Below are 141,824 nucleotides of genomic sequence, written 5' to 3'. Positions count from 1 at the left end.
AGCTGGGATTACAGGCACGCGCTCCCACGCCAGGCTAATTTTGTATTTTTAGTAGAGACGGGGTTTCTCCATGTTGAGCAGGCTGGTCTGGAATTCCTGACTTCAGGTGATCCGCCTGCCTCGGCCTCCCAAAGTGCTGGGATTACAGGCTTGAGCCACCATGCCTGGAATTTCCTGATGAGATTTTTAAAAAACTTTTATATTTTTAGAACTTTTTATTGACCAGGTGTAGTGGCTCAAGCCTGTAATCCCAGCACTTTGAGGGGCTGAGGTGGGTGAATCACTTAAGTCCAGGAGTTTGAGACCAGCCTGGCCAACGTAGTAAAATCCTGTCTCTACAAAAAATACAAAATTAGCCAGGCATGCTGATGCGTGCCTGTAGTCCCAGCTACTAGGGAGGTTGAGGTAGGAGAATCTCTTGAACCTGCAGGTTGAGGCTGCAGTGAGCGGTGATTGCACCACTGCCTCCAGCCTGGGTGACAGGGCGAGACCTAGTCTCAAAACAAACAAAAAAACACTTTTTGTTTGATTGAACGTATATTCAATGTATATTGATATTTAATGTATATTCAATGTATATTGATGTATAATATACATACGGAAGTATGCCTATTTCTTACAAATATAGCTTACTGAATTTCCACAAACTCAACACACCCATGTAATCAGCCACCCTGATCAGAAATCATAACATTCCCAACACCCAGAAAACCCCTGTGCCTGCTTCCATACACCATCTACCCTAAAGGCAACCACTGTCCTGCTTTCTAATACTATAAGTTGTAAATTTTTGTTTTAAAATAATTACAGAGAGAAGGTGCTTTGAGCACAAACTCCCCTTCTCCATTCCCTGATCAACAAATAAAGTTTCTACTCTGGTTTACAAAAAGAAAAAAAAAGAATAAAATAAAATAGCTGTAGATTCATAGGAAATTGCCAAAAGTAGTGTAGAAAAGTTCCATCTACCCTTGACTCATTTATTTCCCCAGTGATAACTTCTTATATAACTATAATACAATATCAAAACCAATAAATTGACATTGGTACCATCCACAGACATCATGACATTACTCAGATTTCATTAGTCTTACATACGCTCATTTGTGTGTGTGTTCACAATTTTATGACATGTGAAGATTTGTGAAGCCACCACTACAATCAAGAAACAGGTTGAAGGGCAGGGTGTGATGGTTCATGTCTGTAATTCTAGCAATTTGAGAGGCCAAAGCCGGAGGATTACTTGAGCTCAGGAGTTTAAGACCAGCCTGAGCAACACAGGAGACCTCCTATCTATTAAAAAGAAGGAGAAGGAGAAGGAGAAGAAGAAGAAAGGAAGGAAAGGAAAGAAAAAAAAAGAGGAAAGATAAGGAGAGGAGAGGGGAAGGGAGGGGAGGGGAGGGGAAGGGAGGGGAAACTGGTCCAGCACCAAAAAGATGGCACAAGGCATCTTTTCCCATTCTTTATCCATTCATCTGTTGATGGACACTTAAGTTGCTTCCAAGTCTTGGCTATTGTGAACAGTGCTGCAACACACAAGGGAGTGCAGATATCTCTTTGATATACTGATTTCCTTTCTTTTGGGTATATACCCAGTAGTGGGATTGCTGGATCATGTGGTAGCTCTATTTTTAGTTTTTTGAGGAATCCCCAAACTGTTCTCCATAGTGGTTGTACTAATTTACATTCCCACCAACAGTGTACAAATGTTTTCTTTTCTCCACATCCTCACCAGCACTTGTTATTGCCTGACTTTTGAATAAAAGCCATTTTAACTGGGGTGAGATGATATCTTATTGTAGGTTTTTTTTGGGGGGGGGACATCAAGGTGTCTTAATCTGATCACTGTAGTTTTGATTTGCATTTATGTGATCAATGATGTTGAGCACCTTTTTATATGTCTGTTTGCCATTTGTATGTCTTCTTTTGAGAAATGTCTATTCAAATCTTTTGCCCATTAAAAAATCAGATTATTAGATTTTTTCCTATACAGTTGTTTGAGCTCCTTATATAGTCTGGTTAGTAATCCCTTGTCAGATGGAAAGTTTGCAAATATTTTTCTCTCATTCTGTGGATTGTCTCTTCACTTTGTTGATTGTTTCCTTTGCTGTGCAGAAGCTTTTTAACTTGATGTGATCCCATTTGTCCATTTTTGTTTTGGTTGCCTGAGCTTGTGGGGTATTACTCAAGAAATTTTTGCCCAGACCAGTGTCCTGGAAAGTTTCCCCAATGTTTTCTTGCAGTGGTTTCATAATTTGAGGTCTTAGATTTAATTCCTTAATTCATTTTGATTTGACTTTTGCATATGAGCAAGAGATAGTGGTTTGGTTTCATTCTTCTGCATACGGACATCAAGTTTTCCCAGCACTATTTGCTGAAGAGACTGTCTTTTCCCCAGTGTACGTTGTTCACATCCTTGCCCAAAATGAGTTCACTGTTGGTGTGTGGATTTGTTTCTGGGTTCTCTAGTTTGTTCCATTGGTCTGTGTGTCTGGTTTTATGCTAGTAGCATGCTGTTTTGGTTACTATAGCTCTGTAGCATAATTTGGAGTCAAATAATATGATTCCTCCCTTTTTGTTCTTTTTGCTCAGTATAGCTTTGGCTATTCTGGGTCTTTTGTTGTTTCATATAAATTTTAGGATAGTTTTTTTTGTCTTTTGACATTCCACATTTGTGAAGAATGTCATTGGTATTTTGATAAGAATTGCATTGAATCTGTAGATTATTTTGGGTAGCATGGACATTTTAACAATATTGATTCTTCCAATCTGTGAACATGAAATATATTTCCTTGGGGTGTGTGTGTGTTCTCTTCGATTTCTTTCATCAATATTTTATAGTTTTCATTGTAGAGATCTTTTACTTCTTTGGTTAATTCCTCGGTAATTAATTTTATTTGTGGCTGTTGTAAATAAGATTACTTTTTTATTTCTCTTTCAGATTATTCACTGTTGGCATATAAAAATGTTACTGGTTTTTGTATGTTGATTTTGTATCCTGCAAGTTTACTGGATTTTTAAAAATCAATTCTAATAGTTTTTGGTGGAGTCTTTAGGTTTTTCCAAATATAAAATTATAACATCTGCAAACAAGGATAATTTGACCTTTTCCTTTCCAATTTGGATTCCCTTTATTTCTTTCTCTTGTCTGATTACTCTAGCTAAGACTTCCAGCAGTATGTTGAATAACAGTTGTGAAAATGGGCATTCTTATCACGTTCCAGATCGAAAAGCAAAGGCTGTCAGTTTTTCTCCATTCAGTATAATATTAGCTGTGTGTCTGTCATATGTGGCTTTTATTATATTGATGTACATTCTTCTATACCCAGTTTTTTAAGGATTTTTTTTTTGTCATGAAGGGACATTGAACTTTATCAAATGGTATTTCAGCATCAATTGAAATGATCATATGGTTTGTCCTTCGTTCTGTTAATATGATGTATAACATATATTGATTTGCATATCTGAACCGTCCTTGCATCCCTGAGATAAATCTCACTTGATCATGATGAACAATCTTTTCTTTTCTTTTCCTTTTTTTTTTTTTTGAGACAGAGTTTCACGCTTGTTGCCCAAGCTAGAGTGCAATGGTGTGATTTCGGCTCACTGCAACCTTTGCCTCCCAGGTTCAAGCCATTCTCCTGCCTCAACCTCCCGAGTAGCTAGGATTACAGGCACGTGCCACCACGCCTGGCTAATTTTTTGTATTTTTAGTAGAAACGGGGGTTCACCATGTTAGCCAGGCTGGTCTCGAACTCCTGATCTCAGGTGATCCGCCCACCTCGGCCTCCCAAAATGCTGGGATTACAGGTGTGAGCCACCACACCCAGCTGATGAACAATCTTTTTAATGTATTGTTGAATTTGGTTTACTAGCATTTTCTTGAGGATTTTTGCATCAATATTCCTCAGAGATATTGGCCTGTAGTTTTCTTTTTTTGATGTTTCTTTGTCTAGTTTTGGTACAGGGGTAATACTGGCCTTATAGAATGAGTTTGGAAGTATTCTCTCCTCCTCTACTTTTCAGAACAGTTTGAATAGGATTGGTAGTAGTTCTTTAAATGTTTGGTAGAATTCAGCAATGAAGCCATCGGGTCTTGGACTTTTCTTTATTGAGAGACTTTTTATTGTGACTTCTACCGTGTTACTTGTTATTTTTCTGTTTAGGTTTTGGTTTTTCTTCATGGTTCAATCTTGGTAGGTTGTATATGCCTAAAAATTTATCCATTTCTTCTAGATTTTCCAATTTATTGACATATAGTTGTTCATAGTAGCCACTAATAATCCTTTGAATTCCTGTGGTATCAGTTATGTCTCCTTTTTCTTCTCTGATTTTATTTATTTGGGTCTTCTCTTTTTTTTTCTTATTCAGTCTAGCTAAATGTTTAGCAATTTTGTTAATCTTTTCAAAAGAACTTTTTTTTGTTTCATTGACCTTTTGTGTTGTTTTCCTCATGTCAAATTCATTTATTTCTGCTCTGATCCATATTTTTGCTTTCTTCTCCTAATTTTGGGTTTGATTTGCTCTTGCTTTTCTAATTCTTTTTTTTTTTTTTTTGAGACGGAGTCTCACTGTGTCTCCCAGGCTGGAGTGCAGTGGCGCGATCTCGGCTCACTGCAAGCTCCGCCCCCCGGGTTCACGCCATTCTCCCGCCTCAGCCTCCCAAGTAGCTGGGACTACAGGCGCCCGCTACCGCGCCCGGCTAGTTTTTTGTATTTTTAGTAGAGACGGGGTTTCACCATGTTAGCCAGGATAGTCTCGATCTCCTGACCTTGTGATCCACCCGCCTCGGCCTCCCAAAGTGCTGGGATTACAGGCTTGAGCCACCGCGCCCGGCCTTCTAATTCTTTAAGATGCATGATTAGGTTATTTGTTTGAAGTTTTTCTTCCTTTCTGATGTAGGCACTTATACATTTCCCTCTTAATACTGCTTTCACTATATCCCATAGAGTTTGGTATGTTGTGTTTCCATTATCACTTGTTTCAAGACATTTTTCAGTGTCCTTCCTAATATCTTCATTGGCCCACTGTTCATTCAGAAGCATACTGTTTAATTTCCATGTGTTTGTATACTTTCCAAAATTCCTCTTGTTAGTGATTTGTAGTTTTATTCCATTGTGGTCAGAGAAGATGCCTGAATGTTTTTTGAATGTTTTCAGATTTGTTTGGTGACATAACATATCGTCTATCCTTAAGAATCATCCATGTGTTAAAAAGAAGAATGTGTATTCTACAGCTGTTGGATAAAATGTTTTGTAAATGTTTATTAGGTTCACTTGCTCAGTATTGCAGATTAAGTCCGATGTTTGTTGATTTTCTGCCTGGGAGATCTGTCCAATGCTAAAAATGGAGTGTTGAAATCTCCAGCTATTACCGTATTGGAGTCCATCTCTCTCTTTAGCTCTAATAATATTTGCTTTATATATCTGGGTACTCCAGCATTGGTTACATTTATACTTACAATTGTTATACTCTCATGCTGAATTGACCTCTTTATCATTACAGAATGAGCTTCTTTGTCTCTTCTTACAGTTTTTGTCTTGAAATCTATAAGTATAGCTATCTTGCTCTTTTTTGGTTTCCATTGTCATGGCATATCTTTTTACATCTCTTTATTTTCAATCTATGGGTATCTTTCTAAGTGAAGCATGTTTCTTTTTTTTTTTTCTATTTTTAGTAGAGACGGGGTTTCACCATGCTGGCCAGGCTGGTCTCAAACTCCTAACCTCAAGTGATCCTCCCACCTCAGCTTCCCAAAGTGTTGGGATTACAGGCGTGAGCCACTGCGCCTGCCCTGAAGCGTATTTCTTGTAGGTGACAGATCAATGCGTCTTGTTTTTTCATCCATTCAGCCACTTTTGATTGGAGAGTTTAGTCCATTTACACTCAATGTTATTATTGATAAATAGCAACTTACTCCTGCTATTGTATTTGTTTTCTGGTTGTTTTGCAGTCTTCTCTTCCTTTATTCCTTTCTTCCTCTCTTCCTTTTAGTGAAGTGATTTTCTCTGGTGGTATGCTTTAATTTCTTGCTTTTATTTGTTGTGTATTTGTTTTGTTTTGTTTTTTGAGGCAGTCTCACTATGTTGCCTGGGCTGGAATGCAGTGGTGTGATCTCAGCTCACAGCAACCTCCATCCCCTGGGTTCCAATAATTCTTGTGTCTCAGCCTCCCAAGTAGCTGGAACTATAGGTGTGCACTACCAGACCCAGCTAACTTTTGTATTTTTAGTAAAGATGGGATTTTGCCATGCTAGCCAGGCTGGTCTTGAACTCTTGGCCTCAAGCAATCCACCCACCTCGATCTCCCAAAGTGCTGAGATTACAGGCATAAGCCACCGTGCCTGGCCTTGTTGTATGGTTTTTGTTTTTGTTTTTCCTGAGACGGAGTTTTGCTCTTGTTGCCCAGGCTGGAGTACAATGGTGCCTTCTGGGCTCACTGCAACCTCTGCCTCCCAGGTTCAAGGGATACTCCTGCCTCAGCCTCTGGAGTAGCTGGGATTACAGGCATGTGCCACCATGTCTGGCTAATTTTTGTATTTTTGGTAGCGATGGAGTTTCACTATGTTGGCTAGGCTAGTCTCAAACTCCTGACCTCAAGTGATCTGCCTGCCTTGGCCTCCCAAAATGCTGGGATTACAGGTGTGAGCCACTGTGCCCAGCCCCTTGTTGTGTGTTTTTTTTGATTTGAGGTTATCGCGAGGCTTGCAAATACTATCTTAGAACCCGTTATTTTAAACTGATGACAACACTAATTGCATATACAAACAAACAAACTAAAAGAAATCTAATAAAGGCTGGCTCATGTCTGTAATCCCAGCACTTTGGGAGACTGAGGCAGGCAGATCACCTGAGGTTGGGAGTTTGAGACCAGCCTGACCAACATCTCTACTAAAAATACAAAAACTAACTGGGCGTGGTGGTGCACGCCTGTCATCCCAGCTACTTGGGAGGCTAAGGCACGAGAATCACTTGAACCCAGGTGGCAGAGGTTGCAGTGAGCCAAGATCATGCCACTGCACTCCAGTCTGGGTGACAGAGTGAGACTCTGTCTCAAAAAAAAAAAAAAAAAAAAGAAAAAAAAAAGAAGGAGAAGGAGAAGGAGAGCTCTACACTTTAACTTCATTCCTCTGCTTTTAAACGTTTTGTTATTTCTCTTTATGTTTTATTGTACTGTCTATGTCTTGAAAAGTTGTTGTTGTTTTTTATTAGTTCGTCATTTAGTCTTTCTACTTAAGACAAGAGTAGAAATTACCACCATTACAGTGTTACACTATTCTGTGGTTTTCTGGGTACTTACTATTACCGGTGAGTTTTGTACTTTCTGATGATTTCTTCTTGCTCATTAGCATCCTTTTCTTTCAGATCGAAGAACTCCCTTTAGCATTTCTTGTAGGACAGGTCTGGTGTTAATGAAATCCCTCAGCTTTTGTTTGTCTGGGAAGGCCTTTATTTCTCCTTCATGTTTGAAGGATATTTCACTGAATATATTATTCTAAGGTAAAAATTTTTTTCTTTCAGCATTTTAAATATGCCATCCCACTCTCTCAAGGCTTGTAAGTCTCCACTGAAAAGTCTGCTGCCAGACATATTGGTGCTCTATTGTATGTTATTTGTTTCTTTTCTCCTAGTACTTTTAGAATCCTTTTTTTTTTTTTAAATCCTTGACCTTTAGGAGTTTGATTATTAAATGCCCTGAGGTACTCTTCTTTGGGTTAAATCTGTTTCGTGTTCTATAACTTTCTTGTATTTGAATGTTGATATCTTTCTCTAGGTTTAGGAACTTCTCTGATATAATCCCTTTGAATAAACTTTCCACCCCTAGCTCTTTCTCTACCTCCTTTTTAAGGCCAATAACTCAGATTTGCCCTTTTGAGACTATTTTCTAGACCTTGTAGGTGCGTTTTATTGTTTTTTATTCTTTTTTCTTTTGTCTCCTCTGGTTCTGTATTTTCTTTTGAGACAGCATCTCACTCCTGTCACCCAGGCTAGGGTGCAGCAGTGTGATCATGCCTCACTGCAGCCTCAACTTCCCAGACTCACATAATTCCTTCTTCTGTAACTCTGTATTTTCAAATAGCCTGTCTTCAAACTCACTAATTCTTTCTTCTGCTTGATCAATTCTACTTTTAAGAGACTACTTTTAAGAGACTTTCTTCAGCATGTTAATTGCATTTTCTTTTTATTTATTTATTTTTTCTTGAGACAGAGTCTCGCTCTGTAACCCAGGCTGTAGTGCAGTGGTGCAATCTTGGCTTACTGCAACCTCCACCTCCCAGGTTCAAGCAATTCTCCTGTCTCAGCCTCCTGAGTAGCTAGGACTACAGGTGTGTGCCACCATGCCTGGCTACTTTTTTGTATTTTTAGTAGAGATGGGGTTTCACTGTGTTAGCCAGGATGGTCTCGATCTCCTGACCTCGTGATCCGCCCACCTCAGCCTCCCAAAGTGCTGGCATTACAGATGTGAGCCAAGCATCCCGCCTGCAATTTTCAACTCTAGAATTTCTGCTTGATTCTTTTTAATTATTTCAATCTCTTTGTTAAATGTATCTGATAGAATTCTGAATTTCCTCTCCGTATTATCTTGAGTTTTTTTGAGTTCCTTAAAACAGCTATTTTGAATTCTCTGCCTCAAAAGCCATATATCCCTGTTTCTCCGGTATTGATCCCTGGTGCCTTATTTAGTTCATTTGATGAGGTCATGTTTCCCTGGATGGTGTCGATGCTTGTAGATGTTCATCAGTGTCTGGGAACTGGCGAGTTAGTTATTTATTGTAGTCTTCACGTTCTGGGCTTGTTTGTGCCTGTCCTTCTTGGGAACGCTTTCTAGGTATTCAAACAGACCTGGGCCCCAAGCCCTATAATAATGTGATTTTTGCAGACTCATAGAAGTACCACGTTGGTGGTCTTGGATATGATCTGGAAGAATTCTATGGATCACCAAGCAGAGACTCTTATTCTTTTCCCTTACTTTCTCCCCCACCCCAAAATAGAATCTCTCTCTCTCTCTGTGCTCAGCCACATGGAGCTGTGGGTGTGGTGATGCAGGCACCCATGGGGTAACCACCACTGGGACTGTGCTGGGTCAGGCATGAAGCCAGCACAGCACTAGTTCTTGGCCAAGGCCCTTCTCTTCAGGGCAGCGAGTTCCCCGGGACCTGGAGGTGTCCAGAAATGCTGTCTGGGAGCCAGGAATTGAAGTTAAAAATCTTAGCAGTTTACCTGATGTTCTATTGCAGCTAAGCTGGCACTCACACCACAACATAAAGTTCTTCCCACTCTTCCCTCCCATTTCCACAGGCAGAGGAGCCCCTCCATGTGGCCACCACTGCCATCACTGGTCCACGGTGGTTCTGCCAGGCCACTGCTGATGTTCACTTGAAACCCAGAGGCTTCTCCGTCAGCTTGTGGTGAATTCTGCTAGGCCTAAAACTCATCCTTCAGGGCAGGGGGCTCCACTCTGGCCCATGGCAGGTTCAGAAATGCTGTCCAAGAGCCTAGGCCTGGATTCAGGGACCCCAGGAACCTGCTTGTTGCATCACCCTTCTGTACCTGACCCCATTCTTAACATCTGTCAGTCACTAATCTGTTCTCCAGTTCTATAATTTTATCATTTCAAGAATGCTGTATAAGTGGAATCACACAATATGTAACCTTTGAGATTGGTCTTTTTTTTTTTTTTTTTTTGATTTTTTTGAGGCAGGGTCACATTCAGTCACCCAGACCGGGATGCAGTAGTGCAATCTCAGCTCATTACAACCTCTGTTCCCCAGGCTTGAGCAATCCTTCCACCTTACCTTCCCAAGTAGCTGAGACCACAGATGCATGTCACCACATCCAGCTAAGTTTTGGATTTTTGGTAGAGATGGGGTTTCACCATGTTGCCCAAGCTTGTCTTGAACTCCTGAGCTCAAGCAGTCTGCCCACCTTGGCCTCCCAAAGTGCTGGGATTACAGGCGTGAGCCACCACACCCAGTAAATGTTTTAATGGTTGCTGTAGAGATTACATTATACATGCATAAAATAACTTAGTCTAGTGGTGTCAATATAATTCAATATGAAACATAATTAGATAACTCACTAAGAATGGATAAGGACTAGGAGAAGGATAGTCAATATTTACCCATGTTTTTACTCTTTCTGTTGTTCTTTTTTCACTAATTGTGTTCCATGTGTCTTTCGTTTATCATTTCCTTTCTGTTTGAAGAACTTCCGTTAGCCATTCTTTTAGGGTACATCTGCTCTTGACACATTTTCTTAGTTTTCCTTCATCTGGGAATGTCTTGAGTTCCCCTTATTCCTAAAGAATATTTTTGCTGAGTATAGAATTCTGGATTAACAGTTCTTTTCTTTCAGCACTTGAATAATGTTGTGCAATTTTCTTTGGGCATTGATTATTTCTGTTTGTTTATTTGTGTGTGTGTGTGTTTAAAGAGACAGAGTCTTGCTCTGTCACCCAGGCTAGAAGGGTATGACACAATCATGGTTCATTGTAAGCTCAAATTCCTTGGTTTAAGCATTGATGGTTTCTAAGGAGAAATACACTGTCATTTGAATCTTTGTTTCTCTATAAGTAACTGTATTAGTCTGTTTTGATGCTGCTATAAAGAACTGGGAAATTTATAAAGAAAAGAGGTTTAATTGACTCACAGTTCTGCACAGCTAGGGAGGCCTCAGGAAACTTACAATCGTGGCGGAAAATGAAGGAGAAGCAAGGCACACCTTACATGGCAACAGGAGAGGGAGAGGGATGGGGGGAACTGCCAAACACTTTTAAACCATCATGTCTCATGAGAACTCACTCACTATCATGAGAACAGTATGGGGGAAACTGCCCCCACCATCCAATCACCTCCCACCAGGTTCCTCCCTCAACACATTGGAATTACAATTCAAGATGAGATTTGCGTGGGGACACAGAGCCAAACCATATCAGTAATATATCACTCCTCTCTAGCTATCAAGACTTTGTCTTTATTTTTTTCTGAAAATTATTAGTGTTAATTATGATATGTCTTGGCATGGATTTATTTGGGTTTATTCTTCTTGAAGCTTACTCAGCTTTTTGAATTTATGGGCTTATTTCTTTCACCAGATTTGGAAAGGTTTCAGCCATTATTTCTTCTAATATGTTTTCAGCCCTACACTCTTTCTCCTCTTTTTCTGGGACTATAATGACACAAACGTTAGATCTGATTTCTGAAGTCCTAACATTTGTTAGGCCCATTTTCTCTCTGTTTCGATGATGAGATTATTATTTTATCTTCAAGTTCACTGACTTTTTCCTGTGCTTTATTCATTCTGTTATTGATTCTATCCAATGAAGTTTAAACATTTTTTTTGTTGTTGTTATATTATTCAGGTCTGAAGTTTCTATTTGGTTCTCCTTTTTTTAAAAGAACTGAGTCACACTCTGTTGCCCAGGCTGGAGTACACTGGCGCAATTTTGGCTCACCGCAACCTCCACCTCCTGGGTTCAAATGATTCTTCTGCCTCGGCCTCCCAAGTAACTGAGATTACAGGCATGCACCACCATGCCTGGCTAACTGTTGTATTTTTAGTAGAGATGGGGTTTCACCATGTAGGCCAGGCTGGTCTCAGACTCCTGACCTCAAATGATCCACCTGCCTTGGTCTCCCAAAATGCTGGGATTACAGGCTTGAGCCACTGTGCTCAGCCTTAGTTTTTCTTTGTATCTTCTATTTCTTTGCTGAGACTTTCTACTTTAAAAAGTTTTTATAAGTGTTTTTGTAATTGTTTTTTTTTTTTTTTTTTTTTTTTTTTTTTTTTTTTTTGAGACGGAGTCTCGCTCTGTCGCCCAGGCTGGAGTGCAGTGGCCAGATCTCAGCTCACTGCAAGCTCTGCCTCCCGGGTTCACGCCATTCTCCTGCCTCAGCCTCCCGAGTAGCTGGGACTACAGGCGCCCGCCACCTCGCCCGGCTAGTTTTTTGTATTTTTTAGTAGAGACGGGGTTTCACCGTGTTAGCCAGGATGGTCTCGATCTCCTGACCTCGTGATCCGCCCGTCTCGGCCTCCCAAAGTGCTGGGATTACAGGCTTGAGCCACCGCGCCCGGCCAGTTTTTGTAATTGTTTATTGAAGTTTTTTTTAAAAAAGATACAGAGTCTTACTATGTTGCCTATGGATTACATTATAGCACACTACAACCTTGAACTCCTGGGCTCAAGTGATCCTCCTGTGCTAGCCTCTCAAGTAGCTAGGACTACAGGTACACCCAATTCATTGAAGCACTTTTTATGGTGGCTCCTTTAAAATCCTTGTTAGATAATGCTAACATCTATGTGACACTGAAATGTTAGTGCCTGTTGACTATTGGGGTTTTTTCCATTTAAATTGAGATTTTCCTGGTTCTTGTATGATGAGTGCTTTTTGATTATATACTGGACATTTTGAGTATTATTTTATGAGACTGAATCATTTTTTCTCTCTCTACCTCTCTTCCTCACTCCTTCTCTCTCTTTCTTTCTTCATTCAGCATGCAGTCACCCTGTTTAGGTATAGCACACAGTTCCTAAAAGTGGTAAATGTTCAGCTCCCCACTGGATCCCACTGACACCTTTCCAGGGAAAGCTGAGCACTGACTCCCACCACCTTCTTGCTGCCAAGTCGGGGTGGAAGTTTAGCTCTCTGCAGTGATACGCTGATACCCAGAGGGGCAGGAGAATGTGGATTAATTGTCTCAATACTTCTTTCCACCTCATGGCTCCTGGTGAAATTTTTATTGGAAATGCATTGAATATATAGATCAAATTGGGAAAAATTGACTTCTTAACAATATTGAGTCTTTCATCTCATGAACAAAGTATATCTCTTTTTTTTTTAGGTCTTCTTTAATTTCTCTCTGTAATGTTTTATAATTTTTTTTTTTTTTTTTGAGATGGAGTCTCGCTCTGTCGCCCAGGCTGGAGTGCAGTGGCGCAATCTCGGCTCACTGCAAGCTCCGCTTCCCGGGTTCACGTCATTCTCCTGCCTCAGCCTCCCGAGTAGCTGGGACTACAGGCGCCCGCCACCACGCCAGGCTAATTTTTTGTATTTTTTAGTAGAGACGGGGTTTCACCGTATTAGCCAGGATGGTCTCAATCTCCTGACCTCGTGATCCACCCACCTCGGCCTCCCAAAATGCTGGGATTACAGGCATGAGCCACCGCGCCCGGCCTGGTTTATAATTTTTAGTGTCCAGGTCTTTCACATGTTTTATCAGATTTATCCCTAAGAATTTCATATTTGCTGATACTATCATAAATGATAATGTCTGAAATCTAATGTTAGGCTGGCAAAAAAGAAATTATTTCAAAAAATTGTAAAAAGAAATTAAATAATTTTAGAAAAATAAATAAAACCTAAAAAGTGGTATTGTCTTTTAGAATTTAAATTTCTGGGTGGGCATGGTGGCTCACACCTATAATCCCAGCACTTTGGGAGGCTGAGGTTGGAGGAGACCACCCTGGGCAACACAGCAAGACTCCAACTCTATTAAATTAAAAAATAAAATTTAAAAATAAAAAATAAAATTTAAATTTCTGATTGCTTATTGTATAGAAATACAATTGATTTTTCTGGTATTGATCTTGTATTCTACAAACTTGTCAAACCCCATTATTATAGGGCTCTTTCACAGATTTCATTTGATTTTCCAGATAGATAATCATGCCATCTGTGAGTAAAAACACTTTTAAGTTTTACTTCTTAAGCAGTAGAGCTCAAAAAAAGAAAAAACAGTTTTATTTCTTCCTTCCCAGTTTGTATACCTTTATTTTTTGTTGCCTAACTGCAGTGGCCATAGCCATCAGCATAATGTTGAAGAGAAGTGGTGAAGGCAGACATCCTTGTCTTAGTCTTGATCATAGGGAAAAAGCATTCAGTATTTCACCATTATGTAAAAGGCTGGCTACAGTTTTCTTCTAAGTGCCCTTTCAAGGATGTTCCCTTCTATTTCTAATTTGTTGAGATTGTTTAAAAGTCAGGATTGGTTATTGGATTGTGTTAAATGCTTTTGCTGTATCTGTTAACATAATTTTTCTTTTTTGGTCGGGCACGGTGGCTCATGCCTGTAATCCCAGCACTTTGGGAGGCTGAAGCGGGCAGATAACTTGAGGTCAAGACTTCAAGACCAGCCTGGCCAACATGGCAAAACCCTGTCTCTACTAAAAAAAATACAAAAAAATTAGCCAGGCATGATGGCGTGTGCCTGTAGCTACTTGGGAGGCTGAGGCAGGAAAAATGCTTGAACTCTGGAGGCAGAGGTTTCAGTGATCCAAGATTGCATCACTGCACTCCAGCCTGGGTGACAGTGGGAGACTCTGTCTCAATAATAATAATAATAATTATTATTATTATTATTATTATTATTTTTGTTTTTTAAGTGTGTCTCTATGGTGAATTACATTGTTTTTGAATGTTAAACCAATTATGTGTTCCTGGGATAAATTTGTTCATGGCGTATTATCTTTCTTATGCATTGTTTGATTTTATTTGCTGCATTTATGTTCATGAGAGGAACTGGTCTTTAGTTTTCTGGTATGATCTTTGTATGATTTTGGTATCTGAATAATGCTGACCTCTAAGAATCATTGGGGAACTATTCCTCTCTCTTTAATTTTTGGGGAGTATTTGTGTAGAACTGGCATTATTTCTTTCTTAAATGTTTGGTAGAACTTACCAGTGAAACCATCTAAGCCTGGAGTTTTCCTTGTGGGAAGATTTTTAGCTACAAATTCAATTATTTTAATAGATGCAGAGACATTTAGGTTGTCTATTCATCTTGCCTGTGTTTATGTCTTTCAAGTTTATGTCTTTCAAGGAGCTTGTTCATTTTCATCTAAGTTGTTCAATTCGTTGCTTGTTTTTTTCTTTTTTGAGACAGAGTCTTGCTTTGTTGCCCAGGCTGGAGGGCAGTGGCGTGATCTTGGCTCACAGCAACTTTCGCCTCCCAGGTTCAAGCAATTCTCCTGCCTCAGCCTCCCGAGTAGCTGGGATTACAGGCACACGCCACCACACCCAGCTAATTTTTTTATTTTTAGTAGAGACGGGGTTTCACTATGTTGGCAAGACTGGTCTCAAACTGACCTCGTGATCCACCTACCTCGGCCTCCCAAAGTTCTGGGATTATAGGCGTGAGAAACCACGCCCACCCCATCCTACATTTCTATGTAATATTTGTCAAAACTGAGAAGCCAACATTGGCACATTATGATTAACTAAACTCCAGACTTTGTTCAAATCTCATATTTTCCCACTAATATCCTTTCTCTGTTCTATAATCCAATCCTATATATCACATTGCATTTCATTGTCATGTCACATCAGCATTCTCTGGTCAGTGACGGTTTCTCAATCTTTCGTTGTGTTTCATGACCTTGACAGTTTTAAGGAAAATGGGTCAGGTGTTTTGTAGAATGTCCCTCAGTTTGGGCTTTTCTGATGCTTGTATCATGATTCAACTTAGTCATAGGGGTATTTTTTGTTTGTTTGTGTTTTGAGACAGTCTCACTCTGTTGCCCAGGCTGGAGTGCAGTGGTGCAATCTCAAAAAAAAAAAAAAAAAAAAAAAAAAACAGCAACCAGGCCGGGCTCGGTGGCTGACGCCTGTAACCCCAGCACGTTGGGAGGCCGAGGCAGGCGGATCACAAGGTCAGGAGATTGAGACCATCCTGGCTAACATGGTGAAACCCCCTCTCTACTAAAAATACAAAAAATTAGCCAGGCTTAGTGGCGGGTGCCTGTAGTCCCAGCTACTCTGGAGGCTGAGGCAGGAGAATGGCGTGAACCCGGCAGGTGGAGCTTGCAGTGAGTCAAGATCCTGCCACTGCACTCCAGCCTGGGCGACAGAGCGAGACTCCGTCTCAAAAAAAAAAAAAAAAAAAAAAAAAAGGCAACCAGCAGCCCTCTGGGCTGCTCTGTCGATGGAGTAGCCATTCTTTTATTCTTTTACTTTCTTAATAAACTTGCTTTCACTTTGCATTGCAGACTCACCCTGAGTTCTTTCTTGCGTGAGATCCAAGAACCCTTGGTTTCTTGGGGTCTGGGTCTGGACCCCTTTCCTGTAACAATACTATGCTACTTATTTTGTTGCTCAAATTATTCCAGCTTTGGCGATGGAAAAGCACTTTCAGGTTGACTCCTATGTCATATATATGTGTGTGTGTGTATATATACATATATATCTACATATGTATATATCTACATATATATGTATATATAAATATGTATATAATATATATTTTTAGAGATAGGATCTCACTCTATCACCCAGTCTAGAGTGCAGTGTGATCATAGCTCATTGCAGTCTTGAACTCCTGGGCTCAAGTGATTCTCCAGCCTCAATCTTCCAGGTAGCTAGGTCTACAGGCACACACCATCACTCCGGACTAATTTATGTATTTATTTATTTTTGGAGAGACAGGGTCTCAAACTCCCAGCCTCCAGTGGTCTTCTCATCCAGTGTGCTGGAATTACAGGTATGAGTCACCACATCCGGCTGACTCCTAAGTCTTTTGAAATGTGCCAGATTTATCCTGTGCTTTCCTTGCCCCAGCTCTAAAATCAGCCATTTCTCCAAGGAGCCCAGGTTGCCCTTATTGTGAAAGGAAAATAAATCTTGGGGCCCCCAAATCACTAAGTTAAAGGGAAAAGTCAAGCTGGGAACTGCTTAGGGCCAACCTGCCTCCCATTCTATTCAAAGTCACCCCTGTATGCATATCTGATTGCCTCCTTTGGAAAGGCTAACAGAAACTCAAAAGAAGGCAATGTCTCTCATCTGTCTGTGACCTGGAAGCCCCCTCTCCGCTTAGAGTCTGCCTACCTTTGCTTCAAGTTGTCCCACCTTTCCAGACTGAACCAATGTTCTTCTTACATATATTGATTGATGTCTCATGTTTTCCTAAAATGTATAAAACTAAGCTGGACCCCGACCACCTTGGGCACATGTTGTCAGGACTTCCTGAGGCTTTGTCACGGGCGCGTGTTCTCAACCTCGGCAAAATAAACTTTCTAAATTAACTGAGACCTGTCTCAAACTTTCAGGATTCACATTTTGGTAACCACGGGGGGATTCTGAGTGGAGGTGCCCCCCACCTTTGACAAATCTCCTATCGGTGCATGGTACCAGCATGAGCTAACTCTATGTCTCAAACCAATAGGACAATTTGCTGAGGTCTGAAAATACCCTCTACAGAAAATGCCTGATCTCCCCAAATTTGGTGGAGATCTAAAGTTTATTTTGCTGTACAACTCCTCTTTTTGTTTTTTGGAGTTTTACTTGCTTCCAACAGGAAGGCAAGTTTTCCTGCTTCTGTGATTATGAAAGGCAGGTAACTCCTTTATGGAGTTTGAACCGGCTTCCAACAGGGAAGATGAGGGTTTTTTTCCTGCCTCTAGGCTGGTAGAGAGCAGTCTACAGCCCAAGACCAATCACTAGGTAAGAAACTGGTTTGGGATTCTGTCTTGCAAATTCCTTTTAAGTGACTAAAGTTAGCATTTACCAGCCAGCTGGTGTTAATTTCTACTTACACTTAGAACACTCAGAAATTGTATAATTTGGGTGATCATTGTTAGTTTTGCTTAACTCTTGTTGTTGACTGTACTTCTGAAATAGCAGCATTTTATCCTCGCTGAAATATAGTAATAAGAGTTAAAGAAACTTTTTTTTTTAAAGGAGCTCAATGGTTAAAAGTCAGCTTAATTAAAAGGATAACACACTCAAGATGCATGTGTGTATGTGTGCATGTTTGTATTTGAAAGGCCTTCATGTTTTTGTTTTTTTGTTGTTGTTTGTTTTTCTCTCCTAAGACCTTGTCTTTTTTTTTTTTTAACAAAAGTTTTTCTTTTTCTTCTCAGTTATCTGAATCCTGTTTTCACCTGATTTTTTTTTTTTTTTTTTTTTTTTTAACTAAAATAATTTTTTTTAAAGAAGCTATTTTTGGGTTTTTAAGACAGAATGTAGTTTAATTTTATGTTTAATTTGACTCAAAGAAAAATAAAAGTGTCTCCCTCTAGCACCACCAGATTTTTTTCTCTCTGTACCTTATGATGTAAATTTTGCTATTTGATTTTCACCTGAGTTGTTTCCTTAAATGGGCAAATTTAAGGCTATTTAGCTGACAGCTGCCTAGGCTTGTGAAACAGGTTATCAAGAATCTGAAAGTCTAAGATAGGAAAAAAGGGGGGGGTCTTTATAAATCTGTAAAATGTACTTCTGTCAGCATGCCTAATATGTCTTTATAAGTATTTATGTGTTGTGTACAAAATGTTTCACTACTAAAAATATATGAAAGAGCTCTAATTAATTGGCTTAAAGAAAAATACAAGCATGTAAATCAGATACTAAAAAAAAAAGACTAGGCTGGGCGCAGTGGCTCACGCCTGTAATCCCAGCACTTTGGGAGGCCGAAGCAGGTGGATCAAGAGGTCAGGAGTTTGAGACCAGCCTGGTCAACATGGTGAAACCCTGTCTCTACTAAAAATACAAAAATTAGGTGGGCATGGTGGTGCACACCCATAATGTCAGCTACTGGGGAGGCTGAGGCAGGAGAATGGCTTGAACTCAGGAGGCAGAGGCTGAAGTGAGCTGAGATCCTGCCACTGCACTGCAGCCTGACTGACAAGAGCAAGACTCCGACTCAAAAAAAAAAAAAAAAAAAAAAGACTAGTCAAATGCTCTTTCAAGTTTATGTAATAAGTAAAATCTTTAATAAGTAAACTAGCTTTGGGCCGGGCGCGGTGGCTCAAGCCTGTAATCCCAGCACTTTGGGAGGCCCAGACGGGCGGATCACGAGGTCAGGAGATCGTAGACCATCCTGGCTAACACGGTGAAACCCCGTCTCTACTAAAAAAAAATACAAAAAACTAGGCGGGCGCCTGTAGTCCCAGCTACTCCGGAGGCTGAGGCAGCGTAAACCCGGGAGGCGGAGCTTGCAGTGAGCTGAGATCCGGCCACAGCACTCCAACCTGGGCCACAGAGCGAGTCTCTGTCTCAACAAGAACAACAACAACAAAAAATAAGTAAACTAGCTTTAAAATTACTGGTAAAGTACTATTAGAAATGTCTAAAGAATTGCCAGCATACACTTTGTTTGCATTTATTAATCAACCAAATTTCATACTTATCCCTGCCAAATACTGTGAGGTGTCAAAATTTGGCATAGAGATTACAAAACTATAAACCCAGGCCAAAGCAGAATGATCTATGCTTGTGTAATTTTTAATAAATAAGACATTGATATGGGTTTAATAAAAATAGCTGCATTTTGAATCTAATAAGATTGCCATAACTTCTAAACCTGTGGCTTTAGGCAGTCTGGTCCACAGACAGTAAGGAGGTTTGTTTTGGGAAACGATGGTTATTGTCTTTGTTTCAAAGCAAAACTATAAACTCAGTTCCTTCCCAAAATTAGTTCAGCCTATGTCCAGGAATGAACAAGGACAGCTTGGAGGTTAAGAGCAATATGGAGTCAGTTAAGTCAAATCTTTTTTCACTGTCTCAGTTATAATTTTGCAATTATAACTAGTTTCATAGTTTTAAATCATGACTATCACAGTTTTCATAAATAATCTAGGTAAAAAATTAAAATAATTAGGTAAATGTAATGGGATAAATACTTGTAGACAAACTGGTCATAATTTAGAAATAAAGTTAAATTAAATAATAGGTATTTTGTTATTTGGGTATTTTCCAATAAATATATATTGTAGGAAAACATTCTTGCTTTAAAAAAAAAAGATGTCCTTTTCTAAAAAAAAAGGTGAAAAATTTTTGTCTAATTCAAAGCTTATTTAAAGGTTATGTATAAAACAAGGTAAAAGGAACCAGGAAATAAAAACAGATGTAAAATAAAAATAAAGAGATTTTGTGTGTGTGTGTGGTAAGAAAACTTAAAGAGAAATAATTGTATATGAGAAAGAATCTTATATAGTAAATTTTTAGTCCTAAAATAAAATGACTGGTTGTTTAAGAAGGAGGGATGTTCAGGACAAACCAGAAAGTCCAAATATTATTATTAAGTTTTGGTTTGCTTAGGAAAAAAACCGAGATAAAACATTTTTTTAAACTAAGGTATTACATCCATGTATATGTGCTTTTAAAGTCCTTGTTGACCTCTACAAGGAAAAGTACAAAACACTGCTGAGAGAAATCATAGATGACAGAAACAAATGGAAATATACCCCATGCTCATGGATGGGTAGAATCAATATTGTGAAAATGGCCATACTGCCAAAAGCAATCTACAAATTCAACACAATCCCCATCAAAATACTACCATCATTCTTCACAGAGTTAGAAAAAACAATTCTAAACTTCATATGGAATGAAAAAAGTGCCTGCATAGCCAAAGCAAGACTAAACAAAAAGGACAAATCTGGAGGTATCACACTAACTGATTTCAAACTATACTATAAGGTCATAGTCAGCAAAACAGCATGGTACTGGTATAAAAATAGGCACATACACCAATGGAGCAGAATAGAGAATCCAGAAATAAACCCAAATACTTACAGCCAACTGATCTTTGACAAAGCAAACAAAAACATAAAGTGGGAAAAGGACACTTTTTAATAAATGGTGCTGGGATAATTGGCTAGCCACAGGTAGGAGAATGAAACTAGATCCTCATCTCTCACCTTATACAAAAATCAACTCCAGATGGATTAAGGACTTAAACCTAAGACCTGAAACTATACAAACTCTAGAAGATAATATTGGAAAAATGCTTCTAAACATTGGCTTAGGCAAGGATTTCAAGACCAAGAACCCAAAAGCAAATGTAATAAAAACAAAGATAAATAGTTGGGACTTAATTAAACTAAAGAGCTTTTTTGCACGACAAAAGGAACAGTCAGCAGAGTAAACAGACAACCCACAGAATGGGAGAAAATCTTCACAATCTATCCATCTGACAAAGGACTAATATCCAGAATCTACAATGAACTCAAACAAATCGGTAAAAAAAAAAAACAAACAATCCCATCAAAAAGTGGGCTAAGGACATGAATGGACAATTCTCAAAAGAAGATATATAAATGGCCAACAAACATCTGCTCAACATCACTAATGATCTGGGAAATGCACATAAAAACCACAAGGCAATACCACCTTACTCCTGCAAGAATGGCTGTAATCAAAAAATCAAAAAACAGTAAATGTTGGCATGGATACGGTGATCAGGGAACACTTCTACACTGCTGGTGGTAATGTAAACTAGTACAACTGCTAGGGAAAACCGTGTGGAGATTCCTTAAAGAACTAAAAGTAAGGCCAGCCACAGTGGCTCATGCTTGTAATCTCAGCACTTTGGGAGGCTGAGGCAGGCGGATCACATGAGGTCAGGAGTTCAACACCAGCCTGACCAACATGGTGAAACCCCATCTCTACTGAAATTACAAAAATTAGCCAGACATGGTGGCACACACCTGTAATCCCATCTACTTGGGAGGCTGAGGCATGAGAATCGCTTGAACCCGGGAAGGGGAGGTTGCAGTGAGCCAAGATCATGCCATTGCACTCTACCCTGGGTGACAGAGCAAGAATCTCTCTCAAAAAAATAAAAAGTTGGGGGAGAGGAAATTCACCCAACTCGTAGATATTTGATGGCACAAATTCACGGCTGGACTCAGCTTTAAAATCTTATCTGAGATTCCTCCTATGGAACAAAGTTTCATCAAAGCCCATTTAAAAGCCTATATAAAAAATAATTATTCTTGCTGCACTGTATACAAATAATTAGGCCAAGCATAATAAGCAAACCAGTCCTACCATGATTTGTCTCTAGTAAAATGGGAAACTAGACAGAGAAAAAAATATATATGTTTTAAGACAATAGTACACTTGTTGTTAGAGTCTAGCCTTGCCTACGTTTTTTGTTTGTTTGTTTGTTTATGTTCTACAGTTTGGGCTGAATTCTAATTATTTCTTGGTTACAAGTCTTCAAAATAATGTTTTCAACTTTTTTCTTTTTTTCCTTCTTTTTTTCCCCATTTTTCCTAATTAGGAGTCACCGAAAACTAAGCTGTGCTTTCTTTTTTTTTTTTTTTTGAGACGGAGTCTCGCTCTGTCGCCCAGGCTGGAGTGCAGTGGCCGGATCTCAACTCACTGCAAGCTCCGCCTCCCGCGTTCACGCCATTCTCCTGCCTCAGCCTCCCGAGTAGCTGGGACTACAGGCACCCGCCACCTCGCCCGGCTAGTTTTTTGTATTTTTTATTAGAGACGGGGTTTCACCGTGTTAGCCAGGATGGTCTCGATCTCCTGACCTCGTGATCCACCCGTCTCAGCCTCCCAAAGTGCTGGGATTACAGGCTTGAGCCACCGCGCCCGGCTTAGCTGTGCTTTCTTAAAGCCCTGCGAACTGAAACTAAACAACTTAAACTTCAGAAGAAAATAACAGCAACCTATTTACATACATAAGCCATTTTCTTTTCTTTTCTTTTTTTTTTTTTTGTTTGTTTGTTTGAGACGGAGTGTCGCTCTGTCCCCCAGGCTGGAGTGCAGTGGCGCGATCTCGGCTCACTGCAAGCTCCGCCTCCCGGGTTCACGCCATTCTCCTGCCTCAGCCTCCCGAGTAGCTGGGACTACAGGCGCCGGCCACCTCGCCCGGCTAATTTTTGTATTTTTAGTAGGGACGGGGTTTCACCGTGGTCTCGATCTCCTGATCTTGTGATCCGCCCGCCTCGGCCTCCCAAAGTGCTGGGATTACAGGCGTGAGCCACCACGCCCAGCTACATAAGCCACTTTCATACCTGCCTGCTGACTATAGACTTCAGAGAAATGTGGCCTATATAGATTTTCCAGGAGTGTTCTTTTGTTTGTTGTTGTTTTTTCTCCCTTCCTCCCCGCTATTTTCCCTTCATAGGACATGAGACTTCACAACCTGCTAAAAATCAGTTTTCGGGACCTACCTGTCTAGTAATAAACCATCCTTGCCATGAGAGAGCAAATGAAACCTGAGACCAGCGATTAATTTTCTTGTAAAATGCCTTCTCCGAAATATTTTTTAAAAGGGGGTAAATATGAAAGGAAAATAAAGTTTGGGGCCCCCAAATCACTAAGCTAAAGGGAATAGTCAAGCTGGGGACAGCTTAGGGCAAACCTGCTTCCCATTCTATTCAAAGTCACCCCTCTGCTCACTGAGATAGATGCATATCTGATTGCCTCCTTTGGAAAGGTTAACAGAAATTCAAAGAATGTAACCATTTGTATACCACCTATCTGTGACCTGGTAGCCCCCTCCCCACTTCAAGTCTTCCTGCCTTTCCAGACTGAACCAATGTACTTCTTCCATACTGATTGATGTCTCATGCCTCCCTAAAATGTATTAGTTTTATACCCCAACCACTTTGGGCACAAGTCTTCAGGACTTCCTGAGACTGTCACGGACACATGTCCCCAACCTTGGCAAAATAAACAATTAACTGAGACCTGTCTCAAATTTTCGGAGTTCACATTATTTTGAAACCAAAATCTGGACACAAGTTGTGCCCACTGCTATGGGGGTGTGTTTGCCTCTAGGCCCTCTCAGTGGACAGCGTGAGGTATAGCATTAGGTAATATTTGTGTGTATACCGACTGATGTATATACACATATTTCTGTCTATATATATACCAAGCTAGCTAACCAACTCTAATCCAGTACCCAAGGGCTCATTCTATTTTTCCCTCCTTGCTTATGTTACTTCTCTTTCTCATAGTGAAAACCCTGCCTCCCAAAATCCACTATACATTTACTTATTTGTTCAGCCCCAGTATACATGTAAAGCCTTTTGACAACTATTAATCCATATACCATGAGAAACAAACTTACCAGGTAGAGTATAGTGTTTACATGCAGTGTGGACCTTTTTTTTTTTTTTTTTTTGAGACGGAGTTTCGCTCTTGTTCTGAGACTGTAGTGCCATGGTGTGATCTCGGCTCACTGCAACCTCTGCTTCCCAGGTTCAAGCGATTCTCCTGCTTCAGCCTCCCTAGTAGCTGGGATTACAGGTACCTGCCATCACGCCCAGCTAGTATTTTTTATTTTTAGTAGAGATGGGGGTTTCACTATGCTGGCCAGGCTGGTCTCCTGACCTCAGGTGATCCACCCACTTCAGCCTCCCAGAGTGATGGGATTTCAGGCATGAGCCATCACGCTTGACTCCAGTATGTGGACCTTTTTTGATATTTGAAGATATTTTATTATAAACTGGATATTAGTTGATACCAATGGAATTGTTAATTTCATTAGGTGTGATAATGGCCTTGAGTTATGTAAGACAATTCCATAATTTTTTTCAGAGGTGTTTATTGAGATATGTGGGGATGAAATAGCATGATGTCTGTAGTTATTTTTTAAACATTTCAGTAAAGAAGACAAGACATAGAAGGGGGAAATATGTAGATAAAACAACATAGCAAAATCTTGATAATTGTAGAATCTGGGTGATGATTCTGATGTGTGAGAGTTCATTGTATTCTCTCTCCTTTGGGGAATGTTTGAAATTCTTTATTATACAATATTTTGTATTATTTTTAAATTATGTTTGCTTTTTTAAAATAATTTTTAATTTACTTATTTAATTATATTTACTTTTAAAATAGGCAAATTAGTGAAAATTCAAAAGCTATCAAAAGGCTTGCAATAAATAATTAGTCTTCGTTTTTCCTCTGTTCTCAGTCACCAAATTTTCACTTCCAAAGGCCATTAATAGTACTAGTTCTTGTGTATCTTTCCACAGATCATTTACATATTGCAAATATCTACGTATATTCCATTTTTACACACACAAATGGTAACCGACTTTATATCTTGTTCTAGACCTCTTTTAAAACTTTCCATTTATAATTTCAGACATACAGAAAAGTACAAATGTAGAACAAAGAATTTTGGGCTGTCCAAGCACAGTGGTGTTTACAACTAATTGAGCACAACCATTTATAGATTTCTTTTTTTTCTTTTTTTTTTTTTGAGACAGGATCTGACTGTCACCCAGGCCAAAGCAAAGTGCCATGATAACGGCTCACTGCAGTCTCTGCCTCCTGGGCTCATGCAATCCTCCCACTCCAGCCTCCCAAGATGCTGGGACTACAGGTGCACATCACCATGCCAGCCTAATTTTTTGTTTGTTTGTTTATTTTTAAGACAGAATCTTGCTCTTGTCACCCAGGCTGGAGTGCAATGGCGTGGTTTCAGCTCACTGCAGTCTCCACCTCCTGGGTTCAAGCAATTCTCCTGTCTCAGCTTCCCGAGCACCTGGGATTACAGGTGCCTGCCACCACTCCCAGCTAATTTTTGTATTTTAAGTAGAGACAGGGTTTCGCCATGTTGGTCAGGCAGGTCTGAAACTCCTGGCCTCAGGTGATCCACCCACCTGGGCCTCCCAAAGTGCTGGGATTACAGACATGAGCTACTGCGTCTGACCCAGGCTAATTTTTAAAAAAATGTTTTTTTTTCTTTGTAGAGATGGTGGGGATCTCCCTAGGTTGTCCAAGCTGGTCTTGAACTCCTGGACTCAAGCAGTCCTTCCCCCTCAGCTTCGCAAAGTGCTAGGATTACAGATGTGAGCCACGGCACCCTGACCCCTCTTACAGATTTCCTTGTTCTTTCTCCATTCCTATTGTTTCACTTGACTAGCAAAAAAAAAAAAAAAGAAAGAAAAGAAAAAGAAAAAGAATTCCTGTTTACCGTAATCCAGATTCTCCAAATGTTATTTTGCCATCTTTGCTTTGTTATTCTCTCTCCATTATTGTTTTCTTCTGTGTTATTTGAGAATAAGTTGCAGACATAATGCCCTGTTACCCCTAAAAACTTTAGTGTGTACTTCCTAGAAATAAGGACATTCTCTTACATAAGCAGAGTTCAGTTATCAAAATCAAGAAATTAACATTGATATTGCATTGTCTAATCTAGAAATTTTATGCAAATTTTGCCAATTTTCCCACAAATATCCTTTATAGAAAAAGAAAGAGACCAGGTGCAGTGACTCACACCTGTAATCCCAGCACTTTGGGAGGCCAAGGCGGGCGGATCACAAGGTCAGGAGATTGAGACAATCCTGGCTAACACACGGTGAAACCTCGTCTGTACTAAAAATACAAAAAAATTAGCTGGGCATGGTGGTGGGTGCCTGTTGTCCCAGCTGCTCAGGAAGCTGAGGCAGAAGAATGGCATGAACCTGGGAGGCAGAGCTGGCAGTGAGCTGAGATCATGCCACTGCAATCCAGCCTGGGCGACAGAACAAGACTCCGTCTCAACAAAAAAAAAAAAAAAAAAGGGCCGGGCGCGGTGGCTCAAGCCTGTAATCCCAGCACTTTGGGAGGCCGAGACGGGCGGATCACGAGGTCAGGAGATCAAGACCATCCTGGCTAACAGGGTGAAACCCCGTCTCTACTAAAAATACAAAAAACTAGCCGGGCGAGGTGGCGGGCGCCTGTAGTCCCAGCTACTCGGGAGGCTGAGGCAGGAGAATGGCGTAAACCCAGGAGGCGGAGCTTGCAGTGAGCTGAGATCTGGCCACTGCACTCCAGCCTGGGCGACAGAGCGAGACTCCGCCTCAAAAAAAAAAAAAAAAGAAAAAGAAAAAAAAGAAAAAGAGAGAGAGAAAAAAAGTGTTTTCTCTATCCAGAATCATGTTGCATTTAGTTATTAAAAAAGATTAAAACACAAGTTTATAAAGTATTGTTATTTATTTATTTATTTATTTTGAAACAGAGTCTTGCTCTGTCGCCCAGACTAGAGTGCAGTGGCGCATTCTCGATTCACTGCAACCTCCGCCTCCCAGGTTCAAGCGATTTTCCTGCCTCAACCTCCCAAGTAGCTATGGTACAGGCACCCACCACCACACCCAGCTAATTTTTGTATTTTTAGTAGAGACGGGGTTTCACCATGTTGGCCAGGCTAGTCTCGAACTCCTGACCTCAAGTGATCAACCCTCCTCGGCCTCCCAAAGTGTTGGGATTATAGGCATGAGCCACTGCACCTAGCACAAATAACTTTAAAAGAAATTAAAATTCCCGTAATTATACCTTTTAGACTAAATTCCTAGATAACGTGGAACATTATCTAAAGGTAATCTAAAATTTCCTTTTGATAGTATCAAAACAGGTAATCTGCCCGCCTTGGCCTCCCAAAGTGCTGGAATTACAGGTGTGAGCCACCACGCCCAGCCACAAGTTTATAAATTAGAAATTGAAAGCCCATCACCTCTGATCTTATTCCCCAAAGACAAACATGGTTGACAGCCTTCATATAAATCCTTCCAGAATTTCTTTCAATGCATATACCAACACACAACATACATATATATTATATACACTTAAACTAAAATGTGGTATTATACATAATATCTGTAATTTATTTAGTAGGTAGTTCATTTTTATCTTTATACATAGTTCTTGTCAAAAGTTATCTGATTAATTACACCTTAATTTAATTAATCTATCCCATATTGATGTACTTATAGAGTGTTTCCAATTTTTAATTATTGTAATAAATGCTGTAATAAACATCTTTATCCATTTATCTTTGAACACTCATGCAATTATATGTAAAAGTAATTTTCTAGAAGTACAATTATTAGTTGATTATACGCAGTTTGTAATTATATCTTGAATCCATTTCTTTCCATTTTTGCCACTCTTGCTTTACTTCAGTCCTTCTTTATTCCTTGCTTTGATTAATCGCCTCTTCACTGCTCCCTGACCCTAGATTTGCCCAGCTCCATTCCATCCTACCACTGCTGCCAGATCCAATCACTGTTCTGCTTAAAATTACCCAACATTTTAAAGACAACTTAATGAGCATGGCACTAAACTCTTCATAATCTACATTTCTTTTTGCACCTCTCAATATTTGGTAAAAGGCTTTACCGGCCGGGCGCGGTGGCTCAAGCTTGTAATCCCAGCACTTTGGGAGGCCGAGACGGGCGGATCACAAGGTCAGGAGATCGAGACCATCCTGGATAACACGGTGAAACCCCGTCTCTACCAAAAAAAAAAAAAAAGTACAACTAGCCGGGCGAGGTGGCAGGCGCCTGTAGTCCCAGCTACTCGGGAGGCTGAGGCAGGAGAATGGCGTGAACCTGGGAGGTGGAGCTTGCAGTGAGCTGAGATCTGGCCACTGCACTCCAGCCCGGGCTACAGAGCGAGACTCCGTCTCAAAAAAAAAAAAAGGCTTTACCAAACTTCAGTCGCATTAAATTTAAATCATGCTGTCTCACCCGTGTGTCTCTGTGCACATGATTTCCCTTTGCTTGGCATATTCTCCTTATTAACCTTTTTTGTTTTGTTTTTTTGAGACAGAGTCTCACTCTGTGGCCCAAGCTGGAATGCAGTGGTGCCATCTCGGCTCCCTGCAACCTCTGCCTCCCAGGTTCAAGCGGTTCTCTTGCCTCAGCCTCCCGAGTAGCTGGGACTACAGGCATGCACTGCCACTCCCAGCTTAATTTTTGTATTTTGTTTGTTTGTTTGTTTGTTTGTTTGTTTTTGAGATGGAGACTCGCTCTGTCCCAGGCTGGAGTGCAGTGGCATGATCTCTGCTCACTGCAACCTCTGCCTCCCGGGTTCAAGCAATTCTCCTGCCTTGGCTTCCTGAGTAGCTGGGACTACAGGCGCATGCCACCACGCCTGGCTAATTTTTTTTTTTTTTTTGTATTTTAGTAGAGACGGGGTTTCACCATGTTTCCCAGGCTGGTCTTGAACTCTTGAGCTGAGGCAATCCACCTGCCTCGGCCTCCCAAAGTGCTAGGATTACAGGAGTGAGCCACCTCACCTGGCCTAATTTTTGTATTTTTAGTAGAGATGGAATTTCACCATGTTGGCCAGGCTGGTCTGAAACTCCTGACCTCAAGTGGATCTGCCTACCTCGACCTTCCAAAGTTCTGGGATTACAGGCATGAGCCACCGTGAGCTTCTTGTAATAACTTCTATTCGTCCTTCCAGATTCAGCTCAGAAACCACTTTCTCCAGATGCCTACTCTAACCTGCCCATCTGAGGGGTGCTCCCCTAGTATCCTTTGCATACCGTAGCTTTTGCCTCACCATGTTATAATTGCTCGCTAATCTCTCTCTAACCAGACTGGGACTGTATCTTCATTTGGGGATTACCAACCATTCTAAGGTGTTGGCCATGTAAAAGGTGCTTACAACTAGGTGCAGTTAGCTCATGCCTGTAATCCCAGCACTTTGGGAGGCCAAGGTGGGAGGATCACTTGAGTCCAGGAGTTCAAGACCAGCCTGAGCAACATAGTGAGACCTCGCCTCTATAAAAAATAAACAAAATTAGCCGGGAGTGGCGGAGGGTACCTGTGGTTCCAGGTACTCAGGAGGCTGAGGTGGGAGGATCGCTTGAGTCTGGGAGATTGAGGCTGTGGTGAGCCGAAATTGCACCACTGCACTCCAGCCTGTGTGATAGAGGGAGACAGTGTCTTAAAAAAGAAGGAGGGGAAACAAAGAAAAGAAAGAAAGAGAGACACAGAGAGAAAGGTGCTTAGTAAATATTTGATGAATGATGGAATAGGAAAATAAATTATCAGGGAGAAAGTTACCCCACTTTCAGATGCACTTTAGCACACTCCCACAGGAATACATATCAAGGATGAAAGAAACTTAGGGACAAAATGAAGAAGATTGGTAGTTATGTGAAGTTGCCGGCACTGGGTACCCTAGGAAAAAGATTCATCTAACAATCAAATCATTCATTCAACAAATATTTCCCCAGCAAATGTCATGGACCAACCACCGTTTAAACCGCTGATAATAGTGTAAGGAAGAAGACAAAGTCCTGGCTCTCCTGGAGTTTACATTCGTCTAGGGTTCTAGTGGGACAATTTTATCTAAGCTCCCACAGTATCTGAGGCACAAAGCTAGGTAGGGGTAGGGGTGGGATGTAAAGACATGAAACTCCTTCAAAAAGCCTATTCCCTATTTGGGAATCCAAATATCTATACAATTTCACACACTACAAAGTGAGAGTATGTAAAAATTTCAGAAATATTAATTCATCCAGTCAACAAATAATACCATATTACGAATCAACAGTACATGGTAACAGATAGGGCTCTTGCGTTCAAGATAAATACTTCTGTAAAATCTCACAGATAAATATATAATCATTAAATATGTTAAGTATTGCCATAAAAGACCAAACACCTGGAACCATGAGAGCATATCATTTGGGAAGGCTTCCTAGAGGAAGTGGGGAACACTTTGAGAGCACAGAGAAAAGAGAGATCAGGCTCATTGCCTAGAGGCCCAGGTGTTTGTGAAAGTTTCATTCTGCAGCGATGGATGGGAGGGGCATTCCAGGCAGAGAAAATGGGTAAGTAAAAGTTCATATGGAAAGGTATAGGGTGATCCAGCATGGCTGAGGGACATCAAGAGGGATGGTGGAGAAAAGAAGATGTTATGGGACAAAAACTGGAGAGAGGGATTGAAACCTCCATCCAAGCCTCCATCCTAGTGGTTATTTTCTCACCACTAGCTTAGAAAATAGAGTATAAATTTATTGGATTTATAAATTCAATAAATAAATCTAAGCAATAGGCAGATCCACTGAATTAGAATTTCAGAGAATTTTGTGGGTGAAATGAAGATGGACCACAGCATGAAGTTGCCACTAGAGGGTACCATTGGAGAAGGCCGACCTGAGAAATTATTACACACTTTGCCTGTGCCAACCATACATATATATTTATACACACACACACACACACACATAGGTATAGATTCAGGTCAGGGGGTTGTTTGGCTGGCTTTTGCTTTGTTTGTTTATTTGAGACAGGGTCTTGCTCAGTTGCACACGCTGGAGTGCTGTGGCATGATCATAGCTCACTACAGCCTCAAACTCCTGTGCTCAGGCAATCCTTCCAACTAAGCCTCCCAAGTAGCTGGGACTACAGGAAAGCACTACCACACCCACCCCAAGTATATTTTTTGAAGTTCCTCAGCTGATTGTGATGTGTATTCAGCTAGTCTTAAGGACCACCACTTTATGCAATGGGGAGCCATCAAAGGCTTTTGAGCAGGTTGGAAACATGATCAACCCATGTTTTACAAAACATAACTCTGGGGATAGAATAAAGGGATGGAAGGTCACAGACAGGGAAATTAGTTGGTAGGCAATTGTAATGGGACTAAAGAGAAATGAATTATTCTGGAATAGGGCAGCAGCTATGGGATGGGAAGAAAACAGCTGTGAAACAAATTTCAGAGGTAGGACTGATAGGACTTGGTAACCAATTGGATATGGGGCTAAAAATGGAAGAGGGAAGGAAAAAGTTGGAAGTCTTCAGCCTGGGTGATTGAAAGCATGATGCTGTGGCCATGGCTAGAAATGGGGAGCACAGGAGGAAAAATAGCTTTGGCCAGGGAACTGAGAAGAGCTTGACTTTGAACCCAATGACTGGTAGAGATCCAGGGCTCTGAGCTGGATCCTGTATTCTTCTCACTGTATTCTCACTATGTTTTTTATTATTGTTTTTTATTAATATTTATTTATTTATTTATTTATTTATTTATTTATTTTGAGACAGGGTCTCACTCTGTCACCCAAGCTGGAGTGCAATGGTGCAACTCGGCTCACTGCAACTTCTGCCTCCTTGGTTCAAGCAATTCTCATGCCTCAGCCTCCCAAGTAGCTGGGACTACAGGCGTGTGCTACCGCACATGGCTAATTTTTGTATTTTTAGTAGAGATAGGGTTTCACCATGTTGGCCAGGCTGGTCTCAAACTCCTGACCTCATGAAATCCACCCGCCTCAGCCTCCCAAAGTGCCTGGCTTACAGGCATGAACCACGGTGCCTGGCCTCTCGTTATATTTTTCCCACCCTTTTTGGATGATAATATCAGTGACCACTTATGTACTAATAATTCTTAAATCTGATTTTTTAGCCCAAATCTTTCTCCATATATTCAGCTAGGGATACCATATATCCAACTATCCACCAAGTGTTACCACATATATGTCCTGTATACATTCATTCAGCAATTTTAAATTGGGTACCTACTTAGTCCTAGGCACTGAACTGGGCCCGGGAGACATTAGTGAGCAAAAAAAGCGCCATTGTCCCTACACTCATGGAGTTTGCAGTCTAGTTGGGGAGGTAGACATTAATCACAAAATCACTCTAGTTAATACAGATACTGTGTGATTAATGTATAATCACAAGTGAGGACTCTGAAACAAAGAACACACTCTAGGGCCAGGAATGGGGTGGGTGGGGGCTCTCTGAGGAAGTAACACTTGTGCTAAATCAGAAAGATGAATAGCAGTGAACTAGGCTAAGGGGGAAGAGAAGCCTCTAGGCAGAAGAAAGGGCATGGACACAAAAAAAGCTCTTTGGGCCCTAGAACAGTGGCTCATGCCTATAATCCCAGCACTTTAGGAGGCCTAGGCAGGAGGATTGCTTGAGACCAGGAGTTCAAGATCAGCCTGGGCAACATAGCAAGACCCCATCTATATGAAAATATTTTTAAAATTAGCTGGGCATGGTGGTGCAGCCCTGTAGTCCTAGCTACTCAGGAGGCTGAGGCAGGAGGATTGCTTGAGCCCAGGAATTCAAGACTGCAGTGAGCTGTGATCACTCCAGTGCCATCCAGCCCATCTGAGAGAGCAAGCCCCTGTTTCTTTTCTTTTCTTTTTTTTTTTTTAAGCCCTTTGGTAGGTGCATCTGAGGACTGAAAGGAAGTTGATGTGGCTGTGGCACAGAGAGCAGTGGTGACGCAGAGTGGGCTTGGAAGCCAGCCAGAGGTTGGGCCATGCATTTTGGCATGATTATTCAGGCCTCAGAGTGAAGAATGGACAGGGGCAGGCTGGAGAAACAGCAGAAAGAATAATGACAGAGAGACAGTGGGCGCTCAAAGGATTGGTAGTTACAATCAGAAAGAAATTTTTCAGCACCTGGTAAAAGGCACTTTTCCATGGTGGCTAAGTGTCTAGGCTCTGGTTTGGAGAGTAAATGCTAAGCCAGGTGCTCCAGTTCATAAGGAAGTTTTCAGAGGTCAGTAGACAGCAGCAATTGAGGATGTGACCAAGTGTTACAAATCATCCAGAGAAGAATTGAGAAATAACAATGTAATGATTGAAAGCAACCGAGGTAGAAAAGAATGTTATACCTTTTTTCTCCCGTGGCACAGTGAAAAGAGCAAATGCAATGAGGTCAATCAAGATTTAGAGTCCAATTACAGCTCTGCCATTGTGTGTGTCCTTGGCAAGTCAAGTAATCTTGAACCCGTTTCCTCCTTTGTGAAATGCAAAACAACATTTACCTTGAAAAGTTGTTTGGAAGGTTAAATGAGATTAAACATGATGAAATTCCTTGCTCCATGAAGTGTCTGGCACATAGTGGTTGCTCAATACCTGCTAATCCCTTCCACCGTCCAGGCGCCATCAGAACATGGCAAGGACCCATCTCTACTGAGGAGTATTAGGAGGGTGGATGTGCTGTCAGGAGAGCACAGGTTTCATTTGAGGTGTGGAGGTCCAAGAAATGTTGGAAGAAGATACTGAGCACATGAAATGAGTGCATGAAGTAGGGGAGAATTAGCACTAAATTGAATTACTGCATAGAAATGAGACTATAATGAAGGAAGAGCATTACAAAACAATTGGTTCTGGAGCAGTAAGGGTGAATCATGGGAACAAAGAAGAACAAAGCCTTAGAGGTAGACAAGAGACATGGTGAAGATGGGCTATGAGTCAAGTATTTATAATTCCATTTGGTTCCTCTGATAGCTTAATTCATTTATTATAAATCTTTCTTGTTTTCTAAATCTGTAAGACTTTACATTTACCTCAGAATACTACTTTAGCTGCATCTCATGGGTTTTTTAATGCAATTCTTTTTTTTTTTTTCTTTAGAGACAGAGTGTCATTATGTTGCCCAAGCTGGTCTTGAACTCCTTGGATCAAGCAATCCTTCCACCTCAGCCTCCTGAACAGTTGGGACTGTAGACATGCACCACAACGCCTGGCTCCTATATGCAGTACTTTCATTGTCAGTTAACTTCTAGTTATTTCATAATTTCCATTATTGTTATTTAACCGAGTTATTTAGTTCATTTTCAAATTTCCCAGAAGCCTTTACTTTATTTTCTATTTTAATTGTTGATTGCTAATTTAATTTTGTTGTGACCCAAGAATCTGTGTGATGCTGTATGATTTCACATCTTTGAAATTTCTAGAGTTCCTCTGTGACCCAGTAAATCAAAATGTTTTTAAATATACTATGCCTACTTGGAAATAATGTATAGTCTCCATTTTTTAATGCACGGTTCTTTAGAAATCTATTAGATCAAGCTTGCTAATTTGTTCAAATATTTTATCTGTTTACTAATTTTTCTGGCCTGTTTGACATATCAGCGTTGTTTTGTTTGTTTTTTGAGACAGAGTGTCACTCTGTAGCCCAAGCTGGAGTGCAGTGGCATGATCTTGGCTCACTGCAACCTCCACCTCCCAGGCTCATGCAATTCTCATGCCTCAGCCTCCCACATAGCTGGGACTACAGGTGGGCACTACCACACCCAGATGATTTTTTTTATTTTCGTAGAGATGGGGTTTCACCATGTTTCCCAGGGTGGCCTTAAACTCCTGAGCTCAGATGATCTGCCCGCCTTGGCCTTCCAAAGTGCTGGTATTATAGGTGTGTGTCACTGCTCCTGGCTGATTCATCAGCTTCTAACAGAGATACATTAAAATTTCTCCCAATGATTGCAAATTTTTCAAATTCGTTTTTCAATTCTATCAATTTTTTCTTCATATATTTCAAGCCTTATTTTTAGGTACACAGAAGTTCAAGACTGTCATATCTTCTTGAGTGTTCTTTTAATTATTTTATATTGGCCTCCTTTATATATATATTGATGCTTTTTGCCTTAAATTCTAATGTGACTGATAATACCATTGCTGCCATTTTTATTTAGTGCTTGTCTGCTACCTATTTTCCTCTTTTGTTTTTAATTTTTAAATGATAGTATATGAGGCCAGGCATGGTGGCTCACACCTGTAAATCCAGCACTTTGGGAGGCCAAGGCGGATGGATCATCTGAGGTCAGGAATTCCAGACCAGCCTGGCCAACATGGTGAAACCCTGTCTCTACTAAAAATACAAGAATTAACCAGGCATAGTGGCAGGCTCCTGTAATCCCATCTACTTGGGAGGCTGAGGCAGGAGAATCGCTTGAACCCAGGAGGCAGAGGTTGCAGTGAGCCGAGATCACGCCACTGCACTCCAGCTTGGGCAACAAGAGTGACACTTCGTCTCAGGAAAAAAAAAAAAAAAAAAAAAAAAGATAGTATATGGTTTTAAAAGTCATATTGTACTATAAAACTTGTAATAACTACCCCCACTCTTCTTCTCTTTCCAACCTTTGTTTTTTTTTGGTTAAATCTTCTATTAGTATGTATTATTATTACTATCTACGTATTCTTTATTGCTGAGCCAAATCAAACAATTCCTTGAAGTTAATACTTGCCTCATGTTTTCATTTGCTTGCTTTTCTATGTCACTATCACTAGTTCTTCTTAGACTCATTTGATAAAAACATAAATCCACCCCCTGGATACTATGTTCCAGGCTGTCAAACATCAAGTAATCCTCAGCTGCATTTTTATTTTCTGGGAGACATCCTCTTGAGTCCTCCATTCTGCTGTCCCTCTGGAGGGGTGGCTGTCTGATCCTGATACACCCACTTATCCTAGGAATTCTCTTTGACTGTCTCTAGTTATGGTACCTTATTCCTGAACCCAGGGTCTTCTTCCTCCTTTATTTATTCCCTTATTTTGGTGGTGCACATTCTCCAATAGCTTTCTGAAAAACAAGACAAGGGAGGTAAATGTGAGATCTTATATTTTGATAGGGATTTTATTTTATATCCACTTTTGATTGATACTTTGGCTATGTATAATTTTCTGAGTTGAAAATCATATTCCTTCTCAATTTTGAAGACATTGTTCCATGTAAACTTCTATAATAGTATTGCTGCTGAGAAAGGCAGTGCCATTCTGGTAGCATTCTTTTTTTTTTTTTTTTTTTGAGACGGAGTTCCACTCTTCTTGTTGCTCAGGCTGGAGTGCAATGGCACGATCTCGGCTCACCGCAACCTCCGCGTCCCGGGTTCAAGCGATTCTCCTGCCTCAGCCTTCCGAGTAGCTGGGACTATAGGCATGCACCACCACGCCCACTAATTTTGTATTTTTAGGGGAGACGGGATTTCTCCATGTTGGTCAGGCTGGTCTCGAACTCCCGATCTCAGGTGATCCACCTGTCTCTGCCTCCCAAAGTGCTGGGATTACAGGTATGAGCCACCACGCCTGGCCTCTGGTAACATTCTTTATGTATAACCCATTTCTCTTAGCTGGAGATTTTCAGGATCTTCTCTTTGGTTCTCAGTAGTATGAACATTCCTCATGATGTGCCTTGACGTGGGACTTTCTTTTTTTATCTTTTATTGTTCTAGGTGCTTGGTGTGCTGTTTCAAAGTGGACACTCGTGTTTTTCACTTCCAGAATAGTTTTTGCATTATTTGCATTATTTCTTTGTTTTCTCCTCTCTGTTTTCTGTTGTTTTGCTCCCATTAGTCAGAAGTTGGAAAATCCTGAATTAGTCCTCTAATTTTATATTTTGTCTTTTCATCTTTTAACCTATCTTTTAGAGATTTCTCAACTTTATTTTCTACTGCTTCTATAGAATATTAACTTCTTTCATCGTATTTTAATTTCTAAGAGCTTTCTATTGTTTTATGAGTGTTCCTGTTTTGTTTTACGGAAACAACACTTTCTCTTACCCCTCTAAGTATAAAAAGTACAGTTTGGGGGGAGGTCTTTTCCACCCCAGCATCACCTATGTTTGTTATCGTCTGTGGCTTTCATGCCAGAGCTTACCTCAAATGTGCACTGCTCCTTTGCTGGGGACTCTAGGTAACTAAGCTATAGCTGGACTTCAAAAGGAAAGAGAAAGATCAGAAGTGTTTGTACTTAAGGTCTAGGAGGTCCTTGAAGGCAGAAGGTCTTTGTTCACCATAATATCCCCAGTGTCTAGCATAGTAAACAGTTGATTACTATTCACTGAGTATGTTAACGAAGTTAACTGAATACATCCAGGTGTTTGTAATTCACTTTCTGTTAGAATAGCTTTCTCTGTTAGTCTGATAAATTGTATAGTACTAGAAATCAAAAAGGCCACATTCTGTTACCATGGGTTTTATATTCTATATCAGTGATCTCCTAACTATAGTCTGGCCAGAGTTTCAAGTGACTGGGTCTATACATTTTCCCCTTACTAAACTTTTGGGTTTTCTCCCCAAATTTGCCACATATTTCTGGTACAGGTGAGTACAGTTGATTATTATGATTTGGTGAAAAAGAGGTAAGACAAATAGAGCTACATTTTTAACAAATTGGTCTTATGAAGATAATTAAAGGCATAAAGGCATAGCTATCACCAAATTAGTGACTATAGTTTCTGGCATTCCCATAATTAGAATATTCTTGAATGCATGGCCTGAAAGGGCAGACTCTGTAAAATCCTCCTTTGGAAACGAGAATTTAGATTTCCAATAATTTGCAGTAATTGAACAAAATTTGTCTTGAAAATACACGTTTACTCTCCCAAAGATTCGATATACAGTGAATATCGAATATTCATTTGTTGAGTGCCTTCTATATGCCAAGAACTGCTCTAGGCCTTAGGGAAATAATGGTGAAGAAACAAGCAAAGGTTTTATTTGTTTGTTTTTTATTACAGAAAAATTTAAACATATACAAAAGAAGACAGTCTAATGGACTCTTACCTATCATCCCACTTAAACAATGTAAACTCAGCCTTTTTTCACTGGTAACCTATCCTTCCCTTTATCCTTCCTCCTATATTATTTGAAATAAATCCAAGATATCAGATTATTTCATCCATAAATATATTGACATATATCTCTAAAAGATAAAACTTTTTAACGATAGCTGTAATATCATTACTCCCAAGAAAAACCAACTAACAACATCAATAATTCAGAGCTTACGTTTTAATAGGAAAGACAAACAAGGAACAAAAAACCAAAAAAATTATGTTAAGTAGAGACAGATATTATAAAAGGCAAGGTACAGGTGATGGGATGGGATGGAGATGGGCTTTCTTTCTTTCTTTCTTTTTTTTTTTTTTTTTTGAGACAGGGTCTCACTTGGTCGCCTAGGCTGCAGTGCGATCTTGGCTCGCTACAACCTCCACCTCCCGGGATCAAGCGAGTCTCCTGCCTCAGCCTCCCAAGTAGCTGGGACTACAGGCACGCGCCGCCACCACACCTGGTTATTTTTTGTATTTTTAGTAGAGACGGAATTTTGCCATGTTGGCCAGGCTGGTCTTGAACTCCTGACCTCAGGCGATCCACCCACCTCAGCCTCCCAAAGTGCTGGGATTACAGGAGTGAGCCACTACGCGCGGCCTGAGATGGACTTTCTATTGGGTGGTCAGAGAAGTCCCCCGTGAGGAGGTGACATTTGCAGAGGGATGTGCATGATGTGAGAACGCGAGGATGCCCCCAAGACGGGTCTGCAGGCAGACTGACCCTGACGGAGGCGTCAACTAGCACCAGGCCCTGAGGCAGAGCTTAGTGTTCAAGGACTAGGAAGGAGGCCTATGAGACTGGAGGACCATGTGAAAGGAAGAGAAGGATATGAAGTCCAAGCAGCCACCAGGACCTGCAGGTTTGATTCTAGTTAGCTGTGATCGGCAGCGTTGGAGGGTTTTGAACAGGGAGGGACCTGATCTGATCTGTGATTACGAAGGATCATTCTGGCTGCCGTGTAGAGAATAAAGTGTAGAACATTTGTAGGAGAAACATGTGGAAGTAGGGAGACCAATTAGAAGGCTATTGAAACAGCATGGGTGAGAGTTGATGGTGAAGTGGTGATGAATCACTTAATGGGTGGTAGCAGTGGAGATGGTAAGAAGTGACTACTGTCTCGATATTTGCAAGATTTGACTTGAAGCTACAGCTAACAGGGATTGGCTGACAAACCAAATGTAGGATATATGAGAAAAAGGTAAGTCAAGGTTGACTCCAAGATGTTTTGGGCTGACCAATTAGTGCCATTTACTAACGTAGGGAATACTGGGCAAAAGTCAGGTTTGGAGGGGAAAGCACGCACTCACTTTTGGGCATATTAGGCTAGAGGTGCCTATGAAACACCCAAAACAGAGACATCAGTTAGGTGGTTAGATAGCTGGTTCTAGAGTTTATGCAAGAGATTAGGACTGGATCTATAAATTTGGAAAATATCAATGTAGAGTTGCTACTGAAAGCCACGGGACTGGATGAGATCACACAGCTAGAGAGGGAGGATAGAGAAGAGAAGAGACTGGGGAAAGGAAAGGATCCAGCCAGGAGCCTAAAAAGAGACAAATGAGGTTGGGGGAAGCCAGGAGAGTGGGTGCTCCAGAGCCATTAGCTGGCCACATGCTGCTGTAAGATCAATAAGATAAGGAATGAGAAATGATTGCTATATTGGACCTTCAGTGGTCCAACTGATAGAGTAGCTGTTGGTGACCTTGACAAGAATGGATTCCATGAGGTGATGGGGACAAAAGTTTTGATGTAGTAATTCCAAGCATCAGTGGAGATGAGGAAGTGGAGACGGGAGCAGAGAAGTTCGGTGGTAGCTGAAAGGAATGTAGCCTCAAGGGAAGTTCTGTTCATTTTGTCACATATTTTCAGATAAGATCTCACTCTGTTGTACAGGCTGGAGTGCAGTGGCACGAACATGGCTCACTGCAGCCCCAACCCCATGGCTCAAGCAATCCTCCCACATCAGCCTCCTGAGTTGCTGGTACTACAGGCATGTACCACCACATCCGGCTAATTTTTTTTTTTTTTTTTTTTTAATTTTTAGTAGAAACAAGGTTTTGCTATGTTGCCGAGGCTGGTCTCAAATTCCTGAACTCAAGTGATCCTCCCGCCTCAGCCTCCCAAAGTGCTGGGATTACAGACATGAGTCACCCAGTCCGGCCTGTTTGTTTTTCAATGGGAAGTATTACAGCACATCTGTATGCTGATAGGAATAATCCAGGAGACAGTGAAAAACTGATGATGCAGGAGAGAAGGAAATAATTTCAAGAGCAAAGTCCCTGAGCAGGGAGATAGGACAGGGAAGCTAGTGCACAAATAGCGGAGATACATAGGAACACAGAGAGCACATTCATTTCAATGAGAGGGAAGGCAGAGGATGTGGGGAAAGCTACAGGTAGACTGACAGATTTAGTAAATGGAGCATGGGGAAGTTCTCTTCTGCCTATTCCCATTTTCTGCATGAAACAATAGTCAAAGATGTCAACTAGAAGTGAAGATTTGGGGTGTGGTATTGGTTTGAAGAGAGGAGCAGGTAAGTGGAAAGGTCAGTTAACTACAAGACTGTGGTAGGATTGCTGGCAGTGTTAAAGGCCTGCTTGAGATCTGTGCTCTGTATAAAATAATCTTCAAAGTCAAAACCTTGATTGTCTTTTTCTTCTCTTTCTGTGGTCCAGCCCCTGTACAGGCACCAAGGGCTACGTCTTGCTACAATTAGTTGGTATATCAAGGAGTCATTTGGTAATTATTTTATTTATTATGCATTAATGTACATCAACACTTATTTATACATTCATTCGTTCATTCATTCATTCAATCAATCATATTTATTGAGTGCCAGGCACCATTTTCAGTACTGGGGTTATAGCAGTGAACAAAGCAGGTCTTTGCCTCAGGGAACTTGTCATCTACATCTTTAAAAACCTGAGGCCCAGCACAGTGGCTCACACAGTGGCTCCCAGCACTTTGGGAGGCTGAGGCTGGAGGACTGCTTCAGACTAGGACTTTGAGACCAGCCTGGGCAACATAGTAAGACCTCATTTTTATTAAAAAGTTTTTAAAAATTAGCCAGGCATGGTGGTGTGCACCTGTAGTCCCAACTACTTGGGAGGATGAGGCAGGAGGATCACTTGAACCCAGAAGTTCGAGGCTGCAGTGAGCTGTGATCACACCACTGCACTCCAACCTGGGTGACAGAGTGAGAACGAGACCCTATCTCCAAAAAGTAAAAATAAAAAAAAATAAAACCTCATCTTTATTAAACATAATGAAAACCAATTAGATTAGGAAGAGGAAGTTTCCATATTTAAGTACTCAAAACTGGAGTCACTTAAATCCTTAGAAAGAAGATCTAAGGCCCCATGTTTAAGGCCCCATGACACATTGGGCCCAGCAAAGCAATCAAGACAATGCGGAGATCTGGCCTGCCACAGGGAGTGCCTCTTTATTTCTTTCCCACTAGTGCTGGGCTGGCTTGGTGGAATCCCACCAAGTGCAGCAGACAGAGGAGTAATCTGCTGGAATTTTTGTCTCTGGTGTCAGAGCAAGGATTCATCATTATCTCCAGAAGAGCTGAATTAATTAACCATCATAACAAAGCAGGGTCTGCTGCATCCAAATTCTCAGGACTGCATAAACCCTAGAAGACACAACTTCCTTTGAACTTATGAATATGCCCAAAAGGCAAACAGAGCATACACTAAAAAGGGCTTAATCACTGACGGAGCCTCCTCATTTCATCTTCCTTTCTTTCTGGCCTATTTTGGCCTTTTCTTTTTTTTCTTCTTTTCTCATTAATTTTTTTTTTTTTATTTTTTATTTTTTTGAGACGGAGTCTCGCTCTGTCGCCCAGGCTGGAGTGCAGTGGCCGGATCTCAGCTCACTGCAAGCTCCGCCTCCCGGGTTCACGCCATTCTCCCGCCTCAGCCTCCCGAGTAACTGGGACTACAGGCGCCCGCCACCTCGCCCGGCTAGTTTTTTGTATTTTTTAGTAGAGACGGGGTTTCACCACGTTAGCCAGGATGGTCTCGATCTCCTGACCTCGTGATCCACCTGTCTCGGCCTCCCAAAGTGCTGGGATTACAGGCTTGAGCCACCGCGCCCGGCCTATTAATTTTCATCTGCTTTTCATTTTCTAATGAAGTAAAGTCTTCTAAAACTACTGGCTCAGGAAGCCCCCATCTAATCGACCATAGGCAGTGATCCCTGGGACTCTGGGAAGAAAGTTGGCTTTAGTTTAAGCAGGGTTTCCTTCTGCTTTAAACCAAAACACATAGATATGGGGCACATAGATATGAGAAGAAGGGTGGAGTGAGAGCATGGACTGTGAGTTGACTCCAGGGAGAGATTTGGGTCCTTTGTTGGTAACCTCAAACTTCCCAGCTCGGTTACAAAAAGCAAGAATAAAGTGCTGTCTATTGGATCTAGAAAAAAAATCAGGAATGGAGTGGATGAGCTTTGTGCTCCATTCCTTTGCATTAACAAACACGTCTAACTTGTTTCAGAAGGGGAATATTAACCCGGGTGTGGTGGCGCACATCTGTAGTCCCAGCTACTCAGGAGGCTGAGGCGGGAGGATCAGTTGAGCCCAGGAGTTTGAGGCTGCTGTGAGCTGTGATTGCACCACTACACTCCAGCCTGGACGACAGAGTGAGACCCTGTCTCTAAAAAAAGAGGGAGTAGGGGAATATTAGAACTTGACTGTGTTGGGTTTGTGTGTGTGTGTGTGTGTGTGTGTGTGTTTTAACTATTACAAGCAGCATGTCTCCAAGCCATGACCTCTTCCGTCCAGTAGGTGTCAGCCACGCACAGCCTTTCTCTTTCTAAATCCGTATTTGTAAGAAAACGGCCCTTTCATCCATAATTTTCCCTAGTTAAAGGGATGAATTTCTTCCTATCTGAAGCATGTAAAACAACCGAAACAGTGGCTCCGATGTTGGAAACAGAATTGTACTAAGTACTTGGGATAGGGCCACACTGAGGACTGTGCGAAGGGGATGACAAATGTTGGGAGGGCTCAGGTGAAGTCCTGTGGGTCTCACTGAGCAGGTAAGTGTTAGCATCAAGGTGAGTCTCTAAAAGGCACAGTTAAGACACCAAAGCAAAAACACAGAGTTTCCCTCAGGTGAAAGAAGTTGAGGCTTCGACCAGTAGCTATGGCATCCTGAAAAAGCGCTCCGTGTAAACTATCGATCTCCCATTTGCCCTTGAATAGACTGTCTTGTCTTTGACCTCAGGTAAAATCTTTCTTTGAGCCTCAGGTTTCTAATTTTTAAAATCTTTAAAATAACTGCCTTGTCTGCCCAAGATACTACATGAGGAGGAAAAAATTGAGATATTGTTCAGAAAACCATTTTTAGGCTATAAAACACTATTTAAATGTAGAGAATAGAATAAAAATATAAAGTCAAATGCAGAATAGAGTAATCCCAGCACTTTGGGAGGCCGAGGCGGGTGGATTACGAGGTTAGGAGTCCGAGATGAACCTAACCAACGTAGTGAAACCCAGTCTCTACTAAAAACACAAAAATTAGCCAGGAGTGGTGGTAGGCGCCTGTAATCCCAGCTACTCAGGAGGCTGAGGCAGGCGAATCACTTGAACCCAGGAGCCAGAGGTCGCAGTGAGCCGAGAGCCGAGATCGCACCACTGCACTCCAGCCTGGGTGACAGAGTGAGACTCCGTTTCAAAAACAAAAAACAAAAAACAGTGTTCAAAATCGAATAAACATTAGTTTGTAATTTTTTACAGATTTTTGTCAACATATTACACCAAGGCTTTTCTTTCTGCCTTGTGTTCAATGTTAGTCACATGGAATTTTGATACACTTAAGAGTTTATGTCACAAAAAGATTCCAACCTCAAGAGTGGTACTTAACATAAATAATGATCCCTTGGAAAGTGGGGAGATTCCTTTCCTAACTTTGTTTGTTTTGGTTTTGGTTTTTTTTGAGATGGAGTCTCACTCTGTAGGCCAGGCTGGAGTGCAGTGGCGCGTTCTCGACTCACTGCAAGCCCCGCCTCCCGGGTTCACGCCATTCTCCTGCATCAGCCTCCAAAGTAGCTGGGACTACAGGCGCCCGCCACCACGCCCAGCTAATTTTTTTGTATTTTTAGTAGAGACGGGGTTTCACCGTGTTAGCTAGGATGGTCTCGATCTCCTGACCTCGTGATCCGCCCGCCTTGGCCTCCCAAAGTGCTGGGATTACAGGCCTGAGCCACCGAGCCCGGCCTGGTTTGGTTTTTCTAAAGACAGGGTCTCACTTTGCCACTCAGGCTGGAGTGCAGTGGTTCGATCTCGGCTTATTGCAGCCTCAACCTCCCGGGCTCACACGATCCTCCCACCTCAGCCTCCTGAGTAGCTGGGACTACAGGCGTGGGCCATCACACCCAGCTAATTTTTGTATTTTTTGTAGAGATGGGGTTTCACCATATTGCCCAGGCTGGTCTTGAACTCCTGAGCTCAAGCACTGCACCTGCCTTGGCCTCCCAAAGTGCTGGAATTACAGGCATGAGCCACCATGCCCAGCCCCTTTCCTATATATTACATTGCACCAGTAATAGATGGTAATAAGCCACTTATAAATTCCAAATGCTAAAGAAATAGAAATACTAATCTTCAGCAACTCTTCCTTTTTAACGTGTGCACCTAGTACCACTGTATTCCAAGAATGTATTTGATCCCATAACCCCCTTAACTTCTTAGTTCATAATTTGAGAAGGCTAAAGCTTACCTTATTGTTATCAGTTTACACTGGTTTTAGCAAGAGACCTCAAATTCATCACATTCATGTTTTATCCCACATTAAGTCTGCATCATATAAATTACAACTACCAAACATTACTGAAGGACCTCACGTTTGAGAAGCATTATTTGTTTTATACGATGATGTTGAAATCTGAGCAGAAGTCTTCAAAGCTGAATGCTTACAAATGAATCCACCAAATTTTCCCTCAGTGCTTTCTAAGGTTGTCAGGAAAGGCTAGAGGCAAATTCAACATTTTTTCATTTCCCATGACTCATTCCCTCCCATGGAGTTTTGTGCTATATATTCCCTGCCTTGTCTGGGATTTTTTGTTTGGTGTTTTTTTTTGCTGAGCCTTTCAATTTGCTGTATCTTGAACTAGCAAAAGGAGGAGAGGAAGTTCCTCCCAACCTTTGAAACCTCTTAATACTTGCTGAGTGATCAAGGGGGCAGATGACTGCTGATTGAACTTTACCCCATTTGAAAAAGGTTTTGCTATGATAGCTCAACCAACCTCATTTTAAGGAATTAAGTATTTATTTTCCTTAAAACCCAAAATCTTTTGGAACATTTTCCAGAAAGTGAGGCCAAATTTCTGTAGTTAGAGGTCAGTTTGGGGGAACTTTATTTTTTAGGCCCACTTTAAAATTAAATAATTTTGCATAATATATTTAATAAGGCTAAAATTAACTTTATTTTAGACTTATAGTGTTGTCCACTATATTGCTTTATACTGTTTTTTTGAAATACTTTACAATTATGAATAGACATTGTTGCTCTCACCTTAAGGCAGCAGTTTCTGAGTGAAATTCTTCAGGGAAGTAGAGGCATAATTTCAATATGGTAATAAGATAGTTATTCTAACATCAATAAGTCTGTTTCATGATCAGCGATGTACTCATAATTCCCCATGTGTGCTTTTCAAATAGTTTATAGCACAAAAATATTAGAAGTTGCAGAACCGCAGTTTGAGTCATTTTTTTTAAATGTTTCAGCCAGCCCTAAATAAGAGCTGTGAACAAGGCTACCTGGTGATTTTGTTTTTTATATTTTTGTATGTGCATGTGGTTTTTCTGGCTTTTTGTTTTGTTTTGTTTTTGAGACAGGGTCTTGCTCTACCTCCCAGGCTGGAGTGCAGTGGCGTCATCACAGCTCACTGCAGCCTTGACCTCCTGAGCTCAAGCAATCCTCCAGCCTCAGCCTCCTGAGTAGCTAAGACTACAAGGCCTGCACCACTGCACCCGGCTAATTTTAAAATTTTTAGTAGATGGGGTATCGCTCTGTTGCACAGGGTCTCAAACTCCTGGGCTCACGTGATCCTTCCCCCCTCAGCCTCTCAAAGCGCTGGGATTACAGGCGTGAGCCACCGCTCCTGGCGATTTTGTTTATTCTGTACTCTTAGTAGCTAACAATTACACTAAAAGAACCTTTTTCCCATTGTTAATTCCTTCCATTTCCCTCCCCCACCCGTCGATTCCCCCTGTTTTTAGGAAACTCGAAGATGTCTCTTCAACGTTCTCTCCTGTATTCTCAAATGATCTAGTCCTAAATATTTTAATACATTTGGCTAGTTTATTTCTGATGGCATTAAAAGTATCTGCACAACTGTTCCCTTATTTATAAAGCTCACAGATGCTGTATGACCTGTAACATTATACTAGCTAATGAGCTCTCCCGGAACAGTTGACGTGGAAGGAGTTTACTTCCACTTGGTTGCAAGGAGAAAGATGGAGAAAGCGAGAGACGATTGCAAAAGGAAATAACTTAGTCCATTTTCTCAGTGCTGTTTGGGGGCTCTGTGCTAATACTTCAATTGCAGAGGAGGGAGGAGACGGGACTGAGGATGGAGGGGAGCAGAGGAGGTAGGGGCGGAGCCTCGGCGGGCGAATAAAACCCCTCGCTAAAGAGAAGCACGTTAGTGTGTGGAGAAGCCACTCTCCCGAAACCCAGAGGGATGGGGCCGGCTGTGCAGTAGAACGGGGATCGAAAAGAGGAAAACAAGCGCACGAAGAACAGCGAGAAAGAAGAGGACATCTGGGAAAGGCGGAAGCAGAAGAAGGGGAAGGGAAAAGAAATCCAAAGCAGGTGGAAACCAGATCTAGAGCAACACGGTCAGGTTCACAGTTTGTTTTCCTGGAAGAGAAGAAAGTACCTGAGGACTGCCCTTTTTTCCTACCGTTAATGAAAACTACTTTTGTCTTTATCATAAAAGAAAAAACTAAGGGGAGGTAAAGGCAATCTCCTGTTTTATTAGGGGGAGAGGTGAAGGGAAATCCAGGCTCTCTTTCTGAAGCTCTGGAATAAACCACTGCCTGGTGCACACAGCAGTTTGAACCATCCTGGTTTCTGAAGACACATCCTTTTCAGCAGAATTCCAGCCGGAGTCGCTGGCACAGTTCTATTTTTATATTTAAATGTATGTCTCCCCTGGCCTTTTTTTTTTTTTTTTTTAAGCAACACTTTTCTTGTTTGTAAACACGAGTGACCAGACTGTGTGAATACGGAGTAGGAATATTTTTCGTTTTCTCTTTTATCTGCTTGCCTTTTTTAGAGGGTAGGAGTGATTCCTATTTCGGAAAAGGACGTTCTAATTCAAAGCTCTCTCCCAATATATTTACACGAATACGCATTTAGAAAGGAAGGCAGCTTTTGGAGGTTGCAATCCTACTGGGAAGGATGGAAGAAGGAGCCAGGCACCGAAACAACACCGAAAAGAAACACCCAGGTGGGGGCGAGTCGGACGCCAGCTCCGAGGCTGGTTCCGGAGGGGGCGGAGTAGCCCTGAAGAAAGAGATCGGATTGGTCAGTGCCTGTGGTATCATCGTAGGTGAGTTCCATTCCTTCCCGCCGACCCCTCCTCTCCCCTCTGGTGGTCCTCCTGTGAGATCTTAACCCTTCCAGAGCATTATTGTTCTTCCTATTCCTTAAAAAGGATTGTCAGTCACCTGAGCTGTAACCCATCTCCATTGGTCAAGTTTGAGAGGCATAGGAAATACATCACACATCTCTTCCTCCAAACCAGGCAAAGATTCTGCCCAGTGTTCATGGAAGGGAGCAAATCGTGGTCAGAAACCCGGCTGATGATTAGCATTGCCTGGGAACTCCTGAAAAATATAGCTCCTGGTCCCTACACTTGGAGGTTCTGGTTCAATAGGTTTAAGGTGGGACTGAGGAATCTGAACAAGTTTTTATGCAGCTATTCTCCCCAGGCTGAGGATAGGCTCTTAAGGCATATTTTGCAGTTTCATGTTAAATGAAACTATGGGATAGGTACTAAAAATAGCAACATTAATGCCCTGCCTTTTTATTTTAGCGTTTTCCGCCTTATGCAGCACTTCTACTGTGTGAAGTAGCTGTGACAGGGCTGTTATTCCCATTTCACAGATGGGGAAGTTATGGAAGAAAAGGGAACAGATTGTGCCTCTCGGTTAAATGGAGAGTTTGCAGTTTCTCTAGTTGCCTGGTGGAGTCCACTTGTCTCTTAACAGGCACGGAGGACCTGGTGAGGCTCTTAGAGGGAATCAGGAGTAACTAGAATGTGTAGAATGTGGAGTTGAGGAGGAACTGATGGGTAAAATATGTGTCCTAGCTGGGAGGTGCTGAAGGTGGGGAACCTGGGTGGCCCCAACAGTGCCAGTGCAGGCCACTCAGACCCCCTGGCTGTACTTTGCAGGGCAAGGGTCCCAAATACAGCTTCATCTCTAGACAGCACATCCTCTTTCCAGAGAAGCCTTGGAGATGGATTGCAGGCAATAAGCTCACTATTCCTGCCCTCACTTCAGAGTGAGAGATCGTTCTGCTATCTTTGGTAGAGGGCTTCACTTTCTTCCCAGAAAAAGGAGTGCAGGACAGTCAGGCATAGATATGCTTCTTTGTCATCTCTCCAGAGTTCCTTTATGAAAGCTCACTGTGTCCGGGTGCCCCGAACCAGTTTCTCTGGCTGACGCCATGTTCTATGCAATAGCTCAGAGATATTTTGGCATCTGAGCAATAGTGACACTGGAGAACACTCTTGAAGTCAAATAAAATCAGTACAGTATTCAGATAATCCTCTTCACCTCTACACCCGGAACTTCAGTGACCAAGCTCTCTTCAGTCTCTTTCTAAAATGAAATCCCATCCCCCCACCTCCTCCCACCCTCTGGAATCCTACTTTATGTGATTCTCTGATTCTGGGAAGTTTTCCAGGCCATCTACAGTTATAAGAAAGATAATGTTATAAGAAAAATTATAGTCATGATCTGAATCTCTCTTTACTTTTTCTCATGACCTTTTTTTTTTTTTTTTGCCTCTCCTTCACTTTATCTCAAAAAAAAAAAAAAAAGAACAGCCAAGTATTCAGTATGTATAGCACATGCCAGTTTAAGGTCTATAAATAGCCCAGAGCCTGATACCTCTTTCACCAATTTGACTGACAGAATTAAGCCTTTTCCTCCCTCTATGAAGGTTCTGACTTATACACAGATGTGCACGCCCACAGGCACACAAGCACAATTAAACATCCTTCTTCCTGCCTCAGCCTGGCTCACCCTTCCCAACATAGGTTCAGGTATTCAAGGGTAGAAGGTATTTTCCTCTATACTGATGTTTTTGTCTCTTCCTTTAACATCTTTTTCAAGACTATGAAGAAACGGGAGTGTTCAGATAAAATAAGTACAATTTCTATGGGTATATGTTACTACTGATTTGCCCACAACCTTATGGATGGTACTTCAATGGGAGAATAATCTCAAAGCTCCCCATGGTGACATTGCAGTAACAAGAATGGCAACTCTGGTGTTCTGTGATGAAAAGAGATTCCAAATATGTGATTTTACAGAAATCGGGATATTTTTGCAAAGCATGAGAATCCTTGTAGAGTTAATAGACACTATTCTACCCCAACTCAAGCTAGACACAAATTTCCCCTTTAAGATGATACAGGGGAAAAAATTCATTCTGCTTCCCCTCCTGCATGGCTGTTGAGTCGCAGATGTGCTGAGGAACTGCCCTTTCCTCTTCTGGAGAAGTTTCTCAGTGGATGATCATGATTCAAGTGTTTTCAAGACCAAATGCAAAAATAGAAATGGCATTTTCTGTGTAGATTTCAGGGATCTGGTGTTCAATGTCAACACTGCAGGAAAAAAGAGAACTAAAAGGTAAAAAGAGGGACGGGCATTGTGGCTCATGCCTGCAATCCCAGCACTTTGGGAGGCCGAGGCAGGCAGATCACGAGGTCAGGAGATCGAGACCATCTTGGCTAACACGTTGAAACCCCATCTCTACTAAAAATACAAAAAATTAGTTGGGCATCGTGGCACATGCCTATAGTCCCAGCTACTCGGGAGGCTGAGGCAGGAGAATCGCTTGAACCCAGGAGGCAGAGGTTGCAGTGAGCCAAGGTTGCACCACTGCACTCCAGCCTGGCTGACAGAGCGTGACTCCATCTCAAAAAACAAAAAAGGTCGAAAAGAGAAAGGAAATTTTCTAAGTGAATCAGGTGACGTGGTATGGAAAAGTAGCATTTGTCCCAAATCTTTCTTTCTTTTTTTGAGATAGGGTCTCGCTGTGTTGCCTAGGCTGGAGTGCTCTGGTGGGCTGACTGCATTGCTGCAGCCTCAAACTCCTGGGGTCAAGCGATCCTTCCACCTCAGCTTTCTCAGTAGCTGTGACACAGGCATGCATCACCACACCTAGCTAATTTTACATTTTTTCTTGTAGAAACAGGGTCTCACTATATTGCCCAGGCTGCTCTCCGACTCCTGGGCTCAAGAAATCCTCCCACCTCAGCCTATCAGTGCTGGGATTACAGGCATGAGCCACCACGCTCGGCCCCCAAATCTTTTTTATTTTTATTTTTTTCAGGGACTGTGTCAAAGGTACATTTGCCCTAAATCTCTCTCTCTCATACCTAACTGACTTAGAGGGATAATTTAAACTACCTTTTTTTTTTTTTTTTTTTGAGACAGAGTCTCACTCTGTTGCCCAGGCAGAGTGCGGTGGTGCGACCTCAGCTCACTGCAACCTCCCAGGCTTGGAGTGCAGTGGCGTGATCTCAGCTCTCTGCAACTTCCGCCTCCCGGGTTCAAGCGATTCTCCTGCCTGAGTTTCCCAAGTAGCTGGGACTACAGGTGCGCACCACCACGCCCAGCTAGTTATTTTTCATTTTTAGTAGAGATGGGTTTCACCATGTTGGCCGGGCTGGTCTTGAACTCATGACCTCAGGTGATCCACCCGCCTCAGCCTCCCAAAGTGCTGGGGTTACGGGAGTGAACCACCACACCCGGCCTAAAGTACATGTTTTGTAAAATTTCATTCACAATCATCATGGATGATTGAAAGCAGGGATAACAGAATGGTAGGTGTTATGGAAATATACTATGAATTAATAGAAGACTCATGCCAGAGAGTTCCTTATAACCTGATTGGGAAGATGAGATGCATATGTACTAAACAGAGAACACTGAAAATTAATGACATGGTTTAGTTGTGTAAGAGCTGAAGGAGGGCAAAGTTAGGTGAATGGTGGGAAGCAAGGAGAGAGAGGTTCTTACTAAGAACTAGATTAAGAAGCATCTTGAAGGATTTGAGGAGAAGATGAAGTAGGGGATTCTGGGAGTTTTCGTAGGTAAAAGCACAATGACTAAACTATTATTTCCTAGATCAAAGATTGTGTCCTTAAAAAAAAATTGAACTATGAGAAAAATTGACCCAGATGTGGTGGTGGATACCTGTAGTCCCATCTACTTGATCATTTTAGCCCTGGAGTTTCAGGCCAGCCTGGGCAACAGAGCAAGACCTCATTTCCTTTTTTTTTTGGAGACAAGATCTTACTCTGTTAACCAGGCCGGAGTACAGTGGTACAATCATAGCTCACTGCAGTCTTGAAAGCAATTCTCCCACGTCAGCCTCCGAAGTAGTTTAATAATTTTTAAAATTATTTTTAATTTTTTTTTTGAGACAGGGTCTCCCTATGTTGCCCAGGCTATCTCAAACTCCTGGGCTCAAGCAATCCTCCTGCCTTGGCCTCCCAAAGTGTTGGGGTTATAGGTGTGAGCCACCGTGCCCAACAAAACCTTGCCTCTTAAAAAAAAAAAAACAAGTGTCTTATATATTTCTGAATCTTTAGTGTTTAACAGAGTGCCTGCTAAGGATTGTTGAATTTAACAGACTCTAGGACAAAAATATGAACAGGAAACATTTATCTGCAGGGCTGCTGGGAACCTGGCTTGAAAATCTTTAAGCTAGGAGTAGTTTGATCAACCTGGACAATTAGGTTGGCCCATTTTAATCTTTTTTTTGAGACGGAGTCTCTGTCACCCAGGCTGGAGTACGGTATCTTCAACCTCCACCTCCCGGGTTCAAGCGATTTCCCGCCTCAGCCTCCCGAGTAGCTGGGACTACAGGCATGCACCACCATGCCCGGCTAATTTTTTTTTTTTTTTTTTTTTAGTAGAGACGGGGTTTTGGGGTTTCACTGTGTTAGCCAGGATGATCTCGATCTCCTGACCTCTTGATCCGCCCACCTCGGCCTCCCAAGGTGCTGGGATTACAGGCGTGAGCCACCGCGCCCGGCCTATTTTAATTTTTTAACATCACCCTTGCCCTAACCTAACCAGGCTTTTGCTCTCCATGTGCTTGGCTAAGGAAACCTGTTGGCAGCATATTAATTTAGATTTCACCATGCATGTGGAGTTCCCCGCAAAGCCGAAAGAGGGTGTGGAAGACAGCAAAGTTCATTTATTAATGATACCAAAGGTACTGTTAATGCTGTGTTTATTAAACACTTAGTATATGCCAGGTACTCATCCAATTATCTAACATACCTGAACTTATTTGTCATTCACAATAACTCATTTGGTAGACACTTTATTATCTCTTCCTCCAGATAGGAAATAGAGACTCAAAGGGGTAAGCAACTTTGCTGAAGATCACACAACTAAAAAATATTAGAGCTAGGATTCAAACCCAGAGCTTGTCTGAATTCTGAATCAAGCTCGTAAGCATTATTCTTCACTATTTCTCTTTTTATCTCCTAAAGGAGCATTTTCTTTTAGAATCCGGACAGAGATCCTTATTCATTTTTATAAATGAATGTTTATTGTATAGCAATTAATTTTGTGTTCCCAGTAAGGAAGTTCCCATTATATGGGGGAGCTGGGTATGGAAGAAAGTAATATTCCCGGTGCAATTGCAGGAAGATTTGGGTGAGCCTGAGGGGCATCTGGCCAGCACAGACCATGCTTACATTCATTCCTGCACGTGCACAACTTTCCTTTATGGACCAGTGTCCTTCCCAGCCATGTTAGAGGTGCCCACAGAGTTCTCGGCCGTTTAGGTACCTTATACCAGTCACATATCTAGGTATGTAACCAGCATCTATGTCTTGAAGGCATTAAAAGGAAAACCTTAAACAAATTAAATTTAACAGTGTTTAATTGAGCAAAGAACAATTTGTGAATCAGGCAGCCTCTTGAACTAGAACTGGTTCAGAGTTTCTGGGGCAGCCTCATGGTCGAAGATTTATGGGCAGAAAAAGGCAAGTGACATACAGGAAATGGAAGTAAGGTACAGAAACAGCTGGATTGGTTACAGCTCTACGTTTGCCTTATTTGAACATGGGTTGGACAGTTGGCTGCCTTTGATTGGCTGAAACTCAGTTAATGGTACAAAAGTAGGTTACAGTCTATTTACACATCCAGTTAGGTTACGTTTCACTACCTATGGAGAAAACTTTAAGTGGAATTTAAAATATGTATGGAGGCAGCTTTAAGCTAAACTTAACAAAGGTGAAAAAGCTGTTTGGAGAGCTGTAATAGTAAATCAAAAAAGTATACAATATCAGACCATTTTGTTTTCAGCACAATTTATGTTTATAGGGGATCTTGGTATATTTGCTATGGAACAATACTGGATGCAGATCTAGCTACTAGACCACTATCTCCCAACTAACATGACTTTTTAAAATAGTATTTATTGAGCTCTTACTAAATGCCAATTCTTTTTTTTTTTTTTTTTTTTTTTTGAAACAGAGTCTTACTCTGTCACCCAGGCCGGAGTGCAGTGGTGCAATCTCAGCTCACCGTAACCTCCCGCTCCCAGGTTCAAGTGATTCTTCTGCCTCAGCCTCCCAAGTAGCTGGGATTACAGGCGTGAGCTACCATGCTCAGCTAATTTTTGTATTTTCAGTGAAGACAGGATTTCACCATGTTAGCCAGGCTAGTCTCAAACTCCTGACCTCAAGTGATCCGCCCGCCTTGGTCTCCCAAAGTGCTGGGATTATAGGGGTGAGCCACCGCGCCCTGCCTAAATGCCAATTTCTGAGTTATAAGCTCTTTACATATATTATTTTATTCAATCTTCACAACAATCCTAAGAAAGTACTTATTATAATTACCTGTACGTTAAAAATGGGGAAATTGAGTCACAGAGCTGGTAGCTAATTTTCCTAGGGTCACACCACTGATAACTGCGACGACTCCATAGCCAAAACACTTAACTATTTCCCATTTCTAATTGGTAACCAAGACAGGAGGAGGCTGATGTGTATTGCATGCTGGGGCAGTTGGCCATGGAGGAAGACAACCCTGAGATTGGAGTCCAGAAAGACCATGGATGTCTGATACTGAAAAAATTGGGGCAAAAAAACTTTAAGGGTTTCTGTCAACAGAGAAATGTGGCTATGGGTATAACCTGTACTGAAATGGCTCTGGGCTGACTTGGAAAATTTTCAAGTATGAAAGATCTCACACCCATGTGGTCTATACCATTTTAGAAGATTTTGCATTTTAGTCTCGAATATGATGTATGAGCTTCTAATCCCAAAAATGTCTACTGGATATTAAGCAGAGGGAGGGAGTGTGAAAACTGCTTCTTGAGTTTGTATTTCAACAACAAAAAAAAAGAAAAACAAATATACACACACAAAACATGGAGGGATTAGGATTTGGTTCATTCAGGATGAAAATGTGATTAAAACTCTCATTGTTCTCAAATAAAATTCTGGGACAGGAGCCACTAGGAGGTATTTCAAAACAAACACATCTTGGTGAGTAGGGAAAGGCTATACACCCAGCAATGTAATAATAATTAAGTAGCTACCATTCACTGAGCACTTACTATGCACCAGATTTATAGTGCCCGATTAGTACTTTATAAGTGTTCTCATCTAATCCCACACAATAACTACTGTTATAGAAGAGAAAGGTTCAAATAGGTAAGTAAGTGGGTGATGGTAGAACCTAGATTCCCACCCAGGTCACTAAACTCTGAAGCACCTGGGCTTAACTAAAATGCTCCTCAGTCTGGAGTGCAAGGTGTCTGGGACCAGGGATCCTGTTGGATGCTTCCTGCCTCCAGGAACCAGAGAGCTCAAGGAGTAATTTGATTGAATCTGCTGTTGTCAGGGCGATAATACATTCCCTCAAAGAGCAGAGTTACACAGAATGACTTACTAGCAGGAGATGCTTAGAGTCAGGGAAAGAAAGTAGGAATCTGGCAGGTAAAAAACTATGTCCAAGAGACACACTAGACAGCCATTTTAAACAACCACAGTTAAAAACACCCCGTACCTGCCAGGTGCGGTGGCTCATACCTGTAATCCCAGCACTTTGGGAGGCCGAGGTGGGTGGATCACATGAGGTCAGGAGCTTGGGACCAGCCTGGCCAACATGGTGAAACCCCCTCTCTACTAAAAGTACAAAAATTAGCCAACTGTGGTGGCAAGTGCCTGTAGTCCCAGCTCCTTGGAAGGCTGAGGCACGAGAATCGCTTAAATCAGGAGGTGGAGGTTGCAGTGAGTCAAGTTGCACTACTGCTCACTCCAGGACTCTGTCTCAAAACAACAACAAACAAACAAACAAAAAACACCACTGTACCCAAATCAAATAACCTTCTCAGAGAGGCCAGCACCATATATACACTTTTCTGAGTTAAATCAGCTTATTGAAGTGGGGTAGAGGTGTGGGGTATCTTGGCTGGGGCTTCTCAAGTTGCCAGGCGACCGAGGTTTTCTGTCTTTCTGATGAGTAATCCAGCAGCACAGCTGCCTTCAAAGAAATGCCTCAGGAATTTCTGTTGTCGTTTTGTTGATATTGTAGGAGAGGGAGATGGATCTAGAAAAGCAGGCACGTGCAAATGATCCCAGGAGTATATCCCAAACTACAGAAAACGAGAGCCATTCAGGAACCCAGGGGGCTAGAAACTGTTCCTTTCCAATGTTGAACTCCCTGCTGAGCACACAGAGCATGGAGGACCATGCCTTCTTTCCCCTCCCAGAGCATGTCTACAGAGCAGGCCCCCAGATCCCTTCTCCCTGGATATCTGGAAATGGCAAACTGCAGGCTACTCTCTGCGGCAGGAGTGGGAGCAACTGGACATAGGATTCAGAATTATTCCATATTTTAACAAACACTCACTGAGCACACTATATTCTAGGCCTTGTCCTGAGCACTGGTGAATTTTATTTCTAGGAGGCAAAATAATCCCTCAAGTCTATTTTAAGCTGTTTTATTTATAGAATGAGTGAAGTTTGAGCTGAAAACCTTTATTGATCACATCTCATCCCTCATCTTTGTCACAGTCACATGTCTTCTCATTGGTTTGCTCCCTGCTTTAAATATCCTCAGCATTAGCAGTGACGTTACTTCTGAGGAGAAGGTTTCACAGTGTCTGAAGATGGACCAGGCAACCTCACGCTCAACTGCACATTGCAAAAGCAGATTATTCAGACAGAGTACCACTGCTGCAGAATTATTACTTTTCTCATCTGTCTCTCTGTTTTAAAGGTGCTGGTTTGTACATTTAGGAAATGCACAAATACTTCAGCTGCTTTTTAAGAGTACAGTTCTGCAGAGAGTGTTTAGTAAGCAGCTGATAAAGACAGGTCAGGTTGACCTAAGGTGATATTTGGACCCTGATACTGAAAGCAGAAAGTTTAATGTAAATTTTTCCATGATTTGCATCAGCATGCCATAGAATGGGAAGAACCACTGATTAGAAAAAGATGGGCTTTAGAGATAGTCTTAAGTTTGCAAACCGCTTCCCTATTTACAATCTTCGTAATCTTGAGCAAGCTAATTATCAGTTTACTTAGATGTGCAATGGAAATTTGTTGTGGAGTACTTAAACAAAGCTGGCTGAGTGGGGTGGCACATACCTGTAATTCCAGCACTTTGGGAGGCTGAGATGGGAGGATCACTCGGATCCAGGAGTTCAAGACCAGCCTGGGCAACACAGTGGGATCCTGCCTCTACAAAATATTTAAAAATTAGCCGGGTAGGGTGGCACACGCCTGTGGTCCCAGCACTAAGGAGGCTGAGGTGGGAGGATTGCTTGAGCTCCAGAGGCAGAGGTCGCAGTGAGCTGTGATCATGCCACTGCACTCCAGCCTTGGTGACAGAGTGAGACCTTGTCTCAGAAAAAAAAAAAAAAAGGAAAAATTTAAAAAATAAAACAAAGCCCTTGCACTCCTTTAACTCAAGGAGAGAAATAAATTAATATTTATTGGAAAATGCCATAGTGCATCAGTATGCTGTACAATGGGGGGAACCATTGATGATTAGTGGTTCCCACCTTCAACTCACACCTTCAATAATTTTGGTTCTGAAATTTGAATTGGACTGATCCAGTGAGATGACTGACCATTTCAGTCCAAGTCTGATCTGCTTAGCAACCAGCTGGTTGCTTTTCCTTTTCTCTTTGCTGAGCTGAGTCTACTCACTCATCAGCATTGGTCTGACACTTCCCTTTTCCAGGAAGACTTTTCTGAACAGCCCATGCCAGTGATATTTTTTTTTCACACATTAAAATCTTGTCATGTATTGCAATAGCCCTCACACAGCTTCTGCTCTGCGTGGTGGTATCAGCTCTGTGTCTGTGCACACGTGTCTTCCCTTTCCACACAGTTCCTTGAAACCAGGCACTGTGTCTCACTTTCACATCCTATAACCTAGTACATGGTGCGTATTGAATAATAGCAGTCAGTCAAAAACAAATCATCATTCAAGATTGCCTCACAACAATGTGCATATACTTAACACTGCTAAACTATAGACTTAAAAATGGTTAAGATGGTAAATTTTGTTATGTGTTTTTACCACAATGAAAATTTTGTTCTGTTTAAAAATGAGTTATTCCCATGAACAATACATTTTTGTGCTTAGCTTAAAAAAAAAAAAAATCATCCAGGCTCAAATTTGAAAGGGATTAGAGCTCAACCAAAAGGTAACAGTGCTGAGGTTGAGAAGCCTTGTTCTACCTTCGAACTTCAATGAAGCCCAGATACTTTGTTGTGGGAGGCTGTCCTGTCTATTGTAGGATGTTTAGCAGCATTACCTGCCTCTACACACCAGGTGCTGGTAGCTCTCCCACCCTCATTGTGACAACCAAAAGTGTCTCCAGATACGGCCAATTGCCTTCTTGAGGTGGTAGACAAAGTTGAAAACCACCGAGGAAGACAAAGCCTCTCACTGTAGATGCCTGCCTCCCCAGTTGGGCCGGGAATGCTGGAGGCAAGATGTGGGTCCTTCATGGGCTTATTTGAGGGCTCAACACTCAGCTCCCCACCACCCCCAGGCTACGATGCCTGTCTTTCAGTAACTGGTAGTTGGCTCCATTCGTTTCATTAGAAGTCCGTGTGTGAACAAGTGCTTCCCCATTACCTTCCAAAACAAGCATGTACAGAGTGGGCGCTCAATAAATACCTTTTGAGATGTGATTACCTGCTGTCCGCCCACCTGCGGCATCTAAAAATTACACCTAGACCAGCAGACAAATGACTCAGAGAATGTTTCACAGTCCTGGCTGTACAGTACTGTTTTGGAGCCAAGCCTCCAAAGCAAGTCCATTGAATTCTTCTAGGACTGGTCTCTGTCCCTACTGCTACAAATCCTAACCATTCCTTACATTTGTTAGCATTTCACAAATTGTAAAGTGCCTCACATATAGGCTCTCCCTTGATTCCCCACAACAACCCTGTTGAGGTAGGCAGGGCAGGAACAATTACTCCTATTCTGCAGATGAAGAGAGTGATTTTCACAAAAATTCAGGTCACATAGCAAAGCAAGAACAAAGTTTCTCCTCCAGCTCTAAGTCTAGTGCCCTTTCCATGTTTTCAATAAAGAATCCAGAGCAGCAGAGTTCTGCAGCGCCTTCCACATCTCAGTCTGCAGAAGATGTTGACTCCTCAGGGCATGTGTCAGAGTCTTGACCTGCTACCACCCCTGAGGAGCTGTTTGTACAGTCCTGATGGGAAAGTGTAAACAGGGTGAGAGGCATGGTGAGCTTCCAGGCCTGGCGTGAAGATCAAAGCCTGGGCCCCACATGCCAGACCTGCTTTCACGCTGTTCCCTTAGTCCTGAAAAGCTCTGAGATCCTCTCAGCCACTTTGTGGAAGAAACACAAAGCAGGATCACCTAGCTTTCTCTGGACATCATGGAAATGGCCAAAACCTCCAAGCCCCGGGAGAAGGCTGTAGCTAGATTTCAGGGCTAGCATGAGTAAGGAAGGCCAAAGCCTTTTGGATCTGAGGGTCTGTTGGGCGTCAGAAGTCTGTAATTCTATGCCTTAGGAAATTCTCTGATGGCTGTAACATTCTAGTGTGGACAAGCCTAGATGTGAGTAATGCTTTAATGGGAGTCACATGGATATTGGTCTACAGATGGGGGAGTTAGTGATTATTCACGGCAAATGTGGGTTTTCTCAATTCCGGCAATTTTTCTAGTGAAGACTTGCCCATTGAGACAACGTGGCTCCTTTTTAATGAAATGGTTTGCTTGGTTTTTCTTTGACAGAACAAGCCAAACTGGGTTTCATTGTCCAGGCATCCTAGAATTCATTCTTCACTAAAGAAGATCTGTGTGATAAGATGACTACTTTATTAGTTGAGGGGGATAGAAGCAGGACTAAAACTCTAATCTTGAGTACCTCAGCAATACCGGATAGATGTGCATCTCATTCTAAGTGGCTTTACAGACGAAGAGTCTAAGCTAAAACATTGGAGGAAAAAACCCACAGTGATCAACTTTCTTCCTGTATCTCATCAAGAAACGTTTGTTGGCCGGGCGGGATGGCTCATGCCTATAATCTCAGCACTTTAGGAAGCCAAGGCAGGAGGATCACTTGAGGCCGGGAGTTCGAGACCAGCCTGGGCAACATAGTGAGACCCCCCCCGCCTTCTCCACCTAAAAAAAAAATTAGCTGGGTGTAGTGGCACACACCTATAGTCCTAGCTACTCAGGAGGTTGAAACAGGAGGATCACTTGATCCCAGGGGTTTGAGGCTGCAGTGAGTATGATCACACCACTGCACTCCAGCTTGGGTGAAAGAGTGGTGAGACCCACGGCCAAGCACGTAATCCCAGCACTTTGGGAGGCCAAGGCAGGCGGATCACCTGAGGTCAGGAGTTTGAGACCAGCCTGTCCAACATGGTGAAACCCCATTTCTACTAATAGTACAAAAATTAGCCTGGCATAGTGGCGCACACCTGTAATTCCAGCTATTCGGGAGGCTGAGGCAGGAGAATCACTTGAACCCATGAGGCGGAGGTTGCAGTGAGCTGAGATCGTGCCACTGCACTTCAGCCTGGGTGACAGAGTGAGACTCTGTCTCAAAAAAAAGAATGAAAGAGAAAGAGAGAGAGAAAGAGAAGGAAGGAAGGAAGGAAGGAAGGAAGGAAGGAAGGAAGGAAGGAAGGAAGGAAGGAAGGAAAAAAAAAAAAAGTTCATAGTCAAAGTAGAAAAGCCTTTTCCCAGTTCGTCTTTTTCAAAGCCACTCCGGAAAAGTCTCACTTAGACAGTGTCCAAGTTGAAAAGCCCAACTGTTAAAGTGTCTGTTGTGCAGTTTCCAGAGGGTAGGCAACATGGAATCATGGAGGAAAGCCTGGACCACAAGTCCAAGGACTTAGCTTCTCATCCAGGTCTTGCCACTTATACAGTGCATGACTTCGATGAAGTCCCTTCACCTCTCTGAGCCTCAGTTTTTGCAATGGTAAAATAGGAATGATACAACCTGCCCTGTGCACCTAAGCAAGTAGTTAGGAGACCAAGTAAGGTAATGGATATCAATGTTTTATAAGTCCCCATTGAAGGTGGTACTGCAATAGAAGGAATGAATCAGATCTGTGTTCCAACTCTTTAATAAGTTGCTCCTGTGAACCATGCCCATTGCCTATAAAGTAGACCATGGAAGACTGACCCTAGTGTATTAGGAAGACCTTTTATTTTCAGGGAAAAGCTGGAGGCTGTGACAGAAGATTTAGGCTCCAGTCCAGCTACAACGAACTTACCCTATGATTTAGGCAAATAACTGCCTTTCTAGGTCTCAGTTTCTTCATCCATAAAATAGGGATAATAATACCGCCCTCATTTTCCCCACTTGAAAAACAGGAATAATAGTTGTCCTACTTTCTTCCCCTATAAATTGGAGATGGTAGGCCAGGCGCAGTGACTCACGCCTGTAATCCCAGCACTTTGGGAAGTCAAGGAGAGTGGATCACTTGAGGTCAGGAGTTCGAGACCAGCCTGGCCAACGTGGTGAAACCCCATCTCTACTAAAAATTAAAAAATTAGTCAGGTGTGGTGGCACACGCCTGTAATCCCAGCTACTCCGGAGGTTGAGGCATGAGAATCACTTGAACCCGGGAGGCAGAGATTGCAGTGAGCTGAGAAAGTGCCACTGCACTCCAGCCTAGATGACAGAGCGAGACTCCATCTCAAAGTAAATAAGTAAATAAATAGGAGATGGTAATAATAGTCAGTCTACTTTCCTTAGCAGTGAAATAAGTGGGTTGCTTTACTCATTTGCCTGCAGTATATGCTTAACATTCTCACAGGATTTGGATGTTCCAAAGAAATAGGAATACTAAATTGCTCTGTAGAGAGGCACAAATGGTGTCAGATATCATTTATTAATTAAACATTATGGAGTGTCTACTAGGGGACACTTCACAGATAAGGGAAAGCAGCATAGTTCTTGCTTTCATGGTGCTTACAGTCTATTGGAGGAGATGAATATCAGATAGATAATCACACTAAAGATTGGATAGAAGTAGTAGACCCTACTGTTGAGTAAATGTAACATCAATTTTTTTTCCACTCTAGAACATATTTCTGCTGTGAGTGACATTCTTTCTCCTGCAGACGTCCCAGAGGCTGCTAAGGTGAAGGAAGTGTTCTCGACTTCTGGTTTGCTAGGGGGTGATTTCCTAGAATCAGAGACACTAATTTTTTTCCTATCCCCTAGCACTTAATTTACACTAGTGTAGCTCAATATTTTTTAGCTTTTATCTTTGTAATTTTATTTATTCATTTATTTATTTATTTATTTATTTATTTGCGACAGGGTCTTGCTCTGTCACTAGAGTGCAGTGGTATACTCACAGCTCACTGCAGCCTCGCCCTCCCAGGCTCAAGCAGTCCTTCCACCTCAGCCTCCCTAGTAGCTGGGACTATAGGTGCATGCCACCAGTCTGGCTAATTTAAAAAAAAAAATTTTTTTTTTTAGAGATAGGATCTCCCTATATCACCCAGGCTGGTCTCGAACTCCTGGGATCAAGTGATCCTCTTGCCTCAGCCTCCCAAAGTGCTGGGATTACAGGCATGAGCCACCCATGCCTGGCCTATCTTTGTAATTTTAATTTGGTCAAAATGAAGGTTTTGGGGAGAGAAACCCAATTTTTTGAAGTGAGGACTCTTATTCCAATGCCAGTCTACTGTGACCCTCGCAATCGCTCTGGCAGCTCTCTGTTAGCGTTCTTAAAGGTTGGGGCCTCCAAGAAGAAGTGAAGGCAAGAAGTGGGCAGTTAGTGTTGCACATCCCACCTTCCAGTGGCTCCTGTGGCCTAGAACAAGGGAAAGAGCACACACACTCGAAATGTCAGAGTGAAAACAGAAGAGAAGCACTTACTGATCCCTGCTGCAGTGTTTGTTTTCTACAAACCCTTAGTGGAACATTGCCCCTCTTCATTCCTGAGAAGATCAGATCTATTAAATAACACCCATCGTCATTTTCCCTCTTGCAACAGCCATTCATGGCTCTAAGAAGCACCTAGCTATACACTCCTCCCTTTTCAGTACCTTAAAGACCAAAGTCAAACCTTGTTTTTCTGCTGCTATTGATTGTTTTTCTAACCCCTTGAGCTGGTTTTATAACCCTAGTTCTATTGCTTTCATCTTGGCTGGCTTTGAAATGCCCTATAGATCGCTCTTTTGATAATTTCCTGCTAGGCAAGGAATTTACTATCGTCTTTCAGCACTATTAGCAAACCTGTCTCTAGATCTGTCATTTCCCAGCACTTGATGTCTTTCAGGGAACAGCAGTTTGGCAGGCAAAGAATCATTTGACAGGGGGAACGTGTCCTAAATCCTGGAATACTACAAGCAGGTCTTTTAGTCTCTACTAACCTAGTACTTCTGAACAGACCATATAGGGACTGTCTGAGAGAGGAGGCTGAAAGATGTCCTGTTGTCCTATTGTAGAACTTTACATAAACCTACAAGAAGAGGAGAAGTCTGTAAGGATTGGTGGCACTCAGAATCTCCTTTTTCTATCTTCTCTTTGCCTGATAGTTATATCACTAATTTGATGATGAGGAATTATTTTTCTTAGTTTCATTTCTATAAGCAGCCCCTTTCTGTTGCGAAAGACTGTTAGCACCAAAATTAGGAAGACATATTTGAGACAAATATGTGCTTCCTTTTCATCTGTATCTAACTTCAGCCTGTGCCCCCTGATTCTATATTTCAGTCTCAGGGCTAGATTGAGGTTGTGTTATGGTTGAGATCTGAGCGTCAGTTTTTGAAAGCTGAGCATAGGACCTTACAATCTCCATCTCACTGGTTCCAGACCACTACAGAGAGATCGTGGAGGCTTGAGATGTCCTTAGAACACAGTCAAATCCAGCTGACCTCAGGGTACTCTAGCTCTGCCTTTCCACCTGGATCCATTTGGTCTCTGCTCCTTTCCTCAGGCATTTAGTGGTGCAGCTGGGCAGAGCATGAAGCAGCACTTTCAAAGCACCCACCCAATGGACCTTGATGACCTATTTTATCACAAGAAGTGGACATGGGAACAGTTGGGAAGAAGCATGTCAGGAACAGCCTCCACACTCCTGTTCCTCCTCTGCATAACACACACAACCCAGCAGCCAGCCATTCAATACTGGCTGTGGGCCTCACCTCTCAGGAGAAAGCCAGCCCCTGCACACAAGCAGAAGTGGATTAGTGGAAAGAGCGCTGGATTAAGTATCAGGAGACTGACTTCTAGATCCAATTTTACCCATCAGTAGCTGTGGAATTTGGAGAAAGCCACTTAACCCCTCTATGTCTTAATCTCTTCGTTTGTAAAATAGAGAGGGAAGTACCTGCCTCTCTCCTCTCCCTGAATTCCATAAGGTTGTTTTGAGGGTCACATGAAACATTGGTGGGTAACGACTTTTGAAAGAATATAGTACTGAGGCTTTGTACGTATTGCATTCCTACACACCACTTGTAAACTACTAGCACTGTTTTTATAGAGTTATTTTATGTTCTTCACCAAGGGTGGGGCCGTCATGTCTAGGGTAGAAGCCAGCCTCCAGGAATGTTTTCCACACTCATAAGTCTTGAAAACCCCCAATCTTGGGGTGTGACCACAATCTGTTCAAAAAAGGCTCATTTTTGAAGCCTTCCAGTGGGCAGGTGTTCTCTGAAAACAGTCCACTTTTCCAGCCCTGCCATTTTCAGAGCCTTGAGGCCCTTGTCACTTTGGGTGGACCACATGTCTCTCAGCTGGAGGGTCCTGAGATTCGATACTTCACCATCACTTACTGCAATGTGGACCTAGGCAACTCACTTGGTATCTCTGAGACTCAGTTTCCTCCTCTGTAAAATATGAGAAATGATATCTGATTCCATAGTGTCGTCCTGAGGATTAAATGAGATGTGGAAAGTACCTGACCAAGTTCCTAGTCAATATGTGTCAGTTCTCTGCTCCTCTCTACCCTACTTCAGGGAGAATTATTGCTAGACACACCTGCCTGCAGATCATTTACGTATCTCCAAGGCATTTCAGAATCAGATCGGAGATGAGACCACCCTCCAAATGCCAATCCTGCCAACCATCCTGTCTCTACTGTCTCCCCTTCTTACCCTTGGTGTCCCATGCAGGGAACATCATCGGCTCTGGAATCTTTGTCTCGCCAAAGGGCGTGCTGGAGAATGCCGGTTCTGTGGGCCTTGCGCTCATCGTCTGGATCGTGACAGGCTTCATCACAGTTGTGGGAGCCCTCTGCTATGCTGAACTCGGGGTCACCATCCCCAAATCTGGAGGTGACTACTCCTATGTCAAGGACATCTTCGGAGGACTGGCTGGGTAAGAGGATCTGTGGAGACCCAAATGGTCTAGGGGAAAAGGAGGAAGACATTCAGAAGGAGGTCAGATCAGAAAAAGCCAACGCTAGGAGTTTCCTGTCTCCAGTGTGCCAGGGGGTGCTAGAGAATGGAATGTCTCTTCTGCTTTCCTGCCATGGTTGCTAGTGTAGCCTTGTGTCCCCTCGAGGCTTCTGAGAATGACGGAGGGACCAGTTTTGTAGTTTTGACCTCTATGTTGATCTTAATGGGAAGGATGCTATGAGTGAGAGCAAACAGAACTGTATAACAACACTGACCATAGATTCCCAGAGAAAGCACATCACAAAAACAAAGCTCTTCTATCTTGACAAGTGAGAGCGGCCACCTAAGGTAGAGTGTACCCTCTTCTCACACTACCAAGGATAATGGCCTCCCTCTAGAGTTGGGCCCTAATCTTAAATTTCCTCAATTTCTGCACCCCTGCCATTGGTAAATCCTCACCAATGGGCCAAAGGGTGTGGAAGGTGCTTCCCCTGCAAACCTCCACTTGATACCTCTCCTGTTTGTTGCTTCTGTAACCACACACTTAATATGTCCTGTCTATCAACATTCAGGGGTTGCAAATTTTGTTTTTCCACCATTGGATGCTGGTGGCCACAGTGATGGAGAAGAGATGATGAAAGGAGAGAAGGAAAGAATGCCAAGACTTGTGTCAGTGCTTGTGGAAATTTAGCTCTTCATCATTAAACCATTTTATTGTCATTGCAGAGGGCTGGGTGTCTCATTTGTGGGTGGGGGCAGAGGCTGGGCTCTTCAGCATCTCTGAAAATAAAAAAGAGATACATGACTTGCCTGGGCTCTCCCCTGATGGCTCTGCATCCCTGCTATGCCTGTTGGCGGGGATGTCCCATTCCTCCTTCAGGTTCCTGAGGCTGTGGATTGCTGTGCTGGTGATCTACCCCACCAACCAGGCTGTCATTGCCCTCACCTTCTCCAACTACGTGCTGCAGCCGCTCTTCCCCACCTGCTTCCCCCCAGAGTCTGGCCTTCGGCTCCTGGCTGCCATCTGCTTATGTAAGTGTCATCTGGGTCTTCGTAGCAAGACAGCCTCTTTTATTATATTTATTATTATTATTTTTTAGAACAGAGTCCTCTGTCACTCAGGCTGGAGTGCAGTCACACGATTGCAGCTCACTGCAGCCTTGAATTCCTGGGCTCAAGTGATCCTCCTGCCTCGGCCTCCCAAAGTGTTGTGGTTACAGGTGTGAGCCACTGTGCACGGTCTGAGGGATGGCCTCTTTTAGCCTCCCTGGTGGTCTACATGTCTCTGACTCTCCTTCCTTCTCTCCTTTTTTTTTTGGAGGCAGGGTCTCACTCTGTCTCCCAGGCTGGAGTGCAGTGGCGTGATCTCCATTCACTGCAACCTCCGTCTCCCAGGTTCAAGCAATTCTCCCACCTCAGACTCCCAAGTTGCTGGGATTACAGGCGTGAGCCACCATGCCTGGCTAATTTTTGCATTTTTTGTAGAGATGGGATTTCACCATGTTGGCCAGGCTGGTTTTGAACTCCTGGCCTCAAGTTATCTGCCCACCTTGGCCTCCCAAAGTGCTGGGATTACAGGCCTGAGCCACCTCACCCTGCCTCCTTTTCTTTTCCCCATTACTTTTCTTTCAGTTTCCTACAAGTGTGTTTTGTATGAATGGATTCTGCATACAATTGTCCGGTGGGAAAAAAAAAAAAGACAGACAGACAGACAGACAGACAGACAGAGAGAGAGAGAGAGAGAAAGAAAGAAAGAAAGAAAGAAAGAAAGAAAGAAAGAAAGAAAGAAAGAAAGAAAGAAAGAAAGAAAGAAAGAAAGAAAGAAAGAAAGAAAGGAAGGAAGGAAGAAAGGGAGAGAGAGAAAGAAAGAAGGAAAGAAACTTAAGTAGCTCCTTGGAGGCACTGTAATTTTCACTGGCCGGGTCAAAGCACTTTCACCTATATTATCTGATTTGGGCCTAATGACAAGTCCATGAGGTAAGCTGGGCCAGTATTAACATTTTCCCAGAACAGATAAGGAAACAGAGAGCCAGGCAAGTGACTTGCCCAGGGAGGCAGGCCGCGTGGAGTGCAAGGGCTCCTGATTTCTTATCTGTCCAGTACACTGCACTGTGCTGGCTACTCCCAGCTGCTCCTAGGAAGATTACTCTGGCTTCATGGCAGTAGTTCTACATCTACTTCTACCTCAACTTGTCAAGTCACACTTTTTAAAATCTCTTGGAGAAGAGTTTGTCCATGGTCCCTGCCCTTCATGAGTTTTTTAACTAGGAGAAAAGCCATATAGATGGATACTGTGGTTAGGATTCAATTGCAGTAAAAATTCAGAGAAGGGAGCTAGGCATGGCGGTGCACACCATAGTTCCAGCTACCTGGGAGGCTGAGGTAGGAGGGTTGCTTGACCCTGGGAGTTCTGGATTATAGTGAGCTTGATCACACCTATGAATAATAGCCACTGCACTCCAGCCTGGGCAACATAGTGAGATCCTGTCTCTTAAAAAAAAAAAAAAAGAAAAGAAAAGAAAAGAAAAAAAATTAAAACAACAGGAACAGTAAAATTCAGAGAAGGGGAAAAGATCTCTGTGGGCTGGAATAGGTTAGCGAGGCTTTCTAGAAGTTCTGCAGAGCCGTATTTCTAGAAAGTCTCAAAACTTTATCTCTGATATTAGTCATCTCAATGGATTGGGGTATCTTACATCTTTAATCAAAAACTAATTTCTAAAGTAAATACTTAGATATGTTTCAGGGGCTCCACCTCTAGAGTTCACTCGGTCCCTGACTTCCCACACCTTCTAACACACACACACTTAGCTGAGGGTAGTGATTATCCTGGCCATATGCCTTCCCAGGTCCTGACACTTTTCCTTCTGTCCTGCTATGGGATGGGGGAGGAAGCGATCACTCACCTACCTCAGTAGCCTCTTACAGGGCAGGCAGCTGGGACCCAAGAGGCGGTCTCCTTGGCAAGTGAGCCCTCTTTGGAAGTGGTGGTCAACCCTGGAACAGACCTCCACCACCCAGGCCATTTGTGATATGGGGCCAAGACATTTTTTGGGGGGTGTATTCCTTGTGTTTGGTCGGGCCTGCTCACAGATCTGGAGGCAGAGGAATGCAGGCTCCAAAATCAGGCTGCCTGCACCTGCATCTCCAGTCCACCACTTTCTAACTGCGGTGGTGAGTGCTGCGCAGCATCACCCGCCCACCCTACTGTGAGGTGGGGAGTGAATCCTAGCTGCCTCAAGAGGTCGTGGTCACAAGGACTGCAAGAGAGAAGGAAGGGGACACCCTCAGCACAGTGTTAGACACCCAGTACCCCAGTCATCTCAGTCACTGAGGGTGGGCAAGATGCTGGGGCCACTTTATCCTTGCGTCCTAGCTGGATCCAGAGCTGAGAGGGGGAGGGGGAGGAGTGAGGGTGTGGGAATGCAGGAAGAGTGCCGTTTCTGTCATCAGATTGGCTAATGGGAGGGTGGGAAGCAGGGCCACAGAAGTGCTGGCCACTGCTGTTTTGGTGTTTCTTTGCACACAGACAGTTTCCTTTTTTCGCTGACGCTGCTAAAGTGTCTCGGACAAGAGGCCACCCTTACCCTCCTACTAGAAATCAAGAACCCCAAGGCTAGGGCCGGGCGCGGTGGCTCACGCCTGTAATCCCAGCACTTTGGGAGGCCAAGGCGGGTGGATCACGAGGTCAGGAGATCGAGACCATCCTGGCTAACACGGTGAAACCCTGTCTCTACTAAAAATACAAAAAACTAGCCGGGCGAGGTGGCGGGCGCCTGTAGTCCCAGCTACTCGGGAGGCTGAGGCAGGAGAATGGCGGGAACCCGGGGGGCGGAGCTTGCAGTGAACTGAGATCCGGCCACTGCACTCCAGCCCGGGCCACAGAGCGAGACTCCGTCTCAAAAAAAAAAAAAAAAAAACCCCGAGGCTGTTCAGTTTGTACCCTAGGAGAGGAGCCAGGCCACAGGTTGATGAAGTTTCCGGGCAGCCAGACCCCATGGCTTCCTTTGCATTCCCCAAATCTGCCAAGGGTTTGACCTCTTGCACAAAGACCCTCCAAAGTAGTGTAGCCCTTTGGGCGTCCCCTCAGACCAGAAAGATCCAATCCCTCCTAGGAGATAAGAATGGCACCTGCCCGTAGCCCTGCTTCAGAATGACAGGTTACACAGTCCTCTCCACAGCCTACCCCTCACCTACACTCTGAGAGCACCAAGCCAAGGAGAAATTTAGAAACTGGTTGATGACAAAAATGACAAGACCCCCCTCCTCTATTCCTGTAGTCAAAGATTCAATAAAGCTTATCTAAGTTCGTCCTCTGCCTTCTCAGCAGAACTGCAAGGAAATTATCTCCAATTTAACAGTAGCCAATCTTGTCCTCCAAAGATAGGAATTTTCAGTGCCCTTGAAATACGTGTTCAAATATTTGTCTACCTTCATAAGCAGAAAAATCTTCTTAAATCCTTCTTATTCCCAAGCGTATTCCTCCTTATTTCCTTTAGGGGAAATGGAAACCAACTCCACACCAGCTCCACAAAGGGATGCTGCAGCATCCCTTTCCTCCTAGCTGTGAAGGCCTTGTGGAGCTCCCATCCCTCTGCCCAGCAGGGTGCACACGTACATGCATTAGCTATACACAAACTTCCTTTCTCCCTTTCCTTATGCCTGACGCTCCCAGTTGCTTTGAGTCTGTGTACAGACGTTCTGTTTTCTGGTTTGTTGAATATATTTTTTTTTAAATCCACTTCTATAGGACCCTCTAGTCCTCTTTTTTTTTTCAGTTTTATTTTATGGCAGGCCATACCAGATAAGCATCCAATCCTCTTACAAGGTATTCAATAAAACAAGAACCAAGCGGTCAGGAAGGCTTGGTAGATGTTTTTTGTTTTTTGGTTTTTTTTTTGAGACGGAGTCTCACTCTCACCCAGGCTGGAGTGTAGTGGTGCCATCTTGGCTCACTACAAGCTCTGCCTCCCCTGTTCAAGTGATTCTCCTGCCTCAGCCTCCCAATTAGCTGGGATTACAGGCATGCGCCACCATGCCCAGCTAATTTTGTATTTTTAGTAGAGATGGGGTTTCCCCCAGTTGGTCAGGCTGGTCTCGAACTCCTGACCTCAAGTGATCTACCCACCTCGGCCTCCCAAAGTGAGGCCACTGAGCCCGGCTGGTAGATGCTATCTTTCATTAAATGCTGGCACTTTTTATTCTAGCACCCCTCCCACCCATCCACCTACCCCCACCATCATCCAGCCCTCCTCATCCTCTTAGCAGGTGCCAGGCAAGCCAGCTGCATAAAATAAGCCCAGCTTGTATCTGTTTTGAGAGACGCAGTAGAGAGTTCGGGTGTGGCGTGAACATACGCACATGGGGAACTCTGCTTCCTGCTGCCCTGTGGTGACATGCTGATGACTGTGAAGCAAGAGGTTTTGAGGAAAGGCCACCCTCTGTGGAGAGGTCATTGAGTGTATAATGGAGGGCACTGGAGGACAGGGCGCAGGGCCCAGCAGGGAGAGCCCGTGTGGTAAAGCCCATGGTGAGGGTTTGCTGCGGGAGGGAGGAGATGAGGTCAAGTCTGCTTCCATGGTGGGGCTGTTTTGGAAAAGAACTGATGAGAAATGAAGTTGGGACGAGCCAGGTGGTGGGGGTGGAGAGGTGGAAAGAACCTGCTGAAACTGGCTCGCCTGCTGGGTCCTGGAGCTGGTGGGGGAGAGGAGAGGGAGAGGGAAGGAACTGCAGACTTGGATCACACTTATGCAACTGCAGCTGCCACTTCGAGTTATTCTATTATTTAGGTCAAAGCTGATTACTCACTGCTGAGTCAGCAGAATATCCCTAGCCACCCGGCAATAAAAAAGAAAAGAAAAAAAAAAAAAAAGAGGGAGAGAGAGAGAAAGCATTTTACATTTTAATTAAATAAAAAGCCTTTCTCCCTTCTCCAGAACAAGTCTATTAGTGGGAGGGGAGGGAGTTAGGAGGGGACTGGGAAGTGTTAGAACTTGGTTTTGATACCTTTTGTGATTTGCTTGTGTGTTTTTCTCCTTTTGTATTATTTCATAAGTAAATGACTATATTCCCCATATAAAAGATCCAAGTAAGATATAAAAAGAGTCAGCAGCGATAGCTGCCCTTATCATCAGCCCCTGGCCAGTAGCTGCCGTCATAGTGGATAGTTCTAAATAAAGTGCATCTGTTACTATACAGATCTGGCTGCATAGACATATGTATTGACAGGTTATTCCTACAGCTTGCCCTTTTTTTTTTGAGACAGAGTCTCCCTCTGTCGCCCAGGCTGAAATGCAGTGGTGCGATGTCAGCTCACTGCAAGCTCTGCCTCCTGGGTTCACGCCATTCTCCTGCCTCAGCCTCCCGAATAGCTGGGACTACAGGCACCCGCCACCATGCCTGGCTAATTTTTTGTATTTTCAGTAGAGATGGGGTTTCACCGTGTTCGCCAGGATGGTCTCGATCTCCTGACCTCGTGATCCGCCCACCTTGGCCTCCCAAAGTGCTGGGATTACAGGTGTGAGCCACTGCACCCAGCCTACAGCTTGCCCTTTTATCCTGTAGCCACATCTTTTGGCTGTTACCTGGGTCTCTAGTTGTAAACAAAGTGTCCACAGTGATCCAGAGGAAGCACTGGGTCCAGGGGACACCCTTTCCCAGGCTTCCATATGTGCATCTGTGCAACTCTGAGTTTTCCTTTGGGATATATTTGTCCCCCATTCTCTTGGAGACTGGGTCACCTTTCATTCAGTCAGCTCCTGGCCTCCTTCCTCTCATTTGGGGTTGGAGTCATGTCCAGCACCTGAGTGGAATCAATTCTTTTTATTCAACTTCCTCACTTCTCCCTGAATGTCTTGACCTAAAGAAGCTCCTTCTCCTTCCTCACCCTCAGGAGAAAGAAATATCCTGTATGCATTTCTCAAGGAAAAAATGCGTCTAATCTTGTTTTCTATCTTGCTACTGAGATTCCTAAGAGACTAGCTTTTTCCAGGGCTTCAGATTTCTCTTCTTCCTTGAGCTATTTGGAAAGGCAAGGACTTCACGTGTTGCTTCAAACTCCTGAGTTGCTTTGCAATTCCTCTGCAGAAAGCCTCCAACTGCCTGGTGCAGAATGCTGTCACAGAGAAACTCGTGGGTTGTTTTGCAAGTCTCTTACAAATTTAATCAATCCCTTCACATCAGAGCATTCAACAGTCTTTCCTATCATCTAAATCCCTTAACCTCAGTTTATTTAAACCCTTGAGCCTTCATATTCTCTACCCCCAAACGTCTCATCCCCAGACACTAAACATATTCCTTCAGATACCTGGGCAGCACTGCCTTCTTGCCCTTCCCTAGTCCCCAGAGAGTTCTTCGGGTATCCGATCAGCCTTGTTTATATGAATTCAGACAAATACAGACTGGCCTACATTTAATTCCTATACATCCAAGACTCCATTGTTCTCTGTACACCTTCTAACTAGCCAGCATTTAAAATCTAAATGTATTGAAAATCTCTTGATTTTTACTCAATGGCCAGTTTGACTAACATCTCATTTTTCATTTTTATGATGCATTAAGATGAAAATTATTCTGTAAGCAGATTTGTGTGTTTTGTTTTTTTTTTGGAAAAGAGAAAGAAACTAAAAAAAATCCATCAGCAGGACCGGGCACGGTAGCTCACGCCTGTAATCCCAGCACTTTGGGAGGCCGAGGCGGGCGGATCACGAGGTCAGGAGATTGAGCCCATCCTGGCTAACACAGTGAAACCCCGTCTCTACTAAAAATGCAAAAAAAATTAGCCAGGCGTGGTGGCAGGCGCCTGTAGTCCCAGCTACTTGGGAGGCTGAGGCAGGAGAATGGCATGAACCTGGGAGCGGAGGCTGCAGTGAGCCGAGATCGCGCCACTGCACTCCAGCCTGGAGGACAGAGCAAGACTTCGTCTCAAAAAAAAAAAAAAGAAAACGAAGAAAAAAATTCCATCAGCTAATCACCATACTGAACTCCTACACTAAGAAGAGATAAGGTATGATTTACAGTGGTGCGCACCTGTAGTCCCAGCTACTCGGGAGACTGAGGTAGAAGAATCGCTTGAACCCAGGAGACAGAGGTTGCAGTGAGCCGAGATTGTGCCGCTGCACTCCAGCCTGGGCAACAGAGCTAGACTGTCTCAAAAAAAAAAAAATGTGTCTATGTTTGCCTTCCATGTCCTCCCTAGACCCCCGAGGGGTGCTGAGCAGGTCTCTGGTTAGAATCATCCCCAGGGTAGTACTTCCAGGATCCTGCTCAAAATTCTGCCTGCTCTAGAGCAGTATAACTTAGAAAGGGATTAGGACTCTTGGGAAATATTATATAAATGCCACACTTCATTCATTCAGCAAACATTTATCAAGTGCCCATGATGGGCTAGTTACTGTTCTTGGCACAGAGGAGACAACAATGAACCAAAAGACTCTCATTCTCACATGAAGCAGCAGCAGCAGATTTAGTCTTCTTTCTTAACACGGATTATACTGCACCCACCTGTGTGTCCTCTATGATGCCGCAGGTAATACAGAATCAGTCATACATTATTAAATATTTGAGTGTCTGTTCTGCTCCAGGCACTGTGGCAGGCATGGGGATACTTAGCTCTTGTACCAAGGAACTCACAGTCCAGTGGATGTTCCCGACAAGTATACAGGGAACTCCAGTTCCCCAAGAGGACAGCATCCAGGCAGCTCCTACAAGAAAAGTGAAGATGGGACTGGGGTTGAAGAAACTCTTAGAGAAAGTGACATGTAAATTGAGGCTGAAAGACCAGTTGGAAATAGTCAGGAAATGTTCAGCATGGCGGGAGGGTGGAGTAGAATGGGGTGGGGAGAATGTTCTAGCAGAACGAATTAACATATGTCAAGGTCTGAGGACAGGAAAAATCACAGCTGTTTGTGGGAACTAAAGGTTGTTCAGTATAGCCACACCATGACTAGGAGGCAAGAAATGTATAATAGAAGCAAGGACCCCATCACGAAAGGCCTCATGGGCCATAAAGAGATTGGGCTCTCCCCTAGGAGGAATGAGGTTTGAAGGGTTTCAAACAGAAGACCGACATGATCGTATTTGTATCTTAGGAGAGTCATGCTGCAAGGCTAAAGGATGGATTGGTGAGGGGAATAAATCAGAGGCAAGAAAAGACGATTACAATGCAGTTGTAGGGATTCAGGTTAGAGATGACCGTCATGTGCATCTTGGGGCGGTGGGAGTAGAGAAAAGTAGATGCTTTTGGTTAGCATTAGAAGGTAGAATTGGTAGCCCTTGGTGATTAAGGTTGAAGGAGTCAAGGACTGCATGGTCTTGTTGGGGATACAAGTGAAGTAAATCAGGGACAACACTGGTTCGTATTGTCTATACATATTGTCATATTGTCTGAATTGGTGTGGTTCAAACTAGTCAAGTTGATCCCTCTGTCTTTGTCACCCTTTTTACTCACTCTTCAACACTTAAGATCTGTTGCTGGGACTTGAGGAAGCATCCCCTGTGCTTTTGGACTCTATATCTATAATGGCAGAGTAAGTAAGCTACCTGAGAAGTCAGTCTTCTTCATTTCAATGTGCTTCAACTGCTCTCCCGGATCACCTCCTCTTTCCTGATTCCCATAGTGTCTCTTCTGCTCTTCAGCTTTTACTCTCAGACCGAAGTTCTGCTGTTCAGAGAGTGTGTGTGCCTACACAGCCCACACCCTGGAAAGTGGGGAATGAGGGGCTTGCTTCTGGAAATATGTCTACTTCTGATTGGGAGAATAGTGAATGGGACTGAGGTTTCCTGAAACAGGAAACTCTTTTGGAGTTCAGCTTCCACCAGGTGTGGTAAAGATTTGCCTACTTTCTTGTACCAACCTAGAAACTTAAATTCTCCTCTGGCCTTTTGTTGCTGACTGTCAAGGATCACTTTGTTTTTCTCAGAGGAGCCAGGGCCCATGATTTAAATGGAGTCACCCATTAATTGTGTCTGGTAAACTTTTTTTTTGAGATCGAGTTTTGCTCTTGTTGCCCAGGCTGGAGTGCAATGACACCATCTTGGCTCACCGCAACCTCTGCATCCCGGGTTCAAGCAATTCTCCTGCCTCAGCTTCCTGAGTAGCTGAGATTACAGGCATGCGCCACCACGCCCGGCCAATTTTTTTGTATTTTTAATAGAGTCAGGGTTTCTCCATGTTGTTCAGGCTGGTCTTGAACTCCGGACCTCAGTTGATCCGCCCACCTCGGCCTCCCAAAGTGCTGGGATTACAGGCGTGAGCCACCGCGCCAGGTCCTGTGTCTGGTAAACTTTTAAGGATTAATGTGACACACCAAATTTATATTACATACCTAAGAACATAAAATCAGAAGGCTTATGGGAGTGAGGCCCAGTGGTACTTGGAGCTTTGGGGGAAAGAAGAAAGGGCATCTCTGTTATAAGAGTTCAGCAAGTTGTGCTCACTTTAGCAGCACATATACTAAAATTGGAGCAGTACAGAGAAGATGAGCATGGCCCCATGTACAGATGACATGCAAATTCGCGAAGCATTCCATATTAAAAAAAGAAAAAAGTCCAGGCGCAGTGGCTCGCCCCTGTAATCCCAGCACTTTGGGAGGCTGAGGCTGGTGGATCACCTGAAGTCGGGAATTCGAGACCAGCCTGTCCAACATGGAGAAACCCCGTCTCTACTAAAAATACAAAATTAGCTGGACGTGGTGGCACATGCCTGTAATCCCAGCTACTCGGGAGGCTGAGGCAGGAGAATCGCTTGAACCTGGGAGGCAGAGGTTGCAGTGAGCCGAGATCGCACCATTGCTCTCCAGCCTGGGCAACAAGAGCGAAACTCCATCTCAAAAAAAAAAAAAAGAAAAGAAAAGAAAAAAGAGTTTAGCAAGTTTAAGTACGAGCTACCATTGGAATTGGGTTATAACTGAACCATTTTGGGGGAATTTTGCAGCCTGGGTCCAGGTTTATAGAATTTAGTGAACACCAACAGAGCCTACAAGCCTTCTGGTCCAAGAACCAACTAAACCTCACAGGATCCATACCCTGTCTTCCAAGACTGAAATATGATGGAGGGTCAGGCTAGCCTTCCTGGGCTCAGTGCAGACTCAACAGAACCCATTCTCATCTACCTTGCTCCGCATCTGGGGGACATCAGTCTTGAGAATTGGGGTGTGAGAGCAATTTTTCAGGTCCAGGCTGAAAAAGTAATGAGTAGGATTAAAATAGGGTTCCCCACGGTGGCATGGCAGGCCACCCCTGGATTTCCTGGTATCTTCAGTTTTTCCGTTCTCCCCGGCTCAGGCCAGCTGAGGAGCCATGTTTAGCTCATGCTGAAGAGAGAACTACTCAGCTCTTGGAAAATGCTGAGCTGGGTATTCCTGCCTCTTGGCTGAGCTAAGTACTGGGTGGTGATTCAGCAGAAACTCCAGCTCCAGCAGCTGGCACAGGAGCTAATAGGGTAAGAAGGAAGGGGAAGACAGAGCCACGAAGGGAGGAGGGGAGGGGATGGGGCAGTATGGGCAGGAGCTTAGCTGGAAGTGTTTGGTAAAAGCTGTGTGCCTCCAGGGGCACTCACAGCCCTCACAGCTTCTCGGCACCCTCCTCCTCTGCTGGTGTGTCCTTGGAAGAGAGAGGCCCTTCCGGAAGGCTCAGAGCACCTCCTCTCCTTTGGAGGGGGTTCCGAGATTTCTAAAACATTTTAAGCGCTTCGAGATGAAAAGGGCTGGAGAAGGGGAAATGTTACTATAGTGCGATAGGCAAGATGTGTTTCAAAACCACACTCCCCACTGTGCACTTTATAGAAGCTGGGATCAAAGCGCAGTTTATGAGGAAGGGCTGCTTTGATTTTTTTTGGTTGCTGTTGTGTGGCTTTTTGTGTTTTTTTTTTTTTTTTTTTAATGTTTTTGTCTTTCACCAGTCAAGTTACATGTATAACTTCATCAGACAAGTTATATTACATGTACAATAATCAAGGTGCTGAAAGACTTTATAATGTGGCTCCTCACCTGCTATGAAAAATGTCTTGGCCCTGAGGTGGGGGTTAGCGGGGAATAGATAAGGATTCTAGGAGGGTTCTGTGAAGCTGGATCCGAGTCTCGCCACTCCCCCACACCTCCAGGCCTCTCTGGGTCTTTGACGAGGAAAGACTGTTCCGTGTGACCTGCGTGGGCAGAACTGGAACCTTATCAGAGCCTTGGGTTGTGTGCGTTAGAGGTCAAACAGGCCTCCGTGTTTTCTTTGCCTATCAGTGCCTTTTGGCAGCCGGCACTGCTTACCTCCTAGATCCTAGATCTGGAAACGAAGCAGCTTTTCCACAATTAGAAACACGTGCTCAGTTCCTTCCCAAGCGTGGGAGGTGGCCAAGGAGCCTGGTGCAGCCAATCACAGAGCCGAGCGTAGCCACACCCACGCCCCCGCAGGCCCGGCTTCCCTGGGGCTCCAACCTCCAGCCTGGGCACCCAGACCCAGAGGGCTGCTGGGAGGGACATGCCTCACCCCTTTTGCTCCAGCTGGAGGGGAGGGAGTCTGTGGGAGCTGGCCAGAGCGTGGCAGAAGGCAGAGAAGTGCACGCCCCAGCAAAAGGTGAGGCTGAGAAGCCAACCCTCTGGCAGGCCATGACCCAGGTGAAATTTATGGCGTTTTAGAGGGCTGGGGAGCTCCATCCGGAAAGGTGCTTGTTTTGCAGGTTTGGAGAGGAACAGGGCGTTCTGATTTCTACAAAGTGGCGTCACTGCTTCCTTTGTCAGCAGCCGTCTGCTTAGTACATTCCATCTTGCTGTTTTCAGTCCTGGCCTTTCTCTGTTGTGCTCCTCTCAAGCCCTCTTTCCCTCCCACTCATCTGCATTGTCCTCCGCTTGCTCCCTCCCTGTGGTTTCTTGTGCTCTTTCCCTCTCTTCTTCACCATCTGTCTTTATGGACTTTGGCAAGTCTGGACATTTTTCCCCCTTTCTACTGCCTGTTTTCACTTATCTGAACAGACGAGAAGGAGAGGCCTGGTTCTGGAAATGTTAAAGGAAAACCAAGCCTTTCCAAGCCAGTCCAGCCCACTCCTGAGAAAGGTGCAAGCCAGCAAAACCGAGAAATCCACATGGAGTTCGGGAGTTTGGAGGGAACATGTGACGGTGACATTGATAAGGGGGCTGGTGGGAGGGAACCCAAGGTGGAGATCCCTGTGGGAAATGACTTTCTAAAGCCCTGGGAGCAATGGATGCACCTTTCTTGGTTTCTGAGGCATAACTGTCAAAGTCTTCCCCTTTTGCCATATTGGCATCTTCCTTCCTGCTGCCCAGAAAGCAGTCCAGGCTGGGGCTAACCAGCGTCTTGGTGACAGATCCAGAGTCCCAAGTGGCACTGGCAGTAGTGACCATGGGTACCACTGACCCAAGCAGGAGGAGAGATGATGTGGGAGTGTCCAAGGGAAAGCAGAGTGATGTGTGTATGATGAAGGAAGGCTGGGCAGAGGCAGAACAAGCAACTGGGAATCAGGCTGTCCCAGTCTGGTCTTTACTGTGAATTAGCTGAGGTCTAAATTCACTCACATATAAAATGAGGTTCTGCGGCCGGCATGGAGGCTCACACCTGTAATTCTAGCACTTTGGGAAGCTGAGTCAGGCAGATCGCTTGAGCCCAGGACTTGGAAGCTGCAATGAGCTATGATCACGCCATTGCACTTCAGCCTGGGCAACAGAATGAGACCCCATCTGTAAAAGAAAAATAAAATAAAATAAAAAATGAGGTTCTGGGTTTCTAAGGTCATTCCTGCCTCTGATCACCTATGAGGATGGAAACAAGCCTTGGGTGGTAGGGTGCAGGCTTCAAATATTTACCTCTAGGGCCAAGAGTTGGCTACAAGGAGAGTCCCAACTGGTTCATTCTTCTTAGCACTGTCCTTATAACAACCAATCCAGCCCCGTATCCAGATGGCAACCTTTACCCTGTCAGACCAGAATAGTGTGGTTCATCGAGTGGCAGCTGGCTTAGTAGAAGAAATGAGATTAATTCAGGGATCCATGTGGGAATGTTCATTGGCTCCTTGAGGAAGGCACAAAATGAACCCCTGCTGACCCAGCTCAATGAGAAGCCAGAGTCCTGTATCCAAAGCAAGGGAGCACCTGAAAACAGTCATCGCCGGGTGTGGTGGCTCACACCTGTAATCCCAGCACTTTGGGAGGCCAAGGCAGGTGACTCACTTTAGCCCAGGAGTTCTAGACCAGCCTGGGCAACCTGGCAAAACCCCATCTCTACAAAAAATACAAAAATTAGCTGGGCCTGGTGGCACATACCTGTAGTCTCAGCTACTCAGGAGGCTGAGGTGGGAGGATCATCTGAGTCTGGGGAGGTTGAGACTACAGTGAGCCATCATCATGCCACTGCACTGCAGCCTGGGTGACAGAGTAAGACCCTGTCTCAAAAAAAAAAAAAACAATGGTGGCTCATGCCTGTAATCCCAGCACTTTGAGATGCCAAAGTGGGCAGATTGCTAGAGCTCAGGAGTTCAAGACTAGCCTGGGCAACATGGGGAAACCCTGTCTCGACCAAAAATACAAAAAATTAGCTGGGTGTGATGGCACATACCTGTGGTCCCAGCTACTCGGGAGGCTGAGGTGGGAGGATTGCTTGAGCCTGGGAGGCAGAGATTGTAGTTTGCCAACATCAGGCCACTGCACTCCAGCCTGGGTGACAGAATGAGACCCCATCTCAAGAAAAGAAAAGTTATCAAGTAGTCTCTCTCTGGGAATAACGTGTACTCTTAGTGAGCTTTTTTTTTCTTTGTTTTTGTTTTGTTTTGTTTTGTTTGAGGTAGAGTCTTTGTCACTGAGGCTGGAGTGCAGTGGCGCAATCTTGGCTCACTGCAACCTCTGCCTCCCAGGTTCAAGCAATTCTCAGCCTCCCGAGTAGCTGGCATTACAGGCATGCACTGCCACACCCAGCTAATTTTTGTGTTTTTAATAGAGACAGGGTTTTGCTATATTGGCCAGGCTGGTCTTGAACTCCTGACCTCAAGTGATTTACCCACCTCAGCCTCCCAAAGTGCTGGGATTACAGGTGTGAGCCACCGTGCCCAGCAAGCTTTTTTCTTTTTCTTTTTCTTTTTCTTTTTCTTTTTCTTTTTTTAAAGAGACAGGGTTACCCAGGCCAGTGCAATGGCACAATCACAGCTTACTGCAGCCTTGAATTCCTGGGCTCAAGTGATCCTCCCACCCCAGCCTCCATTGTAGCTGGGACTACAGGTACATGTCACCATATCTGGCTGATTTTCTGTTATTTTTTAAGAGACAGGATCTTGCTGTGTTGCCCAGGCTGGCCTCAAACTTCAAACTTCTGGCCTCAATTGATCCTCCCACCTCAGCCTCCACTGTCACTGGGATTACAGGTGTGAGTAACTGTGCCTGGTTGTACTTTGTGAGCTTTCTTAGAGGAAGGAGAGACAGCCACAATATGTACCCTCTCCCCACAATTCTGTCTGGCATCCGGGGCACTTGCCTTGCTTCATGGGCCATCCCATGACATATTAAACCTGATATTTACTCCCTAGAGCAGCACAATGGCTTCTATGTGCACTCTCCCTGAATTTTCTGTGTAGATGTATCTGTCTGTCATTTCCATTCAGTAAGCTTAGCACCTACTGTGTGCCAGACAGGACCTCGAGGCCACTCTGGCCACCAGGGGATTGTTTGTGGCTGTGTGCGCACCGCTGGCAGCAGACAGTGTCTGTGGGGCCTGAGGAGTGGGGCAGCACAGGCAACAACCACGCAGCTCTTCAGCTTTCTGCAGAGTGTTCCTCCCTAGCAGACAGAGGCACGTGACTTATAAGATCTGGTGGTATTTTCATCACTTGTGGAAACTGAGGCACAGGAACATGTTTGACCATCTGGGCTCCTGGTCCAGTGCCTTGGCCGGTGCTCCCCAGCCCCCAGCCTGTACCTGTGACCCACTTCCAACTTCCAGACAGCTGGGTTGAAGGACCCCAGGGCAGGTCATTTGTGGAGGAGCATCCTCCTGAGAAAAAGATGGAACAGATTAGAAATTGAGAAGGGTCAGGGGCACGATGTACAATGTGGTCTGATGCATGATATGCTCTCTAAAATCTTCCAAACCATTCCCGTTCCCCGCCACTCTGCTTTGCCTCTGAGTGTCAGCATGATCCTGAGCAAATCACATGCTCTTTTTGACTTTCTTAGTCTACAGTTTCTTAAGATAAACAATAAAAATAACCATTTAACATTTTATGCAACAGGCCAGACGTGGTGGCTCATGCCTATAATCCCAGCATTTTGGGAGGCCGAGGTGGGCGGATCACGAGGTCAGGAGATCAAAACCATCCTGGCTAACACGGTGAAACTCCGTCTCTACTAAAAATACAAAAAATTAGCCGGGCGTGGTAGCGGGCACCTGTAGTCCCAGCTACTTGGGAGGCTGAGGCAGGAGAATGGCGTGAGCCTGGGAGGCAGAGCTTGCAGTGAGCCAAGATGGCACCACTGCACTCCAGTCTGGGCAACAGAGCGAGACTCCGTCTCAAAAAAAAAAAAAAAAAAAAAAATGTATGCAGCAGTACACAGGATATAGAGTATCGTCACACTGTTCAAATGGACCTTAGATTTTACCTGGAGAAAAGGGAGGTTCAAAGAGGTTAACTGAGAGTACGTGACTAAGCTGGCAAAGGCACCATGGCCACTGAGTTCTTCAAGTTCAAAAGTTCTGTGATTCTCGGATTCAGACCTGCCAGGTCCCTCTGAGAGAGCCGTCTCTGGCTCCTATCTTTCATGCTGCTGGTGATCCTCCTCCCCATTCTTACCACTTCACACCTTACACAAGCTCCTCTGAGCTCTGCTCCCTTGTTCCACACCCAAAAAAGACTCCAGAAACCCACATCATCCTTCACTTCCCAGGTGCTGCTAGGTAGAGTGGAGGGGAAGAGTGATAAAGTCACAGCCTCACCTCTGGAATGATTGCAGGGGCTTAAAACCAGCTCCACAACTCCCCAATCCATCCTTAAAACCTTCTAAATGCAGATGTATTGTTTATGCTAATGATTCATTGGTGTTCTACTTCAAAATGCACTGAAGAAATTAATTTTAAATTGTTTCTTTTACCTATAGTCTATAATACTCTCATGCATTGCTTAATGATAAGGATACAGTCTGAGAAATGTATCCTTAGATAATTTAGTCATTATGCACACATCATAGACTGTACTGACATGAAACTAGATGGCATAGCCTACTACACACCTAGGCTACATGGTGTAGCTTGCTGCTCCTAGTCTACAAACCTGTACAGCATGTTACTGTACTGAGCACTGTAGACAGTTGTATTTGTTCATTAAACATATCTAAACAGAGAAAAGATACAGTAAAAATATGGTCTTCGAATCTTACAGGACCACCGAGGTATAAGTAGTCTGTTGTTGCCCAGAATGTCATTATGTAGCATGTGACTGTGTATTAATTTAGGGTTAAAAATGGGTTGACTCAGCCTGGAAGGATACAGAGCAAGCTCTGCCAAGGTGTGTTTCGGTGTTGTCTACCACAGGACAGTACACGGTGTGGCCACTCTGTCCCCTCCAACGTGAACGGTGTACTCAGACTCGGGACTCTTGGGATAATAATCTCTTGGCTTTCTATCTTGACCTCTTTTGTGGCCTTTGATTGTGGCTTCTGGCCAGTAAAATAAGGAGACCAACAAAATCATGGGGGCAGAAAATAAAGGATTCATGTCTGTGAACATCCTGGCACTCCACTCGCCTTCCAAGAAGTTTGTGATTCTTGGGCCAGTGTTTGTGTGTGTATCTGGGTTGTGTGGGTGGGCCTGAAGTTGTAAGGAATACAGGGGAGACTGAAGGAGAACCTGAATTAGATGAAGGAGGGATATTTTGTCTTTTGCCCTGGATTTCTCTAAAAGGAAAGAGGAAAAACAACACTGCTAGAGTTACAAGACAAGGCTGTTTGCTACTGTATTGAATTACCAAATGGAGGAAGAGGAAATAGGAACACTTTAGCTGTGGGATCCCAGCTAGGGTTGGGAAGCTGGAAGAAGTGGGAAGCAGCTATGTGGTGTGGAACTTTGCTAACCAGGTGAGCACACTGGTGATCTCACCTTCACTACCCACTTCTAGAGAGCACCATCCCTTCCCTCCATCTGGTGTCCCGCAAGGCCTGTGGCCAGACACTCCTTTGGGCTCCTGGTATGTGTTGCCTGGCTGCTGTTTAAAAGCTTTTCTCTTTAAGGGTATGTCCCTGCTGTCTAGTCTTTCTGCATAATGTCTGTCTGGTATCTATTTCCTATTGGTACTGTTATAAGTAACCACAAACTTAGTGGTTTAAAACTATGCAAATGTACTAGCTTTTTTTTTTTTTTTTTTTTTTTTTTTTTTTGAGACAGAATCTTGCTCTGTCACCCAGGCTGGAGTGCAGTGGCGTGATCTCTGCTCACTGCAAGCTCCGCCTCTGGGTTCACGCCATTCTCCTACCTCAGCCTCCCGAGTAGCTGGGACTACAGGCGCCCACCACCATGCCTGGCTAATTTTTTGTATTTTTAGTAGAGACGGAGTTTCACCGTGTTAGCCAGGATGGTTTTGATCTCCTGACTTCGTGATCCACCCGCCTCGGCCTCCCAAAGTGCTGGGATTACAGGCGTGAGCCACACGCCCGGCCAAATGTACTATCTTAGTCCTGGAAGTCAGAAGTCCTAAACTCTGGGGTCAGCAGGCCTGAATTTCTTCTAGAGGCTCTGGGGAGAATTCCTTGCCTTTTCTAGCTTCTAGGGACCTCCTGCATTCTTTGGCTCATGGCCCCATCTTTCATCTTCAAAGCCAGCGGCATAGCATCTTCAAATCTCTCTTTCTCTCTGTCTGATGGTTGCATGATCACATGTCTTTTTGTAATTCTGACCCTCTTACCTCCCTCTTGTAAGGACTCCTGTGACAACACTGGGCCCTCTGGATAATCCAGGATAATCTCCCCATCTCAAGATCCTTAACGTGGCTGGGCGTGGTGGCTCAGGCCTGTAATTCCAGCACTTTGGGAGGCCGAGGTGGGTGGATCACCTGAGCTCAGGAGTTTGAGACCAGCCTGGCCAACATGGTGAAACCTGTCTCTACCAAAAATACAAAAATTAGCCAGGTGTGGTGGCAGACACCTGTAATCCCAGCTACTTGGGAGGCTGAGGCAGGAAAATCGTTTTAACATGGGAGGCGGAGGTTGCAGTGAGCCGAGACCACGCCATTGCACTCCAGCCTGAGCAACAAGAGGGAAACTCCATCTCCAAAAAAAAAAAAAAAAAAAAATACTTAATCACGTTTGCAAAGTTCCTTTTGTCATTTAAAATAACATAGTCACAAATCTCAGGGATTAGAATGTTGATATCTTGGATGGTCATAATTCTACCTTCAACTGCCCCCAATACAAAGAGATCTGCTGTCATTGCCAAAGGGAGGAAGTGAAGGAGAGACTTCTGTAATTCCTGGAGACCAAAGTCTGGGGTCAGAGCTGGGCTGGGGCTGAGGGCACCTTCTCTGCAGGGAGCCCAGCGCTCCACAGTGGGCAAGCCAGTTACAGGTCGGCAGCAAGGACTCTGAATCCCTCTGCCAGTCCTGCAGAAAGCATTGAGCCCATCTCTCCTACTCGGCAGCTGGGAGGCCCTGGACTCTGGGCAGTGTTCCAGATTGCTAGAATCTGAATTTTCCTCCTCCTGCCTGACTCATTCTTTGTATCTCTTCTGTCACCTTGATGTTGAGTATTTCAAACTGGATGGATTAAGTAACCTGCCCCTGACTTAAGCATCTTCTTGAACTCTTGTCTTCTTAATAGTCTTTCATCTTATTTTTTACCCAGGAAGCAAGAAGGAAAGAGGGGAGGAAATGCCCAAAAATATATATACAAGCCTGAAATTCCATGAGGGCCTCTAAAGAAGCAGCAGCCACTCCCACAACTAGATTACAATGGACAAGAACCAGAGTCTTATGACTTTTTATTTTGTCCAGCTGGACCAGGATTATAAATTTCTCCATGTTGCCAGGGTCTCTTCCTCCTATAGGAGGCATCTCTGATTCCCCTGGGCTGAGTTAGGGGTTCCTCATAGATGCCCACTAGCTTCTGCGAATAACTTTGTCATCACCTCATTGTTTTGTGGCCATCTCTTCACCTGTCATCCCTGTTACACAACTTCCTAAAGGCAGGGACTTGTGTCTTATCAATAACCTCCCCACCAACTAGAATGCCTAGTACATGTAGGCCCTGCATGAATGATGGATGAGTGGATGGATGGATAGATGATGGATGGTTGGATGGGTGGGTAGGTGGATGGATGATGGATGGATAGACGGGTGGGTGGATGAATGCATGGATGATGGATGGCTAGATGGGTGGATGGGTGAATGGATCTATGATGGATGGATGGATAGATGGATGGATGAATGGATGGATGAATGGATGAAAAGCCCCTCACATTTCAAAGCTGCTGTGGCCAATGATCCTCATCTACATGTAGCTTCCCTGAGGTCACTGTATTTCAGGCATGTGGAATTCAGGGTCTAGCCGAGAAGAGAGGGTTCTAGAATATCATCGTCAGCAACAGACAAGTGCCAGGCAGTAGCTAGCCAGCAGCAGGGCTCCTAAGCAGGGCAGGAACTTGGCAAGCACCCACTGACCTTTCCTCTCTGGATGGAGGCTCAGGTTTCAGCCTGCTGTGAGGGAAGTTGTCTTGTGGTACCAGGAGACTGATACCCTCTTTCCCCTCAGTCACATGGTGTGATCACCCAACTGCAGGGTGAAGGGCCAGATCTGGGGCCTGCAGCCATTGTTCCAAGGAGATTAGGTGTCACAGGCAACCTGCCTATCCCCACCTCATTCTCCGAATTTCTTTTTGTTTCTGAAAGATTATTGTGAAGGTGAAAGGTTAAATATTAGTCAAGGGCTGGGTTCTTGGGAAGTGATGGAGATAAGATTAGGCAAGACAGAAGATAGCCACAGATAGGTTATTTGACAAAGCATCCCTATCTCTGTCACCCCAGGAAGACCACAAAGCTGACAGTTTAAAGGTGTCTTTCTGTGTGACTCAGTAAGGTCCATCTTGTAAAGAGATGATTTCATGTTTTCTTTTCCAGCACAACAGGGAGGTGATCTGCTTGGGGGAGGAGGGATTTCTTTGAGTTGTCCCGCTCTGCCCTTGTTTTCCTCAAGTACTTTCTGTCACTTCCCCCTCCTGCCCTCTCCTCCCCTTGGAGAAGGATTTTCTTCCCTGAGATCAAGATCTGGTTCCTTATTGTGTAATCCTTACCTGTCCCTGAGGCTCCTGGGGTTTGTTTCCTAATCTTCCTTCCTTCCTTTTATCAATCTCCTTTATCCTTGAGTTACTGCTGTGTCTGCCTGAATTCCTGGGTGAAGGGGCCCAGCCTTGTACCTTGCATGCCTTGGGGCCCAGGGAAGAAGCTGAGATCACAGACCCAGTTGTTTAGAGTGACCTAGGTTGCCTTGTCACCAGGCACATGATCCTGAAATCCTTATTGAATTGAGTAAGACAAACCAAATGTGTATTTATCAGGATGTCAGTCCATCTGGAACATTCGGGTATTTACAAAGTGTTCTCCCTGCTTGGGCACTTAAAATCCTTTCTCTGACAACATGTTTTGCTTCTCCTTATATGACATCATCTTGGATAATAGCTCTTCCATGAGGCGTCAGGAGCTTCTACTCTTGAAGTCAAGTTTCCTGTTGCCCTTTGGCAACATGAAGCCAACTAGGGATTGTATCTCCTTTTGATGAGGTTCTTGGGGAGCAGAAGCGGTTGATGTGCATTGTGGAACGTGTAGACCGAGATGATATTGGAAGGCTAATGAACTGTGATATTTTTAAATTCTTTTATTAAATACTTGCTGAGCACCTACTATTTGCAGGCACCAATGATATGTCCTGAGATTTAAAAACGTGAAAACATTTACTTGCCCTTGGTGTCTTAAAAAAAAAAAAAAAAAATGTAGTCTAGCTCTGTCGCCCACACTGGAGTGCAGTGGCACAATCTTGGCCCACTGCAACCTCCGCCTCCCAGGTACAGGTGATTCTCCTGCCTCAGCCTTCCGAGTAGCTGGGATTACAGGCACTCGCCACCATGCCCAGCTAATTTTTTAATTTTTAGTAGAGACGGGGTTTCACTGTGTTGGCCAGGCTGGTCTCGAACTCCTGACCTCATGATCCACCCACCTTGACCTCCCAAAGTGCTAGGATTACAAGCGTGAGCCACCGCGCCCAGCCAGAAGCAGGTCATTTTGATACAAAGAAATACATCCTGGCCAGGCACGGTGGCTCATGCCTGTAATCCCAGCACTTTGGGAGGCCGAGGATCAGGAGGTCAGCAGATTGAGACCATTCTGGCTAACACGGTGAAATCCCGTCTCCACTAAAAATACAAAAAATTAGCTGGATGTGGTGGCATCCCAGCTGAGGCAGCAGAATGGCGTGAACCCGGGAGGTGGAACTTGCAGTGAGCCGAGATTGCGCCACTGCACTCCAGCCTGGGCAAAAGAGTGAGACTCTGTCTCAAAAAAAAAAAAAAAAGAAAAGAAAAGAAAAAAGAAATACGTCCCAATGTTAGATATAAACAAAGTGGTATGGGATTGTTCTGGAAAGAAGGAACAAACTTTGTTCCTCGTGTACAAAACACAGCTGATATATCTTCCCTTGCAGGCATGTTGTTAGGAATAAATAACATGCTGAATTATAAAGATTCATAGAACAGGTGACATTTAAGCTGGATCTTGAAAGAGGAGAAGGGATTTGCCAGGTGGAGACAGTGCACGAAGGAAGGTTACAGACGGGTAATGTCAGGACCATCCTACCCTAACCTTCTCAGCATCAAGTAAGGTTGGGAAATACTTGGAAAGTAGAAGTACCATTTAAGAATAAGATATTGATAAAATTTGATCAGCCATTCAAGTGAAGTCAGAGCTGCCACACCACCCAGCTTATTTTTAAAATTTTTTGTAGAGAATTGCAACTCCCCATGCCACCAAAGAAGATTTGTAAATGGATGGCAAATAAGCACATGAAAAGTTGCTCAACATCATTAGTCATTAGGGAAATGCAAATCAAAACCATAATGAAATACAACTACATGCCCATTAGCAAAAACTGACAATACCAAATGCTGGGAAAGATGTAGAGCAACAGGAACTCTGACATGACAGTGGGAATGCGAAATGAGACAGCCACTGTGGAAGACAGTTTGGCAGTTTCTTATAAAGTTAAACACATTTACTCTATGGCCCAGAATCTCATTCCTGGGGACTTACTCAAGAGCAATGAAAACCCCACTCAAAGATCTCTACAATCCACAAAAAGAAAAAAGACATCTACGCAAGTATTTATCACAACTCTTCATAATAGTCCCACACTGTGAGCAACCCAAATGTCTATGGAAAAACAAACAGATACCTGTATATCGTAGAATGCTATCTGGCAATAAAAAGGAACAAATTGTAATATATGCAACAACATGAGTAGATCTCGAAAGCATTATGTTAAGTGAAAGAAGTCAAACACAAAAGACCACATATTGTATGATTCCATTTACATGACATTTTGAAAAAGACAAAGCTATAGGGACAGAAGTCAAAGTAATGCTTATAGAGGTAGGATAAGATTTGCCTCACTGACTACAAAGGAGCATGATGCATAAGGAAACTTTTTAGAGTGTTGGGAATGTTCTACATATGAAGTGTTGAAGTGATTAAGCCATTCAATGCATTTGTCAAATCTCATCAAACTGTACACTTAAAAAAGGTGAGTTTTAGTAAGATGTAGATTATATCTCAATAAGCCTAAGTAACAGAAGATTCCCCTAAGCCTCTGTTACCCCAAAATCAGGCTCAGGAAGGTGACTTCCTGAATCCCACCAGCTGCTCACAGCTCCCCTTGCACAAATAACAACTTGAAGACAAAGCCCATACTTGTGCCCTGATCAGATATGATTTTACCCCCAAAGCCAGTGCCTACACTTCCATGCCTACTTCTGGCTTCCAGCCCTCACCAGGGCATGCTGTTCCCAAGTTCTAATTTGGGACATGTAATCTTCATTTGTAACCCATTAACCTAGCCACAGTCTCTGGTCCCTGAGGTTGAGCTTGCTGGGTATCTGGCTCACCTATTACAATCTCATCATCAGGACGAGGGAGCACTTCTGCTTGTGTGCCTTGGGCATCATGCAGCCAGATACAGCCCCTGAAGATCTGTTTGGGGGTCTTTCATTTCAGTGCTTCTCACATGGGTCAACTGTTCCAGTGTGCGGTGGGCCACCCGGGTTCAAGACGTCTTCACAGCTGGGAAGCTCCTGGCCTTGGCCCTGATTATCATCATGGGGATTGTACAGATATGCAAAGGTGAGTATCACAGGAACAACAGGTGCTGCCCAGCTTTCGTCCCCTTGCATATACACACCCTCTCAGCCCAGCTTTGAAGGTATGTACACCCTGAGATTTCCCCAATTCTAGCCTTGAGTGACTTCTCTTCTTCTTCCCTTGCTTGACAAAAGGGAAGGAGAAACCATTTTCCCCGAGGTGGTTGGGGGTAGGGAATACTCCCCTTAGGCTGCAAAGGTCACCTCTCCCATACTTACCTCAAGGCTCTAGCACAGCTAGGTAAAGACCCCACATATCCGCCAAGCGTGGTCGATCACGCCTGTAATCCCAGCACTTAGGAAGGATGAGGCAGGAGGATCACTTGAGCCCAGGAGTTTGAGACTAGCCTGAGCAGCATAGTGAGATCCCATCTCTACAAAAAATTTTAAAAATTAGCGGGGCATGGTGATGCATGGCTGTGGTCTCGCTTACTCTGGAGGCTAAGGTGGGAGGATCACTTGAGCCTGGGAATTTAAGGCTGTAGTAAGCTATGATTGTGCCACTGCACTCCAGCCTGGGCGACTGAGAAAGACCTTGTCTCAAAAACAAATAAACAAACAAAAACTCCAGATCTCGAGATACCTATTGTCTTTTTCCCCCAACCCCAGGGAAGCTCCCTGCCTCTTCTGTTGAATCTTGTCCACATCTTAAAGTGGAGGACAGAGAAAGGTATTTTATGTTTCAAAATTACTTATAATCTCTGAGAGAGAGAGCTCTGCATTCCCGGGGCCCCTGCCAACATTCCCCACTGGATTTGGCCCTTTCCAAGCCTGAGGCTGTATTTGGTTTCCATGGGACCCATGGCACCGCGAGGCTCTGCCCAGTGTCACTGCCTCATGGAGAAAGTCAGGTGACAAACAGGGAAACTTCCCGCAAGCCCTGAAGGCAGTGTGGGCAGCCTGGACTTCTACTCCAGGAAACATAATTAAGTTTCTGCTATATAATATGCCTGATTGTTTTAAACAGTTGGATTAAGTTCTTTAACAGGTTATGTATTGCTTTCAGGCATTTAGACTTAAGGAAATCACTGCGCTATCTTGTCAAAAATAGTGAGTCCCTCCTAAGCTGGCCTCAATTCTTTCTCCTGGTCACCCTAATCTCCTTATTTCCTGTCCCAATGCTAAACTGCAGATGAATAAGTAACATATGATCAGTTACTCTCTATCTCATTGAAATTTTAGCCAGTCAGCAGACGATTCCAAGGACCCACAGTCTGCAGCACACTGTGCTAGGGGCTGGGAAGGCAGTTTAAACAGCTCTTTGTTAAAAAAAAATTCCTGTCCTTAGGGAATCTTGAAAAGAGAGACAGCCAGGCATGGTGGCTCACGCCTGTAATCCCAGCACTTTGGGAGGCCAATGCAGGCACATCACTTGAGGTCAGGAGTTCGAGACCAGCCTGGCCAACGTGATGAAACCCTGTCTCTACTAAAAATACGAAAAAATTAGCCAGGCATGTTGGCACATGCCTGTAACTCCAGCTACTGGGGAGGCCGAAGCAGGAGAATCACTTAGAACCTGGGAGGTGGAGGTTGCAGAGAGCTGAGATCGCGCCACTGCGCTCCAGCCTGGGTGACAGAGCGAGACTCCATCTCAAAAAAAGAAAAGAGAGACCAAACACACACCTCAGAAACAGATAGGAGGATATCAACAAAGCAAGCAGCAAAACAAGCTTGAACTAATATAGCATTATGGAAACTCACGTTTGAGTGTTTGTTGTTCTGGATGCTTGCTTGTTTTTGTTTTTTTCTTTTTTGGAGACAGGGTCTTGCTCTGTCACCCAGGCTGGAGTGCAGTGGCGCGATCTCAGCTCACTGCAACCTCCACCTCCCAGGTTCAAGTGATTCTCTTGCTCACTGCAGCCTGAAACTCCTGGGCTCAAGTGATCCTCCCACCTTAGCCTCTCAAATAGGTGAGACTATAGGCATACACCACCACACCCAGCTAATTTTTTTAATTAGTGGTGGAGATGGGAGTCTCGCTATGTTGCCCAGGCTGGTCTCAAACTTCTGGCCTCAAGCATTCCTTCTGCCTTGACCTCCCAAATTGTTTGGATTACAGGCCTGAGCCACTGTGCCCAATCCTGGATGCTTTCTTCATGAAAATGTAGAAACTTAGCTATCAGAGAAAGTGGTCAGGAGATTACCAATGTCTCCAATCCTGTATTTCCAAAGCCCAATTTACCATGTCCTTTCCTTTTAAATAACTTTACCTTTTACAGAATGAGCATTCAGAACTGTGCTTTGAACCTAAACCCTCATTTGGACTCCTAGTTTCCAGGGCCTCGGAAGCCCTGGACCTGAATTTTCCTGCTCCCTTTATCCCCACGTATCCAATATGTTGGGTTCACTGGAGACAAGACAGAGTTGGTGTCATTGCCACACGGAGGGGTGAGAGGTGGGCCAGGGCAGGCCAGGGGTTGCTGGGCTCCTGGCTTGTCTCACTGAGCAGCCTCCTGTTGCATGTGTCCACAGGAGAATACTTCTGGCTGGAGCCAAAGAATGCATTTGAGAATTTCCAGGAACCTGACATCGGCCTCGTCGCACTGGCTTTCCTTCAGGGCTCCTTTGCCTATGGAGGCTGGAACTTTCTGAATTATGTGACTGAGGAACTTGTTGATCCCTACAAGTGAGTTGAAAGAGCCCGGCTATTCCCTCTCCCTTGAAGGGCCACAGCACCTGCTGCTGGAAAGAGGGAGCAGGTGTACATTGCCCACCTCGCCTTCCTCAGCCCCATTCGGACTGTGATTTGATCTATCCTGAAGTTGTAGTTCATTTCCCAGGCATTAAACCATTTGCCGTTCACCCCACCAGGAGGAGAAAAGGATCCAGTGACTTTCCCAGACCCGATTAGAAGCTGAGAACTGTACTGCATTAACACCACTGCCTTAGACAACGAACTGTGCCCTGAGAGGCTTCTGGGAATCTTGCTTGTTTTAGGACAGGCCAGTCTTGGTGTCTTGAGGCAGGGGGAAAAGGTGCATTGTGGAGATCCAGGTCAAGATCAACAGGTGTGGAGCATACTTCCAACCTGAGTTGTTTTATTGCCTTCATTTTTTTAACTTATGTTTTCTTTTGTTTTGTTTTTAGAGACAGGGTCTCACTCTGTCATCCAGGCTGGAGTCCAGTGGTACAGTCATAGCTCACTGCAGCCTCAATCTCCTGGGCTCAAGCAAGCCTCCCACCTCAGCCTCCTGAGTAGCTGGGACTACAGGCACATGCCACCATGCCCAGTTAATTTTTTAATTTGTAAAAAAGAGGTCTTGCTATGTTGCCAGGGATGGCCTCGAACTCCTGGGCTCAAACGATCCTCCCTCCTTGGCCTCACAAAGGGCTGGGATAACAGGTGTGAACCACCACGCTCAGCCTCCTTTCCTTTAAATTATCCTGCCCATATTGAGGCAAAGGCCACCTCCCAGGGAAAGGAAGCCTCACAGAAGTCTGCAAGGCTAAGCGCCTGCGGAAAGATAGAAGACACCCCCTGGACTGCATGGCAAGTCTGGCGTCCCGGGTGCCAGCCCTTCCCCTCACCTCCTCTCCCTCTACAGGAACCTTCCCAGAGCCATCTTCATCTCCATCCCACTGGTCACATTTGTGTATGTCTTTGCCAATGTCGCTTATGTCACTGCAATGTCCCCTCAGGAGCTGCTGGCATCCAACGCCGTCGCTGTGGTAAGAAATGAAAGTCCCCAGTCTCTCATATGAGGAATGTGGACATAGACTTGCCTGCTGTAGCCCCACTCACTTTTCCCTGATCCATGGCCTTGGGGAAGTGGAAATCACCCCCAAGTTCTCAGGACAGAAACCACATATGTCATTGGCTGGGGTATCTTTAAATGCCCAGGAGCAAACCTGGTGGCTGGGTTGTACCTAGAACAGCTACAGTGGCAGAACCGAGTCAGTGCCACAGAGACCGCATGGCCTAAGAAGCTGTAAGACATTTACTACCTGGCCCTTTCCAGAGAAAGTTTGCCAACTCCTAATCTTGGGCACTTCAAGCTCTAAATGTGAGAGTGGCATGAAGCAGACAGGCCCCTCCTCAGAAAGACATCATCTTGCACAAGACATGCCATTTCTCTCTGCCTTCCTATCCAGAAGCAGACGTCAGGTGTGCTCTTTGGGGCAAGAGACCATACTGGTGCAAGGGGTTGGGATCCTTGACATCTAAGAAGGACCTGGGAGGCACCTTGCTCCCTCACCGGGCATCAGGCTGGGCCACCACCACCCTGCCAGTCTCTTCACTGGCCTTATCTCAAAAGACCGTAAAGAAAAGAGGTCCTCCCATTTCCTGGGGCAGCCTGTTCTTATGACCAACAGCCTTCTATTCTGAACAATCTCTCCTCAGTAATGTGCTGTAAACCTGGCTCAGGGAATATAGACAAGGCTGGTCCCCTGCGTTGTATAGTCCTTGAATACATGAAGATTTGTCTATAGCTTCACGGCCTTTTCTTTCTCAGACTAAGGAGGGGCTCATTCTTATCATTTTACCCCCAACTCATCTGTTTTGATGAACTGAGAAATTCTCACCCTGTGATTCTGGATTAATCCCTATTTTGCAGTTGGGAAACAGAGGCTCAAAAATCATAAACTTTGCTCAAGGTCTCACAGCTCCTAGCTGGAGGGCAAGGATCTGCCTGACAAGCCCATGCCCTTCCCTGTGCTGGAGAAATCGTATAATGTATGTGAGGCCTGGATCACACCACCTGGCTTCCAATGCTGGTCCCTCCGCTTGCTGGGTGTGTGATCTTAGGCAAGCTACTTAATCACTGTGTGACTCACTTCCTCAACCATAAAACAAGAATAGCGTTAGTTCATTATTACTATTACCACTGTGTACTACCTTCTTCAGTTAATTAGCCTAAAACATGCATTAACCCCCCTGTGTAGGGGGTCCACCCTTGAGAGGGTGGGGGCTCTTAAGCAACTTGGCCAGAGAGAATTACAAGGGTGGAGATGGGAGAAATGGTTTCCCAGAGTGAAGTGGGAGCTAAGGGGTTGGGGAGTGGTAACCTCTCCTTCTTTGCTTATCTCCTTGTTTCCTCTCCCAGACTTTTGGAGAGAAGCTCCTAGGAGTCATGGCCTGGATCATGCCCATTTCTGTTGCCCTGTCCACATTTGGAGGAGTGAATGGGTCTCTCTTCACCTCCTCTCGGTGAGTGCTGCCTGGGCCCTTCTCCGGCCAGGGGCCACTCCGCTGTGCACTTTGCTCTGTTTGTATATGGTGGGCTTGTCTCTGTCAGCAGGGGTCTGTGTGGGCATCTGGATGGTGGGCTTGAAGAGGCGTGATTGCTCACACGAGGGCGTGTGTGTCAGTGTGGATGCTGAGGAGTGTGTGCTGCTCACGTGGTCACCTGCGATGTGTGTGGCATATGGATCCTAGGTGCTTCACATGTAGTAGCCTGTCTCATTTCAAAAGGAGCAGAAGACAGAGGAGGCCACCAGCCTGCCTGATGCAGCCCCCAGTCAGGGGCTGTAGTTGGCAGCAAGACAGTATCTTGGCTGCAGTCCTAGAGCCCCCATTTCCACTTGCCTGGAAACAGGCTGCTGCTGGCTGGAAAAGAACCCCATTTGGAAAGGGACCAAGAGGGAGACTTGTGCCTGGGGCCTCTGGGTCTGGCCTCCCATGAATGTTCTGGAACTAGCCTGCAGGTGGGATGGGTTCACCCTAATTGCCCCAAGAATGCAGAGCTCCTCCCTGCTCAACCGAGGCGGCTGGAGGGGCCTTTTCGAGGCCACCCATGAGACTCAGGTGGAGCATGTGAAGTGAGAGGGTGGGGGAAAGTGGAAAGCAAACATTTGTCCAAAGAAAGAGCCTTTTATCCATGACCCCCACCCCAGAGCTCTCTCAGAAGCCAGAAATGCAAGCAGGTCCACGAGTCCCAGGTCCTGCCTCCACGCATCCGGGGACCCGGCCCTTTCTTTTGCTGTCTTCAGAAGGGGCTGTTGAGGCTAGCAGATGTTGAATGACTTCCACTTGTGTGGTTCAAGGGGTCCTCCCAGGTTCTCAGAAAGCACCCCCTGCCCTCAGGGTATAGTCCTGCTCCAAAGATGAGTCCCTGAGTTCAGCTGCTTCCAAAGCCATCACATCAGGGAAGAGTTCCTGTGAAATAACAAGGTAGTGCCATGTTTTTAGGACCCAGGGCTGGAAAGAGGTGGTGTGGGTGTCCCCTGTACCCTGGGACCCTATGACACTCACCCACAGCAACCTCGTGTGCATGTTACACAGGAGCAGTGGCCACATGGAGGCCCCGCCGAGGCCGAGCAGTGGAAGAACAGTGACCCATGAGGCTCCCTGAGATCTATTGGAGGAGAGTGACTGGCTACAGTCACTTTAGAGTGGGGTTTGTCCCTCAGGCAGGCCAAGCAGCGGTCTGCGTGCATGTGGTCTAGTTGTGTGTGCATGCAGGAAAGGGTGGCGCATGGTGTGCTCCACCTCCGATTCAGAGGCGAGACCTCACACACCCAGGCCTCCTCTGCTCATCTTTCCAGTTCCTTCTTCCTTCCTTCTCCTTCCCTCCTTCTTTATCTCCTGTCACTCCTTTGTGTTCTCGGGTAGGGAGTGGATGATCCTTGCTAAAGAGTCAGAGTGTGTGGATGTGTGTTATGCTTAATGTCATCGTCTCCTCTGTTGTCGGCTAGCTGGGCAAGGACTGTCTGTTGTGAACTTGACACTTGCAAATGCTGTTGGATCTGGACAATTACACTTGGTCCTGTCTGCATGTGGGGGAGGGACGTGAATGCAGGACCCTGGCTATGTGCACGACAAGTCCCACAGAGCACCTGGTGCATGAGACTGCCTTGTAGAGGGGCGGCAGCATGGGAGAGGGGACAGGGATGTGTATGGCTGCATGAAACTAGTGACACTGGCCTAGGGAGTTCATTATGGTTACTGCTTATGGGTATTTGGGGATACAGTCAACTCCCACACTTCTGATGAGCTGCTGCTGTTAGCTTCAGTCTACTCCATACACAAATTACAAAGTAAGTGACAATTCTCTGAACTCCCAGTGCACTGAATCTGTGCCTTTTTGTTCCTATCAAGCTGTACCCTGCCTGTCATCCCTTAGGTGAGCCTTTCCCCAGAAAAAAGAAAAAAGTGGTCCAATTTGCACTGACATGTAAATTACTGTTGATAGCCCCTAATATTCACTTTTCTCTTAGGAGAGTAAAAGGGAAGGAGGGCTGATTTTTATGTTCAAGTTTCATATTCATATGTATATAATAGATGTACATATTTTCAAGGTACAGATGTTTCAATACATTGATATAATATGTAAAAATCAAATCAGAGTAATTGAGGTATCCCATCTCCTTCAATATTGTCTTTTCTTTATGCTAGGAACATTCAAATTATTCTCTTAAAATTTCTTTTTTTTTTTTTTTTTTTTTTTGAGACAGAATCTCGCTCTGTTGCCTAGGCTGGAGTGCAGTGGCACAATCTTGGCTCACTGCAAGCTCCGCCTCCCGGGTTCACGCCATTCTCCTGCCTCAGCCTCCCGAGTAGCTGGGACTACAGGTGCCTGCCACCACGCCTGGCTAATTTTTTGTATTTTTAGTAGAGACGGGGTTTCACTGTGTTAGTCAGGATGGTCTCGATCTCCTGACCTTGTGATCCACCCACCTCAGCCTCCCAAAGTGCTGGGATTACAGGTGTGAGCCACTACGCCTGGCCTAAAACTTTTCTTTTTAAAAATAACTTTTATGGCCAGATGTGGTGGCTCACACCTATAATCCCAGCACTTTGGGAGGCTGAGGCGGGCAGATCACAAGGTCAGGAGACCAGCCTGGCCAATATGATGAAACCCCACCTCTACTAAAAAAAATACAAAAATTAACTAGGCGTGGTGGCAGGTGCCTGTACTCCCAGCTACCCAGGAGGCTGAGGCAGGAGAATCACTTGAACCCAGGAGGCAGAGGTTGCAGTGAGCCAAGATCGTGCCACTACACTCCAGCCTGGGTGACAGAGCAAGACTTCATCTCAAAAAAAAAAAAATTAAAAAAAAAATAACTTTTGGGGCTGGGCATGATGGCTCACGCCTGTAATCCCAGTACTTTGGGAAGGCAAGGTGGAAGGATTGCTTGAGCCCAGTAATTCAAGACCAGCCTGGGCAACAAGGCAAGACTCTGTCACTACAGAAAAATAAGAAAGAAAAATAAGTAAAAAATAAAATTGATTTAAACATCAATATCCTACTTGTGATACTATAATATAATTGTGTAGCATGTTACCAATGGAGGAAACTGGGCAAAAGATACATAGGATCTCTTTTTATTATTTCTTACAACTGTACTTCGTTGTAAGATTCACTGAATGTGAATTTACAATTATCTCAAAAAAATTATCATTTTTTAACTTAACTGAGCATGGTGGTATGTACATGTAGTCCCAGCTACTCAGGAGGCTGAGACTAGAGGATCACTGGAGTCCAGGACTTGGAGGCTGCAGTGAGCTATAATCATGCCACTCTACTCCAGCCTGCAGGACAGAGCAAGACCCCATCTCTAAAAATTGGAAACATAAAAAGTTTAATTTTTTTAAGTTAAAAAAAATCTTTATTCTGATTATAAATATTCCGTCTATTTTAGAATTTTATTCATTTTTTCCTTATCTTTTTTTTTTCTTTTTTTTTCTTTTTTTTTTTTTTTCTTTGAGACAGCGTCTCACTTTGTCACCCAGGCTGGAGTGCACTGGTGCAAATACAGCTCGCTGCAGCCTCAAACCTCCCAGGCTCAAGTAATCCTCCCACTTCAGCCCCCTCAGTAGTTGGAACTACAGGCACACTCTACCATGCCTGGCTAATTTTTGTATTTTTTGTAGAGACAGGTTTTCACCATGTTGCCCAGGCTGCATTTTACAATTTTTAAAATTTTTTCTGTAATGTATAAGGAAGAAAATTAAAGTTAACCATAATTTCACCACCCAGAGATAATCAGTTAGCATTTTAATAAATAGGCCCATAAATAACCTTAAAATTAATTGGCATTTGGGCATAGTGGTGCACACCTGTAGTCCCGGCTACTTGGGAGACTGAGACAGAAGGATAATTTGAGTTTGGGAGGTCAAGGCTGCAGGGAGCCGTCATTGTGCCACTGTACTCCAGCCTAGGCAACAGAGCAAGACCGTGTCTCAAAAAAAAAAAAAAAAAATTATTTGCATTATAGTTTTCAGTACTGTTTTTTTCATTTAATGTTATATTTTGAGCATATTCTCATGTAATCAATTGTTTTCAAAAACATTATGACTACATAATGTTCCTTTTTTTTTTTTTTTTTTTTTTGAGACAAGTTTAACTCTGTCATCCAGGTTGGAGTGCAATGGCGTGATCTCTGCTCACTGCAACCTCCACCTCTGGGTTCAGGCAATTCTGCCTCAACCTTCCGAGTAGCTGGGATTACAGGCACGTGCCACCACATTTGGCTAATTTTCGTATTTTTAGTAGAGACGGGGTTTTACCATGTTGGCCAGGCTGGTCTCAAACTCCTGACCTCAGATGATCCACCCACCTCGGCCTCCCAAAGCACTGGCATTACAGGCATGAGCCACTGTGCCTAGCTCATAACATTTCATCTTAGGCAAATCTATTTTATCAACCTCCTACTTTTAGGCACTTAGGATATTTCCAATTTTTTCTTTCTTTCTTCCTTTTCTTTTCTTTCTTTTTGAGACAGTTTCTTGCTCTGTCGCCTAGGGGGGAGTGCAGTGGCACAATCACAGCTCACTGCAGCCTCAGCCTCCCAGGCTCATGTGATCCTGTCACCTCAGCCTCTGGAGTATCTAGAACAACAGGCACACACCACCATGCCTGGCTAATTTTTTTATTTTTATTTTTTGTAGAGACAAGGGTCCACTATTTTTCCCAGGCTGGTCTCAAACTTCCAGGCTCAAATGATTCTCCCACCTCAGCCTGTCAAAGTGCTGGGACTGCAGGTGTTAGCCACCAAGCCCAGACAGGATATAATTTTTTTTTAACTCAATCCCACAAGACAGGATATAAATTTTTAAGTACAATTTACATACAATAAAATATGCAGGCTGGACGCGGTGGCTCATGTCTGTCATCCCAACGCTTTGGGAGCCCGAGGCGGGAGGATCATTAGAGCCCAGAAGTTCAAGACCAGCCTGGGCAACATGGCAAGACCCTGCCTCCATATTTTTTAAAAAAAGCAGATTATAGGCTGGGCATGGTGGCTCACGCCTGTAATCCCAGCACTTTGGGAGGCCGAGGCGGGCAGATCACCTGAGGTCAGGAGTTCGAGACCAGCCTGACCAACGTGGAGAAACCCCATCTCTAACAAAAATACAAAAATTAGCCGGGCATGGTGGCACATGTCTGTAGTCCCAGCTACTCGGGAGGCTGAGGCAGAAGAATCGCTTGAACCTGGGAGGCGGAGGTTGCGGTGAGCCAAGATCACGCTATTGCACTCCAGCCTGGGCAACAAGAGCGAAACTCTGTCTCAAAAAAAAAGCAGATCATAAATGTTCATTTTGATGAGTTTTGTGTGGGTAGTTTTGTTTGTGTTTGTTCGTTTTTGTTTTTCATTGTTGTTTTTTAGAGGCAGAATCTCACTATGTTGCCCAGGCTGGCTTTCAACTTCTGGGCTCAAGCAGTCTTCCTACTTCAGCCTCCCAAGTAGCTAGAAGTACAAGTGTGTGCTACTGTGCCTGGCTTCCATTTGATGAATTTTGACAGTTGTCAAAATTCAACCACTACCCAAAACAAGATACAGAACATTTCCACCACCAGTTCTCCACTCCCACAAAAACAACTACTCTCTCACTAGGATAAGAGTGTTTTTAGACTGGGCATGACGGCTTACGCCTGTAGTGCCAGCACTTTGGGAAGTCGAGGTGAGTGGATCATGAGGTCAGCAGTTCAAGACTACCCTGGCCAAGATGGTGAAACCCCGTCTCTACCAAAAATACAAAAATTAGTCGGGCATGGTGGCACACACCTGTAATCCCAGCTTCTCGGGAGGCTGAGGCAGAGAATTGCTTAAACCTGGGAGGTGGAGGTTGCAATGAGCCGAGATTGTGGCACTGCACTCCAGCCTGGGCAACAGAGCGAGATTCCATCTCAAAAAAAAAAAAAAGTGTTTTTAAAGCTTTCCATATGCAGTTCAGTCCCAGTGTATCAGGGAATCTGCATCCTTTGAGGATGTGAGGAATGCTTTTAAAGAGATGAAGACTTTAGGCAACAGACAGAGGTTGCTCCTGCAGCCTTCCAGGCATTGGGAGCACCCCACTGAGTGACAGTACAATTATCAGTAACCCTGAGCCACCCATACCACATTCAGGGTCTAACATACCCAGGGTTCATCCACTTTTCCACTGGCTGCCTCTGGTTTGCTTGTACCTGCATTTGTGAACACAGGTTTTGTGGCTGGTGGGGCGGAAAGTGTGCATGTGAAGGCAGGTATCCGGTTAGAGGGAGGATGCCCCTGTGTGGGCAGAAGGTAGGCATGGATGAAGGAACTCGGGCTTGGTGGTCCATGGGTTATCCCAGGCTGACCTGCTTTTCTCCCTGCCAGGCTGTTCTTCGCTGGAGCCCGAGAGGGCCACCTTCCCAGTGTGTTGGCCATGATCCATGTGAAGCGCTGCACTCCAATCCCAGCCCTGCTCTTCACAGTAAGGGCCCTTCCTGCTGTAACTCTCCACACACCTCCCTCTTTTTGTGCCTAGTCTAAGCTGGGAATTCATGCTTTTCACACACACCCCTGTTACCTTTCCAGTCTGCTGCTAGGTCTCACTGGATCTTAGATGATCTGACAAATGATACTCATCAGCTTTGTTAATATCAAGAGATATAACAAGGAAAGATCCTGAGTCCTGAAATACCTAAGGCTCTCGGGCTGACTTATTTCCATTCTCCCATCCTTTTGGGTCATACTGAACTGACTGCCTCAGGATTCTACAGCCTCAAAAAAATATGTCTCCCTTGGCTCTCCTCACACCTGTTACCGCGGGGTTGTGGCACTGGTCTCTACTCCTGGCTGGTTGGTCCCTGCAAACACCCACTCCCCACATCAAGTTTCAGGACAGCCTGCCAGTCTCTTGGAAACATCACTGAAATGAATTTAGTGTTAAGAGTACACCAAATAAGAAAAATCATAGAGGAAGACTGATAAACTGAAAACTGTGAAAAGGAAACTTGGGACAGGAAAGAGATGGGAATAAAATATCCCCAGAGTAGAATCATTTAGAGAGAGCTAAAGGAAGGAACAAAGACTTGTCCCCATTGAGTCTTTTGAGTTATTTTTATTTTCCTTCTGGATCCTGAATAAAACACTAAAAATGATTTTGGTCCACTGGCGAAGCAGTTAGAAATCAGAATAACAGAGCTCATGGGAGTCAAGAGCATTGTACAGCATTGCTGTATAACATCAGAATGTTCAGATGTAGGATGAAGGTCACCTTGACTGGTTGGTTGTGGAAGGTGGGTGGAGAAGACAGTACTCCCAGTGGGCCATACCCTTTTTTTTTTTTTCTTTTCCCAGTTAGAGCTATTGGTGCAGTAGTGTGACTAAAAGGCAGATGCAGCAAGAACCATTAAAAGCATCTCAATTATTTTAACTATCGGCTCTCACAGGAGGACAGAACTTTTGTTGACCTTCACAAGTTATCAGAAGGGAGGAGCATGGTTCCAAGAGAGCCACAGAGATGATTTTGAAGTTGGAAAGTAGACTCTGTCAAGAAAACCTCATTCGGATGTTATGAGGGTTAAGTGAGTTAATCTTTGTCAAATGCTAAAAATAGGGACCTGGCACACAGTAAGTTCCATGTAACCAGTTTTGAAATTAATAAAGAAAAGGAAGAAAAATAGATGACTCAGCCAGGAGAAAAGGATGAGGGCAGGAATAAAGCCTTAATCTGTTATTAACAATCTTCCCTAAGGGATTTAAAAAAATGAAGTTAGCTTGAGCTATAACCAACAGAGACATACAAATGAAACCAGGGCTGACACAGAGCCAGGTAATACCAGGGTGGCCAGTCTAGCTGCTTATGCCCAGTATCCATTCTAAGTGGTTAGTGCCCGTGCCATACCAGTGGTTAAATATTTTTATCATCACCCCTGTAATAAGAAAGGACTTCCTAGCGATAAAGATGTTGTAACGTCCTAGGTTACTAGGGGAGGTTCTAAAGTCTCCATTTCGAGACATCCATTATACAATGGCATCATCTGGCTGGAGGCTGGGGGACAGCCCCTAATCTATAATACCAGTCTCCGAATATCTTTTGGATCACTGATGAGCTCCTCCCACTTCCCCAGTGCATCTCCACCCTGCTGATGCTGGTCACCAGCGACATGTACACACTCATCAACTACGTGGGCTTCATCAACTACCTGTTCTATGGGGTCACGGTTGCTGGACAGATAGTCCTTCGCTGGAAGAAGCCTGATATGCCCCGCCCCATCAAGGTGAGAGAACCTCCCTTTGGGGTCCCCACCCCTTCCTCTGTGGTTCTAGCTGCAGTTCAGATGTTTAAATCACCTCTCTTCTTAGCTGCTGACCACACATCATCATCTCTGATGGTAGCAGACCCTTTGGAAAGCAAGGGCCATTTGTGAATGGGACCATCATTTGCGTTCTCCACTGGGGATGAGATCGGAGCAGACTGTAGCTGGGGAATAAGTCAGATCAAATGTCACTTTCATCTTGACATTCCTTTGTTTCCTACCAGTCTAAGCCTTAAACTCCAGCTGACTTTTCAAGGTTCTCTTATCTCCCCAATACTTCCTCCTTGTCCCTCCAGATAGCTGGGTTCACTATGTGCTGTGTCTCCATCCCAGAATACCTTTCCTCCTCCTATCTGCCCATCTACATTTTAACCATTTTCCAAATGCGCCTCAAGTACCTCCTTTTCCTTGAAGTTTTCTAGTCCACTGCAACCTTCCATGATCCTCTCTTTTTAAACTCCCATAGCCCTACACATATAGGGTGCTCAGTGAACCTAATATTGCTACAAGATATAACTCTGTGATAGAAATTAATGGGATTGCTCAGAACAAGACATGCTAGAGCATTATGAGTTCTCCAACAAATTAGAAGAATAGAGTGTACTCCAGAGCTATTTGTACAATCCTATTCTAGAAACAGTGACTAGATGCTTCTAGAAGATCCTTCCAGCTGAAAAATCAAAGGCTCTCCAAATCTCTCAGTTCCTCACTGGCATTTCCACCACGATTTTCTACTCTCACTCTTAGAAAACCTGCTAGAGGGAAGAGGAGGTAGAATAATCCCAGGTCCCCACCACACACATCCCTTCTGAGCAAGGAAGACAAGGAAGAGAAAGGCAGCCGAATCAGGACTGCCCCTGGAGCCCTGAAGAGGATACTCTAGGGAACTCCCCACATGTGGCCCATAAGGAGCTGACATTTGCCATATTGTGCCCACATAAGGGCCCTGCATAGAAGTGGGCGAGGACCAGGGAGCCTGAGTGATTCAAATCGTCTCCTGCCTGCACTTTGTGCATTGCCACACCTCCCCTCCACCCTAGGACCTCAGCAGACGCACCCATGTGCCAGCAAGCTTCTCCATCCCTGTGGGCTTCTCTGGCTGCCACAGGCACGTGGCATGCATGATGAGGCCTTGTCTAATCACACCCAGGATTGAGGACATGGGCAAGGGGGGTCCTTTCCTCCCTAGCTCCTCCCCATCGTCTTCCTGTCTGACCATCCATGTTCATCAACATTTGTTCATATAGCCCCTGCCCTATCAGGGATGAGTGTGGGACCACAGACCTGAGGGAAGCCCAGCCTTTGCCCTTGAGGATGTGTCTCTGTGGGTGAAGAAGAGAGAGAATGCCTCAGTCCCTAGTCCTGGGGGCCGCGGGGCCTACACAATTCACATGCCTCATGCTTCTGCTCCACAGATCAACCTGCTGTTCCCCATCATCTATTTGCTGTTCTGGGCCTTCCTGCTGGTCTTCAGCCTGTGGTCAGAGCCGGTGGTGTGTGGCATTGGCCTGGCCATCATGCTGACAGGAGTGCCTGTCTATTTCCTGGGTGTTTACTGGCAACACAAGCCCAAGTGTTTCAGTGACTTCATTGGTGAGTTGTTGGAGGCTCTGGCTGGCTTGAGGGCCTCCTGGGCTGGAATGCAGTGGTCAGTGATGGGGTGGGGGAGCCACCAGGGCCAGGAGACCTAGGCTCGCCTTCTCCTTAGTCCACAGAGCTCTGGAGGAGTCCAGAGCAGGGAAAGCAGATGCCTTTTCCCAGAGACCTCTGAGGGAGGAGAACAGCTGGCATTTCCATACAGACCTTAGACCTGCAAGAATAGGCAACCTGGGCTGGGCACAGTGGCTCACACCTGTAATCCCAGCACTTTGGGAGGCTGAGACAGAGGATCACTTGAGCCCAGGAGTTTGAGACCAGCCTGGTCAATATAGCAAGACCCCATCTCTATTATTAAAAATTTAAAAATTAAATAGGCAACCTATCAGCCATCCTGTGAGAGCTGCCCCAAGCTGGGTGGAGACCAGCGGAGACCCTGGACTTGGGGGTCAGTGGGCACAGGGAAGGTGGAAGGCTGGGGCCTTCATGAGCAAGGAGCAGCCAGCGGGAGATGCAGGAGGCAGACCAGGTGGAAAGGATTCTCCTCAAGCACTGACTGCTCTGAAGAGGCAGAACTTGGAGCAGGAGAGCCGGGAAGGGCTGGGGCCGCTTGGCCAGGTTGGTGGGATGCTCAGCACCGGCCTGGTTTCTGTTTGATCTCTTCCTACAGAGCTGCTAACCCTGGTGAGCCAGAAGATGTGTGTGGTCGTGTACCCCGAGGCGGAGCAGGGCTCAGGGACAGAGAAGGCTAATGAGGACATGGAGGAGCAGCAGCAGCCCATGTACCAACCCACTCCCACCAAGGACAAGGACGTGGCGGGGCAGGCCCAGCCCTAAGGACCACCATTCCCTCAGCTGGCTACTCCCTCCTCCCTCCCCTTTTATCCTACCTCCCTGCCTTGGTTCCCCCCAACACATGCAAGTACACACACACCCCTCTCTCTGCTTTTGTCAGGCAGTGGTAGGACTTCGGTGTGGGTAGTGAGAAATTGTAAACAAAAACTCACATTCATACCCAAAGAACCAGTCTCTCACCCCAGGGTCCATGTCCCAGGCCCCACTCCAGTGCTGCCCACACTCCCAGCTGCTGGAGGAGAGGGGAGATGCCAAGGTGCCAAGATGCTGGGCCACACCCTCAGCTGCTTCTTCAGGAACCAGAGCTCATTACTGCCTTCCCTCCCAGGGAGGCCCCTTCAGAGAGGAGAGGTGGCCACAGGGGCTGTGTTGCGGGGGCACAGGCTCAAGCAATTCTGTCCCCATCAAGGGGTCAGCTGGAGAGACCCAAGACCCTATCTCTTCACCAGGGACCCAAAATCCAAGGGGATGCTTCCCTCTGCCCTCTTTCCTGCCCCTCCCCATCATACCTGCACCCACCCCAGCCAGGGCTCCCGGTCCAGAATTCGGTTCTCCTCAGGACGCCAACTCCCAGAGCTAAGGACCAAGGAGAAGAACAGCCTCTCCACCCCCAAGCCAGGCAGTTGAGGAACATACTGAGAAAGGCTCAGATTGCAGAAACCCAGCCCTGCCCCTGCCTCCTGCATCCTGCCCCCAACATGGTGCCAAAGCTTCCAGAAGCCAAAAAGGCTTCTGATTTTTAATTTAGTGGGCATCTCTCTCAGCAACTCCACCTCCCCATCACAGGAAGGAGCAGTCCCCTGCTATCCCTACAGCCACTCCCAGCACGCCCGCACACAGCCAGCACCACCGCCCCCACCATGCCCTTCTCCTCTCTGGGCCTTGGCTTGGGACCGGGTGTGAAGGATCCCCAAGTCCTTCAGGCCTGAGATCAGAGCCAAATCAGCCTTAAGTCACCTCCCATCCAAGAACTTGGCCTAAAAATACTCCCCTATTTCTAACCCTCAGGACGGATCTGATATTAAATGCCTTCCCTGGGAGGAAGGGTGCTTTCCCCCTCCCCAGAGGTGCCCATTCCACACCCTGGGAGACTGGGGAGAGCATTGACTGAAGCCCAGTTCCTTTCCCGTCCGTCCTCAACTCCAGTAGCCCCCCACTCCTCTCAGGTCTCAGTGCCATGCCGTCTTGGGGCAGGGTGAGAGGGCAGCGGCAGCAGGGCGCCCACTCTGGAGGTCCTCCAAAAAGGCCCTCCTCTGTGGCTGGCAGCCTCTGACCTTTCCCTGGGCTCCAATGGAAGGCCATGGAGTTTGTCATGGGCCCTGCAACCTCCCCAGTCACTCCTGCTGCACTAAGGACTTAGGATCCTTTTATCACAAATCGGGATTCTCTCCCTCACCCCAGTTCTGTCTGCTTAAACTGGAATACACAGGAGCCCTTCCTGACCTGGGTGGTGTCTCCCAGCTTCCCCGCCCAGCCTGCCTGCCCCATAGTTGGTGAGATGCCGAGTTTGGTCTGAGTTGTGACCCCTTCAGCGTAGATGCCCGGCAGGCTGGGGCTGGCCCCTGGAGGGTCAGGGGACCATCTTCTTGTTCCCTCTTTTCTCATTCCTCCAACTTCCTCCCCTCCTTCAATTATTTTTTTGTAAAGTTGATGCCTTACTTTTTGGATAAATATTTTTGAAGCTGGTATTTCTATTTCTTTTGGATTTTTTTAAATGTAAGGTTGTTTTGGGGGGTGGAGTTAGAACCTTGATGATAATTTCTTTCGCTTGGTGTAGGTTTTAAGATTTGTGGAGAAGTTTTTTCTTTTGATGTAATAAAATTTAAAACGGAAATGAAGTTGGTGGTGTTGATAATTAAGTAACCTTTTGAGACAGAGTCACCAGGCATTTCCTCTTAGGAGATCGTGCCAGGTTCCTTCCAGAATGCCATTCCTAAAAGCTCTTGCTCTCTGTAACTTCTAGCTATCGTAGGGACTCAGTGCCAGTGCATTCAAACCACTGACTCTCATTCTGAACCAAAAACATCATCAAAAGACAAAAGTACAACAAATTTACAGATCTCAACTGTTTACTGTAATTCTGGAATCAGGCAACACTTCATTCCATTAAATAGAATACATGTTCCAAAGAGTTGAGCAGAAGAGGTTGGCTTTACAGACAGGAAAGAGCTGAAGAAAGCTGGTTAGTCACTTTTCAAAGTTGCTTTTCTTGGCTGGGCACAGTGGCTCACTCCTGTAATCCCAGCCCTTTGGGAGGCCGAGGAGGGAGGATCTCTTGAGCCCAGGAGTTTGAGACCAGCCTGGGCAACATAGCAAGACCTCATCTCGGCCGGGCGCGGTGGCTCAAGCCTGTAATCCCAGCACTTTGGGAGGCCGAGACGGGCGGATCACGAGGTCAGGAGATCGAGACCATCCTGGCTGACACGGTGAAACCCCGTCTCTACTAAAAAAATACAAAAAACTAGCCGGGCGCGGTGGCGGGCGCCTCTAGTCCCAGCTACTCGGGAGGCTGAGGCAGGAGAATGGCGGGAACCCGGGAGGCGGATCTTGCAGTGAGCTGAGATCCGGCCACTCACTGCACTCCAGCCTAGGCGGCAGAGCGAGACTCCGTCTCAAAAAAAAAAAAAAAAAAAAAAGACCTCATCTCTACAAAAGATAAAATTAGCTGGGCATGGTGGTATGTCTTGTAGTCCCAGCTACTTGGGAGGCTGAGGCCGAAAGGACAGGTTGAGCCTGGGAGGTTGAGGCCACAGTGAGCTGTGATTGCGCTACTGCACCTCCAACCTGGGCGGAAGAGCAAGCCCCTGTCTCAGAAACAAAGTTACTTTTCTTGTAAGGTGGGGACAGGAGACAGAACAATAGAAAAATAACTGATTAGTTAATATCAGGATCCCTCAGGCTACCTTATTTTGTGTAAAGATTAAAGCAGAGGGAACTTCATTATCATGCCCATTGAATATTGAAATTGACCTGTTTTAATTGGCCGTTATATCTCTCTCCTGATTTCTAGGAAGGTCAGATAACAACTTAGTTTAGATTTGGTGATGTGGAACTTTAGCATGGGGGATTCCATTTTGATTTTAGTCTGGTCTGTGGGGCCTAGAGCAGGAGCTTAGTCCAAAACCATGACCTTCTGTACTTTTTTATTTACCAACACTCACTCATTCCTTCTTGGAGTCATGAAGTGTTACTAAGTTCCTGCTCTGTGCACCATAGTGAAAGCCTGCAGACTAACTGGGAAGAACTCAACACTGCCCAGGGTGGGAACGTGGGCAAGGGAGAGACGGCACCCAGCCAAGCTGAGGGAGGCAAAGGCAGACGTCCTCCCAAAGCTTGATCAGCAAAGGCTTCTCTCATCAGCACAGCCTGAGCCAAGTCTATGGGGCGAGTCAGGATCCGAGGAGCTTGATGGGAGGGCCTGGGAGGTAAGGCTAGGTTCACTCAGCTAGACAGAGCCATCTGAGAAGAAGAGTTAGCTCTAGGAGGAAGAGTAGGAGGACCGTTGGACTAGGACAGGGAAAAAGGAAGAAGTCATTAAGGTATGTACAAGCACTTCCTGGCGTTTTGGGTTAACTGCCAGAGGAAGTTGATGGGATTAGCCCCAGTCCTTGCTTTGTGTCCCTGTCTTTATGGGCTGCCTTCCTGGCTGCGTGTCCAGAGCCAGCACTGCTAGCAGATGTAGGGCAAGGGCGGGGAAAAGGGGGTGGTGGAGCGGCAGTGGTGTTAAGACATCACCCTTCACCATCTGGAACACTGTGAGGACAAGGCAGGCAAGATGCCGCCACTCCCAGTCCTGGCCTGATGCCAACACTCCTGCTTTGTGACTGTCATTCTTCCAGACAGGCTGGAAGCTCGCCATTCAACAGGGACTCCGAGCTGGGAGGCCGGCCACCAAACAGCTGTGTGTCCTTGGGCAAGTCACCTTACCTGCTTAGCATTTTAAGAGAGAGAGCTGGACCTAATCGTAAACAGTTCCTCAATCTTCCAATTTTAGGTTATCCCAAAAGGCAGAGGCCAGTCTTTTCCAAGCCTCACATCTGCCCTTTGGGCCCCCCTTCCCCAGCACACACACCTTTTCTTTCCCTGGACTGCCCCAGGCTCCTCCCTATTGCCCCATTTGAGCAAGTCCTGTCCCTCATCCCTTCTCACTCCATGGAGGCACTTGTCCTTCAGGAGCACCCTCTCTTTCTGTGACACCTGCTGATCTTTTCAACCTGGTCAAATGGGCAAATGTGGGTCTCCTCCCGGGCAACAAACATTTACTTTTAACCTGGCCATTTCCCGTCTTAACCCTGTCAGTCACTTTAATGCTAGGAATTTCACATGCTCTGAGTTTAGGGAATTTGGGAACATTTTGAAAGTCACTGAAATAGTAGCTGCTTATGCATTCATTTATTAATGTGGTCACACAACAAATCTTTTTGTGACCATTCTGTCAAAGACTTTGCTATATGCTGTAGAAATAGTAAATTTTTTTCCTGATTTTTCTAAGTCAGCACAGACTTCAAATATTTTCTTCCATTGTCTTCATAAGGATATTCAGATGTGTCAACCTGCCTGTCCTTCTTTTTTTTTTTTTTTTTTTTTTTTTTTTTGAGACGGAGTCTAGCTTTATTGCCAGGTTGGAGTGCAGTGACGTGATCTTGGCTCACTGCAACCTCCGCCTCCCAGGTTCAAGAGATTCTTCTGCCTCAGCCTCCAGAGTAGCCAGGATTACAGGCGCGTGCCGCCACGCCCAGCTAATTTTTTTTTTTTTAAGTAGAGACGGGGTTTCACTATGTTAGCCAGGGTGGTCTTGATCTCCTGACCTCGTGATCCAAACGCCTCAGCCTCCCAAAGTGCTGGGCTTACAAGTGCGAGCCACCGCACCCGGCACTGTCCTTCATTTTAATTCAGGAAATGTGATCACCATAGTTGAAGAGGTCCAAAAGATGTAACTGACTCTACCCTCAAAAAGCAAATAGTTTGCTAGGGGAACAAAACCAAGGATATGCATGGCACACATATGTGTGCGCATCCTGGCTCCACAGACCACCCATGCCATGCTGGAACCACTGCCTGTGGGCCTTCCTGCTGGGCTGTGATCCCTATTGGCAAGGGCTAAAGCCAACACATCCCCAGACCCCGTGCAGTGCCTGGTACCTATGTGCTCAAAAATGTTCGTCAAACTGATGCACCACACCAGGCAGCAGGTAGTGAGTGTCAAGGAGACACAGATAAAACTGCAATGAGAGGTCAGAGGAAGAGAAGAAGGAGACTTCACATTTACTAAGACCAGTTGCATGACATACACTATGTTATTCACAGTTTAAATTAAACAACCCTATGAAGGAGGTATTACTACTGCCACTTTGCAAGGAAGATTAAGTAACTTGCCCAGAGTCATGGAGTTGGTTAGTGACAGAGGCCAGATTTGAGCCCAGTTCTCTCTTAACACTTCACAGCCATGCTCAGCTACCTTCCTACTGGGAAAGTCTTAATTCACCAAAAAAGTGGCACTGGAAGGAGGCCTGTTACAAAGTCACTAAGATAACAAACATGCATCATTTCAGTTCATCCAAACAGGTAGTAACCGCAGTGGCAAAGGAAAAATGATCCTGCTGACCCGGGAGAGCTTCTTTCTTCTCCTGAGCAAGCATCCCCCAGACTGGCACTGCCCTCCCCACCTCCCCTTCCTGTCCAGAGCTCCCCCTACCCTACCCTGACATCCAGAGCCCTGCCTGCCCCAGCCAAACCCCTGTTACTGGGAAACACTGAGGTCAGCGTACCAGCAACGTCAGCACTAGCCGGGGAGGCCGGGGCAGAGATTTATCTCACCATGGCTAAAGCTGCTGACTTTCTCATTTCCTGCGGCTCTATTTACATACCTCCCACTTCCTCCTGCGCAGCTACTGATGCAGACTTCCCCCTCCCCATGGTGGCCAAATGAGGGCCAGGAAGGTTCTCCAAGTCACATAGCAACCCCTTCCCATCCCTTCAGCCAGAGATGAACCAGGCATCCTCCTTGGATGACCTTGGGCAGCTCAGCCTCTCAGCCTTGTTATCCTAGTTTATAAAGTAGGAATAAAAATACTGTCTGCCTTGCCTACCTTCCTGCATAACCCATAGGCAAAGAGCATGAAAAAGTGTATGTTTCAAGGATTGAAAAATCATTAATTTATCAGCAAGCACAAGGCCTATTCATTATCATTATTTCAAAGTAGCGGAGGGGACAGAATTTCTCCTCACGGAGACAAGGCCCTGGACGCAGGACTTGCAGGCTGCTTATTCTCCCTAGAACTGCACTGCAAGACCCCATCCCAGCCAGGTCTCCTCTTCCTCCTTCCAGACCCCCCCGCAGGAGCTTGCTGAGAGCCAGAGCTGTGAGAGGCTGCCCTCTGCTGTCTACCTGAGTCCAGACCACAGCAGCCCTCCAAGTCCGAAATATTGGGGCCAATATTGCCACCTGGTGGTCAACAGAAGCACTGCCACCAAACTGAGAGCTCAGCTTTGAAATGGAGAAATCTCCCTAATTCCTGACATCTGTCTCTGGGATGCACACAGATCTCCTCATACCAGGTCACTGTGCTTTCAGAGAAAGCATATCTGGCTGTGTCTCAAGTCATGCACAGACAGCATCTAGGGTAGGTGTTGGGGTAGGGAGGATGGAAGGAATATGCTAACCAGAATACACATTTTTAAAATTTTAATGTTCAATGCCACATACATCCTCTCTGCACTTGTCCCACTGGGGCCCACTCACAGTGACCCAGCCCTTGTTTGGCCCAACTTACAAAAACTTCTGGCCCCCCTGGGGCACCCAGAGTACTTGCTGGTCATAAAAGAGACAGTAACATTTCTATGTGCCCTTTCCTCCCCCCCACCTCCCCACCCCCACCCCCACTGGACCTTTTGGAGATGAAATTCAACAGGTAAAAGCAGGACCTGAGCAGGTGTCTCTGAAAGGAGGCAGTTGGGAGTTCCCAAAGGAAAGAGAAAAGGGAAGAGGAGAGCCAGCACAGAACCAAGAATTGCAGATAGAGAGCCATGGGCTTCTCCTGGAGACCCTAAAACAGAGCCCCAGGAAGAGGTGATGACATAAGAGGCTTCTCAAACCTCACAAGAGGAAGTAGACCCAAGAGACACGCATTGGAGATCAGAGAGCGGCCATGCAAAAGGAAAGACAGCAAACGAGCTGCAGCAAGCTCCTGAGAGCCCTGCAGCCCAGGGCACAGGAAACCAGAGGCAGAGCCTCAGGCCCAGGGTGAGGGGCAAAGCGCCAGCCTGAGCCTCTTGCAGCAGAGAACAGCTGGAAGAGAGAAGTGCTGGAGCCACCGGAGGATTATGGCTGTCTATTCCAAGGGCAGCAGCCTGCCTGGGCCTGCGGTGCAAGGCCCAAGTCCTGACCAGGTGCTTCAACCAAGCCCAGGGAGTTAGGAACTGTGCCAGGCTGCTACAGGTAGCTGGGGCTGGAAACATACTCATATTTGGGCTATTGCACAGCCCCTGTGCAAAAACCTAGCAAATGAGTGTACTCTCTCCAGCACCATGCAGGCTCCCATGTATAGCTTGTTCCTAGGACCTATCACTACTCCCCAGATCCCTCAAAAACAAACCAAAACAAAACAAAACCCTGGCCTACACTCAGAGAATGCTCTGGGAGGTGAGGCCACAAAAGAAACTGTCTCTTGGGAGTAGGTGGAGCCCAGCATCAGGGGAGAGCCAGAGGAAGGCATGTCAAGGGAGGAGCTGAGACCCAACTGAGGGTCGGCACTGGAAGAGGGCTTTCTTCACTCTAACTTGGAACCTCATTCTGCGTAGAACTTTTTCACAGTTGGAGGGAGGAGGACGCTCAGAGTAGGGTGTTGCCCTTGGTGAGGATTTGGAGTCTCCTGGGCTCAGGAGGGAGTGGACAGGCATTCCCAGAAGCATCAGCTTCTGGCATCTCCAGAACCCTGGCTTGGACCCTGACCAAGGAGTGTCCCCAACTGCTGAATAGGCCAGGAGTCCCCTTTCTCTAAGGCTTACATCTCTCCCTCTGGGGTGTGTCCTGCCCCTCCCTGAGTCACCCCAAGGGGAGAGAGGGGAAAAAAGGGAAGAGAAGAGAGGCATTGACTACAGAGGAAGGAAAAGGAAGCAGAGCAGAGGGGGGAGAGAGGCCACACAGGAGTGGGTGACAGAGGAGACTGCAGAGGGCAGGTCTAGGGCAGGAGATCGAGAGAGGGCAGGCCCAGGTCAGGAGGAGGTAGAGAGAGGGCAACCCGAGCACCCCAAGGGGTGCCTCAAGAGCAGGTGGGGGCGGGGAGCCGAGGGGGCGGGCCGGCCATGTCCCACGGGACCTACTACGAGTGTGAGCCCCGGGGTGGCCAGCAGCCACTTGAGTTCTCAGGGGGCCGAGCTGGGCCCGGGGATCTGGGGGACATGTGTGAGCATGAGGCCTCCATTGACCTCTCTGCCTACATCGAGTCTGGGGAAGAGCAGCTTCTCTCCGATCTCTTTGCGGTGAAGCCAGCGCCTGAGGCCAGAGGCCTCAAGGGCCCCGGAACCCCTGCCTTCCCCCACTACTTGCCGCCTGACCCTCGGCCCTTTGCCTACCCTCCACATACCTTCGGCCCAGACAGGAAGGCGCTGGGGCCTGGCATCTACAGCAACCCAGGGAGCTACGACCCCAGGGCTGTGGCGGTGAAGGAGGAGCCCCGGGGGCCAGAGGGCAGCCGAGCTGCCAGCCGAGGCGGCTACAATCCCCTGCAGTACCAAGTGGCACACTGTGGGCAGACAGCCATGCACCTGCCCCCAACCCTGGCAGCACCCGGCCAGCCTCTGCGCGTTCTCAAGGTAAGAGCAGGTCAGCCCTCTTTCCTCCTGCCCCGGGCTGGAGAGGCTGGTGTGGACAGGACCCTGTGCCCCTGCTCACTGCTGAGTCTGTGCTTGGTGTTGCTCTGTGAAATGGACCCAACCCACAGTCCTCTGTGCTCACACCGCACCATGACCTCCCTTTCCTTCTCTGTGAATTCATTCCCACCCTGAATCCCCACCATGTCCCAAAGACCCTGCGGCAAGCTGGCCTACCTTGATCTCAGGCCCCCCACCAGCCTCTCTGCTGCTCACCATGCCCCCTCCTCTTGTTTCTCTGCCGCCTGCTTCTGTAAGAAATGTCTGCTGGTCATAGAACAGGAGACTCAAGACAGATTGAGGGAAAGTGTACTCAGAAAGTGTGAGAACATTGGCTGGGTGCGGTGGCTCATGCCTGTAATCCCAGCGCTTTGCCAGGCCAAAGCAGGACGGTCGCTTAAGGCCAGGAGTTGGAGACCCGCCTGGGCAACATAGCAAGGCTCCATCTTTACAAAAAAGAAGAAAGAAAGTGTGAGGACATGAAAGGGAGTTTTGGTCTCAAGCAGAGGACCCTGTGCATCTGGGTCACCATCTCCCAAAAGCAGGGCGATGATAGTTTTGACCTGAGAGACAGGAGCTGGCTCTGAGTCCTGTATTCCTTCGATGCAGCAAGTGTGCCCTGGCTGCAGAGATTCCCGTCCCGCCTTCGCTCTGCCTCCTGGCCAGCCCTCACCTCTCCGTCTCTCCGTGCCTTCCCCTCCAGGCCCCTTTGGCCACTGCCGCACCGCCCTGCAGTCCCCTCCTGAAGGCGCCCTCCCCCGCTGGCCCCTTACACAAGGGCAAGAAGGCAGTGAACAAAGATAGCCTTGAGTACCGGCTGAGGCGGGAGCGCAACAACATCGCGGTGCGCAAGAGCCGGGACAAGGCCAAGAGGCGCATTTTGGAGACGCAGCAGAAGGTGCTGGAGTACATGGCAGAGAACGAGCGCCTCCGCAGCCGCGTGGAGCAGCTCACCCAGGAGCTAGACACCCTCCGCAACCTCTTCCGCCAGATCCCTGAGGCGGCCAACCTCATCAAGGGCGTGGGGGGCTGCAGCTGAGTCTTGCTGGTGGACTTTGGGCACCAGGCTCCGTGGCACGGCCTGACTCTGCGAACCCCCATCCTGCTGGGGGCCTAGAACCCTGAGACATAGACCATGGATAAATGGCAACCGGGGTGGCAAGGAAGGGCAGGACCCAGCATAATGATTATGTGGCTGAATAAAGTTGCACTGTGACTGTGTGTTGGGACTGTTGGCTGTGTGTGTGTGTGTGTGTGTGTGTGTCATGGAGGACCCTGGGGACAGAGGATGCATGTGGCTAGGTCTGCACCTCTTGTTTCCATGCCCAAATGGACATGTGGAAACACAGACATGCTGTCCACAGCCCGCCCCCTACATGCCACACAACCAGGCCATGTATCTGCCACTCTGCTTTTCTCTCCCTGACATTCCCATCACCCGCTTCTGTGATCTGAAGGCACATCCCCGCCCCCCGCAGGACCTGGAGCAACCTTTGTATGCTCTGCTAACAAAGATCTGTAGCTTGTAGGGAGATCCTGGCACCACACAGTCCTTCATGCCCAGGCCTGCGGCTCCCAGGCCCACCCTCTCTCACCTGGAAGTATAAGTCTGGGAGCTCCTGCCCCAGGTGACCACGGGAAAATTCCTGATGGCTCTGCCATATTTATGGTCCCTTGATCCAGCCTGCCATCTCTTCTCTCCAGTTCCGATGCCTCAGTCTACCAGATGGACACCCTCCCAATGCTGCTCCCACCTACCCATTTCCATCCTTTGTCCCTCATCCCTGGGGCTCCAGTTCCGTAAAGCTTGAGAATTGAGTGCATGGGACAGGAATCAGTTGGGAGAGACCTGGAAAGCGGATTTGTGTATGAGAACACTGGTAATGAGAAGGAGGATGACAATCTGCCTGTGCCAGGGACACCCCTCACTCAAAGCAGCATTTTCTTTGGCATTGGACTCCAGCCTAAGAGACAGATGGTACAGTAATTAAGAGCCTCAGTTTGGATCATACTCTGCTACTTACTAGCTGTGAGCCTTCAGCCATTACTTCTCTCTGTGCCTCGGTTTCCTCATCTGCAAAATGGTAGCAATATTCGTACCCACTCTGTAGTGTTATATTCATAGAAAAAGAAAACTTTGCATGTAATAAGCATATTTATGATGATTCCTCCATTTTGCTGGAACTGAAAGGACCTCAGAGATCTCATCTAAACTCATTTTGTAGGTAAGAAAACAGGCCGCAAAGAGGGGAAGGGACTTACCTGGAGTCACACAATTGTTTAGAGGCAGAACCAAAATTAGCTCCATAAAATCACAGATCTCAAGATGTGCTGGAAGAGACCTCAAGAGATCATCTGGTGGGCTCTGCCCTCAGACCAGCAAGATAGGGTGAGCCACATTTTATAGATAAAGCAGTTGAGGGCCAGAGGGGGTAAGAGGCTTCTCCTGACACTCACTGAGTCCCTTTGCTGCCTCGATACATGGTACCTCTCTCTCTACTCCATGCTACACTCTCCTTACGGATACTCAGTTTGAGTGTCACATGAATCACATTCAGTAAAGAACAGTGCTCAACAGTATCAGGGAGCCAGGGACAGATTAAGGACTTGTTAAAGTCTCTCCTAGGCCAGTGCTGGGAAAGCCTGAGTCAGACATCAAGGAATAATTTTCTGAGAGGGCAAGAGACTGGTGTCTGGATCATCCCAGATCTCTCTCCCTTCTTCAAATCTCCAGCAGTAGAGCCCTCCCACACCTCGGGCATCTGTGTGTGACATGTCTATCTTGCCCAGGACTTAGTCCTTTTCCTGCTTTTGCCCCTGTGTCTCTCGGGCACCATCTCTCCTACCTCTGTGTCCTGGAGGCCCGTGCCCCAGGTCTGGTTTGGAGGGACAGAGCTGAACCTTCAGTGTAGGGACTGATGGGAGCTTCCTGAGTTTGGAAGGAGGGAAGGTACCAGTCTCTGTGGGCACCTGGGAGAATCCTCACACCTTCCTTTCAGCCCAGGGGGATAGGTTGCATAAGGCAGGTTTGTACAGAACATGGTAAATGACTCAACCTCCGGATTTCCTCCTCTCAGCTCAAGACCACTGTCCCTTGACGTACTTTCAAGGTTCTGGGTGATGGGACCTGGCTTGCTTCAGCATCAAGCCCAGGCTTCGTTCCCACAGCTCTGAATTGTATCTCCTCTCAGGCCCCCACTCATCCCGTCAGGTCCTCAGGGCCGGTGCCTAGTGGAGCCTTCCTGACTGGTACCCAGTCTGGAGGAGTCACATCCCCATCTCCCCACTGCGATCCCAGCGTGACGTGCAGCAGCTGAACACATCCCAATCCTTTGCGTCAGATCATATTCCAGGGGGATGAGTCAGAGCCAGAGGGCACACTTCCTGAAGGAGGCTTTCCATCTGACCTCAATTGGTTTTGGCCAACATAACTTACTCAACAAGTATTTGTTGAGTATCTTTTCTGGAAATGAGACAAGTTCTCAGCAGGAGTAGGAAGAAAAAGTCAATAAACAAGTGTGTTGAATGTCTTCCTTTGTCCCTCCAGAACCCTCTCCACCCTTCGTCACCCTACACAGTCCCCAGGTGGATGCCTCCCTACATCAACCAGCTTCTCAGGGGGTGCGGGTGAGACTGGCAGGAGGAGAGTGATGGGAGCCCCCTGCTGACCGGCACTCTCCACAGTCCCTCCCAGAGGATTCCTGGCCCTCAGGCCCCCATACTGGGCTAGCCCAGGGGACTTCACCACTCCAGGAACTTTCCCCGGATACTATTGGTTCACATCTTCATAAAGCACCTTAATTAACTTTCCTGCTTACTCCATTCGAATAGCCCATTGGGGAAACCAAATAAACCAACAGATAGGGAGGCTATTTTAGCTGGGGTGGCCAGGAAAGGTCTCTCTGAGGAAATGACATTTCAACTGAAACTTGAAAAAATTTGAGAAGGAGGCAGGTATGTCTTCAGTGTAAGGGTGAACAGAGGGAAGGGTAAATGCAAAAGCCCTAAGGTGACCAAGAAAAAGGAAGCCAGGAGCGGATGCTGAATGAAAGAAGGAAGGAGAGGATAAGTAAGAAAAAGATGCACCTTCCCTCCAGAATGGGGCTCCAGGGGTTGCAAATGACTATTTTTATTCCCTCTGTCAAGAAGGATGGTACCTAAGAAGCTGGGGGAGGTGGAGAGCAGGGTTCTCTCTGCCCCTGGATTCAGCTTCCCTGCCCCTTGGTCCTCCTGTCACCTTCACCACAGTAAGGCTGTCACCACTGGGGAAGGAGATGACAGAAAGGAGCCCAGGGAAGGGCAGTTAGCCAAACCCTGCCTGGGGAAATGCACCAGGACCGGTGAAAACCAGCAAATCAAGGTCCAAACAGCACACACAAGCAGTCCTATTGCTTCAGCACCCACAGCTCAGGCCCACTTTTCTTTCTGGAGCAGAACTGGGGAGCAGAATGAGAATCCTTAGCTGAGAGACAGGATCTTAGGCCACAGGGAAGCTGCAGAGGAGAAGGCAGACTGTGGGGAGACACTGCAGAGGGAGGAAGCTGCCCAAGGTGAGTCTGCCAAGGTCAGTCAGCAGCGGTGGTGGCTTGTGAAAGCTGCCCCCACCCCCCTGCTCGGTGCACACCTCCCCACCCCTCTACACAGATTGCCACATGTCTGGGCCCCCAGGGCCCCCATCCCAGTGTTGCAAGATCCCGGTTGGGGTTGTGGGTGGAAAGGGGCCTCTTCACCTCCACCCCCTGCCCTGCTCCAAGCCAGTGAGGGGACTATGGGATGAAGGGGGCTGTTCAGGAGACACTGAGGCAACAATAGGCAGGGCCGGCTGAGGGCCTGTGCGTCTCCTCTCGGACAGGCCAGTCACTTCCCATCACCCTCACCAGCCCCCGCAGGCAGACCCCTCCTCCCAAGACTCAGCGTGGGCTGCTCCAAAATGGGAGTAGTCCAAGCTGGACAGAACCCCTGGTTGGCCTCTGTCAGCTGCTTCCATAACCAGGCCTGGCCTAGCCTCAGAAAACCCCAGTGGCACGTGAGAAATTCTCCCCAAGGGGAGAGGGTGGGGGTTTTCAGAGGAAAATGGCTGCAACTTAACTTTACCAAAATGGCCATCAGTTCTGACTTCAGAAAGCAGTGGAAAGGTCTCAGGGCCTGGGAAGGGGCAGGCTTCCTGATAGGGAGAGACCCGCCACAGAGCTGTAGCCTCTTGCTTCTCTTTTATTATTTATTTATTTTAGGTCCAGGGACAGACTAGATTTTTCCCTTAGATTTGCTTCCCTTTTAGAAGAAACAGGGCTCTGGGGGTAGGTAGAGGCAAGCCACACATAGAATGGATCCATCCCCTATGCCCCATGAGCTAAGCTTCACCCTGGAGTCCTAAACTGTCCAAGCCCCTATTGCCCCGCTCCCACACCTAGCACTGTCACCCCTGGCCAGGCTATCCAACCTTGCTGCAATCGGGACGGTTTGCAAAACGCCTTCTAGCTCCCGCTTTGTCACCATCTGAGGTTAGGACTGTACTCAGGAGATAAGCTCAGGCCCCACCCGCTCGTCCCCAGCGAGACTGCTGGCCTGCTGCAATCGGGACGGTTTGCAAAACCCCTGCTGGCTGCAGCTCTGTCACCATCTGAGGTTAGGGCTGCACCCTAAGATAAAGCCTAGCTCCTCCCTTCAGCCCTGCCTTCTAACCTCACAGGCAGCATGGTCCCAAGAAACAGAGCTCCTGGGAGCCTACTCAGGGTCTGGAAGCGTTATACAGGTCCAGTGCAAAGACCCTTCTCCTTGGTCCTCCCCTCACCCCTTCTCCTCTCCATCCCCAGCCTCACTTTTGCATACTTTCCTCATTATCATCCTCTCCTCACTCTCCATTTACTCACCTTCTATCTTCTATCCTCACCCTTCCATCCCTCACCTCCCTCCTGCCTTCTCACCACATTCATTTGCTCAAAAAATACATACTAAACACCTACTTGAAGCCAAGCATTTTGTTATAGAAGCTACAGGACACATAAGGAGAACAGTCCCTGCCCTTTGGCGGTTTATAGATTAGTGAGAGTGACAAACATAAGACCACAAACAAATTGTGGGCAGTGTCATCTAGCAAAAGTTAACGGGTGACTGATGGCCAATATTAACATGGGTACCTGATTTAAATGTGAGGGTTGGGAAAGGCTTCTTTGAAGGGGTAACATATTGGTGGATATCTAAATGGTGAGTAGGAATTCATCTGGCAAAAAGTGGGGGTTCCCAACAGAGAGAAAAGTATATGCAAAGGTTCCCAAGTAGGTCCTTCTCATTCACTGACTGAATGCTGGGGGTGCAGGGCAAGATGCTGGGAGGAGGCAGAGAGGCTTGAAGAAGCTGAAGCCAGAAGCTCCCTCAGATGGGATTCAGAGCATCAGAGGGAGAACTGGCCTTCCAAGGGAAGAAGACATCTCCTCTCTTTTAGCAAGAAACAGAGGAGATGGCAACAGAATCAAATACAAATAGGTTTGTAGCAGGCTGGGGCTGTTCCTATCTTATGGCTTTTATTTTCACCATGAAAGAAGAGATAACCAAAAGTCACTGAGAAGGAGGGGAGGCTGGAGGTTTCAAACTATAAAATCTGGCCGGGCGCGGTGGCTCACACCTGTAATCCCAGCACTTTGGAAGGCCAAGGTGGGCGGATCACAAGGTCAGGGATCGAGACCATCCTGGTTAACATGGTGAAACCCTGTCTCTACTAAAAATACAAAAAATTAGCCAGGCATGGTGGTGGGCGCCTGTAGTCCCAGCTACTCGGGAGGCTGAGGCAGGAGAATGACGTGAACCCAGGAGGCAGAGCTTGCAGTGAGCTGAGATCACGCCACCGCACTCCAACCTGGGCAACAGAGTGAGACTCCATCTCAAAAAAAAAAAAAAAAAAAAAAGAAAATATAAAATCCTAGTTGGTGAGAGTAGAAGAGGGAGCTCATTGCTGAGATGCTCTTCATTGAGAGCATCCAACTGAAGTTGATGATGACCACTTTAGAGTGACATGTCCTCTGGGATGATTTTATCCAGTGGTCCTTAGATGCTTGAGAGCAAATGCAGAGAAGACAAATGTTAGGTCCATCTAGAGTTGGGACTTAACCAGGGAGATGAGATGGAAAGGACAGACAGGGGAGAGGAGTTGAAGGCATTAACAAAAGGGGATCGCAGTGGTGGGCCTGAAACCTAAGGCAGAGAAGGTGAGATGTGAAGATGGGAAGGGCTGTGGTTCCTCAGTGAGCTTCATAGAACAGCTGCTGGGAGCCAGCTTGAGCAAACCACCATAAGGAAAGGAGATTCTATCAGCGTGGGATGTTTGATTCCGTTATTTCATAGGTGCTGCAGTTTCTGGTGGTGATAAGGCTCTGGGTATGGCCCTGGGAGAGGCTCACTAGGAGGAATGGAGGAGATGGTTAGAGACAGAGGGTGAGGGAACCGAGAGGCCAGCCTGCCAGAGGGAGCATCCATATGAATGATGACCCCACCTGGACGACAGCTCTTTTCCTACCAGCCTCTCTCTACAGCCGACATTTCTCTCATCTCCACTCATCAACATCCTCTCTCCTTATCCCTAATTTCCTACCACCACACCCTTTTTCTCCCCTTCATCCCATTCTCTCTAAGTTCTGTTCTTTTGTCTAACCCCATCCTCTCTTATCCTTCCATCCTCTCTCCTTATCCCCATTCTCTCCTCATTACGTTTTCTCCTCACCCTCTTCCTCTCATCACTTCACACTGGAGAAGCAAGATTACACAGTGGGTTCAAGCCTGGGCTCAGGTGCCTAACTATGTCAGTTCAACTCCTATACTGCCACTTACCACCTATGTACATTGCCTAATTTTGCTGTGCCTTGATTGTAAAATTGGGATAATAATAATGCCTACCTCATGAGGTGGCTGAAAGAATTATATGAGTATAAAGTGCTTGGGTCAGGCACAGGGGCTCATGCCTGTAATCCCAGCACTTTGGGGAGACCTCAGGAGTTTGAGCCTGAGCAATATGGCAAAATCCCATCTCTACTAAAAATACTAAAGTTAGCTAGGTGTGGTGGCATATGCCTGTAATCCCAGCTACTTGGGGGGCTGAGGCTGGAGAATCACTTGAACTCATGAGGCAGAGGTTGCAGTGAGCCAGGATCATGCCACTGCACTCCAGCCTGGGTGACAGAGCAAGACTCCGTCTCAATCAATCAATCAATCAATAAAATAAAATAAAGTGCTTGGAACAACGTGTTGGCACAAAGCTGTGCCCCATAAAATGAATATTATTCTCACTCTTTCCTTACCTCCTTGTTCCTTCCTCAGCTTCATTTTCTTACCTCCATTATTGCCCTGCAACTACTTCATACCTCTTTAAAGAGGCAGAGACAAATAGGACTCAGCCCCTGCCCACCATCTAGCAGGGAAAAAAATACAAAAATAAATGTCAGGATAACATAATAAGAGAGCCCCTTCAACGATGTGAAAGAAATGCTATTGGAGAACAGAAGATTTGAGAACTCTCTCTACCTGGGGGAGCAAAGAAGTCTCAACTGGCAGATAACCTCAGGGTTGGATCTTGAAAGATGAAGAAGAATTTGCAGTGTAAAGAGAAGAAAGGTTAAAAATTAGCTGGGCATGGTGGCATGTACCTGTGGTCCTAGTTACTTGGGAGACTGAGGCGGGAGAATTGCTTGAGCCCAGGTTGAGGCTGCAGTGAGCCGTGATCGCACCACTGCATAGCAGCATGGGTGACAAAGTGAGACCCTGTCTCAAAAAATTAAAAATCTAAATTTTAAAAGGACAGGAAGGATTTATTAAAATGCATGAAGTTCTTCCACCCGCATGTATGAAGTTAAGATCAGCCCATATCGTGGCCAGAGCACACCCTGTCTCAGTATGGCCACAGGGGAGCAGCAGAGCATTAGGAGATGCAGACTTAGGCCAGAAAAACCTAAGAAATATAGGGGAAAAAAGACCAGACATTTGGAGAAAAAGACTAGGTTTGCCTTAGGGAAAAAAACAAGAGTCTTATAAAGATTTGTACACATGATCGCGCCACTGCACTCCAGCCTGGACGATAGAGTGAGACTCCATCTCAAAAAAAAAAAAAAAAGATTTGTACACATGGTGATAATAAAAGAACAGGCCAACTATAGTGGCTCATATCTGTAATCCCAGTGCTTTGGGGGATCACTTCAGGCCAGGAGTTCAAGACCAGCTTGGGAAACACAGCAAGATCCTGTCTCTACAAAAAATTTAAAAATTAGCCAGGCATGGCAGCACACACCTGCAGGAGGCTGAGGTAGGAGGACAGCTTGAGCCCAGGAGTTTGAGACTGCAGTGAGCTATGATCTACAGAAAATTTAAAAATTAGCCAGGCATGGCAGCACACACCTACAGGAGGTTGAGGTAGGAGGAGGGCTTGAGCCCAGGAGTTCAAGACTGCAGTGAGCTATGATCATGCCACTGAACTTCAGCGAGGGTCACAGAGCAAGACTCTATATCAAAAATAAATGAAAATAAAAATAAATTTTTTAAATATGACAGGCATGGTGACTCACGCCTGTGATCCCAGCACTTTGGGAGGCTAAGGTGGGCAGATCACTTGCGCTCAGGAGTTCAAGACCAGCCTGGGCAACATGGCGAAACTGTGTCTCTACAAAAAATACAAAAATTAGCTGGTCGCTGTGGTGCACACCTCCAGTCCCAGCTACTCGGGAGGCTGGGGTGGGAGGACTGCTTGATCCCAGGAGGTTGTGGCTGCAGTGAGCTGTGATTGAGCCACTGCACTCCAGCTTGGGGACAGAGCAAGACCATGTCTTAGAAAAATAAAATAGAATAATAATAAATCTAAGTAAATAATAAAAGAACAGGTCTCCTCTGCATTGACAGTGTATATAATATGTATTCTTTTTTTCTTTTCCTTTTCCTTTTTTAAGGATGAAGGGTCTCCCTATGTTGCCCAGGATGGCCTGAAACTCCTGGACTCAAGTGATCATCCCACCTCAGCCTCCCAAAGTGCTGGGATTACAGGCATGAGCCACGCCACTGTGTATAATACGTATTTTTTTACTTGACTTAGTATTTACCATAAACCATACACTGTTCTCAGTGCTTTATAAATATTCACTTACTTTTCAATAACAACCCCAAAAGTACAGTCATCCCTATTTTACACATGGGAAAACTGGGGCACTTGGTCAAAGTTACATATACATTTATATAGATAAAAAGTGGCAGAGTAGGTTTGCCTCCAGAGTTTGGATGTGTGAAAGCCAAGGCCCTGGGCCCCTGGAGGGTCACTGAAAAATCAGACATGAGACAGAGTAATAGGAGAAAAGGCATACACATTTATTTATTTATTTATTTAGAAACAGAGTTTTGCTCTTGTTGCCCAGGCTGGAGTAGAATGGCGCCATCCTGGCTCACTGCAACCTCCGCCTCCTGGGTTCAAGCAATTCTCCAAAGGCATACACATTTATTTAACATGTACATATGAGAACCTTCAGAATGAAGACCTAACCCCACCCCCATGAAATACAGAAGCTTATATATGGTCTTGAGGTTACAGAAAGAATGGTGCCTTGGATCCTAGCAAAACAGGTTATAGGAGGGGTGAAAAACAGAATTCTGTTGAGGGGCAATAAATGATTACTAAGGAGAATGAATGGATCTGGGAACAGAGATTAACTTGTAAACAGTTCTAACAGTGAAAAGGCCTGCTCAGGTGTGGTTACATTCTTGGTCTTAGGGAAGAAGAAAAAAACTGCTTTACTTATTGGGTCTGGATCTTAGGCAGATAGGGCCTGTGCTTTGGGAGAGATGAGGGGTGTGGGTGTGTGTTTAAGGGGGAAAGGCAGGATGGTCAGGAAGACCTTAAGGCTTCTTCTTCAGTTCAGCATGTCAATGCTGTATTTTGGGCTACAGTTTCTGAGCCCCAACAGGTGTCTCCCTTGTAATCAGTAGTTTCAACCACAGTTCTGGCATGTGAAAGTATAAAATCCTTGGGAAGTCAGCAGCCCTACTCTAAACTCTAATCCATGTTGGTCACCAATTAGCTATTAAAGTATACTGCCTTAAAACAAATGTTTCTTCAAAAGTTAAATAATGGGGTTAGGTTCTTTGTTTTCATCCATGCACTGAAGACCAGGCCCGAAGGGCTGTGCTGAGTGGTGTGGACACAAAGACCAACAGGAAACAGGCTTACCTTCAAGGACTTCAGGATGTGGAGGGAGAGCCGCTAAGCCAACAATTATAACAGAGGATGACAGTGTTCTGTTAGGAGCTGGGAGGGGAGACCCCTCCTGTGAGGTGGTTCCCCACCCACTGTGGCAGGTGTGGAATTTGGGCTGGAGGTATTAAGAAAGGCTTCCAGGGGTAATTACCAGAAAGGTAGGAATTAGCCAGGCAGGCAGGGGAGGGGGCAGTATCCAAGCAAGGGAAACAGGATGTGAAAACACAGCATGAACAAAGAAAACAGAGTTCCTTAAGAACATCTTTGAACATTAATGTCCATTTTAAGAGTTTCTTGGTCGGGCGCGGTGGCTCACACCTATAATCCCAGCACTTTGGGAGGCCGAGGCAGGTGGATCACCTGAGGTCAGGAGTTCGAGACCAGACTGGCCAACATGGTGAAACCCCATCTCTACTAAAAATACAAAAAAACTTAGCTGGGTTTGGTGGCGGGCGCCTGTAATCCCAGCTACTTCAGAGGCTGAGGCAGGAGAATCGCTTGAACCCAGGAGGCAGAGTTTGTGGTGACCCAAGATTGCGCCATTGCACTCCAGCCTGGGCGAGAAGAGCGAAACTCAGTCTCAAAAAAAAAAAAGAGTTTTCTTTTCCCTCCTCTGCACACCTAAAAGCAGCTTCTGTGAAACCTAACAGACCTAACACAACAGCCTCTTAGAGGAAGTGTCAGTCAACTAACATGTATTTGTTGAGCACCCACTAAGAGCCGTACATAGATGTAGGAGATCCTAGAAGTCTTGTAGTTTAGTTAGAGGCCACCCAGTTCTGAAACTGGGGCTAGTGAAGTGCAGAAGCCTTGTTTGCCCACGTCCAGGGAGACCAGCAGGCAACTACAAAGCAAAGAATATCTCTGTCCCCCACTTCCCCTGTTATGGTGACACCAATTTTCTTTTTTTTTTTTTTTTTTTTTTTGAGACGTAGTCTTGCTCTGTCGCCCAGGCTGGAGTGCAGTGGCACAATTTTGGCTCACTGCAAGCTCCGCCTCCCGGGTTCAAGCCATTCTCCTGCCTCAGCCTCCTGGGTAGCTGGGACTACAGGCACCCGTCACCACGCCCGGCTAATTTTTTGTATTTTTAGTAGAGACAGGGTTTCACCGTGGTCTTGATCTCCTGACCTCATGATCCACCTGCCTCGGCCTCCCAAAGTGCTGGGATTACAGGCGTGAGCCACCGTGCCCGGCCAGTGACACCAGTTTTCTAGTTCTGTGAAGGTTCCAAGGTTTTCTACTCAGAAAGGCAAAAGAAATAGGACGAGGGATGGAAAGGATTAGGAAACAGTTCCCAGCCAGGCATAGTGGCTCACACCTGTAATCTCAGCACTTTGGGAGGCCAAAGCAGGAGGATCACTTGAGGCCAGGAGTTTAAGACCAGCTTGGACAACATAGCAAGACTCCATCTCTACAAAACAAACAAACAAAAAACAAGGAAAGAGTTTCATCATGGATAAGGCAGGCTCCTCTTTGGAAAGGTCAGTTGAGGCCTCAGAATAACACTTCCCCTCCCCCAGCACTCCACCTCTGGCCCCTCTGGAAGAGGGTGGTTCATATCCGACCTCCTGGCAGGGAACTGTAGACTGAGTCAACAACATTCAAATCTTGAAAAAATAAGCAAGAGTGGTGGGGGGTACATGGTGAAAAACAGTAAAGAGAGGAAAGCCAGAAACAGTGAGCCAGGGAACAAGGGGACGGAAGACAGGATCCAGGCTGTATCTACGGAGAGACACAGAAGGGAGATGCTGTTGCTGCTGCTGCTGCTGCCACCACTAGTCCTCAGGGTTGCTGCAAGCCGATGTCTACATGATGAGACACAGAAGTCTGTGAGCCTTCTCAGGCCCCCTTTCTCCCAACTCCCCCCAAAATCTCACTCTTCCTCCCTCACCCTCCCTAGCTCCGGTGATCCTCAACCCCTACGAATCCAAACCTGCTATCTAGGAGATCATCTATCAGATGGAGCTTGGGATCCTGAGGGGGAAGGGACGAGAGGGGTATCCCGAGCCCTGGCCGCAGTGAGAGAGGCCACTCAGCGAATCCAGGCTGTTCTAGCAGGTGAGTGAGGGAACAGAGGTGTTAGGGAGGGTTGAGGAGCAGAGAGGTCCAGGGGAGGAAGATCAACCCAGAAAAAGTACTGGAATTCCAAGATATGGAGGGAAACTGACCTCTTGTCAAGTCCCTCCAGTGCAAGGACCCCTACTTCTGAGTCGAGACCCTGCACGGTATTGCCATGCTGTCTGGGGAGACCCAGATACCCCAAACTACCACAGGTGAGTTCATGTCATTGACAATGTATGTAATTCTTCTTCAGGGATACCTAGAAATGTCCTCAGCTCACCTACAGATATTCACTCTTATAGGTGCAGCCTCTTGAACCCAGAGTACAAAGGAGAGAGTTGCCTGGGGGCAAAGGTGAGATTGAGTCAACAACACTGATATCTTGAAAAAAATAAGGGTGGGGGGGGATACGCAGATGGTTAAGAGAGGAAAGCCAGAAATAAGTACACCAGGAAGAAGGGGACGGAAGACAGGATCCTGAGCAGGCTCACTTCTCAGTCTCAAGGATCTGGAGATCTGCAGCCTGCCATGACCATTCCAAGACCACCAGCATCAGAGTTACTTAGTGTGCTTCTTAACAATGTAGATTCCTGAGCTCCTCTCTCTGCTAAAATTTAGTAAATCAGAGACTGGGGGTGAAGGGGCAGAACTCTGTATTCTAGCCAGCTGCCTAGATTACACTAAGACAGACCAAACAGACTCATTCTCCCCTACTCCTCATACCCAGTTTCCTACTGTCCCAGCCCATCTGCTAATGCAACATTTCACTCCCGGCCAGATTCCTGACGCCCATCTTCGTGGTTACACCTTGTGGCCAGAGCAGGGTCCCCCACAACTGGTCCAGCCAGATGGGCCTGGGGTCCAAAACACTGATTTTCTTCTGTATGTGCGGGTTGCTCACACTTCCAAGTGCCACCAAGAGGTGAGGTTCAAATCAAATCTCCTTTCCCCGCTGCCTCTCTCAATCTTAAATCTCATGAGGGGGGTTAGGGAGCATAAAAGCAGTTTTTTGTTTTGTTTTGTTTTGCTTTGCTTTTGTTTTGAGACAGAGTCTCACTCTGTTGCCGAGGCTGGAGTACAGTGGCCCAATCACAGCTCACTGTAGCCTTGACCTCCTGGGCTCAGGTGATCCTCCCATCTCAGCCTCCCGAGTAGCTAGGATTACAGGCGTGCACCACCATGTCCGGCTAACTTTTTGTATTTTTTTGTAGAGACGGGGTTTTGTCATGTTGCCCAGGCTGTGTCTCAAACTGTTGGGCTCAAGCAATCTGCCCGCTTTGGCTTCCCAAAGTGTCAAGATTACAGGCGTGAACCACCACGCCCAGCCAAAAGCAGTTTTTATTAAGTTGTGCTTATTTGGGATAACTTAGGGAATGTTAGTAACGTTTGGGTAAAGGCTACTCCCACCCATAGCCATCCCTCAATACCACTCCTGCAGAGTTTTGCAGAGTCCCCTGGTCCTCCATTTTCAGAGGATTTCTTTCATTTATGATACCCTACTTTTCTTCTTTCTGGCCCTACCCTGTCCTGGCCCATCCACAGCCCTCTGTCATAGCCTATGCTGCCTGCTGCCAGCTGGACTCAGAAGACAGGCCTCTCGCCGGCACCATTGTCTACTGTGCCCAACATCTCACCAGCCCCAGCCTCAGCCACAGTGACATCGTCATGGTGACTGCTGCATGATGAATAGGGAGAAGCAAACAGGTTGCAGGGTAGGGGGCCAGGTTACTCAGTTTCCCATAAAGTCAAAGAACCCACAGAGGATGGAATAGAAGGTGCCTCAAGCTCTAGGAAGAGCTGATTGGGCAGAGGGGTATAGAGTGTTTGGTCAATCCTGCTGCAAATTTGGCCCCCTTACTGGGCTGTCATTTGTCCTTAGGCCACACTACATGAATTGCTACATGCCTTAGGTTTCTCTGAACAGCTCTTCAAGAAATGGCAAGACTGCCCCTCAGGATTCAGCGGTAAATGAGAGGAATGAGGTTAAGGACTTCCCACGATCAACCAGAGGGAATTCACTATCTCATAACCTCCTTCCTTCTAATTTCACTTCACCCTTCCTAAGTTTTCCTCTCCTCATATTGCCTTCTTCCCTTTGTGCACTCAGTTAGAGAGAACTGTTCTACAAGGCAACAAGTGACAAGGCAAGATGAGTGGGGACAACTGCTTCTCACCACCCCAGCTGTTAGCTTCAGCCTGGCCAAACACTTGGGAGTGCCGGGGGCTTCACTGGGTGTTCCCTTGGAAGAAGAGGTGAGAATGAGAACACCTTGGGGTAATGGAAGAAAGGAGTAGCCAGGTAACAACCAGCCATCTGCCACCTCCTCCAGGAGGGCCTTTTGTCCTCACACTGGGAGGCCAGACTACTCCAGGGTTCTTTAATGACTGCTACCTTTGATGGAGCCCAGCGCACTCGACTCGACCCAATCACCCTCGCTGCCTTCGAAGACTCAGGCTGGTACCAGGTCAACCACAGCGCTGCAGAGGAGCTGTTGTGGGGCCAGGGTGAGAAATAAGGCAGATCTGCGAGAGGCACTCACGACCCAAGTCAGCTCTGGGGGAAGTGGGAGGCTGGAGGGGTTTCTGTTGCTGATGTATAATCAAAGCTATGAGGATAGCTGGTGCGGAAGGATGTTTGGGCTTCATTTGTTGAGGGCTCTCTTTCCTTCTCATCTCTCAAGCAGGATCTGGCCCGGAATTTGGCTTGGTGACCACATGTGGGACTGGCTCCTCAGACTTCTTCTGTACTGGCAGGTGTGTGTGCTGAGTGGTTAGGGGACTATACGGCGGTCAGTGATCCTAGTGTCACTCTATCATCCATTCCACACAGTGGGCTGGGCTGCCACTACCTGCATCTGGACAAGGGAAGCTGCTCCTCAGACCCCATGCTGGAAGGCTGCCGCATGTACAAGCCCTTAGCCAATGGGGTGAGTAGACAAGAGAGCAGACAATGAAACTGAGTGGTTCCGGAAGGGAGTCAACTTCAAAGGCATCAGAACAAACACTATTCTACCTTCTGACCTGCCCCTCAGAGTGAATGCTGGAAGAAGGAAAATGGATTCCCTGCTGGGGTGGAGAATCCCCATGGGGAAATCTACCATTCCCAGAGCCGTTGCTTCCTTGCCAACCTCACTTCACAGCTGCTCCCTGGGGATAAGACCAGGCATCCTTCTCTTACCCCACACCTCAAGGAAGCAGAGCTCGTGGGCCGCTGCTACTTACATCAATGCACAGGGAGGGGAGCTTATAAGGTGCAGGTGGAGGGCTCACCTTGGGTTCCATGCCTTCCAGGAAAAGTTATACAGGTGGGTACCATAAGAGGAATAGTTGCAGCATACTGGCAAAAAGAAGTTGGGAAATACTTGTATGGTGGTACTGTCCAACCTGTTTTGCTGTACATACAGTTTTCCTAAGCACCCACTGAGTCCAGACTCTGACCTAGAATACATTTTCCTTAGAAGACTTGAACAGATAATTAAAGCAAAACCATATCCTGCTACATATTTCCTTGCAGATACCTGGGTACTATGGTCTTCTCTTCTGTCCCCGGGGTCGGCTGTGTCAGACTAATGAAGGTATCAATGCTGTTACTTCCCCACCTGTGAGTCTTTCAACCCCAGATCCACTATTCCAGCTCTCTTTAGGATTAGCTGGGCCTCCAGGCCACTGTCTGGGGAAAGAACAGCAAGAAGGGCTGGCTGAAGCAGTACTGCACGCTTTGGTGAGCAGAGGTGGCACTGGCAGGTAAAAGCTTGAGTATTTATACAATGGGTCAAGGAGAATCCCTAAGTCCTTTACTTGATGACTCTCCTCTGAAGACCTTTTGTTCATCCCACTCTTAAGCCTGCACCTGTTTCATGACACATACTCTGCCAGGAACTATACCTCTATTAAAATATTCAAATGTCCATTTAGGTGCTATTTCCACAGCCCATCAATTACCACTAGCTTGGTGTTTACTGTGCATATGTGGAAGTCTCCTGGCTGCCAAGGGCCTTCAGTGGCTATGCTGTACAGGGCCCTGACTCTGACTCTCCAGAAAAAACCCCTAGAAGTGTATCATGGAGGAGCCAACTTTACCACACAACCCAGCAAGTAAGATAATATTCCAAGTACTTTTCTTTCAAATCCATGGAGTCCAGATGTTTGAAATTAAATTTATTAAGCACTCACTCATGTGTATATTGTCCTAGACAGGGTTGCGTTTCAGAGAACAAAGATCTCTAACTAACACGATCATCCAGTCATGTCACTACCTGGCTCCCTTCTCCCATACAATAACACATTCCCCCATCTCTAGAACACAGGGATCAGATCTTAGTTCCACCCCCCTGCCTTTTTTTTTTTTTTCTTTTTTTGAGACAGGGTCTCACTCTGTCACCCAGGTTGGAATGCAGTGGGGTGATGTCAGCTCACTGTGGCCTCAACCTCCCTAGGCTCAAGTGATTCCCCCACCTCAGCCTCCCAAGTAGCTGGGACTACAGGTGCACACCACCATGCCAGCTAATTTTTGTATTTTTGGTAGAAACAGTTTCACCACGTTGCCCAGGCTTGTCTCGAACTCCTGAGCTAAAGCAACCCATCTGCCTCTGCCTCCCAAAGTGCTGGGAGCCACTGCCACCACTCCTGGCCCCCTTCCTTTCTTAAGCACTGTTAGGGATTGTGCCTAGCTACCTAAAGACCATAGACTGACTCTTCCCCTAAGCCACTTCCCTCGCCGCCAAGTTAGCTCTTCTTCCAATAATTTAAGATGCTAGAAGACTTAGATCTTGACCTTATTTCGACTTTCATGTTCTGTAGCCCCTCTTAATGATTTCCTGTTTAGCCTAATGCTTGGATGAGGTGAGGTTTCATGAGCTTTTTTTTTTTTTTTTTTTTTTAGTAGAGACGGGGTTTCACCGTGTTAGCCAGGATGGTCTCGATCTCCTGACCTCGTGATCTGCCCGTCTCAGCCTCCCAAAGTGCTGGGATTACAGGCTTGAGCCACCGCGCCCGGCCAATGAGCTCTATCTTTAAGGGCAAAGCCCCTTAGCCAGATGTGGTGGCCCGGCATGCGCCTGTAGTCCCAGCTACTTGGAAGGTTGAGGTAGGAGAATCGCTTGAGCCTGGGAGGCGGAGGTTACAGTGAGCCAAGATCACACCACTGCACTCCAGCCTGGGCAACAGACCAAGAAATTGTCTCCAAAAAAAAAAAAAAAAAAAAAAAAAAACCACACAAAAGGTAATGCCCCTTTATCTACTAAGCCTAGCCATTATTCCAAGCCAAATATTACCTTCTATGTTCCTAGGTTGCTGGTTACTTCGGACCATAATCCCTCCATGACCCACCTAAGGCTGTCCGTGGGACTCTGCCTAATGCTGCTAATCTTTGTGGGTGTACTGGGAACCACAGCCTACCAGAAAAGAGCCACTCTTCCTGTGAGACCATCTCCCTCTTACCATTCACCAGAGCTCCACGGCACAAGGGTCCCAGTTAGAGGAATAAGGGAGGTGTGATGTTGCCCAGAACATGACAGGGTGTAAGAAAGAGAATCATTTCTTGGGAGACAACTGGATGGAAAATCTATTGTGTATACTTAAGTTCTACTTTCTTTGGAATGCCTTTTCCCGGCTATCAATTTTATATAGCCTGGCAAAGAAAAAAAGGGTGAAGTTTTACAGTTTTAAAGATCCATTCTTTATTTTGGTACAAAAATAAACTGTTCAACCTGTAAATTGTCACCTGTTTTAATATTGTTATGAAGCAAACTTACAGAATAGGAACACCTGCTACCAGTTCCAAGAGTATCACATGCATATGCCTTAGAAAAAGGCCAGGTATGATGGTTCACGCCTGTAATCCCAGCATTTTGGGAGGCCAAGGGGAGAATGGATTGCTTGAGGCCAGCAATTCAAGACCAGACTAGAAAACGTAGCAAGACCCCCATATCTACAAAATAATTTTAAAATATTGTGGTGCGTGGCTGTAGTCCTGAATACTCAGGACACTGAGGCAGAAAGATTACTTGAGCCTAGAATTTGAGGTTACAGTGATCTCACACTCACTGATGATCATGCCACTGCACTCCAAACTTGAGCGACAACTCATCTCTTAAAAAAAAAAAAAAAAGGTCATTGTGATTTGGATTCAGTGTGGAGAAAGAAGCAACTAATTATCTCCCTCTCCTGATTTTTCATAATTTTATTAAATCATCACTGGGAAAACTAATGGTTTGGGTATCACACAATTACACTAGAATCTGATAGGAGTGGTAAAACCAGCCAATGGAATCCAGGTAAATTATAAAAATGCCACCTTTTATTGTCCTGTCTTATTTCTGGGGAAGGAGGGTTCTACTTTACACACTTCATGAGCCAGCAGTGGGCCTGAGTTATAATGTGTAGGTTCTTTTTGGTTATAGCTGCAGAAGAAGCCATCAAATTCTTGAGGATTTGACATCTCTTGGAAAGAAGCAAACTAGTAGACTGATAAGCGGGATTGCTTAGATTGATAATATTTACAAACAGGAGTCCGGTTGACATGCTATTACTGTTGAAATAACCATGCCTATACTGGTCAGTGAGTTCAGTCAGCTGGTCTGAATACCAGTTCCAGAGCTTTAGATGACACATTTGAATTATCATTGTAGAGAGTCATGGCCTTGGCTCCATCAGCTATGGTTATCTTCTTTGGTCTGAATGCCTATCAGTCCTTACCAGCTGTAGCAGCCACTGCTTGGTAAAACTTTGCCACGAAGTCTGGCTCACTGAACTCCAGCTGTCTGACAAATTCATTGCGCTCCTGCTCAGCCCAGCCTCGAAACCACTGATCCCAAAGATGTAGCTGACACTCAAAGATAGAAGGTGGTCGGTCTGCCCCAGACACACTAAGCTGCTCCAGACTATCCAGCAATGGCTGTAATTTTTCTGGCACTGCCTTAGCTACCAGGTCCTCTAGGAAACGTTCACGCTGGGGACCTGACCAATTGGCAAACCAGTGAAGAATACACTTCATCTCCTGGGAGGTGATGTAAGACATCGGAGGAGGGGAAGGGTTAGTATTGTGTGGTACTGAGGGTAAGAGAGATGGGAAGGATAGCGGCATTGAAGAGGATGACTCCAGTGGCATCCTGAAACATAAAAGCACTGTTATACGCTCTCCAGGTAGAGCAACGAAAATACAACTTTCAAGCAACAAGACATCTTACCACACTCAATTAGCATCTACAGAGAAAATTACTTTTTATGAATTCAAAGACCCAAAATTAATAAAGTCTTTTATTTAGATTATCCAACTACCTTAGAGAAGTCACCAAAAATAACTTCGTTTCCTATTTGCCTGCCTTTTTCAAACCCATTCTTCCCTACCCACTGTCACCCTCCATCTTTCTTATAAAGAACCTAAAAATAACCAATATATTTCTTGCTCACTCTCTCCCTCTTACTTCTAAGTGCCAGGCTGGGTAAAGAAAAAAACAATGATTAATGTTGGTCCATCACATCTTCTCCAAAACGAAAAAGCATACATTTTAAAATCTAGTACGTGCAGCTAGTCAAGGCTGATGCTAGTTGTTTTGTAGCTATCAACAGTGGGGGAAGAAAGAAAAAAAATTATTTATGATGAAAGAGGTTTCAATGTGCATATAAGCCTCTGAAATATGCCAAGAACTTCATAACATTTGTTACCTCCTTACATTTCCTGTAAAGCACCAGAAAAAGAGCAGAGTAAGAGCCTTGCTCAAAATAAGGTAATGCAGTAAAAGAACCAGAAGCCCGGGTGTTTGAGACTTTAAAAAGAGTCCAGTTGGTTTGTTGGCTTAGAGATCTAACAACTGTTACACTACTTCATGACAATCCATGTTTTTAAACAATTGCCCTTAATATTTAGTATGGGCCAGACACAGTGGCTCTTGCACTTCCAAAGTAATCTCAGCATTTTGGGAGGCCGAGGCAAGAGGATAGCTTGAATCCAGTTGTTCAAGACCAGCCTGGGCAACATGGCAAAACCTCATCTCTATAAAAAATTTAAAAACTCGTTGGGCGTAGAGGTGCCTAACTGTAGTCCTAGCTACTTAGAAGGCTGAGGTAGGAGGATCACCTGAGCCCGGGAGGTTGAGGCTGCAGTGAGCCCTGATCACACCACTGCACTCTAGCCTGGTTCAGAGTGGAGTGACCCAGAGCGGAGTGACAAAAAAAATTTTTTTTTTTTAGTATGGCATCTATTGGTGGCTTGCTATTTATTTATTTATTTATTTATTTATTTATTTATTTTTGAGACGGAGTCTTGCTCTGTTGCCCAGGCTGGAGTGCAATGGCGTGATCTCAGCTCACTTCAACCTCCGCTTCCCGGGTTCAAGCAATTCTCCTGCCTCAGCCTCCCGAGCAGCTGGGAATATAGGCATACGCCCGGCTAATTTGTTTGTATTTTTACTAGAGACCGGGTTTCACCATATTGGCCAGACTGGTCTCCCATTCCTGACCTCAAGTGATCCGCCGGCCTCGGCCTCCCAAAGTGCTTATAGGCATGAGCCACCGCGCCCGGCGCCTTGACATTAATTTTGCCTCATGAATGCAACGGAAAGATCAGCCTATTTGACTTCAATAGTTTTCAGTCTCTTAAATCTCTAACATATCTCTTAAATCTCTAAACCATTTGTCTGTGACCTATTTTACTGTTTGTGTTTCTTCTGCATAAAGTTGGAGGATTGCTAGTGACAAAGAAAGAAGCCCCTAAACAATATGAGTTCAAGTACCAAAAAAGTTCAGGGCGCTTGCATTTTTCAGTTCTTGCCCTACAGGAAGCAGTTCCTCCAAGGGAACTTACTCTCTTCTTCGGAGAAACGGAGAATTTTCCCAGAATCTTGCCACACGGCTTCCAAGGCAAACGCAAACTCAAACTCAAGTTGAGCGTCATAAATCAGTTCATAGTCTGGGTCCGAAGACACGGCGCTGCCTGCCTCTTCCCCACTTTGGAGGCCACGGAGCTTGCTATTCCGATTCCGCCCCCCTCCACAGGCCCCACCAAAAAAAAAGCCTAAGATGGGAGTGACTGGGATTCAGAGGACAGAGGGCAGAAGCTGTTTGCGTTAAGGAGTAGGTGGCTTGCCCTATTAAGATAGTCCGCAAACACCGAGTCTGACCCGGCCCATAGAGGTACTTCCACCCCGCTTACCTCCCCTTTTCTCTCGGAGGGCACCCGAAGATTGTCAGGAGTCCTTAGACTCCAACTAACGCTGCAGCTTCCAAATTTCCTGAAAACCCTAAGCTGGGCCAGCCCGGCAGCCCACGCACTTCCGGCCTCGGACCCGCCCCAAACACCCAAGCGCCCCAGCGCCTCATCTCTAGGTCCGGAGATAAACGAACATCTCCGATTATGGTTATACCAGAGTCGAGGGCTTCCGAATATATTCGATTCAAAGCTTCGGCAAGACGAAGAAAACCGAGCCTGAAAGCAGGGCGAGAATAGGGGAGCTGCAGGGCGGATGGAAAGAATTGATTGGTGCCGATGTGAAGACGGAAATATCCGAGGACATCCGGAGGAAGCCGGGGAGTTCTGAGTGGTAATCGAGGGGTAGAGTATGGCAGTGGGCGGGGTCATCTCGGTACGTTCGAAGGGCGTTGGCGGAAATTACCGAAGATGCCCGAAGCCGTCGGGACGGACCCGAGTACCTCACGCAAGATGGCGGAGCTGGAGGAGGTGACTCTGGACGGGAAGCCTCTTCAGGCGCTGCGGGTGACCGACCTGAAGGCCGCACTGGAGCAGCGAGGCCTAGCCAAGAGCGGGCAGAAGAGTGCCCTGGTCAAGCGGCTCAAAGGGGTGAGGAGTCGGCGTTGCTGGGGTGTCGGAGGAGAGCGGACCCGGTAGAGACGAGCCTCTGCCGCGGCGCAGGCGCAGTATCCGGGCTCGGCGCGAGCTCGCTCAGGCCGCCAGCGCGAGCCTCTGGATCCGCGCGCACGGTGGTTGGTGAGGTTCGCGCTGGAATGGCGATCGCGCCGGTTCCCGCCTTAACGGCAGCAGCGCGAGCCCAAATGGGAGGGTGTGCACTACTCTCCAGGAGTGTCTTAAGCTCCTTCCTCCTTCCCCCACCCCCTCCTTGTTTGTATCTGTGGTTTCGGCGCATGCGCTGCAGAAGGAGTTAAATCCCACTACAACCTACGGCGTTGCTGGCCTGAGGGGGGCGAGTTGGGCTGGGTCGGAGTTAGGGGTATAGTTGCGCGGAGGGGTGGATGGGGTTGGTATCGGTATCTGCAGGAATAGGATTGGGGTAGGGTAAAATGTCTGCTCGATTAGATGAGGTGAGATGAAGAGAGACCTTTATGTGAAGGGACTTGATGAGAGAGGTGTCTAATTTATAGGGCATCTAGTGGCAATTTGGGTAGTTAAGAATTTGGTGAATATTGGTGAGAGAGGCGAGGCAGGTTGATATGTATTGGGGGTTTTGAATCAGTTTAAGTAGATTAAGGTGGGAATGTCATGAGGTAGGTGTAGATCGATTCGAGTGTATAGGTTTGGTTTAAAGAAGGGAAGATGAGGATGTCTTGGTTTTAATTAGAGTTCAATAGGATACGTGGCAGGTAGTGCAGATTAGGTCTGGGTTGGCTCCAGGGTTGAGTTGGCAGACCGTTGCTTATACAGAAGCTGATTGTGTGTGTGTGTGTGTGTGGATGGACGGACTAGGTTAGACCACAGTTCACAGGGTCTCTGGTCATTTTCTTCTGTAGCTTCCTCTTTGAAAATTTTGTAAATTTGGTAAATCTAGGTGCCACAGTACTGGAAATTATACAAATTGACTCTAGTCCTGGGTAACCCTTTGACCAAGTAATTCCATCAGGCAAAAACCAGGAGCCCCATGGCTGCTGGTTTGAGTATTTTTAAGTAGTTTTACCTGCATGATCAGATTTAGAAGGGGCACTTGGCACAAGTGCAGAAGACAACAGGGATTTTAGTACTGGTTCTATTACTGATATTGTGACATAGCCAGGTCACTGATTCTGTGTGCCTGCATTTTATATCTGTACGTTTAGTAACAGTAACCATGGCTACCTTTAAGGGTCTTCTGGTGATGAATGAGAACAGTGTCAGTAAAGGATTTTCAGGTCCCTGGAAGAGGAATACAGTTTAATTGTGTGTATTTAAGTCATTGCATTTAATTAAGAGGTTGTGGTAGAGGTGGGAGTTTTTCTTTTTTTTTCCTCATCATTTCTGACTTTTACCCTTCTCTATACCAGGCTCTAATGCTAGAAAATTTACAGAAACACTCAACACCCCATGCTGCATTCCAGCCAAATTCCCAGGTGAGAAAGGTTTATTCAATGGAGTGGGCTCTTTGGATATACAGACACATGGCAGGACGTGGTGTTGTACATTTCATGCTTAATTCCTCACGACTATTTTCCTAAGTTCCCTTGGTCAGAAATGTTCTCAAACCAGGACAGTTGAATTCGAATCACCCAGTTGTATACAAGGGCCTGGAGTAAAGAACAGAATCAAAGGCGCTATTAGTTTATAATAATTGAAATGGTATGTGCAGAAAGGTGTGGCTTCCATTAATTACGTGTAGTACAGAGATCTGAAGTCATTTATCTGCCATGAATTTAGGAAAGGTAGTTGATGTCTTTGAGTATAGATATGAAGTAGACCACCAATGTGACAGTGTAGGAAAATAGTTGCTAATTAGGAACTCTTGTTGATGTAGATTTACCAAGGGTTCAATCCTGTGTAAGTCACCCACCATTACTAGTGTTAACTACTAACTCAATGCACTCATTCATAAGCATTACTAATAGCTCCTTTACTTAGGATAAGAAACTTAACCTTTGGAGGCCTTGGTTTCCTCCATTTCCTTATCTGTAATGTGAGAAAAAGTCAAACTAAACCCATGGGTTTATAACTGCTCTCGGGGTTTTGTGGAGCTGCTTTGGGGAGCTTCTTAGGGGAAATAAATACCTTTTTCTTAAGTAAGCAAGGCTCATACTTCTCTCTTAAACTAGATTAGATCTACTTTTATCCGCTTTGACTATTGAGTTTCTGCATAAGATGTCTTTTAAATTATTCCACAGTTAAAATCCAAAAATTATAAGGCTGCACAGTCTCTTAAAGTTTCTTTCAGTTTTTGAAAATCCCCTCTTTATAATGTGTCATATACTTAAAGGAAAAATCCAAGTCTTTGTTAAAGCAGTGGTGTGCAGCCTCAGTACTAGATGAAGTCCCAGGATACTGTGGAAAACAAGAGAGCCCTCCTACTCCCTTGTTATCACCTCATTAAGCTGTAAGTATCATAATCTAGCCAGCTTTCAGAGGTTCAATTAAGTACTTTAACAAGCATAAGAAACTGCATAAGTTAATCAGCTTAATTGTATTCTTTTTACCCGTTGCATTTTAGTCTTTGAAGCTTTGCTTTTATTAACACAGGGGTTTTGCAGCAAACATGCCTATTCTGTAATACATGCAACCCACCCTTAGGCAATGTCCATTGAGTGCCAAGAGGCTCATTTCTACTTTAGTTGAAAATAAACATTTACTATGTTTAGGAAACATGACTTAATGACTAGAAAGTATTCAGGGTTTTTTTTTGCTTTTTGGGGAGTTCTAAATAGGACTTGCTAAGCAAGAAGGTTCTAGGGAGGAGAACTTGTGAAGAGAAAGCTGGAGGTCAGAAGAGCAACTTGGGAATCTATTACAGAAAAAAAATAGGAAGAGGCATAAGCTCCTGTTACCAAGGATTTCCTTTCACCTATACAAAATGGAGTTATAACTTTGTCTAAATGCTCAATGGATATCCCTTTTCTTAGTCTCTTAATTTCATGCTTTTAAATACTATACTTGGATTTTGGAGACGTTTGATAAAATGTTTCCTGGATATGAGGCCCAGCATTGTGGCTCACACCTGTAATGCTAGCACTTTGGGAGGCCAAGGCGGGTGGATCATCTGAGGTCAGGAGTTTGAGACTAGCCTGACCAACATGGCAAAACCCCGTCTTTACTAAAAATGCAAAAATGAGCTGGGTATGGTGGCACATGTCTGTAATCCCAGCTACTTGGGAGGCTGAGGCAGGAGAATGACTTGAACCCGGGAAGCAGAGGTTGCAGCAAGCCGAGATCACGCCGTTGTTCTCTAGCCTGGGTGACAGAGTGATACTCCACCTCGAAGAAAAAAAGAAATGTTTCCTGACTAGGTAACGATTGATCTTTTGGAGGAACTGGCTTTTTTTTTTTTTTTTTTTTTTTTTTTTCCTTGAGATGGAGTCTTGTTGTTTAAACCCAGGCTGGAGTGCAGTGGCACGATCTCGGCTCACTGCACCTACCACCTTCTGAGTAGCCAGGATGACAAACTCACACCACAATATGCCCAGCTTTTTGTATTTTTGGTAGAGATGGGTTTCACCATGTTGCTGAAGCTGGTCTCGAACTCCTGAGCTCAAGCAGTCTTCCCACTTCAGCCTCCCAAAGTACTGGAATTGCAGATGTGAGCTACCATGCTTCAGTCTTGATACTACCAAAAGGAAATTTTAGATTACCCTTTAGATAATGTTCCATGTAATCTAGGAATTTAGCCTAAAAGGTATAATTACAGGAATTTTAATTTAAGGTTATTTGTGGCTGGGCACGGTGGCTCACACCTGTAATCCCAGCACTTTGGAAGGCTGAGGCGGGTGGATCATTTGAGGTCAGGAGTTTGAGACCAGTCTGACCAACATAGTGAAACTCCGTCTCTACTAAAAATACAAAAATTAGCCGAGTGTGGTGGCACACACCTGTAATCCCAGCTACTCAGGAGGCTGAGGCAGGAGAATCATTTGAAGTCAGGAGGCAGAGGTTGCAGTGTGCTGAGATCACGCCACTGCACTCCAGCCTGGGCAGCAGAGTGAAACTCTGTCTTAGAAAATAAAAATTAAAAAAAGTAATTTGTGTACCAATATCACTCTTTGGAAACTGAGTATTTAAAACAAAAAATTATATGCAGCTTTCTTTTTGCCCTTTTTTTTGTGACTCAAGGCTATTCTTTTCTGCAATATAGAACCAACTTAGAAAAGAGCTTCCCAACATTTTAGTTATCTTTCTTGGGTCCAACTTTGCTCCATGGAATTTTCTTCTTTGCATTTTCCTGGTTTGTTTTCCTAGACCCTCTTTTTTCATTTCCTCTACACAGATTGGTGAGGAAATGAGCCAGAACAGTTTCATAAAACAGTATCTGGAAAAGCAGCAGGAGCTACTTAGGCAGCGTCTGGAACGTGAAGCTCGAGAAGCTGCAGAACTTGAAGGTAAGCCCAGATTGTCACTTTTAACAAGGAGTTCGTCATTCTTAGCCCTGTCACCGAGTAGATAGGCCTGTCTAACTAGGCAATTTCAAAAATAAGTGAGGCTGAGACTGCTACTTACTTGCTTTCATAGCCCATGAAGCCAAGTGATTTACTATTTACTTTTGTCAGGGAAGAGGACACTTAATTTGACTGTCTTGTTAGAAGAGGATTCCTGCCAACAGGAAGAGTTATAAGTAAATTAAGCTACCATTTAGATGAAGTAGT

The 141,824-nt window shown here is 45.4% G+C and overlaps 5 protein-coding genes and 1 non-coding gene across 12 annotated transcripts in view; 5 read left to right on the top strand and 1 right to left on the bottom strand.

Moving 5' to 3' along the window:
- Positions 1 to 46,257: 46,257 nt before the first annotated feature.
- SLC7A8 (solute carrier family 7 member 8) lies at positions 46,258 to 107,007 on the top strand. 5 transcript variants are annotated; one of them, XM_025391990.1, is made up of 12 exons: positions 46,258 to 46,778; positions 47,102 to 47,377; positions 64,674 to 64,878; positions 65,779 to 65,930; positions 89,122 to 89,247; positions 91,737 to 91,890; positions 92,810 to 92,933; positions 94,310 to 94,413; positions 100,791 to 100,887; positions 102,530 to 102,679; positions 104,134 to 104,311; positions 104,985 to 107,007. In XM_025391990.1, exons 2-12 carry the CDS (start codon positions 47,227 to 47,229, stop codon positions 105,149 to 105,151), a joined length of 1,608 nt encoding a protein of 535 aa, XP_025247775.1. In that variant the 5' UTR covers positions 46,258 to 46,778; positions 47,102 to 47,226; the 3' UTR covers positions 105,152 to 107,007. The 5 variants fall into 5 exon arrangements, with proteins under 5 accessions (XP_025247775.1, XP_025247774.1, XP_025247777.1 ...); XM_025391989.1 differs by having other exon boundaries at positions 46,258 to 47,377; XM_025391992.1 differs by lacking the exons at positions 46,258 to 46,778; positions 47,102 to 47,377; positions 64,674 to 64,878; positions 65,779 to 65,930 and adding an exon at positions 76,383 to 76,581.
- On the top strand, positions 75,325 to 75,430 carry LOC112629502. The gene has a single exon (XR_003120614.1). It is a non-coding gene; the product is annotated as a U6 spliceosomal RNA (small nuclear RNA).
- A 5,949-nt stretch (positions 107,008 to 112,956) lies between the features above and the next one.
- CEBPE (CCAAT enhancer binding protein epsilon) lies at positions 112,957 to 115,259 on the top strand. Its single transcript, XM_025392716.1, has 2 exons — positions 112,957 to 113,983; positions 114,744 to 115,259. Exons 1-2 carry the CDS (start codon positions 113,474 to 113,476, stop codon positions 115,077 to 115,079), a joined length of 846 nt encoding a protein of 281 aa, XP_025248501.1. The 5' UTR covers positions 112,957 to 113,473; the 3' UTR covers positions 115,080 to 115,259.
- Positions 115,260 to 126,898: 11,639 nt separating this feature from the next.
- Positions 126,899 to 132,852, top strand: LMLN2 (leishmanolysin like peptidase 2). The gene is made up of 16 exons (XM_025391130.1): positions 126,899 to 127,316; positions 127,447 to 127,531; positions 127,622 to 127,673; positions 128,098 to 128,246; positions 128,369 to 128,444; positions 128,531 to 128,626; positions 128,862 to 128,987; positions 129,199 to 129,283; positions 129,427 to 129,572; positions 129,650 to 129,824; positions 130,004 to 130,073; positions 130,150 to 130,246; positions 130,352 to 130,624; positions 130,834 to 131,063; positions 131,235 to 131,414; positions 132,608 to 132,852. Exons 1-16 carry the CDS (start codon positions 126,899 to 126,901, stop codon positions 132,813 to 132,815), a joined length of 2,466 nt encoding a protein of 821 aa, XP_025246915.1. The 3' UTR covers positions 132,816 to 132,852.
- Positions 132,853 to 133,482: 630 nt separating this feature from the next.
- On the bottom strand, positions 133,483 to 136,896 carry C7BH14orf119 (chromosome 7b C14orf119 homolog). Of its 3 annotated transcripts, none has more exons than XM_025390923.1 (2): positions 136,471 to 136,896; positions 133,483 to 134,316 (listed from the first exon to the last, which is right to left on the bottom strand). In XM_025390923.1, exons 1-2 carry the CDS (start codon positions 136,894 to 136,896, stop codon positions 134,005 to 134,007), a joined length of 738 nt encoding a protein of 245 aa, XP_025246708.1. In that variant the 3' UTR covers positions 133,483 to 134,004. The 3 variants fall into 3 exon arrangements, with proteins under 3 accessions (XP_025246708.1, XP_025246709.1, XP_025246710.1); XM_025390924.1 differs by having other exon boundaries at positions 133,483 to 134,428; positions 136,052 to 136,695; XM_025390925.1 differs by having other exon boundaries at positions 133,483 to 134,428; positions 136,471 to 136,695.
- ACIN1 (apoptotic chromatin condensation inducer 1) overlaps positions 136,804 to 141,824 on the top strand; it is a 37,619-nt gene continuing 32,598 nt past the window's right edge. Inside the window, exons 1-3 of the mRNA XM_025390917.1 lie at positions 136,804 to 137,115; positions 138,528 to 138,593; positions 141,449 to 141,560. Coding sequence (XP_025246702.1) covers positions 136,936 to 137,115; positions 138,528 to 138,593; positions 141,449 to 141,560 — 358 coding nt within the window. The 5' untranslated portion in view covers positions 136,804 to 136,935. The remainder of the gene's footprint in view (positions 137,116 to 138,527; positions 138,594 to 141,448; positions 141,561 to 141,824) is intronic.

Source organism: Theropithecus gelada, chromosome 7b (genome assembly GCF_003255815.1).
Source record: "Theropithecus gelada isolate Dixy chromosome 7b, Tgel_1.0, whole genome shotgun sequence".
Classification (NCBI taxonomy): Eukaryota; Metazoa; Chordata; class Mammalia; order Primates; family Cercopithecidae; genus Theropithecus; species Theropithecus gelada.
This window is presented reverse-complemented; position numbering and strand designations above follow the sequence as displayed.

What these genes read in the sequence shown, in the direction of transcription:
- C7BH14orf119 (XM_025390923.1), bottom strand. Translation starts at nt 136,896, where the DNA reads ATGACCCCGCCCACTGCCATACTCTACCCCTCGATTACCACTCAGAAC. An exon ending in CCTCCGAGAGAAAAGGGGAG is followed by an intron (nt 134,317 to 136,470) that starts GTAAGCGGGGTG and finishes ATCACCTCCCAG; the next exon opens with GAGATGAAGTGTATTCTTCA.
- CEBPE (XM_025392716.1), top strand. Translation starts at nt 113,474, where the DNA reads ATGTCCCACGGGACCTACTACGAGTGTGAGCCCCGGGGTGGCCAGCAG. An exon ending in AGCCTCTGCGCGTTCTCAAG is followed by an intron (nt 113,984 to 114,743) that starts GTAAGAGCAGGT and finishes CTTCCCCTCCAG; the next exon opens with GCCCCTTTGGCCACTGCCGC.
- LMLN2 (XM_025391130.1), top strand. Translation starts at nt 126,899, where the DNA reads ATGGTGAAAAACAGTAAAGAGAGGAAAGCCAGAAACAGTGAGCCAGGG. An exon ending in GATACCCCAAACTACCACAG is followed by an intron (nt 127,532 to 127,621) that starts GTGAGTTCATGT and finishes TCACTCTTATAG; the next exon opens with GTGCAGCCTCTTGAACCCAG. An exon ending in ACAAGCCCTTAGCCAATGGG is followed by an intron (nt 130,247 to 130,351) that starts GTGAGTAGACAA and finishes CCTGCCCCTCAG; the next exon opens with AGTGAATGCTGGAAGAAGGA.
- SLC7A8 (XM_025391990.1), top strand. Translation starts at nt 47,227, where the DNA reads ATGGAAGAAGGAGCCAGGCACCGAAACAACACCGAAAAGAAACACCCA. An exon ending in TGCCTGTGGTATCATCGTAG is followed by an intron (nt 47,378 to 64,673) that starts GTGAGTTCCATT and finishes TGTCCCATGCAG; the next exon opens with GGAACATCATCGGCTCTGGA. An exon ending in CATCCAACGCCGTCGCTGTG is followed by an intron (nt 92,934 to 94,309) that starts GTAAGAAATGAA and finishes TTCCTCTCCCAG; the next exon opens with ACTTTTGGAGAGAAGCTCCT.